Raw genomic sequence first — 113,162 nt, forward strand, 5'->3', positions numbered from 1 at the left:
ACTAGAGTGTACTTTAAGAAAAAAAATCATCATGCCCCAATGGGTCACCTCAAGTGATGTTAGAAAACTAACAAGCAACATGAAATACTTCTATTCCTCCAAGCTTTGGTAGGGAAGGTATAAACTCCTCTTGACCAGTTCACTATGAGAACTCTAAATTCAGGATTTTGCTGAAGTCACTTTGTGTAATACTTTTCAAGCTACCAGTGTCATTTTGAAAAGACCAGTGATCAAGAACATTGAATTCAGCAATACCACTACTGGGTCTATACCCTGAAGAGATGAGGAAAAAGGGTAAAAACATTACTTGTACAAAAATATTTATAGCAGCCCTGTTTGTGGTGGCAAAGAATTGGAAATCCAGTAAATGTCCTTCAATTGGGGAATGGCTTAGCAAACTGTGTTATATGTATGTCATGGAACACTATTGTTCTATTAGAAACCAGGAGGGATGGGATTTCAGGGAAACCTGGAGGGATTTGCATGAATTGATGCTGAGTGAGATGAGCAGAACCAGAAAAACACTGTATACCCTAACAGCAACATGGGAGTGATGTTCAACCTTGAAGGACTTGCTCATTCCATCAGTGCAACAATTGGGAACAATTTTGGGCTGTCTGCAAAGGAGAGTGCCATCTGTATCCAGATAAGGAGATGTGGAGTCTGAACAAAGTACAAGGAATATTCCCTTTAATTTGGAAAAAAAAAAAACAGATATCTTATTGTCTGATCTTGTTACCTCTGAGAATTCTGTTCTCTTTAAGGATATGATTTCTCTCTCATCACACCCAATTTGGATCAAGGTACAACATGGAAACAAAGTAAAGACTGACGGAGTGCTATCTGTGGGGTGGGGTGGGGGAAGCAAGATTGAGGGAAAATTGTAAAACTCAAATAATATCTTTAATAAAAATTAAAAAATTAAAAAAACTTAAAAAAAGAACATTGAATTCAAATCATCCTTTACTGGACTGGGAGTCAGACATTTTAATATACAAAATGAATGTAAGTTGTGCACTTTAAAATTCAGAGACTACATGGAGTTTCCTCACACATGAGTCTAATATATGAGCATAAACTACTAGAGATAAACTACAATTCATCCTTGTATTTTTCCAGTACTTAAGCATAGTGCATTGTACAGAGTAGATGCTTAATAAATTTTTCATGGATAAATAAGTGAATGAAACACAGTAGGCATAATAAACAGACCATCTTCAAGAGCCTTGGGAACTATGAATACAAAGATGGTTCAACAGTTGTTTGCTGATTGACTAAAATATTGACCAAAAAAGGAAATGTCATGAAGATTAAAATATGTTCAGACTGACTTTGAACTCCTTGGCAGAAAGCAAGCAGAAGTGGTGTTATTTCCATAAATGTTTTGGTAAGAAGGAAATGTGATAGAAAGGTGGGAAAAACAAGTCCCTGAAGGGCACCTTTCCTTCTTCTCCTAATCCCAATGAATTTGGTAGCTAAAATGATGATGAGGGTAGCACAAATATTGGGAGCAAAAGAAAGCAATATACTTGGAATCAAGAGACTTGAGAATTTTGCCCTATGATGTATGACTTTTAATATAACTGAGACTCATGGAACACTATTGTTCTATTAGAAACCAAGAGGGAAGGGATATCAGGGAAGCCTGGAGGGATTTGCACAAACTGATGCTGACTGAGATGAGCCCAGAAAAACACTGTACACCTTATCAGCAACATGGGGGTGATGTTCGACCTTGATGGACTTGTTCATTCCATCAGTGCAACAACCAGGGACAATTTTGGGCTGTCTGCAATGGAGAATACCATCTGTATCCAGATAAAGAGCCATGGAGTTTGAACAAATTTCAAGGACTATTCCCTTTAATTTAGAAAAAAAAACCTCATATCTTATTGTCTGATCTTGTTATCTCTTATACTTTTTGTTTCTTCCTTAAGGATGTGGTTTCTCTCTCATCACATTCAATTTAGATCATTGTACACCATGGAAACAAAATAAAGACTGACATTGCTTTCCGTGGGGGGGTGGGGGGGTGGAGGGGGGAGGAAGTAAGATTGGGAGAAAAATTGTAAAACTCAAAACTCAAATAATCTTTAAAAAAAATAAAAAATATAACTGAGACTCAATTATAATTCCACTTAACAAACGCTTATTAAGAATCTAATTAATGTTTAAGGCTATAAACTAAACATCGGGGACACAAAGATTTTTTTTTTAATGGCAAAGTCCCTGTCCTCAAAGAATTACATTTTATTGAGGGAGGAGAATAAAGATTTAGGTATTAGGGAAGGTACACATATGCCCAGGTAAATATACTTTAAGGAGGGAATGACTTCAATAAAAAAGAAATTCAGATAAAGTGTTCTAGAGAAATTTGAGAACAGAAATATCTTTATTTGAATGAGGATTATGAACTGGGTAGATCCTGACTTTAACCCTTCAGGATCCTGAAAAGTGAATAAAAAGAGGCAGTACATTCTGAGGATAGAAGATGACCTGTGTCATTGATATAGGAAATGGAATAGTGAGTTTGGACTTACTAGTGCAATTTGCCTTGAAACAGAGTTCTTAGGGGCAAATAATATGAACAAGATGACAAAGGTAGGTTTTAAAAGACTGAGGAATTTAGGTTTTATCCTACAGACAATAGGCATGTTCTGAACATTATGAACATAGGTGTATAAGCAAACAATAACAACAAAACTGACTATAGAAACTGACCATACTATAGAGATAGGGAAGATCAAGACAAAAACCCCAAAGAAAACAGTCTCAAAAACAATATGAATTGATCACAGACCCAAAAAGAGTTCCTGAAAAAGTTCAAAATTTTTTTAAGAAAAGCAGAGGAAAATTGGGAAATGAAATGAGAATGATAAAAGAAAATCATGAATAGAGAGTCAACAGCTTAGTAAAGAGGCACAAAAATAACTCCTTAAAATTATTTTTAATAAAATAAAAGGTTCAAAAAAAGAGGTACAAAAGCTCATCAGTAATGTAGGCACCCCCCCCCAATTTTTGAATTGGGTAATTGAGAAGCTAATGACTCCGAGATACATCAAGAAATAATAAGGCAAAAATCAAAAAAAGAAAACATAGAAGAAAATGTGTAATATCTCATTAGAAAAACAACTGACCTGGAAAATAGATTGAGGAAAGATGATTTAAGAATTATTGGAATACATGAAAGTCATAATAAAAAAAAGAGCCTAGACATCATATTTCAAAAAATTATCAAGGAAAATTCACCTGATATCCTAGAATGAATATAAAATAAAATTGGGGAAAAAACAATGACTTCCAGAAAGAGATTCCAAAATGAAAACTCCCAGGAATATAATAATCAAATTGCAGAGCTCTGAGGTCAAGGAGAAAATATTGATCAATTAGAAAGAAACAATTCATATATCATTGAGCCACAGTCAAGATTACACAAAATTTAGCAGTTTCTGTATTAAAGGATTGAAAAGCTTAGAGGATGACATTCTGAAAGTCAAAGAAGCTAGACTTACAACCAAGTATCACCTATCCAAAAAAGCAGAGTATAATCCATAAGGGAAAAAGAATTTGCACAAGCAAAATAAATTCAGCCAAGGTTAGAATGAAATCAAAAAAATTGGGAGGGGGCAATTTACAGCAACGTGTGTGTGTCTGTGTGTGTGTGTGTGTGTGTGTGTGTGTGTGTGTGTGTGTGTGTCTGTGTAATAGTAAAGGAGCTCAGCTTTCCTATACACAACTCTCAGCAAATGTCTCAGTAGAACCACAGTTGAAGCAACAATGAAGAAAACCATCCATCCATCCGGTGGATCATCTCTTTATACAATTCTAGACTGAATGGAGGAGCTCTGTTTCTTCATGGGGATTATGAGAGGGGATATAACAGAGAAGTTAGAACAAAGGACTTTTTTTTTTTGGCAAGGCAAATGGGGTTAAGTGGATTGCCCAAGGCCACACAGCTAGGTAATTATTAAGTGTCTGAGACTGGATTTGAACCCAGGTACTCCTGAGGCTAGTGCTTTATCTACTACACCACCTAGCCTCCCCCTGAACAAAGGACTTTAAGCCTGAATGTTGTGATGGAGGCACACTGAGGAAAATAAAAATAAACATAAGGAAACATCAGTCATAAGGAAGAAATACCAGTTAGGAAAGAGAGTTAGAGAAAAAAAATCAAGAAAGGTAATTGGAGAGAGAAAAGCAAGTGAGGGAGGGAATAGTCATAAGCAAAACAATTAGATCATAAATGGGAAATTAAAAGAAAAACAGAAAGTGTAAGAATCTGGGATTGGTGTCTAGGCTTAATGAAGAAAAGAGAGGCAGATTTTTAAGGAACTGATTCCTTTCACTAAAGATTATTAATATTGTTTCTGTTTCTCCATTTTATTCTTCTTTGCAAAGAGCAGGGCAGGGGGAGGGAGAAGAAAGGGAAAAGTATAAGACTATAAGATGGATAGAAATATTTAATTTAAAATCATAACTGTTTTGTGAATGGGATTACTTCACCCACAAAATGGAAGAAGGTAACAGAATTGTTCACAAAAAGTAAAGTCCAACAATATTATATCAAGCTTCACACATAATCTAAATGAGGAACTAGAAGAGAATATATCATGCTTCATGTGAATTTTAAAAAAACAGGAGAGGCAATCATGGTTTCAAGACAAGATCACAGTAAAAGTCAGTTTGGTTAACCGATATAAGCAGGAATAATATTAATACTTAATGCATGTAGGGGCAGCTAGGTGGCACAGTGGATAGAGCCTTGGTCCTGGAGTTAGAGGACCTAAGTTTAAATTTGATCTCAGATACTTAATAATTATCTAGCTATGTGACCCTGGGCAAGTCACTCTTAGCTCCATTGCCTTAAATAAACTATGTCTTGGGGACTTCAAAATGCCCTTTTAAGCACTAGACAAATCTAACAAAGAATAAACAAGATATTAAGGATATGAGTAAAATTTTTAAAATCATATATAATAAATTCAATTGAAAGGAACAATTTACATTATTAGTTGTGCATTGAATAATTATGAAAATTGAATATGTGTTTGTTAACCCTTCTATTCTTAGCAGCACTGAATTTATTTGTGCAAAAATTATTCAAGTTTATGTAATCAAAATTATCCACTTTATCTTCTGTACTTTTCTCTATCACAAACAAATGCAGAAATATTTTTAATTTTTTACTGAATACAATGAAATAAAACTTTAAAAACACAGAGGATAGTTTAAAGTAGGATTAAAATCTGAATGCTAAATAATTTAATAAATGAATAATGCTAAATAAATACTAACTAATCATAAAGAATTGATGAGTCAAAGAAAAAAGACATTAAAAACAATACATAATTTCATCAAAGAAAATGACAGCAATGAAACAATACAACAAAAATTTTAAGATGCAGGCAAAGCAATTATCAGTATAAATATGTGTGTATACATATATGTGTGTAAATATATATATGTATATATATATATCAGTATTATAATAAACAAAAGATCAAAAGAACCAATCACTAAACTGGGTGTACAACTAAAAAAAAATAGAAAAACAATTTTTAAAACCCTTCTGATCACAAAAACTTGTTGAAATAAAATTTTAAATAAGTTAATCGTTGACTTGATAAACTAGAAACTTGATTTTCTTAAATGCTAAAAACAGAAAAATTCTTGCAAATCTGATTTTTTTTAATTTGAAGCACAAACAGTGGTAATTATTAGCAATTGTTTTTTCCCAATTACATCCCCCCCCAAAAAAATTGATGACTTAAATGAAATGGATGAATTTTTACAAAAATAAAAACTTATCTAGTTTTAATTGAATAAAAATTGTGGAATTTAAATCCAGGCTTGAGGGTGGGGTGGGAAATGAACAAGTCATAAAGGAAATCCCAAAGGAAAAAAAATTCAAGATCAGATGATCTGACAAGTAAATTCTATGAAACACTGAAAAAATAAATTCTAATATTATATAAATTCTTTGAAAAAATATAGGGAAAAAAGGATTCTATCCAGTTCTTTCTATGAAAAAAAAATACCCTTTACATGGCCTCTGCTGTCCTGCCAGCTCTGGCTCTATGATTAGATCCTATGATCCTTATGAATATTAACTCAAAATAATGAATAAAATATTATTTAAAAGGCCATAATAACATATTTAAGGATTATATACAACACGATTAGATGTATACTAGGAATACAAAGTCTGTTCAATAATAGGAAAACAATAATATAATAGAAAATGTTAATAAACAAACAAAATAAAAAATTCATTTAACAGATGTAAAAATATTTTTGAGAAAATAAAATAGTCTTTTGTGCTAAAACATTAAAAATCATAGGAATAAAAGTGTTATTCCCTAACATGGTAGACAGATCTTATTATGATAGCATTATCTCTCTCTTTTTTTTAACAAGGCAATGGGGTTAAGTGACTTGCCCAAGGTCACACAGTTAGGTAATTATTAAGTGTCTGGGGTCAAATTTGAACTCAGGTCCTCCTGACTCTAGGGCCTATTCTCTATCCATTGATGATAGCATTATCTTTAATGGAGAAGTGCTAGAGGCGTTTCAATAAGATTTTAATAAAGCATTGATGTTCTCTGTTACAAATATAATTTCATATAGTTCAAGAAAAAAAGAAACAGATAAGTATAGGTAAAGAGGAAAGAACATTATCACACTTTGCAGATAATATTATGTCTTTTTCTAGAAAACTGTAAAGATTCAACTAAAAAATTAAATGGAACAATAACTTGGGGATTTGAACTTAAGACTTCTTGATTCCAACCCTAGCATTCTATCCACTGCAATACATGGTTATCTCTACAGAAATAGAGACTTAAATAAATGGATTAATATTGATAGTTCATGGTTGCACTGTGCCAACATAATTAAATGATAATGCCCAAATTAATTATAACTTAGTTCTCTATCAAATGAACTAAGAGTAATTTCACAGAACTGGAAATAATAAAACATTCATCTGGAAGAAGAAAACATCTAGTAACTCAAGAGAAATAATGAAAAGGGTGGAGTAAAGGGAGGGACTAGAAGTATCATTTTTCAAATGATACTACAAAGAAATAAATATAAAATATATCTGGTATTGTTGAAAAATAAAAAATGAAGGACAGTAGTTTGAATCTGGCCTCAGATACTTGACTCCTACTATTTGTGTGACTTTGGGCAAATAAGTCAGTTAACTCTGATTGCCTCACATCCAGGGCCATCTTCAGTTGTCCTGATTCATATCTGGACCCAGATGACTCTGGAGGAGAAAGTGAGGCTAGTGACTTGGCACAGCACCCCCCACTCAAATCCAGTTCAAGTGCTTGTCATGGCATCCCTTCCTGATGCATGATCTTTGAAAATGAAACCCTATGGAATGCCTATTCCATAATTAACCAATTACTTTCATCTAAATATTTTTTTCCTCCTTCCAACTTCTAGCCTTCACTGAGATGTGTACTCCAAATTATACTATTTCCCTCACCACCCTTTTCCAGTATTACTACATTTTTTCTCATATCTCTCAAATCATGTGGAGGATTCCAAGTATTCCTTGTTCTCCATTCTAATTTCCAAGTTTTCCTTCAAACACCCTCAAACAAATTTCTCCTTTTTGAGGAGGGGAAGTTAACATTTTCTAAATGTATTGCTCAATACAAATCTTAGGAAACTATTATCTCTACATCCTCAGTACATTGTCTCTCCTAACTTAATGAGTTAAGTGCTTGGCTCACAATCTTTCTCTTCACCCCCCTCTCATCCTTATATTAGGGGACTTTAATATACATGGGGATGCACCCTCAAATACTCTAAAATCCTCAGTTCCTAAATCTTCTCAGTTCTTAAGGGTTTTATTTCCATATATATATATATATATATGAGTTCAACAATTACTTTATCAAATCATAATTTGTTTTGGTTCTTCTTTGCTATGCTTCACAACCTGTAATTCTATTCTTCATATTCACCATGATCTTCTTTCTCTCCATCCCTTAGCTCTCACCCAGGCCATCATCACTGCAATGATCACATTCTCCTCCCTAAGTTCATATTTCAACAAGAAAACTGAGACCATTCTCCTTCTCCTCATTTCATTTCACTTCCATTTTCCTTCACTCTTTCCTCATTTTCTGTCATTTCTATTTTCTCAATAATCTTTAATATCTGTCAATTTACTGAATTTTCCTACTGTAAACACAAAGCTGTGCTTATCCCTTTCTTAAAAAATGGTCATGCTTACTTTCAAAAACCAGGCAGCAAATCCTCTTCACTACATCCCTATTAGTTATTTTCTTCTATCTCTTCTCCCCTTCATAGCTTAGTTCTTTGAGAAAACCATCTGCAATCAATGGCTCCATTTCTTGTCTCACTCTTCTAAAACCCTGTGCAGTCTGGCTTCTGATCTCATCATTCAACTGGTTACCAATGGTCTTTTTTTTTTAAAGATTTTATTTATTTTTTATTTACACATTATTAAAATATTCTTGTTTAAGAGTAAATAAACTTAATACCCCTCCCCCACAAAAATATAAAACCTCATGAGAAATAAAGTAAAAGAAAGAAAAAAATGTTCAGTCGTGTTCTGATACCATCAACTCTGTCTCAGGTGGATCACATTCTTTATCATAAGTCCATCACAGAAGTTACTTCCATATTTTTCCAGTTGCTGTTGCTGATTGTAATTCCTTGCATCCATTCCTCCCCACTAACATTTATTATATTTTCTCTCTCTCCTTTCACTTTTTCCCTCTTCAAAAATGAGCTGTAGGGCAGCCAAATGGCACAGCAGACAGAGCACTGGTGCTGGGTCCAAGAGATCCCAAGCTCACATCCCACCCCAGAGACCCAGCAACCACCTGGCCCCATGGTTCTGGAGAGGTCACCCAATCCCAGCACCCTACAAAAAGTAAAAAAGAAAATGTGTTATATCTGACTATCCTCTCCTATGATCTATCCTCTCCTCTATCACCCACATCCTCCCTTCCCCCATCCCCCTTCTCTCCTTTTTCCTCTAGATGTCTATACCCTATTGAGTGTATATGCTGTTTCCTCTCTGAGCCATTTCTGATGAAAATGAAGGCTCCCTCATTCCCCCTCACCTTCCCTCCTTCCATACCATTGCAAAAGCTATATGAAATATCTTAGCCTAGGGGCGGCTAGGTGGCACAGTGGATAGAGCACCGCCCTGGAGTCAGGAGTACCTGAGTTCAAATCCGGCCTCAGACACTTAATAATTACCTAGCTGTGTGGCCTTAGGCAAGTCATTTAACCCCATTGCCTTGCAAAATATTATATATATTTGTTTGTTTTTTAGGTTGTTGTAAGGCAAAGGGGTTAAGTAGCTTGCCCAAGGCCACACAGCTAGGTAATTACTAAGTGTCTGAGACCGGATTTGAACCCAGGTGCTCCTGACTCCAAGGCTGGTGCTCTATCCACTACGCCACCTAGCTGCCCCTATTTTTTTTTAAAAAAGAAATATCTTAGCCTATTCTACCTCTCCTTTCTCTTATTCCCAGTACATTTCCCTTTCACCCACTGACTCCATTTTTTCAATGTTTTATCTTCAAATTCAGCTCTCTCCTGTGCTTCATCTATAAAAGCTCCTTCTACCTGCTCTATTAAATGAGAAGGTTCATATGAGCATTATCAGTATCATCTTTCCATGCAGGAATACATGCAGTTCATCATCATTAAGTCCCTCATAATTTGCCCTTCTCCTCCACTCTCTATGTTTCACCTGAATCCTGTATTTGAAGGTCAAACTTTCTGTTCAGCTCTGGTCTTTTCAACAGGAACATTTGAAATTCCCCTGTTTCATTGAAAATCCATCTTTTCCCTTGGAAGAGGATGTTCAGTTTTCCTGGGTAGTTGATTCTCGGTTGCATTCCATGCTCTTTTGCCTTACAAAATATTATATTCTAAGCCCTACAAGCCCTTAATGTAGTTGCTGCTAAGTCCTGTGTGATCCTGCCTGCAGCTCCATGATATTTTGAATTGTGTCCTTCTACCTGCTTGTAATATTTTCTCTTTGTCTTAGGAATTCTAGAACTTGGCTAAATATTCCTGGGGATTGTTTTTTTTTTGGATTTCTTTCCAGGGTGATCAGTAGATTCTCTCAATTTTTATTTTACCCTCTGCTTCTAGGATATCAGGGCAATTTTCCTGTAGGAAATCTTCAAAAATGAAGTCAAGGCTCTTTTCTTGATCATGACTTTCAAATAGCCCAATAATTTTTCATTTTCTTTTTTTTTGCAAGGCAATGGGGTCAGTGGCTTGCCCAAGGCCACACAGCTAGGTAATTACTAAGTGTCTGAGGCAGGATTTGAACCCAGGCACTCCTGACTCCAGGGCTGGTGCTCTATCCACTGCACCAGCTAGCTGCCCAGACCAATAATTTTTTAAGTCATCTTTCCTGAATCTGTTTTCCAGATCAGTTGTTTTTTCAATGAGATATTTCACATTTTCTTCTAATTTTTCATTCTTTTGGTGTTGAACTTTTGTATCTTGATTTCACACAAAGTCATCAGCTTCCTTTAGCTCCATTATACATCTGAAGGATTTGTTTTCCTCAGAGAGCTTTCTTATCTCCTTTTCCATCTGGCCAGTTTTGCTTTTTAAAGTATCCTTCTCCTCAATAGCCTTTTAAACTATTTTGTCCATTTGACCTATGCTGGTTTTTAACGTTATTTTCTAAAGCATTTTTTTGGATCTCCTTGACTAAGCTGCTGACTTCATTTTCATGTTTTTCCTGCATCTCTCTCCTTTCTTTTCCCAATTTTTCTTTTATCACCCTTACTTATTTTTCAAAATCTTTTTTGAGCTCTGTCATCACCTGAGTCCAACTTCTATATTTCTTGGAGTCTTTAGATACAGAAGCTTGGCCTTTCTCATCCTCAGATTGAGTATTTTAGTCCTCCCTGGGACCAAAGTAATTGTCCATTATCAGGTTCCTTTTTTTCTGTTTACTCATTTCTCCAGCTTGTAGCTGGTTTTGGGGTACTTCCTGAGCTTTTTTTTTAGGTTTTTGCAAGGCAAATGGAGTTAAGTGACTTGCCCAAGGCCACACAGCTAGGTAAGTATTAAGTGTCTGAGGCCAGATTTGAACTCAGGTACTCCTAATTCCAGGGCTGGTGCTCTATCCACGGCACTACATAGCCGCTCCTCTTCCTGAGCTTTTGAGTATTATTGGGACACCCCCACAAGGATCTCAGGGTGTGAGGCTCTGACTGCTTGCCTGGTCTGTGAATGACCATAAGCTCACTCCTCTGCCATGGGGCTGTGAGGGGGGAGGGGGATCCCTGCTCTATGGGGGGCCTAGACTGTGAGTAGGGTCTGAATGTGGTCAGAGCCCCTGTTCCAGGGACAGAGGATAGACCTTGGCAATCTCCCTCCACTCCCTTACCTTCAGTGGGCTGAGCACTCAGGGCTCAGCTGCCTGGAGGCTCCTGCTGGGCAACTCCATGGGCCTGCTTCTGTTTCCTGGATCTGGGCTGCCTCGGCTGCTGAATGCAGCAACCATGCTGAGATGCCGTAGCTGCATTGAGGACCTGGACTTCGTGCTCGCTCTGGCAGAAAGTCTCCCTTCTGATCTTCCAAGTTGTGTTTGGTGTTCCCTGGGGTGCAAGTCAGGAAACTGCTTCTGCTGCCAGAGCTGCTGCTTCCAGGTGCCCTGGGGTGGTTCCCAGCAGGCTGAAGTTCCTTCACTCTGGCACAGCCACCCCTCCAACCCATGGAACAGAGTTTCTCCACTTTTTTCCAAGTTACCTTGGGCTGGAGAATTGCCTCACTGGCTCTTGCTGTGAGTTCTGTCTCTCAAAAATTTGGTTAGAGTAATAATTTTAAGGTTTTTGGAGACAGCACCTAAGAAAGGCTCTTCTCTGGCTGCCATCTTGACTCCACCCCTTACCAATGGTCTTTTAATTAACACTGTGAGGGTCTTTTTTCCAAGCCTGTTCCTTCTGACCTTTCTGAAGCATTTGACGGTATCTCTCATCTTCTCCAGGGCAACTAGATAAAGCAGTGAATAGAGAGCTGGCACTGGAATCAGCAAGACCTGAGTTCAAATCCAGTCTCAGATACTAATTGTATGATTCTGGGCAAGTAATTTATCCCTGTTTGCTTCAGATCTTCATCTGTAAAGGAAATGGAGAAGGAAATGGCTAACCACTCCAGTATTTTTGCCAAGAAAATCCAGTAAAGGATCCTACATAATTGAAAGGCAACTCAACAAAAGCAACAACAAATTATCTTCTCCTGTACACAAGGTATAGGCTTTCATGACACTGCTCTCTCTCCTCATCTCTATCTGTTCAGCAGTTTCTTCTTAATTATCTTTGCTAGATCACCATCCATGCAGCATACTCTGCACAAGGCTTATTCTTTGACTTACTTCTCTTCTTTTTGTGTTAGCTCATTTGATGATCTCATCAGTTCACATGGACTCAATGTAGCAGATTCTCAGAGTGATACATCCAGCCCTTATCTCTTTGATGAGTTACAGTCATGCATTTCCAGCTTCCTCTTTCTTGGACATTTTTAATTGAATGTCCTGTAGGCAATGTGTCAAATGCAATATGCCCAAAACATAACTCATTATCTTTCCCTGCTAATACTATCCCCCCAAAAAACTTTCCTGTTACTTTCAAAAATAACATTATCCTTTCATTCATTTAGGCACAAAATCTTATGTCATCCAAGATTTCTTATATTCAGTCATTCCACATATCCGATCTATTGCCAAATTTTATTGTTTCTACATCCAAAACATCTTGCATATATGTCCCCTTTTCTTGACTCACATAGTCCCAATTTTAGTTCAAATTCCCATCACTTGGATTACTGTGATAGCAGGCACCCTAACTCAGTTCTCTTCCCATTCCAATTCATACTCCGTTCAATCAACAAAGTGATTTTTCTAAATTGTAGATCTGACTATTTCACCTCCTTATTACCTCCAGAATCAAATTAAAAGGTCCTCTGTTTGACATTTAAACTCCTCAGAAGCTTTCACATACTTTAATTCCTTCCACATACTCTACAGTCTAGTTACTTGCATCTCTCAATATAGAAGCTCCTGTCTCCCTTCTCCATGTTTTTACTATACCTTTATACTATAGATTCTTTACTATACATGAGATTTAAACTACTCTATTTCCTTATATCTATTTCTTAATTTCACTATTTCCTTCAAAATTCAATTTAACTGCAAGCAAAGTAGATGCCCAACTATTGTAGACAGACTAAACAAATTGTGTTTCTGTTAAAAAATGACAATTTGATGAATTAAAGAGGAGTGTAAAAAAAGATTTACATTAGTTGATGTAAAGTGAAGTATTCAGGGTCAAGAAAATAACCTATACAATAAGTGGAACAATGCAAATGGGAAGAACTAGTAAAAAACAACCAAAAGTGAATGTTGCAAAATTACAAAAGTCAAGCAGGATCCAAAAGAATAATTATGAGAAAAAAACTCTTACACACACACACACACACACACACACACACACACACACACACACACACCTCCTTCACAGAAGAAGGGTCTACAAGTTATAAACACTATTTATTTCCAGAAATTTTTCAATATACTAATTAGTTTTACTGATTTTCACCCTCTTCTTTTTAAGAAAATTCTGTGTCATATGGAATGTCTCTCTAGGAGGGGGAACAGGGAAGAATGATGAAAGGAATTTTGAAAATGTAAAAACAAAAACTATCAATAAAAGTATTATCTTTTTTTTTTTTTGGTTTTTGCAAGGCAGTGGGGTTAAATGACTTGCCCAAGGTCTAAAATGTCTGAGATCACAAGGGATAAAGTTTGGAGAAAACAGTGAAGAGGATCTAAGATGGAGTCTTGGAGGAGAGGGTCCTCATTCTTCGGGAAGTAGAATCAAAGAAAGAATATTAATGAGATATCAGACACAAAGAGAAGTAGGAGAAAATGATACAGACCAAGGAAAGTGAAATATCCAAATAGAAGCATAAAATTCTGCAGAAATATTAAGGAAAATGAGGACTGAGAAAAAATTATTGAATAATTGGAAACCTTTGAGAGAATAAGTGATGATCACAAAAAATAATTTTCATAGTTTGGTGTTGAAGGTTAGCGAGTAAATAATAAATATAACACACACACACACAATCAATGTAGATTACTTCTAGGAGCTCAGCAGTATAAGGAATAGAGAAATGGGGGGATAACCTGAAGAGATGGCAGATTCAAGTGAAGGTTTTTAAAATTAAAATATATTTTATTCAATTAATAAAAATTTATTTTTCCCTCCCTCCCATCTGCTCCTCCTCCACTGAAACAAAAAGTAAAAGAAAAGGAATATCCTTATAACAAAGATACATTGTCAAGCAAAACAAATTCCTACATCGGCTAAGTCTGAAAAAAATATCTCAAAATGCACCCAGAGTCCATCACTTCTCTGTCAGGAGATGAATAACATGTTAAACTATTAGTCTCTGAAATCATGGTTTGTCACTGCATTAGCTGTAGTTCTTATAACTTAGAGAGAGAGAGAGAGAGAGAGAGAGAGAGAGAGAGAGAGAGAGATTGAAGGTATAGAGAGATTTTATGGTTTTGAAACCCAAAGTAAGAAGGAAAATAAATTCAAGTCACCAGATGAAGATAAACTTAGGGTACTGAAAAAAATGGTACATATAATTGCTTAATGTGAGTAATCTTTGTGTTTTAATTTTTTTTTATTTTAGGGGCAGCTAGGTGGTGCAGTGCATTAAAAGCATGGGCCCTGGAATCAGGAGGACCTGAGTTCATGTCCAGTCTCAAACAGTTAATATTTACTCAACTAAATGACCTTGGTCAAGTCACTTAACCCCATTGCCTTGCAAACCCCCCCAAATTATTTTATTTTTTATTTTGAACTTCACCTCCCCCAAAAGAGAATATCTCTATAAACATAGAATACAAATATAAAAAGAGGATTCTATTTGAAACTGTGAAATAACATTTCATACTGCTACTTTTATAAAAGCATATAATAAATTCAAGTTGCTTTCAAAATTACTCTGCTTACCTTTGCTTCCTTCTTAATCTCTTTTGTTTTTCTTCTGTGTATTTATAGAATTATCATTATGGCACTCTTGCCCCTCCATTACCATTACTAACTTAACTCCCCTTTCATTCCCCTTCCCCTGCTAACTGAGAAAAATAAAAGTGAGGGACTCTTGTAACAAGTAAATATAGTCAAACAAAATGAATCCATACAATGGCCATAACCTAAAAATGTATGTTTCTTTCTGCATCTCTCGTCAGGAGATAGGTAACACATGTCATCATAGACCCTCTGTAGACATGGTTGGACATTGCTTTGATCAGAATTCTTAAGTGTTTAAAAGTTATTTCTATTTATAATGTTATTTTTTATAAATTGTTTTCCAGTTGCAATTGATCTCACACTGGGTCAGATAATATGAACCAGAATCCTCTGAAATAATTTCCTCTGTTATTTCTTATGGTTCAATAATATTCCCTTAGAAGTAAATACTACAATATATTTAGACATTTTTAATTGTCAAAGGGACTATCTAAGCTTATATCTTAGTTCTTTTTTTTCCCTTTTTTTCTACCTTTTAATTCTCCACTTCAGGATCAGAAATGTGTCTTTGCTTGGGATTATTCCCTCCATTTTTTATTCAATTGTCCTCCATCTTCAACATCTCCTCTTTCCTTTTTTTTGTTTCTCTATTAAATTTAATGTATTTCTTACACCCAACTCTTTGCATCTGTGGATGGTCAGTACTGTTTTGCCCATTTTAGATGAATGAGATTTACCTGATGCCCATTCCTCCCACCCCTTCCTCCATGTTTGTGTCTTCTCACATACTTCAATTATAAGAAATATCAACTTGCCCTCACTTCTTTCTAAACCAGTGTATTCCTCCTTTTACTTTTTCTTTCCTATCTGAAACCCCTCAGAACAGAAACAATAAAATCCTGGGACCTCTTCTTTTCTTATTTAACTTCCAGGTTCTGAAACAATTTTTTACTTCCCCATTTAAATTATAGCAGTATTACATTGACATATGATCCCTTCTAATTGATCACATACTTTTCCAAGTTTCTCTGGACTCTGTGTTTTTATTTCAAAGTTCCTATTAAACTCTGAACTTTTCATCAAGAATATTTGAAAGTCCTCTCTATCATTTAAAATTCATTTTCTCCCTTATAATTATACTCAGATTTTCAGGGTAGAATATGCTTGACTCTGAGTCTATTTCTTTTGCTTTTTGAGATATTATGATCTAAGATCTCTTCTTTATATCTGAAATCTATTGTATCATATATAATGCAGATTTTAATTTCTTGGTACTTGGTACTTGAACTTCTTTCTGGACACTATTTGTGGATTTTCCTTTGATGTAGGAGCTCTGGATTTTTGGCTATGACATTCCTAGGACTTTCACTTTAGGAGGTGATAGGTAGAATCATTCCATCTATACTCTGCCCTCAGGTTCTAATAGATATGAATGGTTTTCATTTATGTTTTGTTGAAATATAGTGTTGAGAATTGTGATTTTCAGGGAGAGCAATGATAAAACCTTAAGATAATCTATTCTCTTAAATAATCTCTTCTTGATTTGTTTTCCTATAGTGGAAAATGTGAGAAAATATCTGATATCAAGATATCTGTCTGTAATATCTATAAATATATCTTCCTGAAATTTCTACTATTTTGTCAATTTTGATTTTGTTCTAATATTTCTTACTGTCTCATGTTGTTATTGATTTCTGTTTAATCTATTCTAATTTTCTGGGACTCCATTTCTTGGGTAAATTTTACCACTTTCTCTTTTAAACTTCTAATTCTTTTTACAGTTTGTTTCCTCAAGAAATTTAATTTTTTTGTCTTTATTAATTTCTTTTAGGTATTTATATGGAAAATCTATTTTTTCCCCCTTTAAGTCTGTTAGAAATTGGTATGAATTAGGTTTTCAGTAATCTTTAATACTAAATGGTGTTTTCTTTTATTTACTCATCTCTCTAGCTTTAGTTTTTAAATTAGGGTTTTGCATTAGGGCAAGTGTCCACTCCCTGCTGTGATTTTGGGTGAATAGTTGACCCTACTTAGTCTTGCCCAGGATCTCCTAAGTTCTTGCTCTGCTCTTGGTTTTGGCAGATTTTGTGTCCCTCACTCATATCTTCCTGATCTTTGAAGTTCCTAGGGTTTGACCTTCAGGGCCCTCTCTGGCATCTCAGGCTGAAGTGGGAGGGGACTCAGATTCTCTGACTGTCTAAACCCAAGTATTCTATGGCATCAATATGGTTGTTATCATAGTAGTCACTCCCCACTTTTGCTCTCCAGGGCCTCTAAGACCATATCCTGGGGCTTTATGATGTCTTATGTGCTCCCTACTTTTGGACACAGATTGTTACTAGCTATGTGTTCTTAGCCATCTATTGTGGCACTAGTAGGCTATTCTGTCTTGACACTGACTTTGCCAGTTAGATAGCATAGTGGATAACCCAGAAAGCCTAATGTCAGTAAGACCTGAGTTTAAATCTAGTCTCAGATATTTACTAACCAGGTGAAATCCTGCGCTATTGAGTGAAATACCATCATCCCAACCAGGTTTGCAATCTAGCTATCATTTTTCATTTTTACTATTTCTTATACTCTTTATCCAATCAGTTCTCAAGTCCTGTCATTTCACTTCCACAACATCTCTCATATATGTTCCTTTCTCCTGTCTGACACTGGTATCATTCTTGTGCAGGTTCATATCACCTCACACCTGGACTATTGTAATAACCTTCTATTTGGCCTTCCTGCTTCAAGTCTCTCCCCACTCCAATCCAACTTCCACTCAATCATTAAATTTATCTTCCTAAACAGATCTGTTTATATCATACTTCCCTCCCACTCAGTAAACTCCAGTGGTTTCCCTTTGGCTCCAGGATCAAATGTGAATTTTTTTTCCTACTTCTCCAATCTTCTTACACCCTACTCCTCTTCATGAAATCTGTAATCCAGTGAGTGACATTGATCTTCTTTCTGTTCCTTGGACATGAGCCCAATATGTGACTCTTGAGCATTTTCATTGGCTATCTTCCTTGCCTGTAATGGTCTCCTCAGTTCTACCTCTTATTTCCTGGCTCCTTTCAAATCTTAGCCAATACCCTATCTTCTGCACAAAGCCTTATTCAATGCTCCTTAATGTTAGTTTTAATTTATCATATATATGAAGCCACATTAACTCTTTGTGACTTCTGCTTCCTTTTCTAGATGTTGCCTAACTATCCCTTTAATAATGCACTCTAGCAAAATTGGTCACTGATCTGCAATTGGTAGATTCCATCCTTCTACATTTTTTTGGAAAATAAGAACATTTAGTCTTCCTTTCTTCAACACCTCTCTCATTCTCCATGATCTTTCAAAATGATCATTATTCACAAGCCTTCTTGCCAAGATACATGTCTGAATTTGAAGCAGCCCCTTCGCTACTCATGTGGAGGGGTTTGTCTTGGCAAGGAGAAATGACTTTCATTATTCAGTATTTTTTCAGTCATGATCCCTTTTGGGGTTTTCTTGGCAAAGATCCTGGAGTGGTTTGCCTTTTCCTTCTCCAATTCCTTTTACAGATGAGGAAACTGAAGCAAAAAAAATCCTTGACTTGCCCAGGGTCACACAGCTATACAGGGGTGAAGGAGAAGATAGTGTAGAAGGGCATCTGAGTGATATGAGGTGAGGAGAGGGGAAGAGGGAATTCTAATTGAATGGCTTCAATTTCTTCAATTAAATAAGGCAGGGTTCTCAGCTGAAGAAAGTGGGAAGAGGGGGAAGTTTGATGAGGGATAAAAAGGTTTAGAAAAGCTACTCTACTACAGTGAGGGTTCAGTTCAAATTATATGACAAAAACTTATAGTGCAGTTTCATGATTTTCTCCACCCTCTTTCATTGTTACATGAGTAGGAGTGAAGGCATCAAATGGTGGTAGTTTACATTCAAATTGAGGAAGACCACACATTAAAATAACACTGAAAAGGAGGCTGGAGAAGGTACCCATACCACAGCATGGTAGAGATAGTCCATAGGGTCAGGAGTAGGATCTGGAGAGGAATGAAGACATGGCTAACCTGAGCATTTAACTTAAAACAAACCAGTGAATTCAAAGAAGAGATTACAAGGGCTGAATGCACATCTAGTGTAAGAGTCTACAAGTGATCTTTGTACGTAATTAGGAAAATAAGTGAATAAAATAAAACCACATAATATGGGGGAAAAGAGTCTACAGGTAGAATGAACTTCCAGGCTGAGGATGCTTCTGTGACATGGTAGAGAAAGGTGAGCACTCATGTCTTCATCAATGGCAAGAATGTTACCTGCGATCATGAATGGCCATATCCAGTCTGGGTCCTTGTCTTTGCAGTAGGATTGAGGAATTCTTGAACTCCTGAGAATGCTTTTTCCTACCTTCCCTGTTCCCACTACTTCAAACACAGCCTCAAAGAAAAATAATGTCTGTGAGTCTGTTTGAAAAGAAAAAAAAGAAACTATTAACAATTAGATCTTAGAACTCAAAAGAAAAAAGTCATCTCTAGCTCTATAATCTGAAAAAAATCTACATTATTTTTGATTATGTGGCATTTTGATTATTGTGACTCAGAAACCTATCTTAGATGCTACTGTAATATTGATCAATAATCTTACTTGGTATCTTCTCAGTCTTCATCCTCCTCTTTGATCTTGTTGCAATAGTTGTTGCTATAGAGCTAGACACTCTCCCTTTATTTTACTTCCCCTCTGGAATACCCCTCAATTCAAATTTGCATGCTGAGTTCCATGGTGGAATGATTATCCCAGTTTCAAGATACTTTAGAGTTGGCACCCGTAAAACAATAGCTAAAACAGCTCACCTGTTCATTTTCCTTAAATAGTCAGTGAGTGTACATAATTAGCTCAAAGCAAAGGTATTTATTGGGATGTTATCATAATAACAATAGCTCTAAACATTTTCTTCCACAAATATACACATAGTTACTAGGAAGAGTGAGAACACACAGAATGTATGCTAGTAAAGAAGAACTCACTTAGGAAACATATATAATTGAGGAGACTCATGGCTCTGTGGCTACAGGATGCTATCGCCCTTTCTCTTCCTGTATTATCCTGCTGATAATTCCACTGGGCACAAGTTCTCTTATAGGCATACATGAACTCCACTGGGTTACAGGCATCTGCTCCTAGATGGCAGAATATCTCCCATTGACCGATAGTAAGGGCTTAGTAAATCCTTGTTGACATGACAGTGCCATTGCAAGATACTATAGCCACTGCAGGGCTAGGGAAGGAAAATCCTTTCTCTCCCTAATAGGAGATTCTTTGTCAGTGGCAATTAGATGTTGCAGTGGACTTGGAAGATCTGCATTAATATTCAGAATCTTACCAGCTATGTGACCTTGGCAAGTCACAGTCTATTTTCTCATCTGTAAAATGAAGATAATAATAATAATAACATCTAGATCCCAGGGTTGTTGTGAAGACCAAGTGACATAATAATTGTAAAGTGCATGTGGTGCTACCTTCCTTGTCAAGGTACCTGTCATGGCCCTGGTGGAACAAGACTGATAAACCCCTCAGAGATTGGTTCTGGGGTGCCTGTAATCCTACTTTTAGATCAGGGTATTCAATAATCTTTGGCAGTCTGTTGAAGTCAGTGGAGCCCTTTTCTTGGAAAAAAAGGTTTTTAAATGTACTAAATAAAAAATATAGGATTACTGGAAACCAATTATATTGAAATAAAAATGTAGTTTTTAAAAAAATAATTGTAAAGTATACAGTATTATTTAAATGTTCTCCATTATTTTTGTTATTTTATAAAATAGGCTCTTTTTTTCCCACTCAGATTAAATTTTCAGAGAGTCTGACCCCAGAGAAAAGAATTGGTTTTTTTTCTTCACACTTTTGACTTCAAATTCCTATTCCAGAGTTATTGGGAAAATTCTTAAATAAAGCATAGATTTGATTCATTCCTCTCCCCAGCCCCTTTAAAAGGATTTGTCTAGATAGATATTCAACATAAAAAATTACTTTCTGTCATAGGACAACCATTTATTTTTTCCTCCACAAATTAAATGCTTAAAATACAAAAAACCAACAAGTTCACATTAACACTTAAAACATGAAGCATTTTGTGGAAAATGAGAAGATAGTTCATCTTTACTTGGACATGTACTATCTGCATAACTCACAAGTTCAGATCTCCTGGCAAGTCAGGGCACAGTTTGGGTTCTCAAGTTCTTTTAGCTGAATCTTCCTCCTGACCATTTCTCCTGAGAATGGCACATCTTTTCCTCCAGAAAGCAATATAGCTGCAGGTAATATCTCTCACTGGGCAACCAACACCAACTCGGAAATTCTTGACCTCTAGAACTCATGAGGGAGGTGCCAAGGCTGAAAATGTACATTTTCAAGATGGTTGTTTGGTGACCTGGGCTTACCAGAAAAATGAAAAAAAAAGTAGCAATGAGGGACCTGAAGTCTTGTCTTAGACTGACCTAATCAAGCTCATGCTCTTGAGAGTGTATGTGTGAGTGTGAGTGTCAGTATGAATGTGTGTGTGTGTGTGTGTGTGTGTGTGTGTGTGTGTGTATGGTGCATACACAAGTATAATAATCTCAGGTGGAAATCCAAGGGAGCCTAGGTAGAGTTCCAAATCACAAATCTTAAAAAAAAAAAAAAAGAGCTACGTTGCTTCTTCTGTGATCATCTTTGAACTGACTTGAAAGTTCATCCTACCTTGGTTGCTAGTCTTGTTCAATTCAGTCATGGGGACACTTCAGGAACAACCAGGAGATGCTGCTTATATGATTATTTTTCAAGGGGACAAAGCATGTGACTCACAAGAAGGTTATAGGGCACAAGCTCAGCCCTCCTTGCTCTACTTCTGATTTTTCTGGACTTAAATACAATCTTCCCTTCCAATCCTACTGGTAGTTTCCCTACCTTAGCTCCCTTTTATATATTGTCTTGGACCTTGAGGGAAAGGACTGTTTTAGAAGGGGTTTTTTTAGTTTGTTTTGTTTTGTTTTTCTTTTCTTTATAACCTCAGTGCTTAATATAGTATCTGGCATTAATAAATGCTTGCTATTTTGCCTTACCTAACTTCATCACCCCTGCCACTCAAGAATTTGAAGAACTAAGAAACACATGGATGAGGGAAAGAGTTTCTGTTCTGTTTCACTACAAAGAGTAGGAGCAATGAATAGAAATTAGAAAGACACAAGTTCAAGGGTCCAAAAAAACCCTAACACCTTCCTAAATATAAAAGATCTCCAGAAGTGGAATGGACTGACCCAAGAAGTACTGGCTGACTCTACTAAAGATCTCTTAGTGCAGAAGGAATTCTACTTCAGGTAAGGGTTGAAAAAAGTGGAAATGGTTTTGGGGATCTGAGTGTACCACAAGCTAAAGGAGTCGATAAACTATTAGGGAATCCAACAAAGCTAATGAAATACTAGACTGCAGTAATAATAATTTATAAAATTAGCTAACATTTTTCTAACACCTAATATGAACCTTCCCCCTCCCAAGGGAGTTAATAGTTTTCCTTATACTCTATCCTGGTTAGATCACATCTGGTGTATGTAGTTCCAGGTGTGTCACATTTTAGAAAGGATGTTGACAACTGTAACTTCAGTCTAGAAAAGAGTGACTAGTTGAGGGATTTCAAGACCATGTCTATATTATAAGGTTTGGATGAAGGAACCAAGTATGGAGAAAGAACAATTTAGAGGGGCACTTGAGAGCTATTTCCAAGGATTGAAGAGCTATAGATGAGGGATTCACCTTTCTCTGCTGGAAGAGGATAGAACTAGGAAGGTGAAGATAAATAGGGTTCAGCACTATAAATTAAAATTAAAATTCAACATTTGTTAAGTATCTAATACATGCAAGGTAATGTTAATAATTAAAACTGTTCAAAAGTAGAATGGATTGACTTAGGTAGTAGTGAGTTTCCTAATATTGGAGTTCTAGCCCACACTAAATCAATCAATCAACATGCCTTTTTTAATTACCTACAATTTTTCAGATACTGGGATACCCCCCCCAAAATGAACAGTCACTTAAATCCAATGGGAAAACAATACATGTAGATACAAGTAAACACAAAATATATGCAAAGTAAATGAACTGGGTGGCAGGGGAGGGGGAAGGGTGGGCTTACTAACAAAACCTCATGTAGGAAATGGTGCAGGAAGTTCAGATTTAAAGGGAGCTAGAGAGGAGGGAGTGCATTCCAAGTGTAGGGGAAAGCCTGTGCAAAGACATGGAACCTGGAATTCGGTTGTTATAACAGAAAAAGACTGAATTAATCCTTTCCAAATCCCAGGAGTTTGAGGGTATGGTGTCCCTAGGATCTGGAAAATCCCCACAAATTTTTTTGGCCCTCCCTCTGTATCAGAGAAGCCTGATTCTTTTTCTTTATTTTTAAGGGGTGTTTAGAGTACATTTTGTAAAATTTGGGTCATAGGCCCATAGGTAGGTAGATGTTAAGTAAAAATATTAGCCTTTGTGTGTCAACTACAGGTTTTCATATTCTTTCACAAACTTTAACTTTTTTACTTATTTTAATTTTAAACAAGAAATTATGCATATTGATGTATTAAAAAGATTAAATCTATTGATATTTTACAATAATATATATTATATAGATTTTTGAGTTTTTAAACTATTTAAACTATTATCTGCACCTACTGAAAATCTCTCCCAAAATGCCCATTTATTTTTTCCTATAATATTTTCCTATAATTTCTTATGCCAGTCCCTAAGATATATTCAATTCCAGTTAGGAAAGTCTCAATGTGGAAGGGATGACTAGTTTGGTTGAATTTCAGTACTAGAGAAGACTAATAATATGTAATTCAATGGCAAAGAAGGAAGGAACCAGAAAGGAATTTAAATGTCGAGCAGGTTAGATCCTAGAGGTAATAGAAGTCTCTGGAGTTTTTATCTAACTACAAGGAAAATGAGAAAATTGGATTTAAGGCACTATTACTCAAAGTCTAACACAGATGTTAGTTCTAGAAAAAAGCAAAAGCCCACAGAGCCTAGTCTTTTGATGATGTTTATGTCATTTTCCTGGGAGTAACTGAAACTCAAATAAATGAAACTATGAATAAGGCTTTATTAAGGGCTTACTATATGCAAAGCAAAGTATTTAGAGCTGGAATACAAATAGAAAAAGGAAGAGGCCACTGCCCTCAAGAAGCTGATATTCTAATAGGAAGACAACACATACCGAAGGTTTCAATTGCAAGGCAGGTGGAAAGGTCCCAAGGACACTAGGGAGCAGCAATAAAGCAACTGGTAATACTTCTTTTTCCAAAACAAGGAATGTACATGAAAAGTAGCCTGTCACAGCAGATACCTTAGTTCCCTTAAAAAAAAACTTAAGTTTGGGCCAGCCTGACCCAGGATAATATTGACTTTGAGTCAATCATCAATTTGAAGATCTGACATAAACAGCTACATGCTGTGAGAAAAAGGCTGGCTAAACTGAGTTTAATTCCAGTCAGGCTCCAAAATAACTGGAAACATGGCAAAGGAGGGTTTTCTTTTGGACAGTTTCCCCTGAATACAACATCATCATTTCCACTGTTTGGAAAGAAATAAAGATGTAAGCACTTGGAGAGAACATCTGAAAGAGGAAAAAGTGGGATTTTCTTGAAGTTGTCTTGTGTGTGTGTGTGTGTTTTTCTATTTCCAGTCCCATTGGAAAAATTGAAGAAGAAAAAAATCACAGGGTGGGGAGGAAGTATGTTTCCAACAACACATTTCTTTGTGTTGTTCCTCACCTCAAGTCTTCACAGCTCTAAAAATAAAAAGGTTAATGGAAAGTCTGAGGCATCAATATTTTAACTACAAAATAGGAGAGAGGAAGTAAAAGAGGGAAGGTAGATCCAACTGAATTAGTTTGACTCTTGAAGTGCCCCCATATCTTTTCAACTCAACTTTATTCCTATAGGCCTAGTTGGCATAAATTAATTCAGTTTGACCAGATGGTGCTCATGTTAAGAATTGTGGGTGAGCTGTAATTTTCACTGGTACAAGGAGCTTCCAGGTGAGGAAATTCTCTCCACTAAAGCAGATTGACACTTTCTCTGCAATTTAAAAACTTATAGAGAAGCCTAGAGCGCTGAAAACCAAAGTGACTTTCCCATTAAAACACAATCCATCTGTGTCAGAGGTAGGACCCAAAACCAAGTTTTCTGAATTCAATATCAGGTTTCTAACACATGATCTTTCTACTACTGGCTGATTACTTGTATTCTCAGGCAGGATGTAATAGGGATAAGGATAAGTGAGTAACTACTCAGGATAAAGATGAACAGAGGTGAGAAGAGAGGAGAAAGATCTCTTATAAGAACAAAAGACTTACCTTGTCCCTTAGCTATAAACTAAAAGTGAGGTTTGTACAATGGGTCAATTGAGCAAATATGGAAAAGGAGACATGGAAGAGACTTGAATATAGTTCTAGAACTTCCTGATCCCCTAACATATAACAAATCAAGTAATAGGAACATAGAATTAAGATTTCTGATTGACAAGACACCTCAGAGTTCCCCAAGAATGAATTCTTTTTGTGATTTCCATTACAAGGACAATTTAGCATCTGATTGAAGAAGGGGGTAGTAGGTTTAGGACTTGAGTTCAAATATAACCTCAGACACTTCTGTGTGACCTTGGGCAAGTAAATTAACCCTGATTGTCTTATATCCACGCTATCTCTGGTGTCCTAATTCATATCTGGCCACTGGTTCCAGAGGAGAAAATGAGACTGGTGACTTAGCACCTCACTCACTCAAATCCAATTCACTTGCATATCATGACAGCACTTTCCTAATGTCATGGTCTTCTTTAAGACCAAAGGACAAGGGAGGACCTGAGTTCAAATTTGATCTCAGACATTTAATAATTATCTAGCTGTGTGAACTTGGGCAAGTCGCTTAACCCCATTGCCTTGCAAAAACAAAAAAGAACAAACATCATCATTGTACTATGAAGGGGAAGTCATTGCCTTTTGTACCATCTTTCCTCTTCACTTTTCTAATGATTAAGAAATTTTGGGGGCAGCTAGGTGGCGCAGTGGATAGAGCATCAGCCTTGGAGTCAGGAGTACCTGAGTTCAAATGTGACCTCAGACACTTAATAATTACCTAGCTGTGTGGCCTTGGGCAAGCCACTTAACGCTATTGTCTTGCAAAAACAAAAGAAAGTTTTCTTTATACAAATCAATTTTTTCTCTCAAACTTTTACCCCTTGTGCCTAATTTTGCTATTGTTATTTGTTGTTCAGTCATGTCAGATTCTTCATGATCAAATTTGGGGTTTAGCAAAGATACTTCAGCTCATTTTACAGATGGCAAATAGAAAGCTAGTGTTTAAAGCCAGATTTGAACTTAGGAAGATGTCTTTCTGACTTCAGACCTAGCACTCTACCCATCTAGCATCCCTAGTTTTGTCATTGAAGACCAATTAAACCAATCTTCTTCCCTGAGACAAATTTTTATGTACTTGTATAATGTTAAGGAATTGTTGCTGGACCCAAAGGTGTTGGAGACCATGTCTATACCCTATGCCCATCCCAGGTATGAAGCTGGTTCAGTTAGGAGAGGCCTTTTCTATCCATTTTTCTCTTTTTTTTTTTCACCCTTGAGACTAGACATCCCCATCTTATATCAGTCTAAGCCATATCTCACTATTGATCTTACAAGACCTTTGACCTGTTATTTTTCTGATTTGAGCCAGTTCTTCCCTCCTTACACAACCTGGTTCTCCCAGGCTCTTCCTCCCACCAAATTCTTGGAAATTCAACATATTAATGTTGGTCTTAGTATGAAAACCTAGGTCAAACTGCTACCTACCAGCTGTAGCCTCATTAGCTACAGGGATTACAGAAGAGTACCCCTATGTACCTTGAGGAACCTGCTTCTAATGAGCATAAGCTCTTCTCATGCTCTTCAGGTCATTAAACTACAGCCCTGGTGCCCTAGATACAAATTTACTTTTAAGTTGGGTTATGATTCATATCTAGGATATCTCAAAGAGGAGGAGTAAATGGGTGCAATAAGAAGCAGGTATAGCACAAGTACTTTATTCCTACATGTTAAACATACTGAATTTATAACAATGTCTTAAGAAAAATTCAGTAACTTAATATGCTTGTGTTACATTTTGCTAAGAGGCTGACAGGACTACTAATTAGGCATTTGACATTTCACCTTGGGTCCAGATTTTCCAAAAAACTCCTGGTACTTGTCTGTTGGTAAAACTTTCAGATGTGTCAATTCTCTTTTTAGTGGCTACCTCTTCAATTTAGAACCTTCTTCAGCCACAGCCACCAACTACTTCCAACCTAATGGGCTAATCACCTTCAGACTTCTTGAACTCACAAGATTGTATACAAATCTAGAGATGTTCTCTCCAAGAACAGCAAACACATAGGCCTCGCACCTGGGTGTACTCCATCTCTTCATCCCCTTTCACAGGGAATCTGGAGACAGCATTTTATCTGCCATGCCAGAGACAAACCAAAAATGTTGAACCAGATGTTGGCATGCCTACCCCATATGTCACTCTTAAGGGACAAGGGGATGACCAAGAGACCACAAATAGCTTACCATATCCTACCAAAATATGAAATTCTACCACCACTGGGTCACCACATGGCTGGAAATAGACTTCAAAATTCTAACATGGTTGACAAAAAACAGGACATACAATTTTAAATTCAATCTTTGAAATGGTGCCAGCTCTACTTGGATGTTTGCCTTCCAGAGCCTTAACTTCTCTACCCAGTTAGAGTTCCCAAGGTAAATGATTTCTATTTTCCAACATGCTTTAGAGGTTGACAAGGATGGGGGGGGGCAGCTAGGTGACACAGTGGATAGAGAGTACTTACCCTGGAGTCAGGATGGACCTTAGTTCAAATCCAGCCTCAGACACTTAATACTTACTTAGCTGTGTAACCTTGGGCAAGTCACATGACTCCTTTGCCTTCCAAAAAAAAAGGATGAAGGAAGGACATACACAATAAGAAAAAGAGGCAAATCAATACTGAAGTACAAATAATAAGAACACATATCCTTTAAAAGTATTTCTTATCAGGTGGCTAGGTGGCGCAGTGAGTGGATAAAGCACCAGCCCTGAAGTCAGGAGTACCTGGGTTCAAATCCGCTCTCAGACACTCAATAATTACCTAGCTGTGTGGCCTTGGGCAAGCCACTTAACCCCATTTGCCTTGCAAAAGCCTAAAAAAAGTATTTCTTATTTATTATTCTCTCCTTTATTATCTTTAAGTGGTATTTTAAATAAATGAAAAATCAAAGTAGGAAGAGATTAGGGAGCTTCTCTACTTAAGTCACTTCAGAGTCAGAATTAGAATAAAAATTTCTAGACTTCAGACCCAAGATTTTTTTACTAAACAATCCTGAGAGAGCATTATTCTTCCTTAAACTCCTACCTTTGCAATTTCTATAACAAAGTAAGTTTCTTAAGGAGGACTAAACAAAGTCTGTTTGGAATGATGGTAGAGATGAACCAGATCCTGACCCTTCCTCTCTTCACCTCCCTCCATTCCCCTATTCCCCTTCCTTCATTCCCCTCTTCCCCTTCTTCCCTTTCCTTCTTACTTTCCTCCCTTTCCCTTCCTTTCTCCCCCTTCCCCTTCCTCCTTTCCCCTTCTGCCTATTCCTCCTTCCCTTCCCCCCTTCCCTTCCTCTCTTCCCCTTCTTCCTTTACTTTCTTTCCCTTCCTCCCTTCCCTCCCTTCCTTTTCTTCATCCTTTATTCCTTTATCTGATAAAGCATAATAAAGTTTCCTTAAAAATAAAGAAGACTGAATTCAAGTCTGTTTCTGAAACATCTTGGCTGTATGATCTTGGGCACATCATTTATCCTTAGTGCCCCAGGCACTATTAAGAATATTTCTCTTATTTAAAAATTTTTTTTTTTAACAAGGTAATGGGGTTAAGTAACTTGGCCAAGTTCACACAGCTAGGCAATTATTAAGTGTCTGAGTCTAGATTTGAACTCAGGTCCTCCTGACTCCAGGACCAGTACACTGTCCACTGGGCCACCTAGCTGTCCCTGTACTATTAAGAATATAAAACAGGGGGCAGCTAGATGGCAACCAGGTGGCAAAGTGGATAATATACCGGCCCTGGAGTCAGGAGGACCTGACTTGAAATCTGAAACATTTAATAATTGTCTAGCTGTGAGACCTCAGGCAAGTCACTTTACCCCATTACCTTACTAAATAAATAAAGTAAAATTTTAAAAAAGAATATCAAACAGAGAGCTGGCGCTAATTATTTTGGTTGAGGTTGCTCCTCACCTGGAACTCCCTAAAACCGTGAAATCAGTGGGTACAAAAAACCAAAAGCAAAATACGAAGTAATTTTAGGGCTGCAGAGGAAAGCATGAGAAACTTGGAAAGGACCCAGAAACTTCTCTCCAGGAGTTGTATTTGAGTACATATCTCTGTCTGACTCCAGATTCCTTGAACTTTAGGTTGCTAAGTAGGATGAACATGAAAAGTGACCTTTTTCCCCCTGGGGGGTTACTTGGGTCTGTGCCCCTTGGGGAGTTCCTACTCCTGTTTTCTATATAATTTGTCAGTGTGCCTGGATCCAAGATAAAACAGGTGGTACCTGAAAAGAAGCTGAAATCCCCTGGTCTGGTTTGATTGTACAGATTTTCAAGTACAAATGGTGAGGGGGCAGCAGGGGAGGCAGAGCCCAGCCGAGCCTCTGATTGCCAAGGGTTGAGTCAGGTCTATGCACTTAACCCTTCCCAGTCAAAGGGGAGGCTCAGCTCTGCCTTACCTGCCTTACCTGATCAAAGTCTTGGGCTCAGAAAGGAAAAGAATGGGAGACGAGGAAGGAACAGAAGCTTGTTAGGGATTACAAGTAGAGGAATCAATAGGGAGTCGGGGTGGCAGAGCAGACCCAGTCCTGACCATGCATTGGAGGGCTTAGCTTTTAATCCTGCTTCTGCGGCTTGGACAGCTCACTTGGACAGGTCTGGGTTTTCTCCTCTGTAAATGAGGGAGTAAGACTACGTGATCTTTAAGATGCTTTCTAGCTCAAAATCTACTCCTGATCACCTCACTTTTGTTCGGGTGGACTGAAGTTATGATTTCATTTCTATGGGGGCCACCCAGAGTGGACATTTCCTTTCCCGTTGCAGATCAACCTGATCAACACCTAAGTGTGAGACACAGGTAGTAAAATAATAGCCTGAGATTCAAATCCAGGGGTTTGGATTAGGGATTTGAGGGAGGAATGGACCTTGGAGTACGTCTGCCAACATTTCTACACCGTTAATTTAAGGTTTGCAGAGCACGTCGCACTGTATTTGATCTCAAAACAAAAATAATAGCAACAACTCCCTTTTTTCCAGGCGAGGAAAAAGAGACCATCACTCTTTCTACAGTCCCTTTTACTTTATCAGAAAAGGGAAGGGGAGGGAGAGACGTCCCCGAGAACACAGCTGGCCTGATGCTTATTCCCAGAGTCTGGACTGCAAGCTCCTGGTGGGCTGCCCTGTGGTCGATGCCCAAAGACTCGAGTTGGGTTTGGAGGACAGAGCTGAAGGGGGAGGAGGGGGAGGAGGAAAATGGGGGCGTCTCCAGGAGGATTAAGGCCCGCCACCATTGGTCCTGGACCTCCTCCGGGCCCCAGGGGCGAGGCCAGGGGGGGGAGAGATAGCACGGGGTGGAAGAGGCGGGGTCCAGAGCTGGTCCCACTTGGGCTGGGGCAGTCGGGGATACGAACCTCAGCAACCCGAGGGGTAGGAAGAAGCCAAGCCGAGGTGGAGGAGCCCCAAGTCCCCGCAGCGGCTCCGGATCTCCACTCACACCATCTTCCCCAGCCCCAGCCACGCAAGACTTGCCCCCAGGTCCAAGAGCCGGAGGACAGAGCAGTGCCCAGCGGAACCCGGTACCGCCGTCCGCGATGAGGGAGATCGTCCATATCCAGGCCGGACAGTGCGGTAATCAGATTGGCACCAAGGTGAGCGAGGAGGGTAGGAGCGGGGTGAGGAAGGCTGTTTGTATTGGGGGGGGGGGGGCTTCTTGCAGGAGTATGAAGACGAGGTTGGGGGTGCTGACGGATCGCTGTTTCTTGGGTTGGGCCCTGAATGAACTGCGCGGGCCGGTCCTCTGGAGTGACCTGAGCCCCGGCCCGCCCCGAGTGCCTCCTCTCCGGCGCCCCTATCCCACAGCTTCCCATCTCTTCCAGCCCCTCTCTGAGCATCCCAAAGTTACACAAACCCCTACTCAAGCCGGGCCGGGCCGCGTGGAAGCCTAAAAAGGTGCCTGGGGCGGTGGGGAAAGCTGAGGGGGCGGCCGGGCTCCAAGAGCCCCAAATCCGGCACAGGCCGCCCGACGCACCCCTTGCCCCGTCCCTCACCTCCCACCCCATGCCGGTCGGGCTCCAACCCGGTCCTTCCCAGCCCACTCCCTCTCGGGGCACAGGGAGCGGCTCGGCCGAGCTCTGGCGCGCTAGGAATTCAGCAGCTGCTCTACCACGTCCCCCCGCCCCCCCCCCACTTCTTCCCCACCCACCCCTGGATTCCCCCCCGCCCTTCCCTGGGACTCCGAGAGAAGGGAGGTGGGGAGGCTGCCCACAAGGCCTGGGCGGATAAGGGGTGCGGTGTGAGGGGAGGGTCGGGGTGTCTCCCTCTAAGTGCTTACTTTCTCTCCCTCTTCCTCCCCTCCCCCTCCCCCTTTGTTCCTCTCTGCTCTTCCTGCTCCCTCAAGTTTTGGGAAGTGATCAGCGATGAGCACGGGATTGACCCCGCCGGGGGCTATGTGGGGGACTCGGCGCTGCAGCTGGAGAGAATCAACGTCTACTACAATGAGTCATCCAGTGAGTTGTGCCCGAGCGGGGGGCGCCAGGAAGGGGTCAGGGCCGTCCGGCTCCTCCCGTCCCATGACCCCCCCACCCGTCCGGCCAGATTCCCCGGCGGTCAGCCGAGCTGGGCTGCCCGGGCAGGCTCCATCCCCTCCCTCCCTCCCTCCGCGAAGACGGGCGCGTTCGGCGAGGCCCGGCCCAGGAGAAGAAAGAGGGCCCCGAAGGTTTTCTGTTTTCGGAAAAGTTACAATGGGAGTTGCTGTTGCTCCTCCCCGACAGAGGCGGGAAATCCGCTGGTTAATTTAAATGAATTCCCACCAGAAATGTCTGGGATGCCAGTTTGCTCTTTTCGTCCCCAAGCCACCCCACCGCACCCTTCCCCATTCAAAAACCACCTTTTACAAGTTTAGGAGAAAAAGTTTTGTGTTATCTAACTTTGGAGTGACTTGGTTTCTAGCCGCTCTTTCTCCTTGCTACCTGCCCTTTGGATTTTTATTTCTTTTTTCTGCCTGTATCTCCAAGGGCTTACTAGAACAGTTAAATTCAAATCTATCCGTTTTACTGCCGAGACCACAATAAGTCTTTATGGGGAAGTAAGTTAATACTGGGGGGCTGAAGGTGAAGTGTTTAGATTATTGGTGGGTTTCAGTTCTCTCAAGAACTGGTTATGGCGGGTTTTTTTTTTTTTTAGAGACTTAGATCATCCTGAACTCTTTGTGTCTAGGGAATGTTAGGATAGTTTCTGTCACATTTCACCTCAGAAGCAGTTGTCCTTCCATTGGGTAGATGGAAACAATTTCTTTCTTGTCCAACTGGGATGAAAAGAGTCTATTACAAATAAAAGTAATCAGCAGGAAGGCAGAGGGCTGCATAACTTTAATTGGAATTTTAAAGAGCCTATTTTGGGAACCAACACTAGCAAGATTAAACTTTTTAAGGGAGAGAAGGGAGAGAAATTGGCCAGAGAACCAAAAAAACTCCAAATCGGCTTCTACAACAAAAACAGTTTATTTTCCATGGGACTAAAAATGGAAAGTTTCCCTTTAGAAACAAGGAAGTCAAAGCAGATTCATAGCAGCCTCTTCAAATGAGATCCACCTCCCAAGCAATTATCAAACTTAATGGAATTAACCATAGAGGAGATAGCTCTTGCCTTGAAGAAACCTTTAGAAAAGAACATCATGGGATGAGTTTTATTTATTAGTTTGTTTGTTTATTTGTTCATTCATTCATTCATTCATTCATTCATTCGTTTATTTATTTAGCCCAGAAGTATGTTCCCAGGGCAATCCTAGTGGACTTGGAACCAGGAACCATGGACAGTGTAAGATCTGGGCCTTTCGGTCAGCTCTTCCGACCTGACAATTTCATCTTTGGTATGTATGCTTCTGTCCAATTTTAATGTGTCACTGGGTGACCATTAACATCACTTTAGGCTCTTGTGTCCTTTCTTCTACATTTGCAAAATGGGGGTTGAAGGGCACGGACTGGGAGGTGGCTAATGATATGCTTAATGTTCAAACTGATAAGGGGCAAGAAAAATAAGGTTATATATATATATATATATATATATATATATATATATATGACCTTTGAACAGAAAACAGAAGTATAAGAACAAAAATATAATATTATTAATGCTAACATTATTAAATAGTGCTTTAAATATACCTGGTAGAAAAGCAGTATTTCTCATTTATTCATCCCTATCATTCCTTCAACAAATGCTAATTACATAACTGCCCCCAAGAAATTCACAAGCATTTACTGAACTCCACCAAAATTCAGTCCTTAAGCTAGTATAGTATAGCACTGAGAATACAGAAAGTTTTTAAGATGTGGACCTCTTCTGCAGGAATTGCAGTCCTGTAGAGCAGATGAGCCACCTACGTATGAAAAGTTAAGCAACAACTGTAGGGAAATACAGATCAGGTCTTGACAGAAAGAGATACCCTGGAGGTAATGATACTATCAGACTGCCATGTTCAAAGAAAATTTCACAGAGGAATGGAGCTTGAGTTGGTCCTTGAAGAATGAGTTTGTATTTAGAAAGGGGGGGGGTCATTCCAGGTATGAATAAAGGTTCAGAGAGGAAAAAATGTGGGATTTCCTTTAGTTTCAGCTTGAGGTAGGTCTGTGCCTTAGGGATCTTAGATCAAAAAGATTAAGTGAGCATTCTGGCCATTATTTTGAATCAGTGTGGTCCATGGATTTTTAGTGGCCTTCCACAGGCTATTCCAGAAACTGATTCAAAACATAAATGATGTGGATTTTACAAAAATATACATTTTCTATTGCAGAAGAGAATTTATATAAAGGTAATAAAATTTAAAATGATAAATGTGTATGCATAATTAGACAAAAATATTCTCAGGAACTACACTAATTGATTTGGTGTTGAGGAAATGGAGGGAGTATGGAATATCTCAGTTGACGAGAGTGTTTAAGGAGGCAGGATGAGACCTAAAATGAGCCTTAATGAAAAATTAAGGCTAAACAGTAGCTTTAGTGCCCCACCCAAATCTTTTGTACATGCTAAATAAATTAGATAATGTCTAAAGCACAAGTTTGATATGTTGTCATAGGAAGAGAGAACCATTCCCTCCCATTCCATTCCCATCCCCAAAGGGTATAAGTCCAGATAGTGAAATTCTGATACCTATTGTACAGAATTATCTTTGCAAAAACTAGAACATAGACCAAATTTCAGGGCATGTTTGGTTCTCCTCTTTAAGTGGTGAGGGCAGTGATTATGTTAGAAGGAAAGAGCAGGTACTCCAGAATAAAGAATCAGACATGGAACTAGAAGAAACCTTTGGATCATCTTTTCTGACCTGCATCATTTTATAAATGAGGAAACAGAAATGAAGAGATTTGCTAGCCATACAGTTAATATAATTAGTAGAACATGAACCAAGATCTTCTGCTTCCAATGCCAATGTTCTTTCTACTACCCTCAAAAATACTGGCCCAGGGTTGGAGTGGAATCTTTATGAAATCTGGGCAATGAGTAACAGAGATGTGTCTAAGGAAGCCAAGTGCACAGCTCCCCCAGTTCCAGGTATACTGCAGTAACTTCTGGGAAGATATAGTTGGTCAATAGATGGAATGATTTTGGGGTGGGGCTGGTATCAGATTGTCATCTGGTACTACAGTTATTTAAGAAAGCTCTTCTCTTTGGAAGGATGATTACAGAGCTGAAACTTCACCAAATCTTGCCTCTAACTCATAGGTCTAGCTTTGTGATCCTCCCACTATTTTTAATGATACCATAGGCATCATGAAGAAACTCATCCTTTATTGTATCTCTCCATTGAGGTAATATTAATACCTAGGACTGACCACAGTGTCCTCACAGGAAATGTGCAGAAGAACTAACCCTAGTTCAAGTGTTCTTAGGGAAATTTAGAAAACTTTGGATCTTGTTTTATTTAAAGTAGTAGCAAACTCCACTATTTTAAGGAAATGCCAGTTTTAGAGAATAAAAAAATATCTATTGTGTCCAACTATAATTTCAGATCTGACACATCCAGGGATAGGAGTGTTAGAAGGATCTTCCCTTTTGTTACTCAGGTATTACTAGTATGACCAAAACCAAATGATTTCTTGATGAAGGGGGAAAAAAATAGTACTCAAGATTTCCCTCCTGGGAGGAAGATTGGTTTCCCTTATTAACATTTAAGCTTCTGCCTTTTGATTAATGTGTGGGAAAATAATAATAGTTGAAATTTTATGTAGCATTTTAAAGTATGCAAAGTGTCTTATTAAATACTTTATCTCATGTGAGCTAAGGACTACAGGTATTATTATCTTCATTTTATAGATAAGGAAATACTCTCAACAGATTGTTAGAAGCAATGGGTTCCCTTCCTGACTTTTTCTTTTTTTTTTTTTCCCTTTTCAGTCCTTGGACAGATCTCTTCTTTACCTTTCTGAACCTGTTTCTTAATTACTTAAATGAGGGGAAAAGACAAGAATTTTTAAGGACCCTATCAAGTACTTGTCAATGGTCTCATCCCTAATAAGTATCAGAGACAGGGTTCAAACTCAGTCTCCTAGTTCAGTGTTTTCCCCCACTGAACCATGATGCCTTTCTGAGAATTACTCCTGTACATTTATTTAACCCTGTTGCAGTTTTGAAGAATTTTTGCATGGGAAATCTCCTTTGTTGCTCATAATAACCCTATTTAGTAATAGAATATGCATGCTTTTTCTCATTTTAAAGAAATAGGGACTGTTTTTTTTCTTTCTGCAACCTTAGTATTTAGCAGGGTGACTGTTACATAGAAGGCACTTAATAAATAGTTATTGATTGGTTAAACGAAGATCAGATCAAGGTGAAAGAATTTGTCCCAAGTTGTATAGCTAACAAGTGGTCTAGTTGGCACATTCACCTAGGTCAGAAGATTTAGAGCTAAAAGTTTCCTTAGAGGACATGCAATCTAACTTCTTCATTTTACAAGTGAGTAAATAGAGGTCTAAGGAATTAGATAATTAGCCTAGGGTCAAAGGAATCATTATAAGAATAGTTGGATTTTAGATGGTACCTCAGAGTTTGCTATCTCAGTTGAATTTCTTAGCCACTATATAAGGTAGGTGCTATTATTTTATAGATGAGGAAACTGAGGCTGATGGAAGCAAAGTGAGTCACTCAGTTAAATAAGTGTCTTGTAAGTAAAAGAACCTGGGGTTTGAATCCAGGTTCCTTGACTCCAAATTCTATCCTGGCAGCAATATAGGACGTCCTATAGCACTTATTAATTGGCAATAGGTCCAGGGCTTCTCTCCAGTGAGATAAAAGAAATGAGCAATGCATGCATATTTGATTTAGAACCAGAGGGTCAGGTATTTCCAGTGATATCCAGTGGGTGAAATGTTAGAGTAGGTGAAATGCTGGTATTAGCTACCTTTAACTTTTTTAATATCATAGACCCCTTTGGCACTTGTAACCTCTTTTGATATCATGGACCTTTTCTCGGATAATGGTTTTTAATAATAGAAGGAAATACTATATTTTAGTTCAGGGTTAATGAAAGTAAAGATCTAATTTTTCCCCTTCTAAATTTATAGACTCCCTGAAATATTGAGGGATTCATAGTTTCATAGGTTAAGAACCCCTGATTTAGAGTAAACATGGAAAGGATACATCCACTGAGTGATCACTAAAAACAAGCTCCTTACTTGTGTCCCCACCCATCTGTGACTTCCCCAACAGAATGGCTACAAACCAATAATCCAATAATATATGAATTTACTTGATTTTTAAAAAATTATTTAGGTATGTTTTGCTAAAACTGACAGCTGAATGGGATGCATGTGTATGCAACAAGTTTACATAAAAGAACAGGAATGCAATATAGGGAGAAAATGGATTAAATTCCATTTTTCTTTTTTTTTAGTTGGTTTTTTTTTTTTTTTTGCAAGGCAATTGGGTTAAGTGGCTTGCCCAAGGCTGCACAGCTAGGTAATTATTAAGTGTCTGAGGTCACATTTGAACTCAGGTACTCCTGACTCCAGTGCCAATGCTCTATCCACTGCACTACCTAGCCACCCCAAATTCCAACTCAATTGATTTCTGCTTAGGCTATAGTTATGGAGGCATCCTATGGAAAGATATCTCAGTGGGTCAAATGTGTCATGTGCATACTGTGGTGAAAGGGAAGATTTGCTTTCAGCATTTCTCCCATTTGTAACTTTTTTTCAGTTTCAAAGCTGACAAAGTTTGGAGTTATAAAATCTACCCAGTGCAATGGTGACTTCAGAGAGGTTTGAACAGGATATAAATCAGAGGGTGTGTCCTCTGCCAGAGAAAGACAGCTCAGAGGTATCTGTTGAGGCTTGACTGAAGCTTGATAAATTATAGTCTCATTTTCTACAGTCAAGAGTCACTAACTGCAATGTCACAACACATTACTGGTGATGTTCATTTCATAACCCCCAAATATTTAACTAGGAGCTACAGTTGCTATGAGACTGTTTCAAAATATTCAAAAGTCTCTAGCTTCCTTCTTTTTCCAAGAACATAGAGAGAAAGCCTCAGGACCAATCTACTATAAATATTTAGGAACCACAGCAAATGGTATAAACTCAGTAAAAGAGAACTGTCTTTAGGAGTTTGCTCTCTTTGTTCACTGAAGGAGCAACTTCTGACCTTGATTTATTCTTGTTTTATGCATCTCTGAAGCAACCTGTTTAATTCCAACTATTTGTTATTTTAATGGAGGAATGCATGCCTATTTTAAAAAGTAGGGGTGGCGTAGTGGCGTAGTGGATAAAGCACAGGCCCTGAAGTCAGGAGTACCTGGGTTCAAACCAGGTCTCCGACACTTAATAATTACCTAGCTGTGCGGCCTTGGGCAAGCCACTTAACCCCATTTGCCTTGCAAAAACCTAAAATAAGATAAAATAGAATAAAAATAAAAAGTATCTACAGCTATCATTTTTGGGAAAAGACATAATAATCCTTATTCACTGATCAAGAAGAATAACTACTTTTCTACATCTTATAACTTTAGTAGAACTTAGACAAGGGGGTGACTAGGTGGTGCAGTAGATAGAGCACTGGCCTTGGAGTCAGGAGTACCTTGAGTTCAAATCTGTCCTCAGACACTTAATAATTCCTTAGCTGTGTGGCCTTGGGCAATCCACTTAACCCCATTGCCTTGCAAAAATTAAAAGAAAAAAAAAGAACTTAGAGAAGGGATGTGACCTGTCCTCTGTTGGATGGGATTAGCTTTGGTACCTGCCTGCTATGTATGGCTGTCTACCTTGGCAAGGAAAAGAGGAGGGAGAGCAGGGAAGAAAAAGAGAGACAGAGGGAGGGAAAAATAAGAGGGAGGGAGGAGGGGGGTAGAGAGAGAGAAAGACTGTGAAAGGAGAATGGGAGGGAAGGAGAAAGGGGAGGAGAGAAGGGAGAAAAAAAGGAAGAAGAGGAAGAAGAGGAGACAATGGATAAGAAGAAGGTGTAGAAGGAGGAGAAGGAGGAGAGAAGAAGCAAAGAATAAGAAAAGAAGAAATGACAGCTGTTTTTATGTTGTTCCACAGCTGTGCAGGAAGTTCAGTGATTTCTATATCCTCATTAGGGAATAGTCACATCCTAGATTGTATCTACAGTCAGGGAGAACAGAACAAGGAAATGGCTCACTTGAAACAATTAAAATGGTCAGCAGTTGTAGCATGCCCTGGTTCCCTATGCAGAAGAGTGGAAAACTGGGTTGTTGTCTCTGCTTTGGTCTGAGCTGTTCCTTTCTTGATAACTATCAAATGCTGCTGTGTAAAAGGCCATTGTGCCTGTTAGATAAAAGGAAATCTGGAACAACTGGAAGGAAATTTACTCCTGAGTTGGATAAGAGGCTGAATAACCATGGAGCTCCTACCAACAGGTGCAGACACCAAGTGTGACATACGCCAGAGAGAAATCTGTTTCAACCTAAAAACAAATCCACAATGATTTAAATATTTTTTGGTATATTTTTTCAGGGCCAAGAGAAGGGGCTTAGTGATTGAAGTGTTTATTTTTCTCCCTATTTCTCTACTTTTTAGAAATAATAAAAGATTTAAGCTCTCAATCAGCAAGAAGGTAATAGGCATTCATGATGTGACCTGCATTGATTTAGAGGCTGTGAGGGAACCTGTCTATTTCTGATATCCAGTCTAGTAGAAGGAGAAAGAGCCTGAGGTTCTGAGAAGAGGGTTGTGGGGTACTACAGAGGTATCAACTACATGGGCAGTCCCAAACCAGAGTAAAATGTAATTGAGGAATATTTAACAAAATAAATAAAAATATGTGACACATATAGATAGATAGATAGATATAGATATATATAGATATTGATGTTGAGCTGTTTTCAGTCATGTTTGATTTTGCTTGACCTCTTTGTAGTGATTTTTTTTTTTAACAAAAACACTGGAAGGGGCGGCTAGGTGGTGTAGTAAAGAAAGCACCAGCCTTGGAGTTAGGAGTATCTGGGTTCAAATCCAGTCTCAGACACTTAATAATTACCTAGCTGTGTGGCCTTGGGTAAGCCACTTAACCCCATTTGCCTTGCAAAAAACTAAAAAAAAAAGACACTAGAGTGATTTGCCATTTTCTTCAAATCATTTTACAAATGAGGCAAAAGTGGTAAACAGAGTTAAGTGACTCTTGCTCAGGGACACACAACTTGCAAGTATCTGAGACCAGATTTGAGCTCAGGAAGGAAGAAGAGACTTCCTGACTCTAGGTCAGATGCTCTATACACTGAATGACCTAGCAGCCCCTGTGTATGACTTAATGGTTCCATTTCTATTTGAATTTGATGTGATCAATGTAGTATATATGCTATAGGGGATCTGGTCAGGAAGACCTGAGTTCAAATCCTGTTTAAGTCATTAGTTCTAGGCCTCAGTTTTCTCATCTCTAAATTAAAAAAGCTGGACTCAGTGTCCTAAGGACAATTCTAAAATCTGTGATTTGTCTGACAATGCAGAGCACTTGTGTGTGTGTGTGTGTGTGTGTGTGTGTGTGTGTGTGTATGTGTGTGTATATATGTATATATGTATTGGTTCATGACTTATTTTATTTTGTACCCAATTCAACATACAAAAAAGGAGGGAAGAAAATTGTATTAAAGAAATTGGACTTAATGTACAGTAGAAGATGTCCAACTAAGGTCCATGGGCTGATTACTCTGTTGTACTGCCAATGAGCCAGGAATGATTTTTACACATAAATGTATTTACATGAAAAAAAAGATCATTTAAATATAAACACCAGTCTTAGCTCCTGGAACTTTACAAGAACAGGAAATGGGCCAAATGGGCCTTGTTGTATAGTTGTTTTTTAAAATTATGTATTATATTTACCAAAGTAGAAATAAAATTGCTCCTTTTTCTGTATCCTTCTGCCCTTGGTTTGTGTGTGGGTATGGATATCGGTGTGTGGGTGTACATTTAAAATGTTTTATTTTTATTTTTTCATGTTTATGATTATCATTTGATTTTTAATCACCTTAGTTTGTGAATTGTCATAGCTTAGTGAAACCTAGGCAAAGGAGTTTGTCCTTTTAGGTAGCTGGTTTCAAATCAGTAAAAATAAATAAAGTCAGTGGAAACCTATGTCTAGATAACATCAAGTGAGCCCACCTTCAGGATGTCAGTCCACACACAAAAATCACATTTGGATTATTTCAGCTCTGTAACAGAGAGCTGGAGAGCTTGAAAATTCCTGACTCTTTCCTTTAAAAATATAAAGCCTGCCTCTTCCCACCCTCACTTTCCCCAGCTCTATCCATAGGAAGGTCTGCTAGGCAAAAATCAAAATTAGGGGATCTGTACCTTCCTTTACTGACTTATAGTATGGCCTTGAAATTTGTTGTAGAATTTTGTTATCAATCTATTATTTATAGATAATAATTTGTTCTAATCAATATCTGTTAAAGTATTTGAAAGCAGTTAATGAAAGGTTCCTTGGGAATAAGTAAAATTTTTCTATGGGTTTTAGTGGTTTGAAAGTTTAAATAAACAGTGAAATGAGGTAGCTAGGTGGTGCAGTGGATAACACTTTGGACCTAGACAGTCAGGAAGACCTGAATTCATATTTGACCTAGCTGTGTGATTCTGGGCAAGTCATTTAACCTTGTTTGCCTCAGCTTCCTCACTTGTAAAACAAGGATAATGATAGCACCTCCCTCCCAGGATTGTGAAGATCAAATGAAATATTGGTTAAGCATTTAACACAGTGTCTATGTTATATATTATTAACATCAATAATAAAAAATTAAAATGTGATATTAAGTATTAGCATCCAGAATGAGAGGGAGGTTGATAGTTGCTGTGTTGTATTTAATTATATGGTAGAAATCAGTTTATACTATTGATAGATTCTTTATATATACCAGTCACATATTTCTTTGAATTCTTCACATTTGTTGCTTCTAGTATAAATATTTTCTATTATATTCATGTACTATAATTTACCTCAACCATTTATCAACCAATGGAAATGAGTTTGTTTCTAGTTTTTTTGTTAATATATTGTTGCTAGGAGAATATACCCACACAAAGTATCAGGGATTAGTAAAAAAGAAAACCATCCTTGAAACCAAGAAAACAAGGATTTGAATACTGTCTCAGACAAGTAATGACTGTGTGATCCTTGGGCAAGTTAGTTATCTTTTCAAATTCAAAAAGAAACACCACATGGTGACTTAGAAAACCACAAATTAACCTTATTTATTTTTAAGACATTTTCCAATGTCATTTTAATTTGGTTAGGACCACAGGAGTAAATTTGACACCTCTGCTGCAAGCAACTAAGATCACAAATTGAAGAAAAGGTGCTGACCTACATTGGTAAAAAAAATGTTTCCTTCAAGGAAATCATAGCTCCAGTACACATCTGTATATATGCAAATATATTTGCTTTTAATACCTCCTTTAGTGTATTAGACCTAGGGGCAGCTATGTGAAGCAGTGGATGGATAGAGCACTGGCCCTAGAGTCATGAGGACCTGAGTTCAAATGTGACCTTGTGTATGTGACCTTGGGCATGTCACTTAATCCCATTGCCCTGCAAAAAACAAATAAACAAACAAAAAAAAAGAATAGTGGACTTAGTCAACAAGTGTTTATTGATAGTTTAATATATACACTAGTGGTACAAAAAAAAGGCAAAGATATGGTCTCTGCCCCCAAGAAGACTATATTATAATGGGGTATACCCAGGCAAAATCTTCATATAAACATATAAGAAAACCTCAAAGGGAAGATTCTAGTAATGGGAATTTGGGGCATGGAGAGAGGGAAGGCCTCTTTGCAGAAGGTGATTATTGAACTGAGTCTTGAAGAAAGCCAAGAAAGAGAGATGAGGGAGAAAATTACAGGCGAAGAAGACAATCAGGGAATCGAGTAGATGAAGTGTCATATATGAGAAGGCCAATGTTGCTGTATTGTAAAATATGTAGAGGGGAGTAAGATGTAAGAAAACTGGAAAAATAGGATGTAGACAGTTGTAACTTTAAATACAAAACAGAAGATTTTATATTCACAGGGAAAGGTGTGCCAAAGCCAAGCCACTATTTAGAAAAGTAGAGTAAAAGATAGACTGGGGTAGGGAAGAGATTTGTAATGGGCAGACCAAGTAGAAGACCACTGTAATAATCCAAGTATGAGGTGATAAGACCTGTGCTAGGGTGGCAACTGTGTGAATGCAAGTGGGGAGTTGAAGATGACACCAAAGTACTTAAGTTTGAGTGGCACTCTCAACAGTAATAGGGAAATTCAGAAGATGGGAGATTTTTGGGAAAAGAAAATGATGGTAGGTTTAAAATATCTTTAGGACAAAAAAGTTACTGGTGATGCAAGACTGGAACTTAGGAGAAAGATAAGGGCTAGATAAATAGTTTTGGAAATTATCTACATAAAGGTGACAAATGAACCATGGGTGCTAATGGGATAACCCAAGTGAGATTGTAGGAGAAAAAAGCCCAGAACAGAGCGGGGGGGGGGGGGGTCAGGGAACACTCATGCTTAGAAAATGAAATTGAAAATTAGACAGGCAAAAGAAGAACCAGGAGAGAGAAGTATCATGAAAACCTAAAGAGAATATCAAAAAGAGGGTGACAGATAACATCAGAGGCTGCAGAAAGGTCAAGAATAAGGACTGAAAAAAATCAATATTAAAGGATCATTAATAAATTTGGAAGAGCAATTTGAGTTGAATGATGAAATCAGAAGACAGAATGAAGATGGTTTAGAAGGAAGAGTAGAGAAAGTAGAGGCAGCAAGTAGAGATCATTTTTCTCAAGAGTTTAACCATAAAAGGGAAGAGAGATAGAATGGTCAGAAAAGCTGTTTGTTTTTTCAAGATGGGAGATATAGACATACTTGTAGGAATCAGGGAAGCAATCCGTCATAAGTAGGATTGAAGATAAGCCAGAAAGTGGGGATAGTAGTGGAAGTAATATGCTGGAGATAAGGGATCAAGGATGAGTGCCTACTGATTTGCCTTGGCAAAGACCATTTTTCTTTAAATAGTAGAGACAGCATCTAAATATTGTGAGAAAAAGAGGAAGCTCTCAGCAAATGACAAATTTTTTTCAGTGAAACTTTCAACTGAGAGGATTGGGGGAGGGGGAATGCCATAGTGGGCTCAAGGCTGAATGAAAAGTTTTGGAATATCAACTACAGTGAGTGAATCAAGAATTAAAGAATTTACAGTGCTTAGGAGCGTCTGGTACATAGCCGAGCCATAATAATTGAACCCAATGGGCTCAATCATATGTGAATAGAAACAAAGGCCACGATGGGAATGAACCAAGGTTAGGGTTTAGCAGAGCAGGGGAGGAAATTAGATAAGAAAGTAAGGAGCTCAAGTGGAAAGGGTCATCCTGAAAAGCAACCCTTATAAAAATTTGGCCTGGCATCTACCTCAGTGAATGCTGCAGTCACAGCTAGATTCAGAAAAAAAAAAGTTCTGGCCATCAAAGTCCTTGGCACTGTCAAAAAGTGAGATTTTATATGTAGAAATGGCTTTAAAGAAAATGTTTGTTTTTGCTGCTGTAACCTAAGGATCACAGGAACTTTCCATCTGATTGTAGTTGAAATTTCCTGTTAATACTGCTAGTATGTTGTAGTCTAGACTTCAGTCTTCTGACTCCAACACAAGTCTTCCCACCAAACCATACTGCCCTTCAGTAAATGTCCTTTTCTCCCCTTAACATATGACTATACCTTAAATTGTTTTTTCTGATATAATTTTTCTTCCTCTGCCCTTATCCCAGATTAGTGGCATCCAATTAAGGATTAGAAACAGGATGGGAAAAACCAAGGAATTTTGATCCTCTGTAGAAAAGTCTATTTCATTTTCTATTTAGATAAACTGTCAGAATTTTAGACTGAAAATGACTTAATTTCATGCTAACATTTTTATCTACATATTAATGTCTTATTAGAAAATTAATTTCAAGTAACTCTGAAAGTCTTTGGTCAGTGAAAGGATCAAACATGATTCCAGAGGAGAAAGAATGATGTTCACCCATCTCCTGACAGAGGTTATGCACTAAATGTGCAGGAGACACATTTTTTAATATAGCCAAGAAGGAAATTGTTTTGCATGACTATATGTGTTACAAATCTTTTGTTTTTCCTTCTCTTCTTTTCAGTGGGAAAGTGGTATGAGAAAATAAATGCTTATTAATTTAAAATATGCAATTAAAAAATAAAAGTTGTTTAGTTAAAAAATTAATCCAAATGTATTTTTAAAAAAGGTTTGCTTTATTCTTATTTGGAAATTTATTATATCTTTGGATCAGTTCTCTAAGGAAGACTTATTTCCAATGGATGTCTTGAGTTCTCAGCCTGTGACTATGAAGCACAAGCTAAAATACTTGAGCACAGATGCCCAATGATGACCTATAGTTGATGTTGGAAGAGGCTTTTCATAGAGGTTGAGTGCAGGAAATAATGTTTTGATGGCATTCTATCAAAAGCTAGAATGATTGAAGTCTGACAATCATTAAGTATTAGGACAAAAATTTTTTCTGGTGAAATATTTTTCTAAGTTTACAACAAAAGTCACAAGGAAAACAATTTTATATATAGAAATTTGCTTTACAGGAAATATTTTAGGAATAAACAGCTTCTATCAAGTAAGATTCATCTGTCTGAAAAGATGGTTTCTCTTCATCAGTCAAAAACCAAACATAAATCAAAAAAGATTTTTTCCAGCTTTTTGAATGCCTCAGGAGGCATTCGAAAACTATAGATTTATTTTCTTTGTTAAACTTGTCTCCCACACCACACACCAGACTGGAAGCTCTTTGAGGACAAGCAGAATAACATTGTCAATATCTAACAGAATATCACATATCTGGTCTATAACTTGAGTCCTGAATGTATGCACAAGAATTAAATTTTTTTTTCACATTTTGCAGCTCAGGCTACAAGGAAAGAAAGTTTCATAACTTTTTTGGTTGTTAAAGCTTTTAGATGAAGATTAGACCACTCTTTTCAAATCACATGCATTTTCCTTCTGTTCTATCGTAGGACAAACTGGTGCAGGAAACAACTGGGCAAAGGGACACTATACTGAAGGAGCGGAGCTAGTAGATTCAGTGCTTGATGTAGTGAGGAAAGAATGTGAACACTGTGACTGTCTGCAAGGATTTCAGCTCACTCATTCCCTGGGAGGAGGTACAGGGTCTGGAATGGGAACCCTGCTCATTAGCAAAATCCGAGAGGAGTATCCAGACAGAATCATGAACACCTTCAGTGTCATGCCTTCTCCCAAAGTGTCTGATACTGTGGTGGAGCCTTATAATGCCACCCTGTCGGTCCACCAGCTGGTTGAGAACACAGATGAGACTTACTGCATTGACAACGAAGCTTTGTATGACATCTGCTTCCGTACCCTAAAGCTTACTACCCCAACCTATGGAGACCTTAATCACTTGGTGTCTGCAACCATGAGTGGAGTAACCACTTCACTGCGCTTCCCAGGGCAGCTCAATGCTGACCTCCGCAAACTGGCAGTCAACATGGTCCCTTTTCCACGCCTTCATTTCTTCATGCCTGGCTTTGCTCCTTTAACAGCCAGAGGGAGTCAGCAGTACCGAGCTCTCACTGTGCCAGAACTCACTCAACAAATGTTTGATGCTAAAAACATGATGGCCGCTTGTGACCCCAGACACGGACGGTATCTCACTGTGGCCACTGTCTTCCGTGGCCCAATGTCCATGAAGGAGGTGGATGAGCAGATGCTGGCCATCCAGAACAAAAATAGCAGCTATTTTGTAGAGTGGATCCCTAATAATGTTAAGGTAGCCGTATGTGACATCCCTCCGCGTGGCCTTAAGATGGCCTCCACCTTCATTGGCAACAGCACTGCCATTCAAGAGCTCTTCAAACGTATCTCTGAGCAGTTTTCAGCCATGTTCCGCCGGAAGGCTTTCCTTCACTGGTTTACAGGAGAGGGAATGGATGAGATGGAGTTTACAGAAGCAGAAAGTAATATGAATGATCTGGTCTCAGAATACCAGCAGTATCAAGAAGCTACAGCCAATGATGGAGAGGAAACTTTTGAAGATGATGAGGAAGAGATCAATGAATAAAGAAAAAATTCCCTGTCACATTAAAACATAAATGAAAGCTTAATAAAATTCCTTTAAACATATAAAATGCCTTCAATTTAAAGTATTTTGAATGTGGCAGACAATTGGCATGGAAGGGAGTTGAAAAAATGATAATTTTTCCTTTTCATCTCTTAGTGGAAAAAATAGGCTGAAAAGTATTTTATAATACTGAATATGCAACATAAACCTTAAGAAAATCTATTCATAATAAAAGAGGCACATTACTTCATCTGTTTTTTGGGGAGGTTGGGTACCAAATACTTATTTTAACAGAATCAAGTTAGAGAAGAAAAAAAACTATTTCAACTTATGACAACTATATTAACACTTCAAGGTGTGTGGCTGTGCAAAATACCAGTCTGATCACTAAAGAAACAAGTTGAAAGGGTAAAAAAACTGTTCTTATCAACAAATCAGAGAATCTTGGAGATAGTAACTAGTATTTTTAGTAGCTTCCACATCTCAGCAAAGTTTGACAGTTTTAGGAGAAATCCAAACAAATATTAATTTCCATATATTATTTCCTCAAGACTTAACTGATAATATAAACATAAACGTACAATTTAAGAGCTAGTCTAGGGATTGGCAAACTTCAGCTGAAGATCTAAGACTGGTTTCTACATTTTAAATAGAAGTTTTATTGTATTTTAAAATGTATAAAAACAGGTGGCTGGTTGGATTTGGCCTGCAGACCATGGTTTGCAGATCCTTGATCTGGTATGTAAGATTTAGAATTGGAAGGGACCCCCTAATTTTGCAAAAGAAACTGAAAATCAAACAATAAAAAGAAAATCATCATTCAAACCCAGGTTCTTTTACAAGACTATTATGTTTTTCACTATATGCGCTCATTTCACAAACAAACTGAGGCCCAATGAAGTTGTGTAATATAAGAACTGAGAATATACTCAGGATACTAGATTGTTATTTCTTTGCTATTTTCAATGGATCAGTGGTTGTCACACTATTTCATGGAACTCCAGGAGTTCACAAGACTTCAAGATATTTCTTCGGAGAATAGTCACAATATTGCTTACTTCAGAATCACTTTCAAGATCATATGTTTTGCTAAGAATTGTACAGAAGGGCTCTTCCCACCATCTTAAAAAGTTGAAAAAAAATCACTGATAAGTTGTTCTTTGATGAATTTTCAAAGAAGTCACTAAAATCTTGCATACCAAGGACACAAAGAAAATTTTACAATTTTGTTTAAAATGAACATAAGTTGAATTGAAGATACATTAAAAAAGTGATAATTTGTTGAATTCATCAACTGATACAGTAAGCTGTTCCACATACAGCTTTTTACAAACACTTTGAAATACTCCAGATTTATTCTCTTAGAAAACTTAATAGGAAGGTTCTCTATTTTACAGACCAGACAATTCTAACAGAATAGCTTAGAATTAAACAATTCTAATCATTTTATAAGAAACCTAAAGGACCAGAAAAATTATGGAAGACCTGTCAGCCTGAGGGGCTCCAGTAGCACATTTTTTGCATGATGCTAAGACCTAAATGAATATTAATAGACATGTTAAAATTGAACTAATCCAAGCTTGACTCCTTATATTAAAAGGGGATAGTATAAGGGTATTTAGTGAGCTATTCCAAGTTCTGCTGAAACTAATGAGTCATCAAATGAGTTCTTAAGAAGTATTAATGAACTGGACCATATCAGAGTTTCAACTAGAAAATTATCCATGGGCACCAGAAGCTTTATTACATTTCTTATAAAAGATGAAGAGAGAGGATACTAAGGTCAAGATTTCACATGAAAGATCTTTATATAAAGATCATCCATCCTCAGAGTTAAATATACAGAAAATATATTTTCTTAAAGTAAACAAATCTGTGTTCAAAAAAGGACACTATATGTAGTTTATTTTTTTGTTTCAAAGAATTCTTATTTACACAATACATTCACATTTTTAATATCTTACAGCTCCCTGTAGAAAACCTTTTGATTAAAACACAATAAATGATCTGGTTTTAAAAAATATTACATCAAATTAGAATGTTTTCCTCATTAGATGTTCAATTCATTTCACAGTCTATCTGCCTTGTGCAGGTGTTAAGGAGAACCACTGAAGGATGAGAGTGAATTAAGGATGGGTAAGTTTGTGAGGGGGGGAAAACTGACTTCTCTCAGGTACTTAAAAGTTTTATAAATTAATTATACCAGACACATTCAGGCACACATTTCCTAGGTATAAGAGACTAGAGCTTGGCACAGTACAAGAATCTTTCAATCAACTCTATTGAAATCTTTACTTAATGATTTCTCCTCTGCTAGTCCTCCTTTGCTGTGAACAGGAAGTCATACCATCACCACTGACAATGAATTATGAGGCCTAAAGATAAAGTGCCTGTCTTGTATACAAATCAATTTTCTTTTTTTGTTACCATTTCAATCTTTGGATAAGTAGTAGGTTAAGACCAACCTAACAAAATGCTTCAGCACTGGATTTCATTTGATTTGACAAAGCCAAAGTTGAAGTACTGTGCAAACAGATAACACAAGACAAAATGAAATTAAAATGGTATCCCTCCTTTGATCTGCTTTATTGTCTTGTCATCTGGTGGCTCCTCTTTCTCCATCTCCTTTTCACGATCCTTATTCCAGTCTTTAAGTCCTTCTGGAAGAGAGGTATCCTCATCCAAGCTTCCAGTGCCTTCTACAAAATCTTCATAAGTAGATTTTTCTGCAAAGGGTCTGGGGCCTAAAAGTTCAATCATATCAGACTTATCTAATACTTCCTTTTCTAATAGTCGAAGAGCAACCTGAAATAGAACAATTTCTATTAAATACATACCACAGAGGAACAGGCATGAAAGCATTTTAAGCAGGTTTGGTTTCAGACTACTAGTCCTATTACAAGGTCTAAATTAAGCTAAGTTTGTTATGGAATTTTTAATGTAATCTGTAATTTTAATACACCTATATTTTGCTTGAAAACACCACAGTATTATTTTTTTTAAATCACAGCTCTTATTATTTATGTAAGATTTGTAAAAACTAAGAGCAATGGGGTTAAGTTACTTGGTCATCCTGACTCCAGGGCTGGTGCTCTATCCACTGCACCACCTAGCTGCCCCCAAGAGCAAGTAGTAAAGATGTTTTTCTCTATCTTATGAAACTCCTGATTGCATACCTGCATAATCATCTCATTTGCCTAGAATATTTGAGAAATTAGTTGTTCTGGTAAACTGAACAAAGAGTATACACACAAACACACACCCTCCATTTTTTTTTTGGTTTTTTTGGAAAAGCAATGGGGCTAAGTGACTTGCCCAAGCCCACACAACTAGGTAATTATTAAGTGTCTGAGGCTGGATTTGAACTCGGGTCCTCCTGACTCCAGGGCCAGTGCTCTATTCACTGCACCACCTGACTAACCCTTACACACACCAATTTTTAAAAAATGTATCATAAGTTAATATAATGTTAAATCATTTCAACCCATCTTTCATGAATTGGAAAGTATTTTGATACCATGTAGTGCACCAGGATCATAGTTAGCAATAGCAGTTATTACATAGTATTATAGATTTAAATAGTATAGGAAAGTGGGATTAATTCAGTCAACAAACTTTTACTGAATATCTGTTAGGTGCCAAGTACCATAGTGTCTTAAATAAAGATGTACAGAGCCTAATCTGTTCCCAAGAGTTTACTATCTAGTACAGAGCTTATGAAATCTGCATATGTATTATCCAAGTCTTCAATCAGCAATCAAATAGTAATCATTTGTTAAGTGCTACTATATGCTAAGCATAGCACTAGGTATTGAGGATGGAGAGAGAAAATGAAAAAGTTCCTTCCAGTCAGTTAAGACAACACATACGTAGTTTAGAATTTACAAAGTAAATTTTTTTTTCAAGGGGAGGGTGCTAATAACTAGGGGAAGTATTCGAATAAAACTTCAAGTAGAACATGAGACTTTAACTAAACTTTGAGGGGAAAAAACAGATTTGGGGGGGGGGGGGTTGCAAGGTAATGGGGTTAAGTGACTTGCCCAAGGCCACACAGCTAGGTAATTATTAAGTGTCTGAGGCCACATTTGAACTCAGGTACTCCTGACTCCAGGGATGGTGCTGTATTTACTGTGCTACCTAGCTGCCAAAAAACAGATTCTTAAGAAGTATATGACCACTAGGGCACAGGCACAGTGATAGAGGATTAAGTGGCCATGGACTCGGGCTCCTGGATGTAAGAAGGTGAGAAGAATGAAAAGGTAGGAAGATAGGGGTAATCTGTGGAGGGTTTGCAAAGCCAAGCAGAAGATGGAGTAATAAGGAAGCAGTGGCATTTACTGAGTATAAATGACATGGTCAGATGAGTAATTTAGGAAATCACTCTGGCAAGTGTGTTGAGGTAGACTTGAAAGAAGGAAGATGATTAGGAGACTCTCCAGCAGAGGTAATGAGACCTTACACTATGGTGGTAGCCTTGTGGCTAGAGATAAAGGGACAGATGAGCAAAATCACAGATGAAAAGACAAGATTTGGCAACTGATGTGTTACTTGGGATGAGGGAAACTAAAAACTAACACCAGAGGCTGCCAATATGGTACACTGGAAGGCCAATGAAACCTCTGACAGAAAAAGGAAAGTTTGGAAGAGAACTGGATTTGGGGGAAAGTCAAAGAACTCTATTTTGGACCAAGTGAATTTTAGATACCCTCAAGGAATTCAGTTTGAAATGTCTAACAGGCAGTTGGACATGCACCACTGCTGCTCAGGAGAGGGACTAGGCCCAGATCATTGACATTATCTGCACAACTTTGGCTTCAGCAATCACCTCTGTTTCATTCTCAAATCTCTATCTTAAGACCTGACCTCATCTATTTTCACTTGTATGTTTTAATATTACTTCAAATTCAACATGTCAAAAACTGAACTAATCACTGCTATCACAAGCTCACTTATTTTCTCCACTATGAAATTTCTGTCATTGGTACCACTGGCATTGATACAATCTTTCTGTCTCCCAGTCTAGAAAACTTGAACTCTCCTTGACTTCTTCAGGTTTTCATTATCTACTATATACAAACTGTCATCAAATTCTGTCATTTCTTTTTTGAAAACTTTCCTGGATTTTTCCTTTCTTCAGGTCATTATCCTTCACCACCACTCACCTGCAAGTGCAAGAGCCACTCAGCCAGCCTCTCCTCCTTTTAATCCAGCTTAAATATTGCTATTAAACTGATCTTCTAATATACTGTTTTTATTTTATTATGTCATTCAGAAATCTATCATGCGCCCCCAACTGTACCAAATTTTTCTATCTGAATTTCACAGTCTTCTATACAACTATATAACCTTATTTACCCTTATGTCCCAAAAGATCTGGGTCAGGTTTCATGACTTACTGTCCCCTGGATGTGGTTTTTCTCACCTAATTCCTTAAACCAGAATCCCCTCCCTCTTTTCCTGTTTATTTATCCCATACTCATTCTTTTAAGACCCAGATTAGGTTTTACATTTTCTAACTACTTTTTCTAACTACTCCAAGGTACAATGATTATGTCTTTCTCTGAACTCCTAATATACTTATAATCGGCACAACATGGTCTAATTGTCTTTTAAATTTTTCATGTTTGTTTATTCTACCTCTAGATTATATACTCCCTGAGAGCATATAATTTTTTTAATCTCCAAATTACTAAGCACAGAGCAAGATACATATTAGTCATACAGATTTCTTCATTGCTTTTCTGACCTAGAAAGCAACTTAGAAGTTGCTTTCAAAAGCAATTTCATAATATTAGCTTGTCCACTTATCTGTCTCATAAAAAGTAGAGTGAATTATCTTTTCCCTCTATGTCTTCATCCAGGCCTAATAAAATCTTATTTAGTCTTGAAGCCCCAACTCCAAATCACCTCCTTTAAGAAGTAATTTTTCCCTGGTGTCCCATCAGTCACAGTGTATTTCCTTTCAGACTTTACAAGGCAGTTTATATCTCCATTACAAATGTATTATTTGAATTCTAACTCTCTTTATGTGTTATATCCTCTTACAAAACTCTAAGCTCCATGAGATCAGAGATTGAATCTTACCTATACTTTTCCATCTTGCCCAGTACCATTAATAGGCATTTAATAACTGTCTGATCAAACTGAATAAAGCATTTTTTAAAAAATTGTATGAATACCAGATAGAGTAATTTACTAAATATGTGAAACTCAGAGGTCAATAAAAATTTCATGTATAAATGATTTTAAGAGACTATCAAACAAAATGCAAGAATAAAAATGAAGCATGCACACTCACTCATAACTTACAATGAAAAATTATTCAGGTTCTAATTATTCATTACATTGATTTGTCAATATTACTTAAGTGTCTACTATATTCCAGATGAGATTTGTAAGGATTTGCTATCTTTTATCTGCTCTCTGGCCATCTCAATCGTTGTTTGAACAGAAAGGTGAAGAGAAACGAAAGAAGTAAATTTTAGTCAGGCTTACTCTTTCCCTAGCCCAAACAATTCTGGTTCAAAATTTAGCACAGATGGTATTAAAAATATTCCAGGAGGAAAGAGGAATAGACATAACACTGTACACCAAATCTTTTGATATTTTCCTTATTCTCTGATAGGTCTGAATTACAGATCAGGCTGAGAATTGGCACCTCAAGGACACAGGTGGAATGTATGTGTGCTTGCCTCCTTGAATATTTCTTCATTGAACAAGCTACTCATATAAATATCATTCTTTCCTCTCTCTGTATACACATTTGCGTGTGTGTGTGTGTATACATGCATATATATTATATATATATAAATATATACATATACATACATACATACACAAAATATGTAAAATGTACAATTAAACCTTTCTTAATCTAAAGTTTCTGGTAAAATTTATCTATTAGTTCAAGAAACACCCACCTTCTCTACTTCAGTTTTTTTCTCTGTAAGAAGAGTTACTGTTCGTTTATAAGCATCATTAATAAGTATCCGTACTTCATCATCTATTAGTCTTGCAGTAGCTTCACTATATGGTTTCTCCAACACCATGTCTCCTTGTCGTGGAAGGTCAAAGGAAATCTGTCCCACTTTTTCATTCATGCCAAACTGAACAATCTAAAAGAGAAGAAAAATATCTTAGTGATTTGCATCTCAATGTAAACTTTTGAGATCAGCAAAGATAATAAAATAGGAGAAAGCAACACAGCCTAGATCTTTCCCACAACTGTTATAATCATGATATATAGAGCACCAGAATGAACTATGATCAAGAAGCATAAGGAAAAATCACCTAGGGGTTAGAATAGTGAGACAAGTCATCAGGAATTAAGGACAGGGTCTATTCAGCTACCCAGAGCCTTTCAACAAAATGAGAACTGTAATTAGCTATATAACAATAGGACAAGAAGTGGATCACAAATCACACTGTGCAGGGGGTAAGAAAAAAAGATACAAATGGAAGTTCAGAGTCAGTTCAAAAATCCAATAGATACTTAGGAGGGAACATGTGCCTAGAAATGGTCTACCTACAGTTATATACCAGGGCAAGGAATCATCACAGTCTAGGCAAAGAGCAGCACTGTGGTTTTGAGCATGGGAAGAATAGGATCTTAGATTACATCCCCAAACTTGCTCTAAAGCCTACAGCTGAGTAAGCAAGGCAAAGAGGGAGCTCACACTTGTGCTGTTCTGAACCAGCTAATTGATTCAGCTGAAGCCAGCAACAAACTATCAGAAAATTTTGTTACTTAGAGTCAAACTGGAGCCACAAGCTTGCAAATTCAGAACAGGGAGGGAGAAGACAGCGTTAGCTCAGTTAGTCAATAAAGATTTATTGAACACCAACGATGTTCCAGGCACTGTGGCAAGTGCTAAGAAAACAAAGGAAAGGAAAAAAAAATCCTGCTATCAAGGAGCTCACTGTTAAATGAAGAAAACAACATTCAAACAACTATTTAAAAACCAGAAAATAATTTGGAAAGACTCAACAGAAAAAGGCATCATAATTAAAAAAAGATCAGACCATTTTGGGTGCAATGAATGTTTGCCATTTCCTGGCCTGAAATTCTCTTGAGATTCCTGAGGAACAGAGCATCCAAAACCTGGAGGAGCAGGATAGTAGAGAATGAAGAGGCCCAGATATTATCCAGACAGAAATAGGCAGGACCTGGTCTTAAAACAAAGTCCCAGTAGGGGAAGTAAGAAGAATTCAAGTTAAAAAAAGACTCCTGGGGCAGTTAGGTGGCACAGTGAATGAGTTCAAATCCGGTCTCAGACACTTAATAATTACCTAGCTATGTAGCCTTGGGCAAGCCACTTTAACCCCATGGCCTTGCAAATCCTTTAAAAAAAGACTCTGAACAACAGAGTTACTATGTTGCTAGGGATGTCCAAGATGCAAACCTAAAACAAGCTAATGACTGCAAAATATCTACAAGTAAAAGTTCAAAGAAAAACAGAACATAGAAAAGGATCCACTAGAGTTCCTAAAAGAAATAAAACAAGAATTTTAAAATTATATGATAAATGAGAGTAGAGGGCAGCTAGCTGGTGCAGTGAATAGAGCACCAGTCCTGGAGACAGGAGGACCTGAGTTCAAATCCTGCCTCAGATGTGACCTTGGGCAAGTCACTTAACACCACTGCCTTGCAAAAAAGTCAAATAAATATATAAATGAGAGTGGAAAGAAAAGATTTGGAAACATTTGAAGCAAAGACTAAAAGATAAACAACTTAGTACAAGAGATATAAAACTTTATCTAAGAAAAAAAGACTCCTTAAAAATTAGAATAAACCAAACAGAATGTTTAAATGACTCCATCTGGAAATAAGAATATTAGAATAAAATCAAAACAAAGGAAAAATTAGAAAAAAAAGTTAAAATCTCTTATTCTAACTATTACTGATGAAAAGAAAAGAGCTGGGTAGAAATATTGAAATATAAAACTAGTAAACAATAGAAACTTAAATGGTAAATATGAATGAATAATCATAAAGAACTAAACAAGGATAAAGTGTTTTACATTCTAATGGGGAACACACACAAAACAAAGAGGAAGAAAGAACTTAAGAACCTAGAGAAATTTAGAAAAATTAGATATGAAAGACCTCTGTAATTATTTGAATGGGAATAGAAGAGTATACCTATTTCTCAGTATACAAAACACTTATGCAAAAAAGAGCACATATAAAAAGCATAAAAATCTCACAAATGAAGATGAACAGAAATGGTTAAACATATTTTACAAGCCACAATGAAATTAAAAATTGTATTCATTAAAGAGCTCCTGAAGAAAGCATGAAAAATAATTGATGACAAAACAACTTAATCTTAAAAAATTGGACAACATATCACAGAAACAATTTCTTTAAAGATATGATGGTGAGAAAACAGAAAGAATAATATCTATTACTCACAAGAATATTTGAGCAAGCACTTTGTAAACCATAGGGGGTTTATCATTTACATAGGTGTAAAATATTATATTGTGCACTGGAAAAATTCTTGCCATATTTATATCAAAATTATAAATTTTTCTTTTTTGAACAAAAAACTTAATATTAACAATATTGCCATTTACACAATTTTTAAAAATAATTTAATTGTTAAGGTAACAACTGTTTTAGACCAAAAGTATAAATTTGTCTAGATTATAATCTCAGTTACCTAACAAATTTCTTTTTCTTCTTTACACTTATTAGATCACAAGTTTTGATTATTGAAATGAAATCATTTTCCTTTACAAAATACATTTTGACCCAAATATTCATAGATAGATTTAAATAAACTAATCAAAAATCATCTCATAAATGCCAATTTCATACAAAATTTAAGGAAGGAAACTATTTCAAACACCTACTTGTGCATATGCACTCTGAGTTACTTTCCTCAAGTCATCTTGAGCACCAGTTGTAATTCTTCCAAAGAAGATTTCTTCTGATACTCGTCCTCCTAAAGTCATACACATTCTATCCAAAAGTTGTTCTTTGGTATAAAGGTATTGCTCTTTGGGTAAATATTGAGCATAACCCAAACCTTTTCCCCGTGGGATGATGGATACCTTTGGAAAGAAAAAAAAGACAAATATTCTACATGTTGAATTTAACAAAACACTTCCCCACAGATAAACAGATCCCTTCTCTTTGTGAAAAAAAACAAAAACAACATATAAGAACTGCTGCAAGCAAAGTCATTTTTAACAGTCATGAGTTTTCTTTGGGATTCAGTACATATTAGTGTCACTTAATAGTTTTTATTCTTGCTTTCTCTGAATAACACTGACTACTTTGTAAAATGAGTTAATGATTCAATACATCTGAGCACACAGTGACCTTTTGAATGCCTCCTTGAAAGTTCATAAAAAGTTATGTAAGTTTCATTTAACTAAGAAAGTTTGAAATTTACACATCATAGATATCACTGCACATTCTTCTGGGAAAAATTAAAGAAAACAGCTGTTCCAGCAATATACTTGAAAACATCACACATACTTCAGTATTTCTGTTTTTTGTCTTTTCACTGAAGTGAGTATTCCCCTGCAAGGGAAAGATCTCAACTTAACTATACTTTTTAAATTCTGTACTTCTGATTCTCTTATAATAGAAGGTCCACCCAACAGGGTAGGGACAAGAATATTCCTCCAAATCTCTTAATATTCTAAGGACACCAACATTGTACGCGAGCTGTGTATGAATGTGGAGTGGGGGAGGGGAACTCCTACAAAGCACTACACTCTCTTATAGCTAAGGTCATATACTACTGTGATTGGTACATTATTGTGGAGAACACAAGGAAATGGAACAAATTTATTTTTTTCTTTGCCCTTAATTTGTTTATGTACCTTACAATCAATCCCTCTTGTCTATTTGGATTTTGTTCTCAATTCCAATGTAAGGAATTTGTCTGTACAAATAATAAACAATAAGGAAAGTTAACAATTATTTTAAAAATCTGTGATACCATTATGTGATAAAATCTTAAATGAAATGTTTTATTTTAGCATGCTCAGGGCTAAGTTTTATCTGAATTTAAAACAATTCTAAGGTTCCATCTCACAACATCGGAGCAACAAAGTTAAGAAAAAGGGAAAATGACAAATACTTGATTGCAAATTAGCCACAGTATTGTGCTGTTGGTAAAACTGTGAATTAGTACAGGTCATTCTGTATTAATTAGAACTCCCAAATCTACTAAACTGTACATAACTTCTGACACCATTACAAGGTCTATACCACAAAGAGATTGAAGAAAAAGGAAAAGAATTTATATATAAAAAAAATTTATAGTAACTCTGTACTGGAAAAAAAAAGAAAAATAAGGGGATGTTCATAAATTAGGGAAAGGGTGAACAAATTATGATATATGAATGTAATAGAATTACTACTGTGCCATAAGAAATGATAAAAGGGATGGTTTCAGAGAAACCTAGTTAAAACTGTTTGAATATCATGATGCAGAGTGAAGTATTCAGGGTCAGAAGAATAATTTATATAATAAAAACATTCTAAAGACAAACAACATTAGAAGATAAGAACTTTTATATACATAATAACCAAACACAATTCCTGATAAACCAAACTGAAACACTGTTAACTACATCCTGACAGAGGAGTAATGAATTCTGGGTATAGAGAGAGATTAACTTTTTTTAACACATGGTCAATGGGAAGTTTACTTTGACTGAGTATGCATATTTGTTACAAAGTTGTTTTTTTCTTTCTTTTTCACTTGGGTGGAAAATACAGTCAAAGAGAGAAAATAGATTTTTTGTTCAGTAAGAATTTAATTTTTAAAATCTTTGTAAAATAAAATTTGTGGTATGATATATTGAAGAAAATCCAATTTTTCTTGGATGACTCAGAATCTTGAAGTGCTTTGGGATCACAGTTATTCACAGGGATAACTGAATAGTACCATAAATATAGATGACAAATAGGAGGTTATGTTGAATACATATTGCTTCAAGGATAACTGTCATTTGAATTAAATCCCAGATACCATTCTGCTTTCTTTATTTCCCCTAATTTTTCCCTAAAAGCTTGAGGGTAGGACTGAGGTTGGATGTGGAAAGTGAACTTGCTACTACTTGGGGATTCCAATTAAATGAGTTCTGACTGTTTAAGGTTTTGGTGCATAGTTTTAATAATATACTCCACAATCAACACTATTTCCACATCTGTGGAAAGCAAGTCAAACTTCTTAGGTCCCACCCTAGGGATGTAAATAATTTTTTCATATTATTTCCTAGAACACTTCTGAAAGACAGTACACGTGACAACATTGTCTATTTTATTCTCTATCAACATTACTGAAATTACATTAAACATACTTGATGACTACTACATATCATCAATCATTTTCCTCAAAAAGATGACTATAACCAATAACTAGGATCATAAAGTCAGATTTAGACTAGAAAAATCTTTACAAGTTTAACTTTTTTAATCATCATTTTATTGTGCTTCTGAAATAGAAACATCTGTCATTATTAAGGTTTGCCCAGATATGAGGCTAAGGCTCTACACAGGTGTCACCAAAGGTCAAAATTCCTAGTTTTGCACCTTTTTCCCCCACAATAAAATCCTTACTTCTAAAGAATCCTGTTCAATTCAAAATTTTTCAGGATCAAAACTAGAGTTGACAAGGAACTAAGGAAACTAGCTTCCTTAAATCTTAGGAATGATTCTCTTTATAATGGAATACTACCATGCTTTAAGGAAAAGATGAGCAGCGAATTTCGGGAAAAAGTTGGAAAGATTTATATGAACTGATGAAAAGAAAAGTGAAAAGAACCAGAAGAACATTGTACACAGTAACAGCAATACTGTACAATGATCAACTGCGAATGACTTCGTTATTCTCAGCAATACCATGATCCAAAGCAATTACAAAGGCTTCATGATGAATAATGCTATCCACATCCAGAGCAAGAACTGTGGAATCCAAATGCAGATCAACAAAAACTATTTTCCACTTTCTACATTTTTTCCTTCTCATATGTCTTTTTCCACATAATCAATAGAGTAATATGCTTTACATGCCTGAACATGTTTATATCAAATTGTTATCCCAGAGAGAGGAGAGGTGAAGAAGGAATGTTAATAGCCTTTTACATGTAATTGGGAGAAAAAATAAAATATAATTAAAAAGAATGATTCCTGACCAAGCATGGCTTGAAAGAAGACATGAGAAGATATTCCATTCCACCCCCCAACTCCTTTGCAGAGGTAAAAGGTTTACAAGTGTTGCATGCATAGATTTTCAGACTTTTCAACTAATCAATAAATATTAAGAGCTTACTAAGGTGCCAAACAGATGGGCAGCTAGATGGAGCAATGAACAGTGCTGGATTAAAATCAGGAAGACCTGAGTTCAAATCTGAACTCAGACTCACTAGTTATCTGTCCTATCTACCTCAAAAATTTGTTGTGAAAATTAAATGAGAATGCATATGAATATGCCCTGAAATGGTAAAGCACTATCCAAATGTGAGTAGATATTATTCCCTTCTCTTTAACATGCAGATAAAGGCTGGGGAACATCATTACCTCCTCAACCCTCCCAAAACCCATTATATTTCTTCTTCGTTACAACTCAACATATCCCCAACCTCTCTCGTGGCTTTTTTTCAAATTAAAATATTTTCCTTGATTAATATTTTATAGCATTCCTGATCTTTAATCATTTTTTTCTTCCACAACTTCTATCATTCCAATTTTTTGGTGCCCAGTTTCAACAATTACTTCTCTTTTCCCCTTCTTACTTTAGCTGCTATACTATAACACAATAATGTATTTTTTAGTCTTTATTTATAAAGGAAAATAGGACAGAAATAATACACCGATGTAGGATAACAAGAAATATATTTTAAAAATTGCCCAGCCTTAGGCTGGTACGCCTCAGATAGTATCTAAATTTTCCGAGCTACAATTTTCTGTGCCTAGCTTGAAATGCTTTAGTAGAAATGAAGATTGCACAATACCACTACTGGATCTGTATCCCAAAGAGATCAAGAAAAAAGGGTAAAAATCCCACACATACAAAAAATATTCATAGCAGCTATTTTTGTGGTGGCAAAGAATTGGAAATTGAGGAGATGGCCATCAACTGGGAAATAGCTAGACAAATTATGGTGTATGTGTGTGATGGAACACTTCTGTTCTATAAAAAGTCATGAGGGACAGGATTTCAGAAAAGTCTGGAAAGACTAAGCGAGATGAGTAGAACCAGAAGAACATTATACACACTAACAACAAGATGGGATCATGATCAACTATGATGGGCTTGTTCGTCTCAACAAGTGACAATTTTAAAAGGCTTGTGATGAAAAATACCATCCATATCCATGGAAGGAACTGTGGAGTTTAAATGAAGAACAAAGAACAAAGCTTTTAGCTTAAATTTTTAAAAGTTGTCATATATATTATCTTTTTTTCACTCTAATGTTTTTTTTCTTCCATTTGGATCTGATGCTTCTCTCACATGTGTTCAATATCTATCTGTGTTTAGTACAGTTATAAATATAGAGCTTATATCAGATTGCTTTCTGTCAGGAGAGGGGAAAGGGAAGGGAAGGAAGGATAAAAATTGTAAAACTGAAAACTTTTGTAAATAAAAATGACTGGTAAAAGCTGCCATTGCATGTAGTTGGAAAAATAAATAAATAAAATATATATTTAAAAAAAGAAAGAAATGGTGTCTGTAATGAATTCTTTCTTCACATCCTCTTCAAAGAATCCCTACGTTTCTTCAAAGCAAGGGTCAGGTTGCACCTCTTACACAAAGCCTTTCCTGATCCTCCCATTTGCTAGATGTCATTATCTCTTGACATTATATTGTATATACTATGAATTTACTTGTATCGCTACATCTATAGTAAAATGTTAATTTTTCAAATGAAGGACCCACGCTTGAAAAAGTTAAACCACCTTTCTGTCCCAGAAGTGAAAGAAATCTTTCAATCCACAAAACTCTCAAGTGAAACCCGGATTTAGTCACTTAGATGTAATTCCAGTATTGTTCTCAGCAAATGAGGAATTCTATCAAGTGCACTGTGGAGTTTTTTTTTGTTTTTTTTGCAAGACAAATGGGGTTAAGCGGCTTGCCCAAGGCCACACAGCTAGGTAATTATTAAGTATCTGAGACCGGATTTGAACCCAGGTAACTCCTGACTCCAGGGCCGGTGCTTTATCCACTGTGCTACCTAGCTGCCCCTACTGTGGAGTTTTGAGAGCTTTAAGTATATTCCCACTAAATCACTCAAGCTTTCAAGTAACTCATCCTTCTGATAACTCAAACTAATAGAAATAGACAGACATGATATTCCAAACAACTTCAAAATCAGAATGAAAAGATTCCTTTGAAAGAACATAAAGATGAAACTGAAATATTTTCTCAATTTCCCTTAAATCCACAAACTATTTCTAAAAAAACTCTTTTCTAAACCAGGTTTTGTTCTATGTTTTCTTTTTTTAATAACCTCTTCAGATGAAAACAATCATATTTTTAGGCTCTATCAAGTATGGAATTTTCCTTTAAAGATATTGTACAATTTCCCAGCATTTATAATGTTTATGAAAATTATTTTACCTTTAAAAGTGGGTCAGCATGTTCCAGAAACCAGCCTGCAACTGCATGCCCTGCTTCATGATATGCTACTGTCTTTTTCTCCTCTGGCTGTAATACCTGAGTTTTTTTTTCCAAACCTAAAAAAGAAAAAAGAATGGAAGAAAAAGAGGAAGGAAGGAGGGAAGGAAGAAATGAAGGAAGAAAAGAAGAAAGGAGGGAATGAAAACCAAAACCTACCATTTTAATAATGCTAGTATATAAAACAATGATATACTCCAATAAACTTTATCTAAACACTGTTTTAGGGACTTAGTTACCTATGGCATTTCAAAAGTTCCTTTGACTTATAAAAGCAAAAAGGTCAACTTCAAAATATGTGATATTTCTGTAGTAACACATTCAAAATACATCCTCTATTCCCCACAAAGTGCTTTAGCAAATAAATAAAATTCAATATATTGCATAATTTTTATGCAAAGGCAATTTACAGATGAGGAGATCAAAGCAAACCATAGTCATATGAAAAACTGCTCTAAATCATTACTTATTAGAGAAATGCAAATTCAAGCTTCTCTGAGGTACCACCTCACACCTCTCAGACTGGCCAATATGACCAAAAAGGATAATGATCATTGTTGGAAGGGATGTGGGAAATCTGGGACACTATTACATTGTTGATGGATCTGTGAACTCATCCAACCTTTCTGGAGAGAATTTAGAACTATGCCCAAAGGGCAACAAAAATGTGCATACCCCTTGACCCAGCAATACCACTACAGGGTCTATACTCTGAAGAGATGATGAACAGGGGTAAAAACATCACATGTACAAAAATATTCACAGCAGCCCTGTTTGTGGTGTCAAAGAACTGGAAATCAAGTAAATGTCCTTCAATTGGGGAATGGCTTAGCTAACTGTGGTATATGTATTTCATGGAAAACCATTGTTCTATTAGAAACCAGGAGGGAGGGGTGGAGCCAAGATGGCAACAAGAATGGATCGTGTCTTAGGCGCTCTCTCATAAAACTCATAAGCTAAGGACTCTAACTAAACTTTCAAGAGACAGAGCCCACAGAGGGACCCAGTAAGACAGTTCTCCTACTCAAGGTAACCTGGAAAAGAGCAGCCGAAAGAATTTCAGCCTCCTGGACGCAGCCCCAGGGCGCTGGGAGCCAGCGCTCATAGCAGCGGGGGAGTTTCCTGACTTACATCCCCAGGGAGCACCAGGCACAAATTGGGGGAACAGGGAACCTCTGCCAGAGCAAGCACGTGGAGCACGCAGTGAGCAGAGGCCAGCACAGCCCAGATCCAGGAACAGAAGCAGGCAGAGCCGGTAAGCAGGAGCCCCCAGGGCATGAGCCTATTGAACCTAGGGAGGGGAGTGAAGAGAGAGACTGCAGAGCTCTGCCCTCTGCCCCTGGAACAGGACTCTGGGGCTCTGATCACATTCAGATCCTGATGGCAGTCTAGGACCCCCCATAGAACAGCAGGGGCCCCCTCCACCTCAGCCCTGTGGTAGAGGGGGGGCGCATATGTTCATTCACAGACCAGGAGGGAGGACAGAGCCTTACACACTGAGATCCATGTGGGAGTGTCCCAAAAGCTCAGGAAGCACCCCAAAACCAGGCCCAGGCTGGGAAAATGGGCAAGCAGAGAAAAAAGAGGAAGACCATTGAGAAATATTTAGCAAATGAGCCCAAGAAGGATCAAAATACTCAGTCTGAAGATGAGGAAGCACAAGCTCCTGCATCTAGACTCTAAGAAAAGCAGAAATTGGGCTCAGGCTATGACAGAGCTCAAAAAAGACTTTGAAAATGAAATGAGGGAGTTAGAAGAAAAACTGGGAAAAGAAATGAGAGAGATGCAGGAAAAAACATGAAAATGAAGTCAGCAGCTTAGTCAAGGAAATCCAAAAAAAGGCTGAAGAAAACAGCATGCTTAAAACCAGCTTAGGTCAAATGGATAAAACAGTTCAAAAAAGTTATTGAGGAGATGAATGCTTTAAAAAGCAAAATTAGCCAGATGGAAAAAGAGATAAGAAAACTCTCTGAGGAGAACAAATCCTTCAAAGAATAGAATTCAGGGAGATTGATGAATTTACCAGAAATCAGGAATCAATACTTCAAAACCCCAAAAAATGAAAAATTAGAAGAAAATGTGAAATATCTCATTGAAAAAACAACTGATATGGAAAACAGACTTAGGAAAGATAATTTAAAAATTATTGGAATACCTGAAAGTCATGATCAGGAAAAGAGCCTTGACATCATTTTCAAAGAATTACTACAGGAAAATTGCCCTGATATTCTAGAAGCAGAGGGCAAAATAGAAATGGAGAGAATCCACCGATTCCCCCCGAGAAAGAGATCCCAAAAAACCAACCCCTAGGAATATTATAGCCAAGTTCCAGAACTCCCAAGTCAAAGAGAAAATATTATAAGCAGCCAGAAGGACACAGTTCAAATATCGTGGAGCTGCAGTCAGGATCACACAGGACTTAGCAGCAACTACATTGGAAGCTCTTAGGGCTTGGAATATAATATACCGGAAGGCAAAAGAGCTTAGAATGCAGCCAAGAATGAACTACCCAGCAAGGCCAAATGTCCTCTTCCAGGGAAAAAGATGGACTTTCGAGGAAAAAATTTTCCTTTTCTTTATCTACTCACTCTTCCCTTCTTATAGCTTCTTTTAACAGAGTTTGAAAAGACCAACTAAAGAAGCCTAAATGACCCTGTTTGCTAAAAGTAAGAAAGGATATAAGTCACAGTTAAAGGACATTGTAGAATGGGTAAAATCATGTCTGATACAGCATCTGAAAACATGGACTAATCTCATTAATAAGGATCTCAATATTTACCCACAAATTTCCTCACCTTCCATTTAATAGACAAAACATCTATTTTTTTTAAGGGGGGAAAGGAAACTTAAGGAAGAAATAAAATGGGTAAAATCAAACAGGAAAAATTTCATGTCTACTTGATTCTATATTATTGTCACAACTGCTCTGTTCCTGCAACTCTCCCCACCCCCCAATCACCATAATAAACTGATTAGCTGTATGAAGCTCCATTTGAGTTTAAATAAATAGTTTTTCTCTTTGAAAAGATTCAGGCACCTTTGGCATATGAGCAAATTAAACTCTTTTCAGCCTGTGCAGAGGCTTCAGTTAAGTAGTGAATAGTTGGTATGGTGAGCAAAGAGATTTCCAGGAACAAATGATATAAGCTAAAACAGTTTTCAATCTCAAAGGCCGATTCAATGTGCAACTTTTGTTCCTGGGAAAACTAAAGGAAAACTAAATGAATACTCAGAGGAACCAAGATTCCTTGATGTCATATTTCTTTAAAAAAAAAATTCAAAATGTCAAAAAAATTCTTAAATCTAAATTTCTCACAGCAAATCTTTGATTTAAATATTAAGCATATGCAAATAAGCTTTTTTTTTTACCAAAACTATTCAGAGAAAAACTTTAAGCAGTTTTTCTATGTATCCCAAACAAAGTGAGTCAAGTATCTTGATTCCTGATTTCTGGTAAATTCATCAATCTCCCTGAATTCTATTCTTTGTCTGAAGGATTTGTTCTCCTCAGAGAGTTTTCTTATCTCTTTTTCCATCTGGCTAATTTTGCTTTTTAAAAATTACAGAACTGACCATATTCCTCGTTACCTTAGTGACTGATCCTGACAGCATTACATGAGCACAAAGGGGACTCTGAGGATCAAATCCTTGTGTCTTGCAATAATCAGTCTGAGCTAAAGTCACTGTCAAAGTGGCATTTGGATTCACCTGTAGGTCCCCCACCGACATCTGGAGTGGGCTAAGGTAGAAGTAGGGCACGCCGCTGCTCGCGCCCTCTGGCCCGTCGCTGAGGGAGAAGACGTTGGCGAAGGGCCGCCCGCGCACAGCAGGCACCGAGGAGATGGTGCCCAGCGCGCCCCAGGTGACGGCATGGACCGTGAAGCGCGCCACGCATGCTGGCTCTTCGTGGGGGGGGGGGGCAGCTGGGGCGCGGGTGGGGTGGTGGGCCGGGCCGGCGCAGCCAGGAGCAGCAGCAGCAGCAGCAGCAGCAGCGTCCGGGGCCCCATGGTCCAGGTCCAGCGGGCCCAGCGGGCGCAGGAGTCCCGGCCAGACCCGGGTGCCGCTGCCCGAAAAAAGATGGACTTTCAATGAACCAGGAGAATTTCAAATGTTCCTGTTGGGAATGGCTGGAGCTGAACAAGAGGTTTGATCTTCAGATACAGGACTCAGGTGAAGCATAGAGATTGGAGGAGAAGGGGAAAATATGAGGGACTTAATGATAATGAACTGCATGTACTCCTGTATAGAAAAATGACACTGACAATACTCATATGAACCTTCTCAGTTAATAGAGCAGGTAGAGGGAGCTTTTATAGTTGAAGCACAGGAGAAAGCTGAATTCGAAGATAAAATATGGTGTAAAAATGGAGTCAGTAGAAAAAAAGGGAAATGTAATGGGAAAAAGAAAAAGGAGAGGGGGAAATAGGCCAAGATATTTCATATAATAAGATTTTTCTTTATTACAATGAGCTATTGCAATGATATGGAAGGGGGGAAGGCAAGGGGGAATGAGGGAAACTTCGCTCTCATCAGAGGTGGTTAGGAGAGGAAACAGCATATATAATCAATGGGGTATAGAGAGTAAGAAGGAGGGGGGGCAGGGGGAAGGGGTGGGGATGTGAGTGATGGAGGAGAGGATGAACCATGGGAGTAGAGTGGTCAGATATAACACATTTTCTTTTTTACTTCTTGCAAGGGGTTGGGATTGGATGGCCTGTCCAGGACCATAGGGCCAGGTGGATGCTAGGCCTAAGGGGTGGTATGGAGGCTAAGGGCCTCTTGGCCCCAGAGCCGGGGATGTGTCTGCTGCACCACTCAGCTACCCTACAGCAGAGTCAGAGTGAAAGGAGAGAGAAAATATAGTACATGGTAGTGGAGAAATACGAAAGGAGGTAGTTGCGATCAGCAATGGCAACAGTGGAAAAATATGGAAGAAACTTTTGCCATGGACTTATCATAAAGAATGTGATCCACCCACAACAGAGTTGTTGGTGTTGGAACAAAGACTCAAGCACATTCATTATTATTATTATTATTATTATTAATATTATTATTGCTATTTTGGGGGGGTGCAGGGCAAATGGGGCTGAGTGGCCTGTCTGGGGCCGCATAGCAAGGTGATCATTGGGTGTCTGAGGCCAGATTTGGACCTGGGTGCTCCTGGCTCAAGGGCCAATGCTCTGTCCGCCACCCAGCCACCCCTACTATTATTACTATTTTATTTTATTTTGGGTCGCTTTCTTTTTTTCTTTATTTTGGTTTTTGCAGGGCAGTGGGGTCCAGATGGCTTGCATGTCACAAGGCTGGGTGATTGTTGGGTGTATGGGGCCCGATGTGGGCTTGGGTACTCATGGCTCCAGGGCTGGTGCTCTGTCCATTGCGCCACCTGGCCATACCTACAATTATTACTATTATTTTTTTAATTTTAATTTTTTCTCTCCCCTTTACTTTATCACTCAAGCAAGTCTATATTTATGGGGGGAGGGGGTATTTTGTTGACTCTTAAACAAGAATATTTTATTAATGTAAAAAAACATTATTTGTACAAAATGAGAATATTAAATAAAAAAAAGTAAAAAAAAAAAAAGAAAGAAACCAGGAGGGATGGGAATTCAGAGAAGCCTGCAGGGATTTGCATGAACTGATGCTGAGTGAGATGAGCAGAACCAGAAAAACACTGTACACCCTAACAGCAACATGGGGGTGATGATCAACTTTGATGGACTCACTCATTCCATCAGTGCAACAATCAGGGACAATTTGGGGCTCTCTGCAATGGAGAATACCATCTGTGTCCACAGATAGAACAGTGGAGTTTGAATAAAGACCAAGGACTATTACCTTTAATTTAGAAAAAAAAAACCTGATATCTTATTGTCTGATCTTGCTATCTCTTATACTTTATATTTCTTCCTTAGGGATATGATTTCTCTCTCATCACACTCAATTTGGATCAATGTCCAACATGGAAACAAAGTAAAGACTGGCAAATTGCCTTCTGTGGGGGTTGGGGGGAGGGAAGTAAGATTAGGTAAAAAATTGTAAAACTCAAAATAAATAAAATCTTTAATTTAAAAAATAAAATAAAATAAGCTGGATTAAAAAATTTTTAATTTAAAAAAACTGCCATCAACCTGACTTCCATCTACATTTCTAATGTTATTTCATATTATTCTACTTTCATATATTATATCCTCTAATCTAGTAGCTTCATGGGAACATAGATCTAAAGCTAGAAAGAATTTCAGAGTCCATGTAGTCCATTCCCTCAGTTTATATAAGAGAACATCAGGCAGCCTCAGGGACTAGACAAGATCACTCAGACCCTCTGACTTCAGTCAGTGTTCTTTCTCCCTGCTTTTGCTGCAAGATCCTTCATGTGTCAGGGATGCCCTCTTTCTGCTCACATCCCCTTCAGAGAACCCCCTCTCTTTCTTCAAAGCCCAGCTTAAGCAGCACCTCCTGCACAAGGCCTTTCCTGATCCTCCCATGTCAGCAGTTTCTTTCCCTCTTGATATTTATTTGTATTTTACTTCTCTCTATACGTGCTGCATATTGGTAGAATGTAAGCTCAAGTACATTTATGTTTGTCTCTGTAATCCCAGCCTGACACTGAACTAGTATTTAATAGATGTTTCTTTAATGAAACTACCAACCAAGAAACTGTGAAAAGTTCTCCACTGGATGCTAAGCATTACTCGGGACTAGATATCAATTATTATAACAGTACAAATATCTCTAAATTCCAAGAAAACAAAGGATACTTAGGAAAAAAGAGGACTACGTTTGAAATTAGGAAAGATTATTGCTTAGAGGCAGAAGAGCTAGCCAATAGATGGAAGTACAATCTGAATAATGTAATAATACTCTTGGAGTTTCAGTAAGTCATCTTATATTGGTCTGAGAATAGCAGAAACACTAAACTGTAAAGATAATATATATTTTCCAGGGAAAAAAAAAGATGAGAAAAAAAAGCTGGACTTCAGTGGCTAGACAGATTCCCCCCACCAAAGTTCTTTCTTTAAGTAAGATATTTCTTAAGCTAGACAAAACTGAAGATTGTTATTTCAGAATCACTGAGTTGAAAGTGCCTCAAAGGCCATCTAATCTAAAACTTTCTTGAATAAGTATCCATTTCTATACAATATTCACAGCTAACAGAACTCTAGTGAGAGATCTTAAGTAAACTAGTATTAAATATGAGTGATATTCATTTTGTTTTGTCTCTAGAACACTGGTCTGGGAGTGTTGCTTTTGATAATTTACCATAAGGAACTGTTTAGTTTGTGATAATGAAGACAAAACTGGCAACAAATGTAAAGAGAAGCATATTTTAGAATTATAAAGATAAAAAGAAAGACTGAGATGTGAAGTTCTCATTTTTTTTTCTTATCAAATAAGGTATGTTTGCTGCTCTGGTCTAATGAAGGGACTTTGATGAATTTGAGACTCCTACTATCAACCTGAAATCCCACAAAAGTTTGAAATAAGGGATTTTCATTTTGATATGACATCTTATCACAAGACAGCTTCTGATTCAGGAAAGTTGAAACTTGATCTTCTAAGTTTTCATCTGACTCACAATACAACACTATATTTGTTATCTTTCTATGTGTGTAAGGCTTGACACACCAATTATATTATAAGCTCCTTAACAGAATATACTGAGAGGTAGAATGGCATAATTTATGGAGAGCCATTCCTGGCAGTTGGGAAGATGAAGGCTCAAGTTCTATTTCTGAAATATATTAGATGCTTGCTAGCTAGGCGATGGGCAAAACACTTAACTTCTCAAGGATCCAGGAACCTCATTAATTATAAAACTACATTACAAAAAAGCTGCTGATAGGTACTGCCAGAGAGAATTCTACACCAGAATCGCCCCCACATCAATGAAATCTTAAGTCCATTCCAAACAAAACAAAAAATTCAAGAAAACTGCACAAATCAAAAATTACTTTTTTGCATAAGTGTCCAATAACACTTTGCAAACAGCACACACCCAATAATATTTGAACATATGATCACAGACCAAGGTGGAACAGAACTGGCTACTTCTTTAAAACAAAAGCACTTTTAAAGATTACACTTATATCTCCTATTTGTACTTATTATTCATTTAGTTCAGTGTGTACAAATTTTAGAAATGAAATCTTTTTAAAAACTAGATTCCATTTGTGAATTAAGAGCATATGCTATGTATATGAGGACTAGTAGAGAATGGGGTAATGCTCAGCTACTACTCATGTACCATGTCCTGTTTTCCCAAATACCTTTGTCACCTTCTTTATTATTCTCTATATAGTTATCAACAAGGGTAAGTCAATAAATACTACCATCAATCAGTGAATATCTAATATCTAATAACTCAAAAAATAAATCTATTATGTAAATATTTTCTATCAGTCTCAATTTTTTAATTGGGTAGTTCCACTATGCTACTCTCTTCCCTAGAAGTTTTAGCTCCCTTCTTCCACTGCTCACACCCTGCCAGTCCTCAACTTTGGATCAAATCCCTCCACTAACCTTCTTAGTTCCTATTGTCCAACTCCTAAATGCAGCTGGAGAAAACCTTAAAATTATGCTGACTGGTCCATCAAAAATTCAGTATTTTCTTTAAAATAACTAAAACCTCACTGCTGCATGGCAATTCTTTTAGATGACAGACTACCTATCAGGGATCTGCTTTTTATTGCTTCTTCTTAAGCCTCTAATGATACACTACCCTTCTATCCTGTAAGTTATTGAGAATTCCTTCATCTATCTTCACCATGTTTTCAAGCCCCTCTTTACCTTTGGTTAGTCTCTGATTCCTGAGGATGAATGGCTCTTCTCCTTGCCAAGGTTAATCCCCTGCCCAAGGCTAATCCCCTTCTACCTGCACTGATAACTTGCTCTATTGCTCATCCCATGTTCGGTGTCTCTCTTTTTTTTTTTTAGGTTTTTTTGCAAGGCAAATGGGGTTAAGTGGCTTGCCCAAGGCCACACAGCTAGGTAATTAAGTGTCTGAGACCAGATTTGAACCCAGGTACTCCTGACTCCAAGGCCAGTGCTTTATCCACTACACCACCTAGCCGCCCCACGGTGTCTCCTTATTTAGTAGCTTCTTCCTTGGTGCCCTCAAATATATTCAGATCTTTCCAGCCTGTCATGTACATGGCCCAGTGGAGAGAGCACAGGGCCTAGAATTAAACCTATTAACCTCTGTCTGCCTCAGTTTCCTCAAAATCGGGGTGATAATGGCACCTACCTCCCAGGGTTGTTGTGATGATCAAATGAGAACATATGTGTAAAGCTCTTAGCACTGTGCCTGGCCCACAAGGAGGTGGTTAATAAATGTTTGTTTCCTTCCTTCCTAGCATTTAAAACAAAAAATAAACAAACTTCATTTGATCCTGCTATCCCAGCATCTCTCCTGATCTTCACTTTCACTTAAAGAGCAGCCACGAGTCTTCTCTAATCTAGCCTCTGATCCCACCAATCTACTAAAGCTCCCCCCTAAAAAAGGATCAGACCTCAATGACAAAAATCTAATGATCTTTTCTGGATCTTCCTCCTCCTAGAACATTCTTCTGCTGGGCAGGTTTGGGTACCACTGTCCATTCATTCTCCTATTAAACAGAATATATCCCTTTGAATTCCAAAAGGATGCTATCTTCTTGTCATCTTTCTCCATGCCTGACTCTCTCCTTCTCAGTCTCTTTTTTCTATAGTTTTCTATTTCAGGCCACCTTAGGTGTTGGTGTTTCTCAAGGCTCTGTTCTTGACTCCCTCCTCTTTGTGATCTCATTCACTACAGCTTCAATTTTCACCTCTAAACAAGCAGCTCCCAAATCTATACATCAAGTCCTAGTTTTTCTCTTTAACTCCAGCATCTCAAAACTGCCCAGTGCACATCTCTATAAGACTAGCTCTCTGGAATGTCAAATTGAATATATTCAAAATGAAAACTCCTCTAATCTTCCCTCTGCCTTTTAGGGAAGAGAGTTGGCTCAGAGTCATTGTTAGCTTTGTTTCTTACCCTTCAAATTTAAAATCCCTGCAGTAAACAAGTTCTATAAATTCTCCTTCCACAAAAGCTCTTTACATCTATCTCCTTTTCTCATATTTCCCTCTTCAAAAAAAAAATATTTCCACTGTCTCTAGAAAAAAATATACACCACCTGCTTACAGAGGCATTCAAGGTTCTTCACAATCTGTTTCCAACCTACCTTCTTGCTTTACTTCACACTACTCTAATATATATATAGTCTATAATACATTATCAAACTAAGCTTACTAGCAATTTGACTCTATTTTCCATATTTATTTATTTGCATATAGACTCCTCTGATCTGGAATACACCCCTTCATTTTCATCACCTGGAATTCTTATCTTCCTTAGAGGCTCAGCATGAGGCACCACTTTCTCCCAGAAAGCCTCCCTGTTGCTAGTGTTTTCCCTCTCTCCTCAAACTGCCATTTATAATATTTATTTTTAATATTTCTAATAAGAATAAGCACAATTTTGAGAATTCAGTCTTGGATTTGATATCAAGTGTTAAATCCTGCCTCTCTTTGATTTATTAACTGCACAACCAAAGGCAGGTAATTTAATTCTTAAAGCCTAAGTTCCACTGTCTATGAAATTGGGATATCTGTAGTAACTGAATTACAAAGATTCCCACAAGACTCAAATGTGATAATGAATAGAAAGCTCATTTTAAAGTGCAACATAAAATGTCTGTTATATTGCTTAATCTGCATTGTTTCATTTTTGTCTTCGTATCCAAAAATTATTCAACTGAATTAATTTCTGAGAATATTTTTGTAATTTGATTCGTCATTAATGTTGTGGTGACTTTATTTCTCTTCCTTCGCTTTCCCAGTTCTGTTGACTCAGAAATGTTACTTATCTCATATTTTTCTTATCTTTGGAATGAAGCCACATTTAATTTTTCTTACCACCAATCACTCGTTCAATTGCTTGTTCAAAGTGAGTTTGATCTATGGCATCTGAAAGGTGTCTTGCAGCAATCAAGGCAGCTTCATTACAGACATTAGCAATATCAGCTCCTGCAAAATGATGAAAAATAAATATCCCACCAACTCACAAATATAAAATATGCTTAAACTAATCAAACTATAGTCCTTTAAGATGAATATCTTCTCTTCTTCCAAAATTATTTGACTTTTCAGATTGATCTATTTGGTGAATGTTTTCCTGCAAAGGATATTTAGTAACTTTACCTCAAACTGTCATAAAAAAGATATGTGTGGCAATGCTTTCACTTTTTTTTAGGGTTTTTTTTTTTTGCAAGGCAATGGGGTTAAAGTGGCTTGCCCAAGGCCACACAGATAGGTGATTGATTATTAAGTGTCTGAGGCCGCATTTGAACCCAGGTACTCCTGACTCCAGGGCTGGTGCTCTTTCCACTGAGCCATCTAGCTGCCCCAATGCTTTCACTTTAATGCTCAAGATGAATGCTCAACAATGAATATTGTTGGAATCAAAAGTAGTATTATAACAAAAGAGAAACACTAAAATAACTGAGATTTTTAAGCATTTACATTTTAAATTATGCACAAAACTTACAAAATTTTTTCCATGTGATATATTCCTTTAAATCAGTTTTTCAGAAAATGATGTATAAAGATCAAGTAACTAAAATGGTACTAATTCTGAAATCTAAATGTAACAAACAAGTAAAAGATTAGCATACTATCATCAACTCTATTTCATTCTTAAGGAATAGAGTCTTGACATTTTTCTTTATTTCCTCTCCATTTGTTGGGAATTCAACCTCATTTTTTTATTTGGTACTCTGGGTGTGCTTGCTCACTCTCTCTCTCTCTCATCAAAGTAGCTAAGGGTTTCTCTAGTTTTTTCATCTTAAAAAAAAGCTTTAAGTTTACTCAGTGCAAATCTTTTGCTGTCAATTTTGTTGAAATTTTTTTATTTTCAAAATTTCTGCTTTTGTTATTCTTTTGGAATAACACATTCAGTTAACTAGTTTTATCTTTTTTAATATTGTTCAAAAGTACATATTTTACATAAGATTAGCTGCATTCCACATGCTTTAATATTTTGTTTTACTGTTCTCTAATTTAATTCTGTATTTTTAAAAAACATGTTATTTGACCCACTAGTTTTTTAGTTTAACATTATTTAATCTTCATTTAATTTTATTCCTTGTTCTTATTTCCTTCTTGATGAGAATTTATTGTTATAATTTGCAAAATGTTTAATATTTTTGTTATCCTGCAGTTAAGTTCATATCCTAGTATATGAGCATTTGTAAACATGCCTGTAATGCTGTTTACAAATAAGTGTACTGCTCAAAATCCCCATTCAAAAATTTTTAAAGGATAAACATTAATTGCCATAAGATCCATCCTTAATTTTCTGTTTTATTTTTCTTTTAGATTTATCTAAATTTGAAAGAGATCCATTGAAGTACCCAGATACTACTGTCTTAGGAATAAATTCTTCTATAATTGTCAGTTTTTCCTTTAAGAGTTTGGATGTAGGGGGCGGCTAGGTGGCACCGGCCTTGGAGTCAGGAGTGCCTGGGTTCAAATCCGACCTCAGACACTTAATATTTACCTAGCCATGTGGCCTTGGGCAAGCCACTTAACCCCACTGCCTTGCAAAATCTGAAAAAAAAAAAAGAGTTTGGATGTGATGCTATTTGATGTTTATAATTTTAATATTGATATTGCTTTCATTATTTTTGGTACTTTTAAGCACAATGCAGTTTCTTTGCTTGTCTCTTGATATTTATTTTTACTGATACTTTGTCCAAGATCATGACTACTGTTTCTGTTTTTTTAAAAATGACCTGAGACATAATCATTCCAGTTTTTTCCCCTCCCATTCAGAATGTAAGCACTAATTAATCACTAAGCCTTTTGAACTATTCATGTTTGTTTAATTTTGGGGGAATTTCATTTATCCATTGTATGCATTTAAAAGACTTTGCCCAGTTTTGATTTTCTTAACAAAAATGCTTGGAAATCATCAATTTTATCAAAAATCAGCTTTTTAAAATGTGTCATTATCTTCAACTTTTTAATTATTCTTGCATACAAATCATTTTCTTTTCATTTCAAGAAAAAAAATTTCTTTTCCTTTCCCAGCACTGATGCTTAGCTTGGAAGCTTTGATTACATTAAAACTAACCAATGTCATGATGTGTTTTCTCTCTGACCCAGGAGCTTGACAATTATATTTCTGGTTGTAATAATCCTGGGGTTCCTCCTCTGTCCATGGGATTCAAACTACTCCTTGCTTCCTTTACCAGTAATTATAATGATAATTTGATTCAAGTTTTTTACTTCATTTTTTTCTGGGAGGTCAGTTATTCTATGAATCTCTCTTCTAAGCTCTGTTTTTCTGGTTCAAATATTTTTGATTTGTAATAAGAATCTCAAGTTTTGTTGCCTTTTTAACTTTGCTCTAAAACTGTTAGACAGAAATAAAAAGTTCAAGGATAATATTTTCTTTTTTTTTCCCGTTTTACATTAAGGTTTCTTAATTTTTGTTCTATTACATCAAATCTTCTACATGTTTCATTTAGAATTCTAATTTCATTCCTTATTACTTATTTCAGTTTTTTTCTTCCAACCATTCTGGACCTCCTTATGATATTCAGTTCTCCTTTCTGAGATTCTAAATGTCATTATTGCTGAATTATATTATTCTTCTGAAATCTTAAACTGAGATTTTCCTACTTCCTTGCATTAGGAATTTTTCTGGAGATTTTTGTTTTGTTTTGCCTACTCATTTCTTTAGAATCTTCCCTTTCCCCTGCTCCCCACCCTCCGCCCCAAACTCCTTAAGAGACTCTTCTCGGAATTTACTTTTCTATCTATGGTGGTTATATCTTATTTGGTACATTTTCAATTGTTTTGTTGAGGGGGTACATGACATATACATCTCAACTCAGTCTCATCAGAATGACAACAGAAAATTCACTGCTTCAGGTGTTCAAATTCTAGCAAAAAATTGCTAATCTGTATAAACTCTGGGTAAAGTCAATTCCTCACACAAAAAAATGGGGATGTGGGAGGTGGATGACCATTAAATATCCCTAAATCTAGGACCATGGTTTCTATTCTAGGCAGTGAAAGAGCAGGGTTCACTGATCAATCTCTCTTTTTTTTAGTTTTGTCTTTATCATTCTTATTAGACAACTCATGAACTGCCTGTTTAAGCTTAGGGAAATCTAATTAGATTACAGCTATCATGATATTAAGAGGTAGTGACAGTGACTCAGAAGGCTACTAAGGTCCTAACAGTACTGGAAGTCTTTTTTTGTCCCTATAGTTGCTATAGTCACCACTTTCACATTAACTGGTAGAAGAGAATGTGATGTCTGCTCATCATGAAATGGCTTCATGGTTTCTTTGCTAATTTTTTCAGTTTCAGACCATGACCGTCTGAATATTTGTTTCTTTTTCTTTTTGCTTATAATTTTATATGGCTGTTTTGAGGTAGAAAAGAGGATCTGGCATTAAATGACACTTCTTAATCAGACACTCTTACCTAAGCCTTCTTGTTGACCCATTTGTCTTTCTTCAAAATCCCCACAATATTCAATAAGATGCCCTTCCATCATTACCATTTACATTTTTCATTTTGATTTTGGAGGTCTGAATTTTACATAAATTCTTAAGTAGCCCAGGATCACATTCAAGGTAGGAGGAAAGAAATTATTGTATTCCTTGTAATAATCATAGTATAAGAAATGAATATAAAGAACACAAAGGTTAATCTTCTATTTACCTGAAAACCCTGGAGTTAAGGATGCAAGTTTTCTTGCCAATTTCTCTTTATCCAGTTCAACTTCTAGTTTTAATGGTCTGAGATGAACTTTGAAAATGGATGCTCTTCCTTTTATATCTGGTGGCCCTATATAATTTTTTTCAAGAGAGAAAAGTTTTTTCTTAATAACTTAACCTTTACATCTATCTTCTGTGAGAAATAATATCCTACAATGAGGATAAACTCACCAATAAAGATTTGTCTGTCAAAGCGTCCTGGTCTCAGTAAGGCAGGATCTAGGATATCCGGTCTATTGGTGCCTGCCAAAATGACTACATTTGTTGTTGTGTTAAAACCTAAAAGAAGATAGTAAACATGTAAGAATTATTAATATTATAGCAAAGAAAATGAGCATGTTTGCTATCAAAATACTTTATTGTCTAATAATCTTTTGGCAACTAATCAGAAATAAAATCCACCAATGATAAATGACAATAAAATGACAAAATGACAAACAAGCAAAAAAACTTACAAAAATATTTTTGAAACATGAAGACATCACTTTACCAAACAAAATTAACAACTGATATCAGGTACTCACGAATGGATTTGTTGAAAATAACTTAAAAATTGATTACATCAAAACTATGTGTATCAAATAGCTAAGATCCAAGAAAATAATTAAGAGATCTTTATAAGTGACATCTGCATGAACTCAGTCTACAATACTCAAAGATCACTGAATAAATGGCTAAGTCAAATAGATTGCTTGAGAGAAATGTATGTATAAATAAATACATTACAATAATAATTCAGAAACAGATCATAGCTACCAGAGGGCTGTTCTTAAAAACAATGTAAACAATGTTAAATGAGGATAATGTAAACTACAGGTAGAAACCCTGCAACACACCTCAATGAAGACTATAAAAATTTAACACCCACCAAATATTTAGTAAGACTTGACCTTATGGCTAGAATTATCCCTCAGAAGCTCACTAACTTTCATGTATTAAAAGATGACAAATCTCCATAATAGAGAGGCTTTGAGACTGTACAAAAGATAAGCTTAGAGAAGATGAGCTTATATTCTAATATTCATATTCCACTACAAAAAGTATTTTATCTACTTCTACAGGAATTCACAGAATGGTAAATAAATAAGAATAACAACAGAATAGCAGCTTATTCCAGGACCATTTCTCTGTTTCTCTCTCTCTCTCTCTGTATCATCAAAAAGAATGAAGAAAATAAAATGATAATAACTGTGATTTAGTGCATAAAAGTTTTGCAAATTTGTTTTTGCTAAAGTATCTTATTTAGTCCTTTTAACAATTCAGTAAAAAGGGTGCTATGGGTATTGTTATTATTTTCATTTTACTTATAAGGTAATAGAGTTATTCAACTTATACCTAGAGTTGTTTTGAAATTGGCAAAGTACTTTACATCTCATCTGAGACTCACAACAATCCTAGGAAGTATGTACTGTTATTATTTCCGTTTTACAAATGAGAAAGCTAAAAAACATTTTGCCTAATGTCACATAAAGCTAGTAATTGTCTAAGGAAGGATTTTTTTTTTTAGGTTTTTGCAAGGCAAACTGGGTTAAGTGGCTTGCCCAAGGCCACACAGCTAGGTCATTATTAAGTGTCTGAGACCGGATTTGAACCCAGGTACTCCTGACTCCAGGGCTGGTGTGCTTTATCCACTATGCCACCTAGCTGCCCCTAAGGAAGGATTTTAATTCAGGTCTTCTTGGCTCTATGTCCAGCACTCCATGAACAATGTTACCTAGATTCCTCATAGCTTAATAATTGTAGTAAAATTGTCACATATGTAATTTAAAATGTTCAAAATAAGTTTCTAGAGATAGACAGTAGATAGAGGATAAAATATAAAAGACAATAATAAGTAAAAATATAGATGATTTGAAAACCTAGATGCAGATAAGAAATGGATTTTTTCCTTCCAATTCTGCAAGTCAGGATAAAGACTCAAAATGTTAGAGGAAATTGACTGAGCGGGGCAGCTAGGTGGCGCAGTGGATAAAGCACCGGCTCTGGAGTCAGGAGTACCTGGGTTCAAATCCGGTCTCAGACACTTAATAATGACCTAGCTGTGTGGCCTTGGGCAAGCCACTTAACCCCATTTGCCTTGCAAAAAAAAAAAAAAGAAGAAAAAAAAGAAAAAAGAAAAAGAAAACTGACTGAGGACTAGAACCTGTGAATTCAAGCTTTTTAACAATTATAAAATATCCCTGAAATTTTATAACTATTTATGTACTAGGAAACACTGCATTGGCCAAAGTTCCCATTCATGCATATTAGTACTGTCCAAATGAACTATGACAGAAGAGAAATGGAAAATTATCTAAAGTGATTTCCTCAAGTTAAAGAAAAAAGTAGGGGTGGCTAGGCAGGCACAGTGGATAAAGCACCGGCTCTGGAGTCAGGAGTACCTGGGTTCAAATCCGGTCTCAGACACTTAATAATTACCTAGCTGTGTGGCCTTGGGCAAGCCACTTAACCCCATTTGCCTTGCAAAAAAACCTAAAAAAAAAAGAAAAAAGCAAAAAGTAATAATTTCTAATAATCTGTTCTGTGATAACAGAGAAAGACCACTATTTAGTCAATAAAGTAATATATGCTGAATCAAATTTAAATTTTGATTATTCATAGACTTCACTATGGACGAACATTATAGAATGATAAGAATTCTGAGATCAAAATGATGCTTTCATTTACTATGCCAACAGCTCATTTTTTCTTTCAGCATTAAGTATTAAACAATTTATTATATAATTCAAGTCAAGAGATTATAGTCTACTAGAACATAAGCTCCATGTTCTATCTACATAGCTGAGCAGATGACTAGCACAATATCTGCACAGAGGTTATGTATTCAATTTGTTAGTTGAGGGGGCAGTTAGGTGGCGCAAGGAAGAAAACCGGCCTAGGAGTCAGGAGGACCTGAGTTCAAATCAGCTTCAGACACTTAATAACTACTTAGCTATGTGATCTTGGGCAAGTCACTTAACCCCATTGCCCTACAAAAACCAAAACAACAACAACAAAAATTTGTTAGTTGAATCAAGCAGTAAATTCTGGTAAACTAGTAAGGAAGACCTGAATTTTATGTTGTCTTTTTATCAACATAAACTATAAATCATCCACAGGAATATTTGGTTGGTTAAATTTAGTAGAATGTAGTATTTTTGCATAGCTACTCTCATTTTCTAAACATGAATAGTTGTAAGTAAAGTATACTTATATACTTTAAGTGTGTAAGTCTAAATATTTACCATCCATTTCTACAAGAAGCTGGTTGAGTGTATTTTCCTGTTCACTTTGACCTCCAAAGTTGCCTCGGCCTCTCTTCCTACCCACTGCATCTATTTCATCAATGAAGAGAATGCAAGGGGCATTTTTACGAGCAACAGAAAATAAGTCACGGACCTTAAAAAAAACAGAAACTAGAATTGAGTTTAGTTAATGGAATGGTTTATACTTCATACAATTTTAATATTCCAGCACTATATACTGAATATTTTTAACAAGTATCATATTACATGGTCATTTAATTTTTTTGAAAATTAGTTTTACAAATTTAGACTTATTCTGTAGTGATCACAATTAATTGTTAAAAATACTTAACAAATCAAAAAGACCTATATCTCACTTTCAACTTATTTGCATGATACTGGGGCAAGGCACTTATTTTATTGATATGTATCATTTCCTTCTATATGAAAATGGTGAATTGATGACCTTGAACCAATCTACTATAGTTTTCTAAGAAAGTGCTGTGCAAAAATTGTTCCATAAATACGAAGAATCAAACACCTTTCTATAAATACTTTTTTCCCCTGTGCTTCATATTTTTACAGATTAAGTAAAGGTTTAGAGACTTTCAGAACTGTGTATTAGTTCTCATTGCAAGTTTAGCATTTTATCAAAAGAAAAAAAGTAACTTAAAGAAAAATCTCCTAACTTTTCCTTATTTGTTTTCTTTTAAATCTTCATTAAAGTCATATTTCAAAGCCCAAAATGAGAAAATAATTCCACTTCTCAATAGTTATGCCAGCAGAGTATAAATTCTGATAGGTCCTATTAGACTTCTAGTAAAAGCTTGATGACAGAGTGTTTGTCTATCATCTAAGGACCAGCATAGCTAAATCAGGAAAGGGCCATCACCAGAAGGTTGGATATATAAAAACTCAGCAGCTACAAAGGGCATATCAGGGTTTCTATATGTATAAGTGGAGAATGCATATACACTGAAGAAATCATGGATTCTTGATGATTAAAGTATTTTCTTTATAAACTCCAAAACTGGTAAATAAAAAGATCTAAAATATTATTGAAGGATAAGAACTTCAGATACTTCAGGAGCAATTTTATATATAGGAGATTTATATACAATATTTTCAGAGGCAAGGCAGCTGGAAGGAGTTCTGTTCTTGAAAAATGCTACTCCATTTGTTTAGTTATGACTGAAATATCTCCATTAAAAACTTACTTAAACTTTAAACTTTTCCCCCTCCCTCACCATTATAAAAATGCAAATATTTTCAGCAAGGGTTACATTTTAAAAACATCTAGCCATTTACCTATCAGACTGAACTTATCAGATCTTTTGCAAATACTGGTCTTGCTCTTAAGTGGTAAAGTGTGAAAACTATCAATTTCCTACATTTCAAGAGTTCTTAGTTAAAAGCACTAATCACATAATAAAAATTTGACTAGCAATACATGTTCATAATTATGATCAATCAGTCAATAAACAAAAATTATTTCTTAAAGGAGATAACTAAATGTTACAATGTTACATAAAACTCTGTAATCCTGAGGAGGAAAAACAGTATACTAGCTTCCTATAATGTCGTTCAGTCTGAGCCCATTAATATTTCTCAAAGTTAAAATACACATGACTATTTTCACAAAGTTCTCATTCTGAGACAAAAACTTACTCTAGCTGGACCCACACCAACAAACATCTCCAAAAACTCAGAGCCATTTACTGTAATGAAAGGGACATTGGCTTCTCCAGCTGTTGCTTTGGCTAGAAGTGTTTTTCCAGTACCTGGAGGACCAGTTAGAATGGCACCCTTCAAAAACAAAAGAGGGGGAAAAAAAATCACACAAAATGAACTTTTTTAAAAGTAAATTCAATTTTCATGAAAGAATTTCAAAAATAATTTATACATCTAAAATAAATTACATACACTGTTTTTCTCAAATATTTCAGTTGCTACATAAAATCATAATGCAATTATTAGCAAAGCAAATTAAAGACAGAAGTTTTTAGAAGACTAACTGTAAAACATTTGAATTTAATTTGCATCCTGAGAATTTAGTTTCGAAGATAAGTTTCTTCCTAGGCCTTTGGGGTACCAATTATTTAAAAAAAAGTAAATAAATAAATAAAGGTCTACAAAAATTTGATTTGATTTAACAAGGATTGCTTAAGTAGGTAAAGGTCCTGGAATGCAATGATAGATAAGACAGGCCTTTCTCTCAAGAAGTTCACAATCTAACAGAGTAAATATTAAACTTGTCAATTAAAAATAAAACTGCCTGAATATTTGAGGTAAATTGATTCAGGCTCAAAAGGATAAATGACCTAAATCCTTTTTCATGACATTTCCTTATTCTCTCACTTGCTGGTGTTTTCCTGATCTTTTTCCACATCAACTTATTTCAAATATTTCTGAATTTACTTATCTTTATAGTTTCCCAATAGACCACAAGCTCCTTGAGAGTTAGGGAAACTTTATCAGTGAATTTATATCCAATTGGAGTTGGTGGGACAATGAACAGAGTATGGGTTTGGAGTAAGAAGTCTTGAGTTCAAATCTGGATCTTAGATACTTACTAGCTCTATGACCCTGGGTAACTCACTTTAACCTGTTTGCTTCAGTTTTCTCAACTGTAAAATGAGAATAATAATAGTATCTACCTGGAAGGGTTGCTGTGAGATAATAATGATGAGATAATAATTGTAAAACTAACTTTGGAGCTGTTCCTGGTACATAGTAGGTGCTAGATAAATGCTTATTCCCTTCCCACCTAAGTGATTTGGGTTGAAATCCCATCTCAGATACTTACTAGTTGTATGACCATGGGAAAATTATTTAACCTCTCAGAACCTGTTTTGTTATCTGGAAAAAATGGGGATAACAATACCAGTATCACCTACAACATGAGGGTATTATAAGGAAAAACACTTCAGAAATCTAAAAGATAACCACAAAAAAAAATCCTCCCCAAAATCCTATAAAAATATGAGTTATTACTTTTAAGATCTCTTTCAAGATTAAATTATCCTATAATGCATTAAAAGCTAGGCAGCTAGCTGGAGCAGTAGAGAGTACTGCATCTAAAGTCAGGAAGACTCATCTTCCTGAGTTCAAATCTGGCCTCATACACTTACTAGTTGTGTGACCCTGGGCAAGTCACTTAACCCATTTTGCCTCAGTTTCCTCATCTGGAAAATGAGCTGGAGAAGGAAATGGCAAACCACTCCAATATCTTTGCCAAGAAAACTCAAATGGGTCATGAAGAGTCAGACATGACTGAAACAACTGAACAACAACAACAACAATGCATTAGACAAATGGCTTTATACAAATTTTCAGGAAGACATGTATTACATAAAATGTGATTTTATCTGTATTCTAAATGTGATCAATAATGCTTTAAGAGAGATTTTGTTGGGTATTCAGCAATATATTTTTATGGGAAAGAATAAAAAAACAGCTATAACTATTTTGTGAGTATACCTTTTAACCAAAATTTATCAAAATGATTCTATCTATGCAAATAATATATTCCATATACTGAAAAACAAAATTCACAATAATTTTGATATGATCATTAAATCAACTTTTGTGAGTTAACTTTACCTTTGGAATTTTTGCACCGAGGTCTTGGTACTGTTTTGGGTTTTTCAAGAAATTCACAAATTCCATTATTTCTAATTTGGCTTCCTCACAGCCTGCCACATCTTTGAACTTTACATCCATTTCATCTTTTAAGACCTTGGCAGTGGTTTCTCCCACACTGAAGAGACCTCCCATTCCTCGGCCTGTACGACCCATACCAGCAGGCCCTCTCCGTAGTGTATATAATAAAAATCCAATTATGAGAACTGTTGGGAACATGCTCAGAAGAAATGAGCTAAAGAAAACAATGCAAACAACATCAATTTCTTTTACAAGCAATCGTTTTAGTGCTTAGTAAATTTTTCTTTAATTTCTAGAATTTTAGTTAGAATCCTACTTGTATATTTAATTGTCCTTATTAAATATATAAGTTGAATTATAACTAAAATAGAAAACGAAGACTGCTGTTACTTAAGGGCACAAAGGAAATTTTTATCTCTAACTGAACTCTATCACAAATTTTTAAAAAAAGAGGTTTTAAGCAGCAAGATGAAAATTTTTGAGATTATGAAGGGGGAAAAAAAGAATTAAAATTAAAATAGTAATCTGTATTTTAAAAAAATTCCCTTCAAGAATAGGAAATCAGAAACTAATAACCAAGAATGTGATTATTTAAATAACTGCTAAAAATACTAAAAGGTGGGGTAAAGTTAGGTATATAAATACATCTTAAATAAATTTTTAACATACCAACAAGCAGTAACTGGGACATTTTTGAGAATTTATTTTACAGATACTGCCATCTAGTGAAATAAGAGATATTAACAGTTTAAAGTTCCACTACTGATTCTTACCCATCACTTTCGGTAATATAAACTACAGGTAAACGATTCTCCCCTTCTATGCCTAACTCTTGCTGTAAAGTTTCCAGATTCCGCTCAAAGGTGTCCACACTACCGATATTAAACCAGACATATTGCTATAAAAAAGAAAAGCAAAATATGTGACTGTTAAGTGATGAAAGAAAAAAAGTTTAGTTCATGTAAGTATAAAAACTATTATAGTTTTTAATATATAAAATGTAAGAATTTTTCAAATCAAGTGAGAAAAAATAACATCAGTGGAGGGATGCTTATACAAATAAAATCACTGCTCCTTTAGTTATTAAAATATGAACAACTATTACTATATATTTAATTCACTACATCATTTAAAAAGATAATTTACCCCATCAACAGGAGTTTTTCCTGGTGTAAATGTTACTCGAACAAAACGCTTGTTCACTACTTCTAGTCTGTCCACCTATATTAAAAAACAAAATAGGAATGTTATAAATATTCAAATAACTTAGAAAATCTAAGTATTGTTTTAAGCTCATTTTAAGCTGCAATCTATTCCAAATTTCTACCTTTGCTTTTAATATCAACAATTACTTTGGCAATAAAATGTGAATCAGGAGCACAGTATCTTGGAATATTTTTATTTCCACAGTAAGTCATTTTTATTGTCAATGGGTCTAGTTTTATCTTTAGAAAGTAGAAAGTAGGAGTATGACAGGGATAGAGCTCCCAGCAAAACATCCCTAGAAATAAATATCTTCCTTAGGAGGAAAAAGGGGTAGATAAGATGCTGGATCTTGAATAAAGAATACCTGATTTCAATTACATTTTTGATATTAGCTATATGACCATAGACTTCAGTTTCCCCATTATTAAAATGGGAGTAAGATGTATGAACCCCCAGGCAACTGGTACCCAGGTGGACCTCTGTGGACTTTTTTGCTCTTCCTGACCAACCTTCAGCCTAGCACTGCTCAGTCTTCTTGAGCAGCGGATCCCACTGCCCATCCTCTCTGAGGATAAGGTTTAGAAAGCACTTTCCTACAAACTGCCCAATGAGAAAGGGAGGGTGCTGGCATCCTTACAGATGGGGCAGCCCCTAGAGAGGGCAGGCAAGAACTCACTTTATAGAGGAGGAAACAGCATTTGACTTACAAAGGGGAAGAAGAAATAATGGAAGAAAGAAAGACTGAATCAAATAAAGAAGGAAAGGAAGGAAGAATGAATGAAAGGAAAGAAGAAAAAGTAACAAAGGAAAGGAAGAAAAGAAAACCTCACTGCATGATATTTGGTTAGTGCAGCAAGTTAAAATATCAGGGTCAGGATTCCTATCGATCAATCAAATCAATTCTGTGGAAGGTGCAAGGCCCTACAAATGCTAAGACTAAAATAATCTCTGCTTGCTTGCCCGCTTGCAAGGAAGTTACATTCTAGGAGGAGATGAGAAGTGCACAGGTGCTAGTAGTTTTACAAAGTTAATATAAAGGATTAAGTGATGGGTAGGCCAATACATAGTACAGGAAATAGAACTCTGGAGTTGAAGTCAGGAAGACTCAAGTCCAAATCCAGCCTCAGAGGCTCACTAGTTGTGACTTCCACAAGTTACTTCACCCCAGACCAGCCTGTCTGGATTTTTCTCCTCTGTAAAAATGTAGATAATATCACCTCCTCTTGAGTATTTTTGTGAAGATAAAAAGAGAACATTTAAATAGTTTGAGAGGGAGTCAAATGGACTGGATCAGGAAATGAAGGTAGAAGACAATGTCTGCGTATCTCGGACAAAAAGTGCACCACAGGTGTGGGGAAGTGAATTGCTAATTAATTTATGAAATTAATGGAGAAGATACATTCCTACTCTTCTGGAAAGACCAGGGTGGCAGGGAAAGTGTGGCTGCAGTCACACTTTAATAAGGCCCAGAGGGTATGGAGCAAAGGCCATAAAAAATACAGAAACAAATGCATGCATAGGGAAAGGGGATACTGAGGTAGATTGCTGGTAACTGGGATGGGATGGTGGAACCAGGCCATATGGGGAAGAGAATGGTTAGAGGGTAAGTCACTTAAGTACCCAGATATTGAATTGGTGTTGGGAGCCCTGAAAGAGCATGGGCCCTCAGGAAATAAAAGAGTGCTAGGGATGAGGATGGTGGCAAGAGGGCAGGATTTTGAAGTCTCATTTTTAGAGGGTTTGATAGAGGACAGATTAATTCATATCCTTGCCACCTTGGGGTTCATTTACAAAATTCAAGCCATTTCAAAGTTGTCAGTAAAATTTTAAAGTTACCTTCTCCAAATTATTTCAAAGTTTCTAGGACCAACTGGCAGTCTGCAGATGTTTAGAACTTATCTGAGATTTACAAATCATAGGACAAAAGGCCCTAACTACAAGGATTAGAAAGCTTCCCCTGTTAGAGAAATGCAAATTGGGGCTTCTCTGGGGTACCACCTCACACCTCTCAGATTGGCCAGTATGACCAGGAAGGATAATGATCATTGTTGGAAGGGATGTGGGAAATCTGGGACACTATTACACTGTTGGTGGAGCTGTGAACTCATCTAACCCTTCTGGAGAGCTATTTGGAACTATGCCCAAAGGGCAACAGAAATGTGCATGCCCTTTGACCCAGCAATACCACTACTGGGTCTATACCCTGAAGAGATGAGGAAAAAGGGTAAAAACATTACTTGTACAAAAATGTTTATGGCAGCCCTGTTTGTGGTGGCAAAGAATTGGAAATCCAGTAAATGTCCTTCAATTGGGGAATGGTTTGGCAAACTGTGGTATATATATATATGTCATGGAACACTGTTGTTCTATTAGAAGCCAAGAGGGACGGGATTTCAGGGAAACCTGGAGGGATTTGCATGGACTGATGCTGAGTGAGATGAGCAGAACCAGAAAAACACTGTACACCCTAACAGCAACATGGGAGTGATGTTCAACCTTGAAGGACTTGCTCATTCCATCAGCGTAACAATTGGAAGCAATTTTTGGCTGTCTGAAAGGGAGAGTGCCATCTGTATCCAGATAAGGAGCTGTGGAATTTGAACAAAGTACAAGGACTACTCCCTTTAATTGGGGTAAAAAAAAAAACCCAGATGTCTTATGGTTTGATCTGGTTACCTCTGAGAATTCTGTTCTCTTTAAGGATATGATTTCTCTCTCATTATACCCAATTTGGATCGAGGTACAACATGGAAACAAAGTAAAGACTGACGGAGTGCTATCTGTGGGGTGGGGGTGGGGGGAGGGAAGCAAGATTGGGGGAAAACTGTAAAACTCATACAATATCTTTAATAAAAATTTAAAAAAAAAGCTTCCCCTGATTTAGCACATATCTTTAGGACATGGTTTTTGATTTGTATATATGACTGCTAGATTCCCTTTTGCAATTTTACTTCCCACTATTTATAAAGGCTACCTATACTAAGTGTCCTGAGTAGATGGGGTAGGGGGTCAGGGAAAGGGTGATCAAAAGGATCAGAACAAGATACAATTTTGACACAGAAATGTCAGTGTCATCAGTGAAGAACAGGCTAAGTTTGACATGATCTCTTCCTCTCATAAGTACAAGTTTTAGTCAGCCAGGGAGAATTAAAGTGCCTATTATGTTCCAACCACTGTACCAGTTGTTGGAGAAACAAAGACAAAAACAAAAAGTCTCTCTCGGGGAGTTTACATTCCGAACATAGTAGGTTCTTTTTTTGGGGGGGGCGGTAACTTGCCCAAGGTCATATAGTAGGTTCTTTAAAAATGTTTATTGATTGACAAAAAAGAAAAAAGGGAAAAAAAAGACAATTAGAATCTATCTCTACCATATCCAGAATCTCCAATGTGTCCACAGCACCTTTGTAAAGTGAATTTAAAGTATTCTATAAATACACATTCTATAAATGTCAGTTATCACATTATGCCTCTTCTAGTCAAATAACCTCAAGGAGGGCACTGACCAAAAATGATCCCATATGAAACAGAATATTTATAGCAGCACTTTTTAAAAATTTGGTAGCAAAGAACTAGAAAAAAAGTAAATCCTCACTGACTGGGGTATGGCAAAACAAATTATGGAATATTACTTCATTGTAAGAAATGATAAATATGATGAAATGATTTGGCTGTTGTAGGACAAGAAGTCCTCAAGTGTTAAGCAAAATGGCTAGAAATCTAGGAATAAACAAGTCAGGTACAGAGAGAGAACAGAATTGAGATTAGTACCTTGAGGAATACTCACCCAAGATTCTGTAAAAATAGGACTAAAAATCAATGAATAGGAAAAGGCTTTTAAGAGACAGAAGGAGAATGAATTGAGTATGATATCTCTAAATTCAAGGGAGAGAGAAAGTATTCATTAGCTATCAATAGTATCAAAAACTGATGAAAGGTCATAAGAATTTAAGGACTAAAACTACAGAAATCAACATATTGAACAATTAATTAGGTGATCATTAGACTTTTTGGAAGAGCAGCTTCAAGTAAGTAGTAGAGACTAAAGTTCAGAAGGCATGATTATTAAGAAAGTTGTGACTAAACACATCAGTAAGTAAAGAAAGAACACTAAGAAGTAGTTAAGGGCCCGCAGAAATTATGTTACTATAATTCAATAATGAGCAAATTCAACTCTATTTTCTAACTTTTTCCCCATGGTATCAGTTCAAGAATAAACCTCAAGAAAATTAAAAGATGGCAATTACACAAGAAATGAGAAGTAATGAGGTTCAGAATGAAAATCAATGAATTAGAAGGTAGAAGGTAAACTATTATTCAAATGGAAGCTCATGAGGTCAAGGCTGGATATGGAAGTGAAATGAGGTAGGAGAGATGGAGTGGGAAAATAAGAAATCATAATGAGATTGAAAAGTAATCTTGGGGCGGCTAGGTGGCGCAGTGGATAAAGCACCGGCCCTGGAGTCAGGAGTACCTGGGTTCAAATCTGGTCTCAGACACTTAATAATTACCTAGCTGTGTGGCCTTGGGCAAGCCACTTAACCCCATTTGCCTTGAAAAAACCTTAAAAAAAAAGCAATCTCAATATACAGAAGTGAGAGAACAGACAACTGGTATTTGAGAGAGAAATCTTTTTTTTGTTGTTTTCCTTTCTGCAAGGCAGTGGGGTTAAGTGACTTGCCCATGGTCACACAAGATAGGTAATTTTTTTTAAGTGTCTGAGGACAGATTTGAACTCAGGTCCTCCTGATTTCAGGGCCAGTGCTCTATCCAGTGCACCACCTAGCTGCCCCCTTGAAAGAGAAATATTACCAGATAAGCCCTGACAGTTGTATTCTGGCTTAAAAAAATCACAAAGAAAAGAGTTGTAGAAAGCATCTGTTTGCACCAAGGTTTGCAGGAATCTTCTAATTGCCTAGCTAAGGCAGCTGAATGATGGAAGGAAAGACTTACTCTAAACAATTAAAGACACTCAAAAGTAGAATATGTTGCTTTTGAATATGGTATGTTTCTTCTACCTGAAAATCTTATAGAAAACGATATGACATTGTCAAAGAAGCTTGTAGAAACATTTCTAGTTAAGCTGAGTTAGAGTAGCTAATCAATTTAATTTCTTTCCAACTCTATGAGTTTCTGTAGATCCTGAAGGTGAGGGTGCAACCAATCATAAAGAAGTTGAGAAGAGAAGGTAACTGAATTTTAGGGGGTTGAGGAATTAAAAGGTCAAGGTTTTAAAGGATTATCAATTAGAACAATGAAACCACAGAGGAAGATAGCAGAGCATGGTGCACAAAGAACAAGCAATGAGACAGTAACTATTAAGTTTTTACATAAATATGCAGAGATTTTTCTGTAGTTAATGCAATTTATTCAATCTTTGAAAAATGTAAATGTTTCTGGAGGATTATGTTTAAATTGAATTTTTCTAAGCTGAATCATTTTAAATGAATTAAATAGGCTTATGACTTAAAGAAGTACTATGATAAGGATTTTAATAAAGTAAAGGTTTTTATGTAAAACAAACCAGTGGATTTGGTTTCTTTCTGGATTATCACATCTCAAATTAGAAACTAGGAATGTTGTTATAGCATTATCCACAGTAGTTCAATTACTACACAAAGTCTAACATGCACTAGAAAAACTATCTTATTTATTATTGTATTAGCCATCATTTTTATTAATGAAATCCATCTATTTTATCTTATCACATATTTCAATCACAATATTTAATCTTATCTTAAATCTTACCACGCCTTTAGAAAGATAGTTATTAACAAAGTCCTTCCAAGTAATTTCTCTTCCAGAATTCTTGAAGAAAAAGTAAAACATGATAACAGCCCAAGACAGAAGACTCCAAAGAAAATACATTCTGAACTCCTTGTCATCCCATGGAATGTCTCCCTGTAACATACATGAAGAAAAAGGGAAAATAAAGTTCCACAAAATGAAACTTCCTATGGAACAATACATAAAAGGTAAAGTGAAATATGCTAGTAACAGCTTTCTCCAAATACTATGAATGCTTTAAAATCTTTTCGTGGCTACTTTTATAACATTATAAGAAAATGGAACTCAGAATTGGAGACAGAGTAAGAAATCAAACCTTCTGAAATCTGGAGAACCAATGAGAGTCATCTCTTTTGCCACCTCGTTTTCCACCCCCTCCTCCTCCAGAAGGACGCTGTGTACTAGATGGCTTTGCTTCTATTAAAAAATTAAAAAGCACAAAAGCATTTTAGATTCTATGTACAATATGTTTTTAAATAGTATTACATTTCATCTGTAAAACACTTCATATCTCTTAACAGCGACCATTAAATATCCTGAGGAAAAATTATTTAATTATTTTATCAAGTGCTCAAAGTAGTTTTAAAATCAGTTCTCAGTGTCAAAAGTTGGACGTCAGTATCTAATATTATCATCCCTCCCTCTTCAAAATATTCAATGATTCCTTCTCTTTCCAAAAGAACTCTCAAACTTCTACTACACTTTCTCTACTTTCCATCCAGTTTTCCCCACAATGAAGTGATATACTATGCTCTCTCTCCTAAATGCTCAGATACACTCATATCACATTTAGAGGGTCATGTCTTTGTATTAAATTCAATAAAAAGTTTGAGATTTCAAAAGACTAATTATTTTGAGAATTTAAGTCAAGTAGCATTTGTTATCAATACCTTTACTTCTTTTTTTTATTAAAATGATGTTTATTAAGATATCTTAACAAAATGGCACACCTGTCTCATGGTGGGAGAGAGGGGCAGGGAAACCCCAAAATGCAAGCTCTTTTATGCAGTTTGAAAGGCTTTGTTCCTGTCCCTTTGTACCAAACACAGGCTGGGGTCACAAATGTAACTGATATATTGAATACTTTTACTTCTAAACAAAACAAAAGGACACGTAAGATGGGCAAATCATTTTTAATTTGCCTGATATGTCCAATATTGATCTAGAAAAGAACAAAAATACAAAAACAAAACAAAATTTAAAAACCTGATTTAGTTTCTAGATTTAGTTAGGCAAAGCACTTCTTTCTTTTCACAAATGAATCAAATGTGCTTACATGCAAGTATTATAAATTAGTCATTATTACCTTTTATAAATTGTTCATTAATACCATTTTAACTCAATTATTCAGTAGTAAAATTATATCATAGGTGACCTTAACTTTGTTTGAAAAGTAACTTAATTTGTATAATCTATGAAAACAAAGGAATTAAATTTTAAGAACATGGCTCATTGAGGAAAATACTTTTACTACTCTAAGAACTTAACATGAATACTCCTTCCACCCATGGCAATGTAAAGCCATCTAATGAGTCAACCACACTAATGAGTCTTTCTAAATCTAGCTAGGCTAGTCTTTGAAAAATGACAAACTCCACTGGTGGATATGGACTCAAAGTTTGTTAAAGTTGACAGGATCTGCCAGTGTTTGGGCTCTGCTATCTTAGCCTTCAAGGACAACTGGAGAAAAGCTTTATGTCTCTTGAGTTTTCAAATGGATCAATCTTCTCATCAATTTAGTAGTTTCCTCCAATGATATAACACCCACCCCACTCAACCCCCATGCCTGCCAGTCTCATGCCATGTGGTTCATGACCTCCCAAAGGTTTGCCAAAGCCTACATACAAGACTTTAGTAAATGAATAAAATATTAATTTTAATATTAATATTTAAAAAGATACCTTTAGTTTCTTCCGCAGGTGCTTTAGATTCACTAGCTTTCTTTTTGTTCTTTGCATTAGGAAAGTATTTTTCAAATCCTGTTATAAAAAGAAAAGGGAAAACTCAAGCCGAAATTTTTTTATCTATTAGCACATAGTACTTCGTGAAATTTCCTCAAAGAGTAAGTTACAAGCAGTCCCTTCCTTATAACCTATTATATTGCATATATATCAAATTCCTAATAAAAGTAATTAGCATTTATATAGTGCAAAGTTTTTTGTGTTTTGTTTTTTGCAAGGCAAATGGGGTTAAGTGGCTTGCCAAGGCCACACAGCTAGGTAATTATTAAGTGTCTGAGACCCGATTTGAACCCAGGTACTCCTGACTACAGAGCAGGTGCTTTATCCACTGCGCCACCTAGCCGCCCCACATATAGTGCAAAGTTTGCCAAGTGCTATACATTAAAACCCATTTTAGAAATGAGAAAACTGAGATTAAGAGAGAGCAAATGACTTGGCTACTAAGTTACTGAAGGAAAATCTGAGTTAAAGATAGGATAAAGTGAACTTTGTGAAGAAAGTTTATAATAATTTTAAAAAGGATTTTATTTAGTAATATTGGCAAACCTGAGGTTCAAAAAAAGGGATACAACAACCATTTGTGTGTATGGGCAAGAGAGCAACTATAATGTCAGATAAATAAAAAGCCATTGAGAGAAAACAGTTCACAGAGAAAGTCAACAAAGAAGTCAATAATAAAACCTAGGATTTAAGATGAATAAATACAAATGCACAAAATATGGCTAACAATAATAAAAACAGATAATTATGCAAACAGAAAATTCAGAAATATCACTGAGATTTGGTGAGATGAGATGAGATGAGACTCATAATGGTACTCTAACTTTGGAAGAATAAACATTTTCCAAAAGAAAGATGATAAAGAGGAAGAATCATTATATATTAAGAAGATAGGCTCCGCAATTTGGAAAAATGCCCAAAGGGCAATAAAACTATGAATACCCTTGTTCCAGCAATACCACTATTAGCCCTACATCCCAAAGAGATCACAGAAAAGGGGGAAAGGCTCATATGTACAAAAATATTTATAGTAGCTCTTTTTTGTAGTGTCAATGAATTGGGAAATGGCTAAACAAATTATGATTATGACTATGATGGACTACTTCTTTTGGTAAGAAATCATAAGTGGCCATACTTCAGAAAGCCTGGAAGGACTTGCATGAACTGATGCTGAATAAAGTGAGCAGAGCCAGAAGAACATTGTACACATTAATAGCAATACTGTGAGATGACCAACTATGATGGACTCAGTTCCTCTCAGTAGTTCAATAATCAAGGACAATCCTGAAAGACCTTTTAAGGAAAATGCTATTCACGTGCATTCTGAGAAAAAACTATGAAGACTGAATGCAGACCAAAGCATAAATTTCTTTGATGTTTTTTCTTTCTTTCTCAAGGTTTTTTCTCTCTTTAGTTCTAATTCCTCTTTCACAAAAAAAGATTAATATGGAAACTTGGTAAACATAATTGTATATGTACAACTTGTATCAAATTATTTGCTGCCATGGAGAGGGGGAGGGAAGAAAGAATGGTAGAAAAATACTTTGCAAAAATGTGCAAACTCAAAAGCTCACAAAAGGATGAATGTAGAAAAACTACCTTTGTAAGTATTTGGAAAATAAATAAATAAAATTATTAAAAAAAGAGAGAAAGTTAGGCTCTACAAAGACTACAAAAATGAAAACAGAATGAACAATCAATTAAGTGTGAAATTATAACAACCAAAGTTGGTCTCAAAGATATATGAGAAGAATCCTAGTTAAATCTCTCATTACCATTCACCTGAATTAACAGTCTGGTATCACTGCCTTAAATCCATCCTTCACTCTGCTTCTAAAATGATTTTCTCTAACTCACAATTAATTGGAGAAAAGCAAATCAGAACAATTCTAGGTTACTACCTTATATTTATTGGATAGACTAACAGGCAAAAAAGAAAAAATGACAAATGTTGGAGGGGACATGGGGAAAATGAGACATTAATGTACTGTTAAAGGAGTTGTGAAATGATTCAACAATTCTGTAAAGCAATTTGGAATTATGCTCAAAGGGCTATAAAACCATGACTACCCTTTGACCTAGAAGGAAAAAGATCTATATGTGTAAGATAGTTATAGCAGTTCTTTTCTAATGATGAGAAACTGGAAATTAAAGGTATGTCCATCAGTTGGGAAATAGTTGAACAAATTGTAGTATGTGATTCTGATGGAATGTTATTCTGCTATAAAGAATGATGAACAGAATTAATCTCACTAAAACCTGGAAAGACTTACATGACCAGATGCAATGGGAAATATATTATATACAAAGCAACAGCAATACTGTAGGAAGATCAGTTGTGAATGACTTAACCTTTTCTCGGTAATGCTGTGACCCAAAACAACTCTGAAGGACTTATGATAAAGAATACTTACTATCCCCAAAGACAGGGCTGATGGTGTCTAAATACAGATTGAAGCATGCTTTTTTTAAAACTTTATTTTTCTTGGGGTTTTTTGGGGGGGGGGGATTGGGATTATATTTACTTTTACAACATGACTATTATGGAAATGTTTTTCATTTCTAACCTATATTAAATAACTTGCTTTCTCAAGGAGGAGGAATTAAGGTGGGAAGTAGAGAATTTAGAACTCAAAGTTTTTAAAATGAATGTTAAAAGTTGTTTTTACATGTAACTAGAAAAAATAAAATTCAAAATAAGAAAGCATGTAAACTTCTTGAAGGTAGAAACTGTTTTTGTTTTTCATTGTATTCTCAGTATATAACCACTTGCCTGACACAGGACAAGTGGCTGACACCTCTCCTTTCTTTGCAGAAGTGGGGAACAATGGATATGGAATGGTGCATAAGACATCAGACTTTTCTGATGTGATGGTTAGATCTGCTGAATTTTTTCTTCTTTATTAGAAGGAATGCCTAAATAGGAAAGTGATATAGTTGGAAATGCAATATAAAAACAAAAGCTATTAAAAAATTTATTTAAGAGGAAAAATATATCCTTTTGTTAGGAATCTAGGAACCAGAAAAAGGAACACAGAAACAAGGTAGAAGTATCCAATTCCTATACCCAAAGGGCAATAAAATTGTGTACACTCTTTGATTCAGTAATGCCATGACTAGGTCTGTATCCCAAAGAGATCACAAAAAAGGGGTAAAAACCCCACATGTACAGAAATATTTATAGCAACTTTTTTTAGCATGGCAAAGAATTAGCAATTGAGGGGATAAACATCAATAAAGGAATGGCTGAAAAAATTGAAGTATATGAATGTGATGGATCACTATTATTCTATAAGAAATTATGAGACAGGACTTCAAAATCGCCTTGAAAGATTTGCATGAACCAATGCTGAGTGAAGTAAGTGAACAGAGCAAGAAGAAAATTATACATGCTAACAAAAACACTGGGTAATGATCAACTATGATAGACTTTTTTGTTTCAGCAGTACAATAATCAAAGACAATTCTAAAAGACTTGTGATGGAAAATACTATCCATATCTAGAGAAGAAACTATGGAGCTTAAATAAATGCAGACCAAAACTTACTATCTTCAATATTTAAATGTATTAATATGCATTTTTTCTCTAATGTTTTTCCCGCATTTCAATTTAATTCTTCTTTCACAACAGCATTAATATGGATTTATGCTTATCATGGTTATACATGTATAGCCTATATTAGATTGTTTTCTGTCAGGGGAAGGGAGAAGTAAAGGGAAGGAGGGAGAAAAATGTGAAACTCAAAACCTCACCAAAAAAATAACTTGAAAACTACTATTGTACATAGTTGGAAAAATTATTAAATAAATTAAATGCTAAAAAAAATAGTGCCTAATGCCTACATCTGTCAAGAAAAATGAGGTCCTGTGAACTCATCCAACCTTTCTGGAAAGAAATTTGGAACTATGCCTGAAGGGCAACAAAAATGTGCATACCCTTTGGTCCAGCAATACCACTACTAGGTCTATACCCTGAAGAGATGATGATAAAGGGTAAAAACATCACTTGTACAAAAATATTCATAGAAGTCCTGTTTGTAGTGGCAAAGGTTTGGAAGTCAAGTAAATGCCCTTCAGTTGGGGAATGGCTTAGCAAACTGTGGTATATGTATGTCATGGAACACTATTGTTCTATTAGAAACCAGGAGGGATAGGAATTCAGTGAAGCCTGGAGGGATTTGCATGAGCTGATGCTGAGCGAGATGAGCAGTACCAGAAAAACACTGTACATCCTAACAGCAACATGGGGATGATGATCAACCTTCAGGGACTTGCTCATTCCATCACAAAGGCTATCTTCAATGGACAATAACATCTGTATCCATATAAACAACTGTAGAGTTTGAACAAAGACCAAGGACTATTACCTTTAATTTAGGGAAAAAAAAAAGTGATAACTTATTGTCTGATCTTGCTATTTCTTATACCTTATGTTTCTTCCTTTAAGGATATGATTTCTCTCTCATCACATTCAATTTTATCAATTGCCTTCTATGGGGGTGGGGGGGAAGTAAGATTAGGGGAAAAATTGTAAAACTGAAAATAAATAAAATCTTTTTTAAAATATGAGCTTTAGGGGCAGCTAGGTGGTGTAGTGGATAAAGCACCGGACCTGGAGACAGGAGTACCTGGGTTCAAATCCGGTCTCAGACACCTAATAATTACCTAGCTGTGTGGCCTTGGGCAAGCCACTTAACCCCATTTGCCTTACAAAAAAAATCTAAAAAAAAAAACACCTAAAAAAAAATATGAGCTGTAGACTAAAAATAATGTAATAAAAAGATGAGAATTCAAATTGCTTGCCCAGGTGAACTATATAGCTTAAAAAACTGGCAAATATGATTAATGAGTCATGTCAGTGATTGTTGAAATATAGTTTTAAAGGGGTAGCTAGGTGGCACAGTGGATGGAATCAGGCATACCTGAGTTCAAATCTGGCCTCAGACACTTAATAATTACCTAGCTGTGTGGCCTTGGGAAAGCCACTTAACCCCATTGCCTTGCAAAAACATACATACATATATATATATATATATATATGTATATATATATATATATAGTTTTAAAAAAATTAGTTAATCAATTAACATCTAGTATATAAGAGGATTCTAAAAGCCAAACAAAGGAATTTATATTTAATTAAGGAGATAAAAACAAAGCTTACAAACTAAAATTCATTGAGCAGGAAAGTAGCACAGTTAGAACTGAAAATTTAGAAAATTCAGTTCCATAATTGTGTAGACAGTGGCCTGGAGTGAAAAGAGAATTGGAAGTATCTTCAACAGTAACTGGGAAATTTGAAAAAGTTTCAGGTGAGAGAGTAGGAGATGGCATGGAACAAATTTTGAACATATTGAGTATAAGACGTCTATTGGACATCAAATTCAATGTCCAAGAGGCAGCAGATGATGTGAGACTGAAAGTCAAGAGAATAATTAGGAATAAATAAATGGATCTGAGAACCTAGTACATAAAGCCTATAACTGATTTGATGTGGGGAGAGAAAAGATGATGTCCTAAGACAAAACCTGGAGGGAAACCCACAGTTAGTGGGTATGACCTGTAGGTAATACGATCCAATAAGGGAGAATAAGGAGTCACTACAAAGTATGAATTAGACAAAGAGAAAGCAATGTTGCAAAAACCTAGAGAAGAAAGAATATTCAGGCGAAAAGAGTGATTGACAATGTTAAAGTCTAATGTGGTTAAAATGAATGAAGAGTGAGAAAAAACTTGTGGGTATGACAATTAGAAATCATTGGCAACTTTAGAGAGAGCAGTTTCCATTAAATGATGAGGCTAAAGGCAGACTGCAGAGGGCTTTAAAAGTTCAAGAGATAAGGAAGTGATGACATCAACTGAACTTGAAAAGCAGGAGAGATAAAGGACTATAGCTAGAAGGAATAGCTTGATCAAGAGGGGATTTTTTAAGGCTATGAAAGATTTAGACATAACTCAGGCAGCAGGAAACAACCAGTATATGGGGAAAGTCTGAAGATTAACGAGTGAAGATTTCAAATAAAGCAATCTGTTTGAGAAGACAATTTGAAATGGGATCATAAGTGCAGGCAGATAGGGGTTTGCCTTGATAAAGACAAGGATCCCCTACGTGGGAAAAAGTATGAAAGAGGAGATAGTAAGGGAATACACCTGAATGAAGTAAAATGAGGAGAGAAGAAAAAAGAGTTCTTTGACAAATGGTTTCAGTTTTTTCATTTAAGTGTAAGGTAAGGTCCTCAGCTGAGAGGGTGGATGAAGCAATATTGTAGACTTGGTGAAATAAAAAATTTAGTCTGTAAACCAAAGACCAGTGAACTTGATTTTGATTAATAGCAAAATTTTAGATCCTTTAATGATAAAAGGCGTTTTCTAAATGCCTTTTATATGATTACCTATAAAAGAAAGCAGTGATCCCAAAAGAGCAACATAGCATCATCAAGAAAAGGCTGTGCCCAAACTAATTTCACTTCCATTTTAAACAAAATTTCACAACTGGTAGATCTGAGTAATACTGAATACAGTTTATTTAGATTTAAGTAAAGCATTTGATAAAGTCCTTCATATTATTCTTATGTAATAGAGATGTATAAGTGTAAAAGATGGCCCCTAAAATTGGTTGAGTGGTCAAAAATAAATCATAATTAATGGTTTGCTGTTATAGTTAAGACTTTTAATAAAGACTTGGATAAGTAATTGGTTGTTTACACGACATAAAGCTGTAAGGGATAGTCAATACAATGGATGACAGCAATCAAAAACCAGGATGGAATACTGGGTTGTATCTAGTAAGATGAAATTTAATAGGGATGAAAGTAAAGTAAAAGATAGCAAAGGCATGGCTAGAGAGCAATTTGTCTGAAAAATATCTAGAGCTATTGGTGAACTACAAAATTAGCATGAGTCAGCAATGTTAGATGGTTGTCAAGAAAGATGACTTAATCTTTAACTGCAATTAGAGAGGCTTAGCATCCAAGTGATAGTTCTGCTATGCTATGATATGCATATCTTGATTCTAATAAGTTAGAGAGAAACTGGAAGAAAACAAGTTCACATCATGTAAAGTTCAACTGAAGAAAACTTCAGAAGAACATGATCGCTGTCTTGAAGTATTTGAAGGATCATCATGCTTGGTTGAAAGGTAGAATGGAACAATGGTAGAAGTTGCCAAGGGGTAAATTTAAGTTTGATAGAAGGAAAAAAAAACAAACTTCCTTACAATTAGAGTTATCCTGAAATGAAATGAACAGTCCTCACACAGGAAATCAATTGAGAAATTCTTGTATAGGTACTGGTTGAACTGTGGCCTCTGTGGGCCCTTCTAAATTTAATATTCTGTGTGATTTTATCTCTCCATGACTGAATTTCTTCATATGTAAAAGAGGGATGATAATAATATTTAGATAATCTATCTCAAGAGTGTTTCAATTTTACAGCACGATGTAAATTTGAGTTATTATTCTTATTAATTATAGGTAAGGGATCAGTTTTTAGCCTGTTAATAATTCACATAAATAGACAAAATATATACAAAACAATATACTTAATATGTAAAATGATAACATTTATCCTTCTGGTGATTCATTAAGACCTATTGATATAGTCATATAAAAAATAAGATAATCAAGGAGGATAGTGTAGCACCTTAGCTATGATACATAAGAGTTTACCTTTTGGAGGTCGAGCACAGAATCTTCGATAGACAGCAATCACATCTGTCAAGAGAGAACTTCTACTGGGAGTAACCTGAGTTGTAGCATATCGATAGAGCTGAAAAATGAAGTATAATAATCACTAACTCATGAAGATGATGCCAGATACATTTTATCTAATATTGCCAATCAAGATAAAGAAAGCAAACAGAGATAAGAACACTGATGTTCTAGCATCATCATGCTAATCAAATGAGATACAACAGGGAAGAGTGGCTATGCATTGGAGCTGGAGGTAAGAAAATCCAAGTTTAAATTTGGCCTCAAATGCTCACTGGCTGTACCACCTGGAACATTTACCCTTTTTCTGGACCATAATGTCCTCATCTCTAACATGAAGGGATAAGGTTTAGTGTCCTCCAAAATCTCTTCCAGTCATATGATCTTTCTTCCTCTAGAAGAGAATGATTAACAGAACAGTCAAAGTGTAATGCTTTAGAATGAAAGGGTCACTCTACTAGGGCTTTGATAACAAGGGCAGAATTCCCAGATCTTTCATTTTACTGGGTACCTAGCAATTTTAGCAAGTCACTCTACTTCTATTCTCTTATTCATAAAACAGAAATAGTGCCTGCCCTCAAAGTAAATCTGTGAGCATCAAATAGCATACTGCACATGCAAAACGTCTTGTAAACTGTTACACAAACTTAAGATGTTATTAGACACAGCTTGCACAGTAGATAACATGTTGGACTTGGATTCAGTAAAACCTGGGTTCAAATACTGCCTCATAAACTGACTAGCTTGGGCAAATCACCTCCTTCACCTCAATTTTCTTATCAGTAAAGTAAGTACTGATAATACCATCTACAAGGGTTACTGTGAGGATAAAATGGGATGATATGTATAAAAGTATTTTGGAAACCTTAAAGAGCTATAAGAATGTTAGCTATTATTGTTGTTCAAAATTATTAAAACAAAGTAAACTTGCTTTGTAACCAATTAATTTTAATTTATTTCAAAGAATAAGCAGACTAACAATTTTTTATTCACTCCTGCTTAGCCTTATTTTTGGATTCTTTGTCTATTATTTTTCCTTTTAAATGGTCTTAGGTATGTATTTCATTCTTTTGGCTCCACTTTTTTTCATTTTTCATTACTCTATATAGATTTCTAGATTTCTTTATATTCTTCATATTTATTAGGTTTAATTGCATTTCAGCTTCCATTACATTAATATACAATTAAATATTTATCTTCTATTAAACACTTTGGTTATTCTTAGTCAGGATTTTTTTTTTGCAATTACATATAATACTGATTTGAAAATCTTTCAACAGATAAAATGTATTTTTTAAAATCTTTTTTCAAAAAAGATTGCAAAATTTGTAATGTGTAATATGTAAAATGATAACATTTATCCTTCTGGTGATCCGTTAAGACCTATTGATATAGTCATATAAAAAATAAGATAATCAAGGAGGATAGTGTAACAACTTAATGTTCAATAAAAGATGAGTTTTTAAAATGGTACATTAATGTAATGGCATACTGTCAAAAGTTATTTCTTACTTTTATATCTTTTTTCAATACTGTCAAATTGTTCTCCACAAGAATTCTAAAAGTTTGCAATTCAATCATCAATGGATGAGCATATATAATTTTTAAGTTTATTTTATAAGCATTTTATCCTTCCTTTCCACTGTTCTTCTCAATTGATTATTAAAAAAAAAAAAGAAAGTCCTCATAACAAGCATGCATAAGGAGAACTACTGATCAGGTTCAATAATTTCTATCTTGTTTTGCATTTTAAATCATGACCTTTTTGGCATGAAAAGGATTCAGTTATCATTGCATAGAACAGAGTTGTATTGTCTTAAAAGTTGTTTTTCTTTTCAATATGTTATTAGTGTATAAATTGTTCTATGATCTATAAATTGTTCTAGTTCTACTCACTTCACTCTGTACTGCTCTTCCCAGTTTTCTCTGAAACTATAAATTTAATCATAATTTATTTCTCAATATCCTAATATGAATTGATTTATGGACCTAAAGATAAATATGAATCATCTTCTAGAAATAAAGATTAGTTCACAATGCACACAGAATATAGTATTACTATTGCTTATTTTTCTATTATCACTATGTATTAGTGTCTTTCATAATACAATAATTTTTTCACTACTTGATTAACTACTTTGAAAAGACACATTCTGCGACACCAAGTGCTAACTCATTTACAAGGTCTAAAATGTAAATATATATATATACAGTAACCTTACTATGAAGCAATTCCATCTACAAATACACCAGTAGATTCAATGCAGAGTTATGATCTGGAAGGAATAACAATAATATACTAGTTACATTTACTATTGGCTATATTGTAACTATGATAATAATATGGAATTTTAAAAAACTATTATAGCATGTCTCATTAGCTTCACTTCTTGTAATACAAAACCTAAATTACTGAGTAGTATATAACTAAAAAATTGAATCCTATTTTAAATGCACTAGTGGAGGAATTCACTATTTAAGCATTTCACTAAGTGTAAGGCGGGTAATGACAATAAAAAAAGTATTAAGTATATATCTTAATTCAGTAGGAATCCTAAGGTCAATCATTTTGTAAAATGAAAAATCTACCTCAATTTAATCTTTTTTTAAAAAATCTAGATCTATGTATAGTTAGGCTTCTCCCATAGCATGTTTACATCTCTATTAATATCCTTAATAATTTTTAATCCCTTCTTTAGTCTCACACAGAAAAAAAAATCCTAAAAGGTATATATGACCACATAAAGTTTAATTTCCAAAAACCACAAAATTCTTTCCCCATTTGAAACTAAACGCTGAATGGAACCACAAAATTGCCTGAGCTCTTCCCAACTGTCCTAGGAAACAACCTTAAATCAAGCCTTTAAACAGATTCTGAAGGAACAGAATCTGCAAAACAATTTTCCAGCTATATCTTAGAAGGACTCCTGGAAAGGTCTATCTCACTTGGGTGAAAGAGGAGCACTGACCAGTGCAGGGAGGCTGAGGACAAGTCAATGGGAGGCTCTTAGCCACAACATAGATCAACCACAGAGGTCCCTAGACACACACACACACACACACTCTCTCTCTCTCTCTCTCTCTCTCTCTCTCGCCTGCCCCAAGCACAACTAGGTCAGGTCAGGTCAGGTCAGGCCAGCCCAGCCCAGTGACCAAGTCATAAGAATCCAGCACAGAAGGCTAGCGACCAGGTCCCTGGTCCCAGCACAGGAAGTTTGGCTTAGTAGCTTCTGTGCCCCAGGAGCAGAGCTCAACTTTTAAAAATAAGCAAAAAACTAAAAGCAGATCTAACCATAGAAAGCTACTATGGCAATGAGGAAAATCAAAACACAAACTCTGAAGAACATATTAACAAAATGCTTACATGTGAAGCTTCAAAGGGGAACATGAATTGGTTTCAAGTCCAAAAAGTCCTCTTAGAAGAGCTCAAAAAGAATTTTAAAAATCAAGAAAGTAGAAGTATAATTGGGGGGGAAGAACATCTTTCAATCTTAGAATCAGAGGACAAATTAATCATTGAAAGAATCCACAGATCACCTCCTAAGAGAACCCAAAATGAAAACTCCAAGGAATATTATTGCCAAATTTCAGAATTATCAAGTCAAGAAGAAAATACCACAGGCAACCAGAAGGAACTGATACACTGACACCTCTAATTTTATTTTTTTTAGGTTTTTGCAAGGCAAACAGGGTTAAGTGGCTTGGCCAAGGCCACACAGCTAGGTAATTATTAAGTGTCTGAGACCGGATTTGAACCCAGGTACTCCTGACTCCAGGGCCGGTGCTTTAACCACTATGCCACTTAGCCGCCCCTTGACACCTCTAATTTTAAGGCTATTCCTTTGAATTCAAGAAAATTTGGTCTTAAGAGTCACACATTCACAGTGAATCAGAATGTAGTTTCTCCAACTTTTTTTTTACAACCAATTATTTTAAAAATTCAAGTATTCTCTAAACATGAATTATTTCTGAATTTCTAAAAGTTATTTCTAGCAATCAATAATACTAACACAAACATTTTTTAAAATATTTTTCTAATTCCGACAGACTATGAAGTAAATATAAAAATTTATGCCTTTGTAATCTTCCATTTGATTTCTTAAAGAGAGTCACTTAGTAGTTACCTTGGGGTGTGGGGAAAAAAATTGAATTGTTTAAATAGAAATATTAACACGAAGCAGCAGAAAGAATATTAATTGGAGTCAATTATTCAAATCCTGGCTCAAAAATATACAAGCTGAGTGATTCGGCAACTTGAAGTTCAGTTTCTGCTTCTGTAAAATAAAGGTTTTAATAACTATACTTTCTCAGAGGAATTTGGCAAACTCAAGCTATTATAATATATTATGGTCACAGCAACTATAATGATCAAATGAAATGTAGTATTAGCAATTCGTAATTTTGCTGAAAGGTAGGCCAATTTGCCAAGACTGCTTGAAGCTTTGGTGATACCATAAAAGTACAATTAGTTTAGGTAAGCATATAATTTATTGGTGTTGATTTTGCTTCATTGGTAACTTTTTGATCAACAAAAACACTATGTAATACATTTTATAAGGACAACCAAAATAGTTAAGAGAAAAAGATTTCCATGTCAGCAAACTAAAAAATTAGTATTCCAGTTTAGAAAGATGTAAGTTGCAATAAAGATTTATAAGACAGAAAAGACATGAGTGGAGAATGAGACTTTATTCAATAAAGTCTAAGTTACCAGAACTAGAAGCCAAATTTTTTTTTTTTTAGATTTTTTGCAAGGCAATGAGGTTAAGTGGCTTGCCCAAGGCCACATACACAACTAGGTAATTATTAAGTATCTGAGACTGGATTTGAACCCAGGTACTCCTGACTCCAGGACCGGTGCTCTATCCACTGCACCACCTAGCCAACCCCTAAGCCAAACATTTTTAATGTTTAAGTCATGTCTTTCCAACATGTTTTGTGACCTGCTTAAAAATATGGACCACATCATAATTATTTTTATAATCTCCACAGAGCTCCTACAGGGCTCTACAGATAAGATATATTTTATGCATATTTATGCATTATATAATGTGGGTAAATTCATATAACTCATTATCCTTTATTCATGCTAGACAAATTGAAAATATAAAAAAAAAGATTCAAGAGGGTTTAGATACATTAATGGATATTCTATCCATAACACATTACTTTGAAAAAAGAGGGGCATTAAGGAATATAACTAATTTTTTAAAGTGCTGTTGTGAAAGTTAACCATAACTCCCACATAACATTCCTTGATGTACTACTGCCAAAGACAGGCTATCAGGTAGGTGAAACTTTTGGGATGATCCAATATGACATTTATGCTTTACATTTTATATACTGATTTTAGCCTATGAATATCACAGAGTTATTTAAAGATATTCACTGAGTCAGTCACACAGTGCCCCAAACCTTGAAGTTGACTTAAGGCAAGTTCTCTTGCCTTAAATTCCCTATATACAAATCTGTCAGTAAATCCTGTTTACTTTCTCTGTTACTCAAATTCATCCCTTCCTTTTCATTCCCACTGCCACAGTTCAGGACTCTGCTTGATTTGCCTTCAGTGTCCTATTACTTCTAAAACTACACATTTGCCTCCATTTTAATTTTTCCCCAAATGCAATGGTGTTCATATCACTCCCTAGTTCAAAAACTTTCAATGGATTCCCACTAAATAAAAGATAATAGATACATGTCTTTAAATATAACTATAATCTGGATCAATCAACTTCCCAACCTTATCTCCCACTATTCCCTGATAGAAATCTTCCCATCAAAACATGCTGGGCTCATTACTTTCTCTCAAACATCACATTCACAATCTATTCTTATGGTTCGTGCTACAGGACAACACTCTCTTTGGCTCATTTTTCTTCAGGTTTTTTTTGCAAGGCAAATGGGGTTATGTGGCTTACCCAAGGCCACACAGCTAGGTAATTAAGTGTCTGAGGCTGGAAGTGAACTCAGGTACTCCTGACTCTAGGACCAGTGCTCTATCCACTGCGCCACCTAGCCACCCCAGGACAACACTTTCCTGTTTGTCCTTTCCCTCTGTTCAAATTCCAATCACCCAGATGAACTCTTCCAACCACTCTAGCCTCCGATGATTTTTTCTTCAGAGTGTTTCAATTACCTTCTGTTTGTATGACTCAAGTGACAATTGTCAAATACTTCCTTGCATTATTATCAAACATTTTTAATGTTTAAGTCATGTCTTTCCAAAATGGTTAGTGACCTGCTTGGACCATATCATAATTATTTTTATAATCTCCACAGAGCTCCTACAGGACTCTACAGATAAGATATATTTTATGCATTAAGATCAACTGGAATTCAAAAAGGAACTAATCTATGCAAATACTTTGATTCAGTGATACCACTAGTTAGTACACATCTGAAGAAGTCAAATCCAGAGAAGAAAGGACTCATGAACAAAAAATATTGTAGCAGTTCTTTTTTGTTGTAGTAAAAAAAGAGAAAATAAAGTGGATGCTAACAGTATGGGAATGACTGAACAAACTGTGGTATAATGAATGTAATGGGATATTATTGATGCATAAAAAATAAATAATAAAATTAAGAAGAACTTAGGAACTTAAATGAATGGGAACTGATTGAGGCCAATTTATAAGAATGCAAATGGAAGACAATTTTATAGATCTGAGAACTCTACTAAATTCCTCATGACTTCAAAAGAGAAGTGAAAAGTGCAAAAAAAGGCAAAATGAAACATATTCTTTGACATCGCCAATGTGTTCATTTGTTTTATTTAACAATATTTATTCATTGTAAGGGAAGGTCAGCAAAAGGGAAGCAAGGTGGCCCAGTAGATAGAAAGTTGGTCCTAGAATCAAGAAGACTCAGCCCTTAAATTCAAATCTGGCCTCAGACACTTACTTGCCATATGAACCTGGGAAAGTCACTTAAGCTTATTTGCCTCAGTTTCCGGAATTATATGATGAATTAAGAGAAAAATTTGGCACCCTAATATCTTTGTCAAGAAAATCCCAAAAAGGGTAACAAAATATCAGACACTACTAAATAACAACAGTGGATGTGCAATTTTTAAATAATGAGAATTAAAAAGTTTAAAAAGGCGAGTTTGATGCTATCTTATTAAATTTTCTATAGCCTTTAAAAAAACTCAAGTTTCACATATAATCCTCTTTTTTTAATCTTTCTCTGTTGAAATAGCTCACAAAATTCACAAATAAAATCTTTTTTTTAAAAGGATCAACTAGAATACTCCAGGAAAAAAAAATCAAATTAAAGATTTAGTAGTTATTTATAGAGAAATCATTTATAGGATGCTTTCTCTCCCTATTATTTATCTAACCAAGACCTGAATGTTTGCAATTATTTTTATCTTCAAAATAACACAAGCTAACTTGGGAGCATCAGAAAAGGACTCATATAGGAGATAGTACTTGAATTCTGGAGATGTTAAATAAATTACTGATTCTAAGAGGTGAGGGTGAAGAGGCAGTGCATGGAAGACAAGTCAAAATAAAGGCATAACATGGGGGGCAGCTAGATGGCACAGTGGATAGAGCACCAACCCTAGAGTCAGGAGTAAATGAGTTCGAATCTGGTCTCAGACACTTAATAATTACCTAGCTGTGTGGCCTTGGGCAAGCCACTTAACCCCATTGCCTTGCAAAAACTTAAAAAAAAAAAAGACTTCAAAAATATCATTTTGGCAGTTAGTACTTTACCAGAAGGCTCTAGAGCTAGAATGTCAAGGTAACTCTTCATGATTCAGATTCAGGACACCAAGAAAGAAGAGAATTTTTGTGAAGACTAAGCAGACTTCAATGACACTACAGATTCTTAATGGAGAGACCTAATTTCAATATTCAAGAGAATGACAATTACAGCAGGAAAAGATGGAGGGCAAATCCACAAAAAATGGCTTGAAATAAGGGGGATATAAGTAGAAGAGGAGATAAAAGCTGAATTTAGTTAAAGGATGAAGTGGAGACTAGGATAAATAAGGCTTTACATTAGTTTGACTAACTAAAAGTAATTTCTTACGCCTATCTGACTGATCTGGCCCATTCAACAGAAATGACACAAATATATTAGTCTTAATAAGCATTTTCGTTCTGCCTACATCTGCATGAAATCAATCATTTAAAAAAATACATTTAACTTTATATTTCTTCCTTAAGAATACGATTTCTCTCTCATCACAGTCAATGTGGAAACAATGTAAAGACCGGCAATTTGCCTTCTGTGGGGGTGGGGGAAGGGAAGTAAGATAAAGGGAAAAATTGTAAAACTCAAAATAAATAAAATCTTTTTTTAAAAAAGGTGGCTTACATGTAATTGAGGAAAAAATTATATATATTTTTTAAAAAAAAGAACTTAGCTCTTTAAGGACAAAAAAAATACATTTATGTGAAAAATCTCTTCTTCATGAATTCGGGGATCTCTTTTTTTATAGGAAGACCTGATCCTTACTATAAGGTTATATCCTCCACCATCTTAGCTGACTGAAGTCAAAGTTGTCAAATAAGTTCATGGGCTGAACAATTCGGCCCTGCTCTGGTGGCCGAGGGTTAGCAGGCCCCAGCAGTTAAGTGACTGGCTCAAGGTCATGCGGCAGGCAGAGCAGGGGTTCAGGTTCACGGTGTGTGACTGCAGAGCCACTGGCCGGAGCCAAGCCCATGAGTGACAGGAGGCCGCCGGGGGCTCCCTCGGCTCGGCTCGGAGCCCTCCCCGGAAGCTCCAAGGCGGCTTCCCCTCGCCAGCTGCGAGGCGCGGGCCGGGGCGGTGGCGGAGGCGGCCGGGGAGGCGGCCGGGGCCAGGCTGGGGGGCTCGGCTCGAGGCGGGGAGGAAGCGGCGGGTGACCTTGACGCCGCCTCGGTCTCGGACGGGGCCCGGGGGTCCCGGAGGGCCGAGCGAGGAGGAGGCAAAGGCCGGGGCCGGCGCCAGCAGAAGGGGGCAGGGCCCCGCGGGACTCACCGTGCGCAGGCAGATCCCCGTGCGGCGGCCCCCGCCACCGCCGCCTCCGGCAAGGAGGAGCAGAGGGGGCGGCTGCTGCCGCGGGAGCAGAGGGAAGCCGCGGGGCCAGCGGCAGCCCCGGCCAGAGAGCAGCAGGTAGCGGTGCGCCATGACCGCCGCCGGGACCGGGCCGGCGCAGGCGCCCTGGGGCGCCGGGACCCCGCGCCGAGCTCCCCGTCGGGAGTCGGCCGCACTTCACGGCCTCCGTCCTCCTCCCAAGTCTCGCGCGCGCATCACACCCACCTCCCCGGGATCGACCCCGCCCCCTCTGCTCTGGCGTCATCACGCGGAGCGCCACGGGCCACACCCACCTCCCCGGGCTCGACTCCGCCCCCTCTGCGCTGGCGTCATCACGCGGAGCGCCACGGGCCACACCCACCTCCCCAGGCTCGACCCCGCCCCCTCTGCGCTGGCGTCATCACGCGGAGCGCCACGGGCCACACCCACCTCCCCGGGCTCGACTCCGCCCCCTCTGCGCTAACGTCATCACATGGAGCGCGACCGGACCACACCCACCTCTCCGGGATCGACTCCGCCCCCTATGCGCTGGCGTCATCACGCGGAGCGCCACCGGGCCACACCCACCTCCCCAGGCTCGACCCCGCCCCCTCTGCGCTGGCGTCATCACGCGGAGCGCGACCTGGCCACACCCACCTCCCCCCCCCCCCCCGGGCTCGACTCCGCCCCCTCTGCGTGTTATGTCGTCACGCAAACCACCACTAACCCATCGCCTCGCTTCTTTTGCTTGGCCACGTCCAAGGGCATCTCGCGGCTCCTCGCGAAGTCTATTCGATTTACTCCACCGCCTGGATTGGGCGCATATTCTGGAGCCTTGCCTTGGCTATTTCCTCTGGCCGAATCCGTGATCCTTTTAGAATATTAAATTAAATTAAAATAATAAATATTACACATTAATAATTATAGAAAATATTAATAATCATATAAAATAATAAATATTAAATAAATTTTTATTGTCTACAAAGACCCCTCTCTCTGCCTGCCCTTAGATGCAAAATGTGCTTCTATCTCCTTCCTTTTGGTTTTGGTAGGAAGAACCAAGGGTGAAGAGCAACCTAAAAATTGTGCAAGACTAGAAAAAAACAAGTGAAAACCCACAAAACTGGATTTAAAAGCAAATAAGATATTTAATGACAACAGGCTACTAAGAATTTAGTAAATTTCCGTTTTATACAAGACAGTAATGCTTATATTGGTTGAAAAAATAGTCGTTTGTAAGACATTGCTTAGTCTACAAGAGTATATTTGCTTGTTTTATATTTGGGTAGACCTAACAAAAACTTCAGAATATCACCAGGCCCTGGGATGGGAACCATGTCCTAGTGTATTGGATGAGTTCTCTCTAAAGATTCAGAGAAAAATAAGGAACAGAGTGCCAGTGGAGACTCTTACCTCACCGAGGTATATATGTGCACTTAAGCACATACTTATTAAATATCTCATTATGAAAGGATTGCTAGATAACTAACTGTGAATGGGCACTGAGACAGAGTCAATAGTATTTATTTTGGTGTTACATGATTTTGCCCACTGGGTGTCAGCAATTATTTATACAGAAAGGTTACTTTTTTTAATTTTTTTTTCTATTTAAGGCAATGTGACCTGCCTAAAGTCACACAGCTAGGTAATTATTAAGTGTATGAGGACAAATTTGAACTCAGGTCCTCCTGACTCCAGGGCCTATGCTTTATCCATTGCACCACCTAGCTGCCCCAAGGAAAAGTTACTGCAAAATACTACAAAATATGTAAGCCTGTTGTCTATGTATTGTTTTTGAATTTTTTTACTTGTATAACATAGGGGCTGTTCAGATTACCTCTCAGAGTGCCAGACTATAATAATATAATTATAATGCACATTATAATATTCACAATGCCAATTATGTCAATGTGCATCTTTCTCATTTGAAAAAACCCTAACACACTCCATCCCACAAGGGATGTGTGCTTTGAGTTGTTTTCCCAATCATGATGATAGTTTTAATCTGATCTATCCATTCTGAATGCCTGATCTATTCCATTAGTGAAACAATTCTTCTGATAACTTTCATCGAGTTTATATTTTTTTTTAAAAGACATTGTGGGCAGTTGGGTGGCACAGTGGACTCTGGAGTCAGGAGGACCTGAGTTCAAATCCAACCTCAGACACTTAATGATTGCCTGTGTGACCTTGGGCCACTCCTAACCCCATTGCTTTAAATAAAATTAAAGAATTTTTAAAAAGACATTGTGACTAATTGATATTCATTGAATGAACAAAATAATGACTAGTCTGGGGTGTATATATAACAATCTTAGGAATCACATTCAATTCAAAAAAATTGATGTGTTAGACACTGAAAATATAGGAATAAATAAAGCTTAACTAATGTGGAAATTTGTTTTGCTTGACTCCCACAATGGGTTTTGATTTTCTTGCCTTTTCAGTGGATAAGGGGAGCTAAGATGAGAAGGAGAAAATCTGAAATTGAAGATAAAATTGAATTTTTAAAAAAATATATAAAGTTGAAAGGTAATTACAATCTAACTGAAGTGAAAAATATAGAAAATTATTATGATTTAAGGGAGAATATAAAAAATGCAAAGCAATGGCCTAGGAAATGTGATAAGAGGAATCTGAGGAAGGAGGAAGCACTATTAATTTTCAACTTAAAGTCATAGAAGAAGATTCCAAGGGTGGCTAGGTGGCTCAGTGGATAGAGCACCGGCCCTGGAGTCAGGAGTACCTGGGTTCAAATCCGGTCTCAGACCCTTAATAATTACCTAGCTGTGTGGCCTTGGGCAAGCCACTTAACCCCATTGCCTTGCAAAAAAAAAAAAACAACAACAACAACCTAAAAAAGAAAAAAAGAAGATTCCAGATGGGTTTTTAGTCAAAGGAGAAACTTTAAGGGGCAAAGAAGGTGATTATGATGGAAGGACCCATTCTGTTCTTGGTGGATGGTTGGTTGGTTGTTGACCTCTGTTCTCAAAGAGGACCAAAATGACATTGGGGTCAAAGTATAGTGTGTCTGACTATGACTTATCAGACCAGTAAAAACTTGGGAGGCTCTACCATAGGTTATTCATATACATATGAACAGTGGAGATATCTAGATTTGCACATATCATGTTTCCTTTGAACTACTGCAATTTTACTTT

General features: G+C 36.6%; 2 protein-coding genes and 1 pseudogene across 3 annotated transcripts; 1 reads left to right on the forward strand and 2 right to left on the reverse strand.

Annotated features, from left to right (window-relative positions):
* The first annotated feature begins 30,766 nt into the window (after positions 1–30,766).
* On the forward strand, positions 30,767–47,806 carry TUBB6 (tubulin beta 6 class V). The gene is made up of 4 exons (XM_074202624.1): positions 30,767–31,049; positions 31,799–31,907; positions 33,158–33,268; positions 45,918–47,806. Exons 1-4 carry the CDS (start codon positions 30,993–30,995, stop codon positions 46,979–46,981), a joined length of 1,341 nt encoding a protein of 446 aa, XP_074058725.1. The 5' UTR covers positions 30,767–30,992; the 3' UTR covers positions 46,982–47,806.
* A 1,053-nt stretch (positions 47,807–48,859) lies between these two features.
* On the reverse strand, positions 48,860–110,216 carry AFG3L2 (AFG3 like matrix AAA peptidase subunit 2). Of its 2 annotated transcripts, none has more exons than XM_074202622.1 (17): positions 109,966–110,216; positions 100,954–101,053; positions 93,227–93,304; positions 91,642–91,742; positions 91,287–91,439; positions 85,482–85,556; positions 85,109–85,233; positions 84,276–84,549; positions 82,341–82,478; positions 80,673–80,826; positions 77,620–77,727; positions 77,393–77,518; positions 73,570–73,680; positions 62,569–62,684; positions 56,840–57,040; positions 53,902–54,096; positions 48,860–49,786 (listed from the first exon to the last, which is right to left on the reverse strand). In XM_074202622.1, exons 1-17 carry the CDS (start codon positions 110,113–110,115, stop codon positions 49,538–49,540), a joined length of 2,454 nt encoding a protein of 817 aa, XP_074058723.1. In that variant the 5' UTR covers positions 110,116–110,216; the 3' UTR covers positions 48,860–49,537. The 2 variants fall into 2 exon arrangements, with proteins under 2 accessions (XP_074058723.1, XP_074058724.1); XM_074202623.1 differs by lacking the exon at positions 109,966–110,216 and adding an exon at positions 101,296–101,337.
* On the reverse strand, positions 65,161–73,559 carry LOC141499853 (protein CREG1 pseudogene; annotated as a pseudogene).
* Positions 110,217–113,162: the final 2,946 nt, after the last annotated feature.

Source organism: Macrotis lagotis, chromosome X (assembly GCF_037893015.1).
Source record: "Macrotis lagotis isolate mMagLag1 chromosome X, bilby.v1.9.chrom.fasta, whole genome shotgun sequence".
Lineage (NCBI taxonomy): Eukaryota > Metazoa > Chordata > Mammalia > Peramelemorphia > Peramelidae > Macrotis > Macrotis lagotis.

Coding starts and splice junctions, on each gene's coding strand:
- TUBB6 (XM_074202624.1), top strand. CDS start 30,993: ATGAGGGAGATCGTCCATATCCAGGCCGGACAGTGCGGTAATCAGATT. Junction 31,908..33,157: donor CTACTACAATGAGTCATCCA/GTGAGTTGTGCC, acceptor TTATTTATTTAG/CCCAGAAGTATGTTCCCAGG. Junction 33,269..45,917: donor ACCTGACAATTTCATCTTTG/GTATGTATGCTT, acceptor GTTCTATCGTAG/GACAAACTGGTGCAGGAAAC.
- AFG3L2 (XM_074202622.1), bottom strand. CDS start 110,115: ATGGCGCACCGCTACCTGCTGCTCTCTGGCCGGGGCTGCCGCTGGCCC. Junction 85,234..85,481: donor GAAAAACTCCTGTTGATGGG/GTAAATTATCTT, acceptor TCTTTTTTATAG/CAATATGTCTGGTTTAATAT. Junction 84,550..85,108: donor TATATTACCGAAAGTGATGG/GTAAGAATCAGT, acceptor TGTTTTCTTTAG/CTCATTTCTTCTGAGCATGT.